We start from the raw sequence: 144,179 nt of genomic DNA on the forward strand, positions 1-144,179 counted from the left end.
TAGTGTCATCACTAAATATACATTCACTTCATATCCCAAGGAGTTTAATCTCATTAATCAGAATTAAAATGCACGAAGTACGTTAATAGAGAGATGTCCTCAATTTTCAGCGTCAAACCAAAACCAAATAACCTACAAGAAGGATAATGTATTAGAGCAAAATAAAATGTATAAAGAAATTGACCACGTAAATAATAATGTCAGTACATAACTTAGCCTGCGAACGCAAACGTATTTTCAGCTGTCGAGATTCTCTCCGCCGAAAAATAACGTCTGCGTACCCGAGCGGGCAGTCCACTTGCGAGAAATCATATATATCGTGGTCGGTGTGCAATTTTGTATGCTAGTTCTGTGGCATTTGTTTAGGTTTATCGGCTCGGATTAACTGCAAGATTTTAGGCAGCGTTTAATAAATGTTATCTGTGAAGACATATATAGGACCCGTGATTTCGTTACTCGTGACGGTTCATGCTTGTATCTCCATTGTTTTGTGGCTTAGCGCACATCCGGCGTTAACAAATGTTGACGGGCCGGCCCGGCTCCTGCAGTTCAATTGATAGTAAAGCATTTATAGCTTAGCTCTGCCCGGCTCCACGTATGAATCCTGCATTCGCAAATAAATTGAGAATAAAGTATTCATAGCTTAGCTCTGCCCGGCTCCACGTATGAATCCTGCAGTTCGCAAATAAATTGATAATAAAGCATTCATAGCTTAGCTCTGCTTAAAGATGTTTATCTTGATCAATAAGGGACATACTCAAATAAACCGAATGGAGGTTTTCTTACTGACAATTCTTAGCCTTTGGGATTAGATTTCGAAATGCCATTGAGTATGCTAGCTCTGTGGCATTTGTTCGTCGCGTGGACCACTCGAGTGTCATTCTATCATGTAATCTGATTGGCCAACTAGGAAACAAAAGCTTCTACGTCATGGAAATCGCTTTGCGGCTCGGGTACGCAGGCGTTATTTTTCGGCGGAGAGAATCTCGACAGCCGGAAATACGTCTTCGTTCACAGGCTATACATAACTCGACTAAGAAATAAATATTTTCTAAGCCTTTTCATGAGGAATCACAATTTCATAGTCTGATTACATTATTTACGGTGTCACTCTTAATTATTTGCCATGTCACTCTAACATATTTACCTTGTCACTCTCAATTATTTACCATGTCACTCTTAATTATTTACTGTATCACTCTTAATTATTTACTGTATCACTCTTAATTATTTACTGTTTCACTCTTAATTATTTCCGTGTCACCCTTAATTATTAACCGTGTCACTTAATTATTTATTTACCGTGTCACTTACAATCAACCCAGGTCACGCGTGAACGATATTTTTGAAATTTGAACGGAGTTTTGAAATTTACATTTCAGTTTTCAAAATCGCCAACGAGATTTCAGAGTTCCCGTATAAATTTCCCTAGCTTTAATTGACAGTATAAAGCTATGAATTTTTCTTTACATTGCAAAATTGAATATTTCAAGAATAACAATTGTTTCCCAAGTATTTTGAATCTTTTTTTCAGTTAATGCGTCTTTTTCGGAACGATTTCCAGAGAGATGTCCAACATTTCATTCACACGTCGGACATTACAAAGAGAAATTCGAGTGTTCATTTCATTCTTGGAATTACTGTTCACGCGTGACCTGGATTGACTGTAATTGTTTACTGTCACTCTTGTTGTTTGGAGGCAAAATCCTTTTCAATCAAATCTCGTAGATCTTTGAATTTCTTCTCGAGATCTCGTCTCAATTCCTTGAGTTCGTTGGTCTGTTTTTTGCTGTCTTCTTTCACATCCTCTAATTTGTTGAATATTGAATCGAACGTCTCGGTTGTGGTAACTTGGAGCATTTGCATCTTGTCTTTTACCTCACCAATTAAATCGCAATTAGACAACTTCTCTTTTTCACTTCTTTGTTGTTCCGATTCGCGCAGGGCTGCCACGTCTCGTCTTGTCAAACTGTGGCTGCCCATTTGTAAGAAACTTGGAGGAGGTGGTCGTTTTAGTAAAACTAAGTTTGTTAGCATATTAAATTGCGTTGATATCTTAGATTTTAAGAGAAACGATTCACGACCAGCAAGGTCTAATTCACGGTGAATGCTGACAATCTCTTTGTCAACATTCGAAAACCTCTCTTGAAAATTCTCGGTTATCTCATCCAAGCCTCCAAGAGTCGACATGATCATCTCTCGCTCTTTCTGGCAATTTTCTTCAATTGGCGTGGATGTATTCAAACCATCGACTCTGTCAGTACTGGTCATCTAAAAAGAGAGCGGGAAAGTATTTAGCACGAGAGCAAAAAGAACTACATTTTGCACGTATTGTTCAGCCTAAATGCTTTCTGGCAGTTCATGTAACTGAGTGATTTTAAGTCGGGTCTCGTGTCCAAAAACAAAAAGCCGGCAACATTTTTTGCCCTTTCACCGCTTGTTCGTATTTGTCTTTCAGCACAGGAACGCATTTGGGAATGTTTGAAATAACATGAAACATGGAATAAATGTGATCGAATATTTTAAGCCTATTCCATCCCATTTATTCCATTGCACATTTGCCACACATGACATTCCAATCCTAGCAGTATGCAGGATGTTTGACCTATGAACCTAATTTAACGGCCTTAACTCCCATGAGCCTCCTGTAGCTCAGTGGTAGAGCATCCGAACTAGTAATCGGAAGGTCTTAGGTTCGACTCCTGATATGATCACTCGGATTTTTTTTCCAAGTATGCCTGTGTCACTTACTGAAAATACATCATTGTCAACCTGAAACATATTAGACTGGCAGAGTATAATATTTTTTTTCTCCGTAATGATTAAAATCCTATTTTTCGTAAGCCAGCATTTACAAGGCTATCTACTTCGCTCGATTTCTCCTCTCGTAAGATATTTAGGAAATTACCCAATTCAGTCAGCTGATGTCGGTGGATAATGTCCAAGCTGAAAGATTGTCTGCAATTTTGAGGACAATCTTTCAGCTGAAGCTGATAAGCATCCGGTATACTAGTAAGCCTCAGGGAAATTTCGATTGGGTATACGTATACTTTTCTCTGACCGATCACATCCGCTCGGATAGAAAATTATACGACTAATGGTCTCTTGAGGCAGGATTTCAAAGCTGAACTCGCCAAAACCTTTCTATTTTGGCATTCTTTGTTCTTATCATAACTTGTTCCCCTCACACCTTGGGCAAATTATATTCCGTTCTTTTTATATTATTTACCTTTACATTCTCTTTTTATATTCAGTAACCCGGGTTTCAGAAATGAATAATTACACCATCAATGGCTCATTGATGCAGTTTTGGACAAACACATGCGCGTCACGTGATACATTCCGACGAAGGTTGTCTGACGATAAGGAGTCCTCTGATTTGATATCCGTCGACCGATATTTTTTCGCCAAGGGGACAAAAAATAACAAAGCATAAAAGTTGTAGTTGCGGACTTTATGGTTTTAATCTAACTACCGTATAAACATCCATGAAAAACAAATAAAATGGACAGGTTGTATTTATTTACCAGTAATCATGCTGTGACCGTCAATGGCCGTTTATCATTTACACAACTGATTAAGAGCGTGCCTTTTCAGAAACTAATCAAGGGTGTCGTAAAAAAAATGAACAAAGTAATCTGTCTGACCAATCACAACAGACGTAAACAGCACATTGAACCAATCAGAACTCGAAGCAAATACATGACACCGGCGTAAAGCGCGGGAAAATGCGTGCGAGTGGGTTATGATTGGATGATATTAGTTTTGTTTCTTTTTGTTTCTTTCCTGGAGTTTTGCTAACGTATCCCAGAGCGTAGAAAAGCAGAACCAAACCATTCACGAATTACTTCTCACACTCAAAATAAATAAACTTTTCTTTTCCAACACCAAGGAGACAACCGTCAAAGCTTGGGAGCCAAAAGAAGGGAAACTGAGGGTGGGATTATGGATTTACATGTTCCTTATAATTATGTTTTCAGGATCAAATGTCGGTTGAAAGTCCAGTTAACCAATTTTTATGAGGTAACGCTGTATCACAGTTGAGTGATAACGGTGACAAACAACAACAAAAACAACACACTACCTCAAAAGAACTAAAAATAATAATAATAATAATAATAATAATAATAATAATAATAATAATAATTTTTTTAAAAAATTATTAAAATAATAAATAATAATTCTTTATTAAAATATTCCACACAAATCGCTATTTACAAGTTAAAAGTATATAAAAAAGAGCTATTAATAGCCTATTTACAATTCATTTCGATTAAAAAAAGATAATATTTTCAAGCAAAATTTCAGTAATAATTTTTTTTAAATATTCGATTTGCGAAAAAAAAACTGACACTACTCTCAAGCATAATGTTTTTGTAAAGGAAAAGAAAAAAAAATAATAATAGAAACAAGAAACATACGCACCTTAGCTAGCACGCTTATTCCTTTGTGTGACATACCAATGTAAGGATATAAGGGCTTCTGGTCTGGGTTGTCTATGAATATCTCTTCTTGAGTGATTTGTTTCCCATTCAAAGTAAACACCACCGAAACTTTGTCAGGAATGTCAAAGTTTACGGTCCAGCCAATTAAATCACCTCTGTACGCCATGGCATCTAACACATAACACAAGAGGGGCCGAGTATCAGATATCAGGCATAGTGTCTAAAGTTTCCAATTCATGAATTTTTCAGAAGCGATGTTTTATGAAAATTATTTGACATCGGATTTCTATACAAACACTCTAATTTCAAGACGAGTTTGCGTACTCGTCAAAATGGCGTCGAAAACTGTGATAAGGCCTATTTTACAAGCCTACTTTTCTAAACTCAAAGAACTAGTTATGCTTAAAGTATCCATGCATCCCCCCCCTCCAAATTAGAATTTTAATTAATAGTATGCGTCTCTATGACAAGAAAAAGGTTCGCTACCAAAAGTATTTAACCCTATTTTATAGATCTGGGGAGGAGGAGGCGGATTCTGCCAGCGGCAACTTCGAACCTGAATGACATTTTAAATATTTGAGCAAACAGCCTGAAACTTCAGGACCTTCTGGGAAATTTATCTAGGAAGAATTTGATGTTGCCATGTTAATCAATATTTGACAGGCCATTTTTTTCATAAAATGTAAAATACATTTTTAAACTGATTAAGAAAATTACTTTTCGTTATGAAACTGTTTGGTTTTTATCTCATATTAGTGTTCCTTTGTTCTGGTTACTTTTTATTCGACTTTGGCGCTCTCCTGAAATTTTGGGGAAATCCAGAGATGGCCGTCATTTGACAACCCTGATGTCATAACAACGTCATCTGACGTCTTCGCTTCCTGTTTCGGGCGTCAAAGGAAACATCTTTGTACGTTCCGTACGTACGTTTTGTATCTCTCCTCCAAGTCTCATTGTCATAGCTTTCATACTTGCGAAGTTATGGAGAAAGGCAGAATCCCTACCCTAACCCTCCCCTCCTCGGCCCCAGAAGACAAAAAAAAACAAAACAAAAAAAAAAAAAAACAACAACAAAAAACAAAAAAAACAAAAAACAAAACAAAACAAGAAAACCGGTCTAGATAGGTTTAAGCCCTCTTTTTAGCCCTCAAGGTCTCGAAGGTTGGCTTTTGTTCAGATTTCTAGATTATGCATTAGTGTAATTGCGTGACATTTTACGTTGTAAATGGTTAATATAAGTTGGGCGATCCTTTGAAAACTACAAATCAATAGAAAGACCCATTGCTATAGTATTAAAACAAGGACTGGATACTTTTAGGTGATCTTTCAATGAACGATGTATCTTTTTGTTAAATACCTTCAAGTTGTCTCCCCTCTGGATATTTGGCGTCAAAAAGTTTTCCATCATCAACATGATAACCCACCGTACCGTCCAGCCATCCTGGCATAAAATGGTAACCGTAATCTTCCCACACAACACCAACTCCGAGCAGCCTTCTTTCCCCACTTTCTTGTAATAACACCTGTAGGGCGTTTGAGTAAAATTTCTTTGATTAATAATATTATCAATAGTTATCTACAACTAGAACGAAAGTTAAACCGAATAAGTGCATTTTGACTAATATTTAGGCAATAAATGCAAGGAAACGGTGGTTTGTTTCAGTTATATTATTTAAGGTGGGCCGGTCTCATTGGAGAAAATGTCCGGCCCACCTTCTACGACCAACAAAGAATTTTTCACCGAAACCGTGCGTAGCAACACAAAGATAATTGACAGTGACGACAATTGGAACCTCCTTCTATACAAAGAAGCCCATCACATAAAACGTTCATCGCCATCCTTGAACAATGGCTTGAAGGCTCTGCTTATTCTCATGACAGTTTTTTCTCTTTTTGTTTTGTACTTACTTTATTCTCACGTGCCTATTGATGCTAATTTACCACCCTTTTAGTATTTAAACTTTAGCTACCGCATTGTCACCTAGTCTGACGATGATATAGAATTATATCGAAATATAACTGAAACAAACCACCGTTTCCTTGCATTTATTGCCTAAATATTAGTCAAAATGCACTTATTCGGTTTAACTTTCGTTCTATTTCTCCTGAAATTATCAGCCGGTAATGCTTATCTACAACTAGATGAACGACCTTTTCGCGATACACCATACAGAATAAAAAGCCAGTCCCCAAATTGATCGTTGCGTTATTTTGTTTGTGGGTAACGCAAATTTATTTCCTTTTTCCCACGTTATATGACCTAGGCTCTGCGATCACACTTTTTGGACACTTAATATTCTTTCTACTTACCCAAGTAAAATTTGAAATTTAGGCATTGTCTCCATCAATTTAATGTCAATTTGTTGTGTTAATGTTACAAAACAACACCAGCACTCTTAAGAAGAGTGTAGTCGAACAATCTTTTGCTTACCATAAACTGGTTCGAGGGAGCAATGAACCGCTCCATCAGCAGTTTGGTAGCAGCCAGACGATTTTACAGTTGCGGGCTGCAACATGTCCATAGATGCAACAGGTCCCCGCTACTAAAGGTAGCTTGTTCCTATAAACTGTTCCACTAGGACTATTCAGTTCTGATGTTGTCGACTTGTGTCAGGATGTAGTTTTCAACGAATTCGGATCCAAACGATGTCCTCAATTTTGCAACAACATGCATAAAGGCGCTAAACTATCAAAGACGGCCATTTAGAAGTCGAGACCATTATTTAGAATTTCTTCTACAAATTATGTGAAATGAATTACCTCGAAATGAGGATGCTGTTTAGAGAACTGGATGAGATATCTAGCGCCATGATGCTGACGTGGGTTATCCTTACATACTACACAAGCGTCTGCTCCCTCACACGTCAGAAGACACCCTTCAACTCTTATTCCCATACATTTCCAGGCCTCGAGAGAAAAAAAAAGGATAAAGAAAATATATTTAAAAAACCCAGGAACATCAAAATGGTTGTTATTACAGTTATCAGCAGTTTGACATACAAACGAGGCAGCTGGTTGGTGTTTTCGCCTTGTTTGCATGCATATCTAAACATAACAATATGTGACTGCAGGTTGATTAATAGCTATTATTCAATACAAGGCTTATTACCTAGGAATAGGGTGCAGGGAAATCAAGACGGGAATCGAACCATAATATCTCCGGCTGCTTCTTCTTCTATCCTATTCTCTATTAAAATCCAGTTGGCGTTCATTTTTTCACTGACTCTAGAAACTATAGCCGGGGTCACTGCCTTAAGTGAGGGGTTCCGAGATTGTTTAGGTAGACACAAAACTGTTTATAAATGGCAATGGTTGATTTTTACAGACAAAAAGATATTTAAATGAAGCAGACTTAACAAGATAGCTACACTTAAAGCCATGAAAACACAGAAAATGCAATGTCCGTCATTATGATGGTCTTCCGTCTACCCAAACGTCTCACAATTCCACACGTGCCAGTCTTTCCATAGTTCTGGACTTGGGAAGTAAACGTAAGTACGTTTTCTTACTGATAAATCAAGAGAAAATACATGAAATACTTCTAGAACAAGAGGAAAGATATAAAGAGATTTATTTAATTAAAAAAATAATAATAATAATGAGTTAGGCAACATTTTCAAGCCACTTTTTAACTTTTATAAAGTTGAAACAATCTCCATCCTCGAAATCCAGAAAACTAGTGAAGAAATTGTAAACCAAACTAAAGCCACGTTTAAGGGTTTCCTTTGATTTTTTTTTCGTTCCTTTTTAGTATATTTAAGTAATTCATAAAATAGGTGATATCGCCCCTTTCAAGTTTGAATTTTACCTTTTTCCCCGTACGAAGAGCTCCTTGTTGACATTCATGCCCTGAGAACGTCCTTCGAGCAATCTGATTAGTCATTTGGCGATTTTTGTGTGTTTCGTAGAGCACTTCATCCACTTTTCTTTCATCTGTTCAAAAACATGTTTTCAGGTAAGAACCTTATAAATAACACAACTTATGATAGACAAGCTAAGACTAGCGCCAAGCACATAGGACCTGTACTACGGTCAAAATGCTCAGTGCGATCATTATTATTAGAGATTCCATTTCAAACATTGAATTGAATGTATCATGGAAGGTTTTAATCATCGTCAGGTTTGATCTGATAGCTACACTACTGGTGGTTGTTAGTGATTAGTGCATTTCGATCCTCGGTTTGGTTGGCGTTGATTGAAGGATTTCTATCCACTTTCGATTCACTTCCTCAGAGCAGAGGTATCTTAGACGTAGGAGGTGCAGTGTTGAGGGTGTGATGACTGGTGATGCATGATGAGGATAACTGTAAGTGTCATGATCAGTGACCTTGCAGTGTGTAAAGGTGCATATGCGACTGCCGGAAAGGCGTAAGCTGATACCTAGAAGGTGTGGACACTGTATAAATATTAGCGAATGCCTCTTTTACCTCGCTCTGTTATTTTTCCTCAGTTTTTGCAGTTGTTTTGCTTCAAGCCTGTCCCTCATTCATGTGACAGATGATATGATATTTTTTATTTAAATTTTATTTTAAAGATTTGAAGATGTAGCTGTTGTTTCAAAGGATATTACTTCGTGCTTCTCCACATACCTGTCAAAGGGAATTCATATCCATATGTGGCAAAGTACTCCGTCTGAAGCTTTTCAACAACTTTAGCAAGGGTCTCAACCTAAAACACACCACCGATAAGTCAGTGAACGATCCCTAAGATATAGAATTTCCTGTGGACACCCGGTTATTTATTCTGTAAACAGGCTTCCAAGTGGGGTATAGGGCGAAAAGAAAAATCGGCGAGCTCGGCAGTGGAGCGTGGAGAAAGGGAGGGAACCTGTGGACATCCTTTGAATGCCGCCGTTCTAGTTTGTGATACCAGATTCTGGTATCATGTTCTGATTGATTAGATAGATGACTGTTGACAACTTTGCAAAGGATATTAAATATTGACACACTGAATCTCGCTGACATTTGAATAAATTGTGAAGCTTCTTCGTCGGCTTGCGGTTTGGAGAGGCGGAAATCGAACGAATTTTTTTCTTCACATCACTGGGCTTATAAAAGGGCTGAACACTTTCCTACAATTTGTAGCTAAAAAGCAAGATGTTTTTGGAATATTTACAGACTGATTTCGAAAAGATTTTGATCTTCCAGTCGCTTCCTTGGGTGTCAAAAATAAATATGGATGTTTGAATGCTGCAAGGTTGTAATTGTTACACTGTTGGTGTTAATAATTAAGGACAAGGTCGAGGAGCTATCTAACTATGGCCTCAAAGTGTTTGCAATCGACACTGCCGAAGAGACGAAGAAGTCCTCGCTGAAGGTACCGCATCAGTCGGCGAATCTTATGGAGTTTGTTGGCCAGGAATAAGCAATTTCTTGTTCTTAAAGAAAAGGAAAGTACCGGCACTCTTTTGCGTTAAGGCAAATATTATTGAATTACTGGCATAAAATTACCTCGTTGACATACTACTCACAGGTTAATTACAAAGAGGTGGAAAGACGACATCAAAAGAATCTCCATTTGCTACCTCCTTTTCTTTCACGCCCCCTTCCATGAGCTCGATTTTATTCTTCGCCCTATAACCCACATGGGAGCCTGTTCACAGGTTACCTATTAATCGACGCTCAAATCTAAAGCAATAAGCCATGAAGAAGGAAGTATTCCTATTTAGCCTCGCTTTTTTAGTTCCTGAAAACGGTAGGTATGTGGATTAGAGTGCAGAGTCTCAAGAGTATTATGGCAACAACAGTGGAACTTGGAGTGTACATCGTAAGCAGAAGTTGTTTCTTGGAGAACCGCTAAATGGAAAATGACGTCATACGACGTGAAATTATGTCGTTTATCTCTGCACAGCCACCATATTTAGAACCGCGATCTTGAATTTCAATACCTCCCAAAAAATAATTAAAATGCAAACACTCAACATTTTTTTTTTTGTTATTATTTGGAATTTAAAGGGGAAGTCTCATGGGGTTTTTGACCTGTTTGGTTAAAAATGGTGAACTAAGACCTTCACATAGCTACAAAACAATTTAAGAATAACGAGAGGAAAGAGATCAACTCAATTCTTGAAAGGAACAACTCGTGATCTGTTCTAGCGCATTTTGGAAACAAAAATGCTAGAACTTGAAAAACATTAGCCTAACATTTTTCAAGTTTCAATCCTTACCGGCCTACTCTGTCTCTGGTTAGAGGCTTTAATCGACAGTTTTAATGCATTGGGGTGATAATTTATAACGAACTTGACAATTATTTCGTTGTTTCAGCTGACAGACAAACATTTTTGGGTTTTGAAATGATAGCGAATTTGCGTGATACTTCCCCTTTAAGAGAGCATCGCTGTCAAATTCTTTGTGCCGTAGAAACAGTAACTCCTGTGAACAATGGAATGCTATATCAAATTTTGGTCAAACATTTAAGGATGTCACATAGTTTGGTATTGCTTGCTTAACGCAAGTAGTTTTGCTCGCGACAACTTTAATTTGAATCTAATATATATATATATATATTTTTTTATTCAAGCATGAGCCGAGAAAATTCGAACCTCTTTTAAAAATTTATTGGAGTGATAGGTTAGTTTTCATTGACTCTGATGTTACCATGGAAACCAAGTTTTGACAAAAAACAAAAGATCCCTTTTCAAGATGCTATGCTATTGCTACCATACCTATAATGTTTTTAGCTAATATGAATGTTCCTTTATTGGTTTGCATAACTTTTAATTCAAGATGGCGGATCTAAGATGGCCGCCATTAAGCAATCGTGACGTAATTACCACGTAATATGACGTCATGACCTCTGTTTTGAAACCTCAAAGGAAACATCTTTTGCCGTACTATCTTTCTTGCAAGTCTTATTTTCATAGCTTTTATACTTGTGGAGAACACTGACAAACACACCTGCAGACCCCACCGTAACCTGTGTAATGAAGTGACTCAATTGTGGCAAAGAAAAAGGGCGCTGCATTATCTATATTACGAAGAAATCGTTCAATCGTTCATTTTTACCAGTTTTATTTCATACGAGGCTTAAAGTGAATTGTAAAAGATATATGCATTCATTATTTTTCTCACTTCTAGTGACCAGTCTAAGTGCTTCAAAAGAAAACAAAAGAAAATAAAAGAAAACAAAAAGAGAAAAGATAAGAAAACCGAACAAAGCAAAGTAAAACAAAACAAACAAAACCAAGGCAAATTCCAGTTGTTGGGAGCCGCTGCTGATGTTGTGAGACACGTGAGTCGGGAATTAGCTTATCATGTTGCTGGGGCATTTAACGGATCCGTATTTTGACCACAAATTCTTAAGGTGGCTGGTACCAGTTTCCTCGCGCGGGGAGCAGGTCTGACTATCGTGCGTCACGCGCGAAAGACACGCGATAAAGAGAGACAAATAATCAAAACAAATATGGCGGCGAGCGCCTTTTTTCGTGCTAGGTTACTTTTGTCCTGTTTTAAACGAAATTCGCCTATATCCGAGACTGTATCTACTAGTACGACCTTAGTTAATTCCTTATGTTCAAGACAAATTGTTTCTGATATTCAATGTTAAGTTTGAACGGCAAAACTGCGATCGATCGTGACGGAGCTTCAAGGACTCGCAAAATGTTTATAAATTGGGGGAACCGAAATACTACCACAAATTATCTCGCTTGGCCACATTCTATAGTTTGTATTTTTTGCCCTCAACAGCCACTCTTACGACGACCTTCACAAACTTTACTTAACATTTACAACTGACTGACACTGCTCGCCATCCGGCCCTGCCTAATTATAATCCACCGACAACTTCATCAGCGAGGACGGCGCGAGTCACACGGACGAAGAAAATGTTGGCCGCCATCGTTGTACACTTCGACGAAAACAACCGCCAAGAATAAGGACAAATGCCCGAGAAAATGTCAAATAAAGAAGCCCAGCATTGTACAATTTAGAAGTCTCGCAATCTCAACATTCTGAAACACCGACTGAGACGTGTTCTGCAAGCAGTTTGGTCCATTTCAAACTTTCGCTTGATGCTATTTGGCAAAAACATGGCTAAGCTAGCCAGAAGTTGTGAGAAACTCCTTCAAGGTGAGTCCAGGAGGCTGCAACGGAAAACAGCAGATCAACTGACTCCAAAACTCTCCAAAGAGTTTTATTGTTTCAATATGATATTATTATTAAGAGTAAACATCAGAAAAAAAAATTCTACGGAAGGAAATTTTCACTACGTAAAAATTGTCTTTTTTCCCAATTTACAAAAAATCCGTTCTTAATTTTTGGTCAACTATAGATTATATAATTCAACCCTACGAAAGTATTACATTGGCCTTGGTTTATCTTTTTGTCCTATTCTTTCAAAGTCATAAACTGTCAAAAAGCTGAAAACTGGTACCAGTCACCTTAAATCCCATTAAAATTCTTAAATTGAGAATCCAGTAAATGACATACATTTGGGCTAGATAGATGAATGAAACACCCTATCAAGATCTTAAGGGCTTTGATTTAACATCAAAGCTTTTTGACCCGAGATAGAGCAGTAACAGGACCGATTCCATAACAGTACAGTCAGATAATTTATTTTAATTTAACAATGACGTTCAACGCTGTACATATCTGCGTTATTCTCACTACCGGCATCTTACTAGCATCAGTGAAAGTTTTTTACAGGAATGCTCATTGTTGTTTTCTGAAAAGTAAAAGACTGGTAAACACTTTCAGACTCTCGTTTTATTGCTGTTACCGCAAACATACTGTCCGGAACTACATGTATTTAACGAACTTGAACTATGCTTTAAAATTTAAGACGTCGCGTTTACTACGTCAATGGCACTTTTGCCGGCGTATCCCTTATCAGTTTCCCATCGGTCACTCAAACATTTGTGGCCTCTATTCGTAAACAACTCCGAGGAGGTTATAAAGAGTTAGCGCATCAATGGAAAGATTGGCTCTGGAAATATCGTGAATCAGTAAAAATTAAACATAAGCTTCACGTCACAGATTGCCTCACACAGAATCGCTAATTCCCGGTATTCTTCCGTTGCGTACTATTCTGTTCCTCCCCTCCTCTCCCGGGATTGCAGTGGCCAGTTCTCTTCCAAAAAACAAAAAGAATGCCTCGAGGGTTGCTCGTTGATGAGACTGGACACCAACTGGTTGAATTGACTTATATCGCAATGGCAAAAGCTATTTGGGCGAGGGTATGTTCTGTGTTCTGTAAGGGCTCTTTTGTATTTTACTCCATAAGAAACTAACAATAAAAAAATTCCTGACGGGCAAAATGAAACCTCACCCATAACGTAAAGCTGACATAAAACAGCACGTTTAAGTGTATGTTACTTACCCGCCTATTATTAGTTGTATTACTTGATCCTTTTTGTGGTGCAGTATATTTCTCTTTGCACTTCCTGAAGATATAGGCCATTAACAGAACGAAACTAGAAACGAGGTTAAAAGGAACTGGTATTGGATCATAAGTTCCGTAGGACTGGATGGTAATTGCTTTCTTGTACGACCATTCCATTAAAGAGTTTTTCTGAAACAAAATAAGGAAATTGCACATAATTACGAAGAGTAGATCTACCTCGTAATGAAGAAAATGTAGTTAAATCGGTAGATTTAAGTAAATTAAAGATTAAAGCAGTTATTTAAGCAACTTGAGCATTTTCGAAAAGAAAGCTTAGTAAAAGATCAGCTTTAAAAGAGATACGAACCTAAACGAACTAGCTACTAACTGGCTCGGTAGCTCAGTTCACAGATCACTGCAGAGTTATCAAGGAGGACAAGGACTGGAAACCTCTTTCTTTTCACAACTACTAAATCAGCGCACATAACTACGTAGGCTTTCAATGCATTTAACACCCCTACGTACCAAATCTTTTGAGGATTGAATTTAAGCCAGAAATTTGCCAAAAACTCAACCAAGGCAGACAAAAATCCACCAGATCGTTTCAATTTTTCTATCAGGAAGGGTGTAATGTAAAGTTGTATAACTATCATTGTCCTCTTAATTATAAAGTAGTATACCACATGAACACAGATCTTGACTAGAGACGTGTGATCATTAACTTTGATATGTTCAAAATCACCCTTAAAAACCACTTTTTCTGATTGAAATTACACGATGCTCACGCGATTTTCGAGCTCATCTTCTAGGGGAGCTCAAACTGATAAATATTTTTTAAATTATCAGCTCAGAAATGTCAAGATCTGTGTTTTTCAGGAGAGAAAGTTTTCATAAAATTTATGTTGATCTGGAGATCAGATGCTCAACGAAGTAAGTCTTTCCCACAGCTTTTGCACAAATTCAAATGTCGATTTCACTTTATCTGACAATTGTAAATGGGATGGAAAGGAGACAGCTTTTAATACGGAAGTTTATGGGCTCGAATATTTTTTCCCGGCTAACCAACCACACCAGGGAAAATAAAATCTACACGGTGGAGGAATAAAGCTGATCAGGGAACTTTTTATAATTTACATGTACCAGGGACCAGGGAGAACAAAATAACCCACGAGGTAGGAATGTTATTTAAATCTTTCCTCAAATATGGGGTATATCACATATTTCCTATTATATTGGTAAATTAATAACCAGTCAATCAGATCTTACCGCAACGTTTTGATACGTCTCTGACAGAAGAGCAATCAACATGTTTACAAGGAGAATAACTGACATAATTAAAAAGGCGCCATACAGGAAGTAAGCTATAAGTATGGATGGGCTGTCAACCGAATCGAGAGGATCCAAATCTGAAATTCCCAGCAAGGACCAAACAAAATGTTTCAACATTGACCACCAACTAAAAGTAAAACAGAAAAAAAAGTATCACTAAAGAGCTTTTGCATCGACATAGAATCTACAACTCTATCGAGGGATCACCTTCAGAAATGAAAAAAAAAAAAAATAGGGATTTTACAACATGGTTGTAAAAGACCGTGAAAATTGGTAATAAAAAAGAAAATTTATAAATTAGAATAAGAAGAAAGATTTTGTATGAAATAAGATGTAAATTTGGGAATTAACATCATGTCTGAATATATAATGTAACGTAAATAGTTTAGCTAAACGTTTCGGGGTCGTCATGACGCCATTATCAAGTTCGAAGTGATAGAAATAAATGAACTATTTCTATTATAGCACCACTCTTACCGATGGAAAGTGGAAAAAGCGTAAGTTCAATTAATCTAAATTAAGCTATAATGCACAAAATTTTCAGTGAAATGTTTTTTACTGTTGTCATATTTATTGTTAAGCTTCATTTGCTTGTACTTCTAAGTATTGTAAATAACGTTTTTGCAATAAAGTTAGTAGACAATTATAAGTAACCCGTATTGTAAGGAATCGAAGTAATTGTATGTATAAAGTGGTGTATATTGAATGGTAAGAAGAGTATTGTATTGTTAGTTGTACCGCAAGTAAAATATTCTATTGTTAATAGTGCAAGTAGCCCGTATTGTAAGAACTGTAAGTAATGTGTTTTGCAAATAAAAATAACACAAAAGATAGACATGGACTTCATTTAAACGTGGTAAAATTAAGTCAACAAATATTCCAAATCTGAAAAATATGTTTGTTGACACCAGCGTGAAATAATTTCTGTTAAGCACAAATTGTACAACGTTTGAAATTTTTCGAATACAAAATCGTGCAGTCCTTCACGGAAAGAGTTGATTTTGTACGTCGAGGAGCGAATTTGGTGGTTTTGGGGAAAGGCGACGGGGGAGGGATGAGGGTGGGGGGCTCACAAGGATTTAAGGTGTCCACATCTGGGGTGGGAGGTGCATGAAAACAGGACGTGATCAGACATTTTAGCTGGTTTCATAACAGAGAGCTCAGAATCCCTCCATGCGATAAATGATAACTGGTCATTCATATTAGTTATTACTCATCACACTCTGATTTAAAATTTGTCGTCTGAATCTTACCAGGATATCCCAGTTGTGCTGCATACGCTGAAATGACGATTAAAAAAAAAAACTTGTCAATGGTCACTAAAATACCGTAAAAGTATTTGTCATTTTTGTACCTGAAACTGACAGATTACCGTATTAATCAACAGAAAAAAGAGATCAGTACTCTACTTCTATTGTTATAATGTATACCCAACGAATCATGCATTTAATTCAACCCTGAGAAGAAGGCAAATGAAGCGCTTGTAATGAAAGTTCACTGTAAATATTCAAGAAATGTCTTCGCAATGTCCATCGACGTGAATGTGAGTGTGAGCTTAATTTCAATGCCTTTCAACCCCACCCCGTGAATTTTTGTACACTTGCCATGTCTAAGGTCGGGTGTGTTTCGCCTGCATTGGACTCAGAAACATTGGACTCAGAAACGTTTGCACGATAACTTTAGGGGCGTCTTCGTCGCTCAGCGACAGATACCAACGACTGAACAACACGGCAATAATTTCAATTTCAATTCTCAGAACCTCATTCAACACTCTTATTTTGTAATTTACGGATTATTCTCTGATGGCATGCTGGAACTTCATGACCATGGACGCTGTTATTTTCTTAGGATTAAAATAAAAATACTAGTGGTACTGAGGGTTGGTATAAGGCTATAAATCTGGATACTTCTCCATGAAATTTATATTTCGATTATACTATCCTACGAGTTACTTTTCAAGGACTCTTTCGTACTCTGTAATTTTTCCTTGATACCATACCGTTTTATTATTTTACTTTTCTATTTTATTTTTTTTATTTTTGCTGGAATAACCCCGTCGGCGTAAAAGAGGAGGGGAGGACCTACTAATCCTTTCTAGACCAGAAGAAGGGGGGGGGGGGGGGGGGGACGGATTCTGCTTGCGCCAACTTTTAAACTGGATAACTTTTTAACTACTTCAGCAAACGGATGAAACTTCAGAAGGTTTTTAGAAATTTATCTGGGAAAATTTAATGTTGTCGATTACTGTTCATTGACTTTGATGTTTGATAGGTCTTTTTTTAGAGAATGGCAAACCCCTTTTTAAAATGGAGAAAAATTACTTTTCTTTCCGTAGCGTTTATCCCATGTTAATGTTCCTTTATTGGTTTTGGTTACAATTTCGGGGCTTTATTGAAGTTTTACTGAAAATCAAGAAATCCAACATGATGGATCCAAGATGGCCGCCATTTGGCAATCATGCTGTCATCTCAAAGTCATATGACGTCACCACTTCCCTCTGTGGACCCCAAAGAAAACAACTTTGGACGTACTATCTCTCCTTCAAGTATCATTGTCATAGATTGTATAGGTGCAAAGTTATGAAGGGAGTGGGGCGGATTCCGGCCCCAGAAGACAAAAAACTACGACTAAGAAAACAAAAAAGTATACAAAGACCAAAACTGTTAAAAGATAGACAGCCACGTAAAAGCTTCAAAACCTTGAAAAATAAACTAATAGAAAGTATACAAATTTTCGTCAAAATTCAAGACAAGTAATGTTATTTTCAACTTACAGATCATTCTCAGTGGTGTGGCTCGTAACATAGGATTTTTCGGCCATAAAAACTTTGGTAACAGCCATACTAAAGGCCAAAGTGACTGCTGTAAACTGCCAAAAGATCGTGATCACGTCTCCCATTATCTGAAACAGGGCAATCTGAATGGTACCAATTTTTTTGGTTGTCTCCATCAAGTGACCAAAAGCCCTGAGAGTTAGAAACATGGTATTAAGTCCATAGAAGTAACCAGCGATTACCAAAGCTCGGTTGTTGGTAACGGATTCGGATAAGGCCCAAGTAGCCATTCTCAGTAGAAATGTGACGAGGTAGATGCAGATAGTGATTGTGTCCAAAATGTTCCAGCGATCACTAAAAAGAATATCGACACAGCTTTGTTAGAGTCTGTTCGCTTATGTAAGCAACCAAAAAGAGCGTTTTCAATAGGGTGTCGTAAAATCGAAATAAAAGTAATTATTCTAGGCGATCACAAATGACGTATTATTAACTGAATGAACCAATCAGAACACAAACCAAGTACAAGTAAATCATAGCGTCAAACACGGGAAATTCACGATTAGTTTTGGCTTGACATTCTAACTTTTTGCTCTTTGCAAATTTATTTATACACCATTGGATTTAATGCTGGAAGCATGTGAGGCCGTGTAATCAATCCAAAAATTTTAAACAAACAGAACAGAAACTCCTTTGAAATCCCAACTGGTTGACAAAGCGCAATGAAAGCAAGGTTAAGTAAATTTTTACAATAACTGTCAAAATTCCTGTGCACCGATTGGCTCGTAGCTATTGCCTATAAGAGTACAGACAATAAAAATGATGTCAGATGCAATGTGCGCGCGTTCTCAATGGAAAATAAAGCCAATTGTACCAGAACTTTTTCCAAGTTATTGTAAAAAAATCGACAACAGTTTTCTCTGGTCTATAATCATAGTCCTAGCCTGGTTGTTCAAAAAGCGTATAAATTTATCCGCTGCATAGGTCGCTACGAGGCAAATAAAATTGGGCATAATTTGTTGAAAGAGTAGAAGCGTATGTCTAATTTAAGTATTGGATTGTGGGGAAAACTTGCCAGAAACGTTGTTTAGTATACATTCCACTGGACAAAGTTCTGAACAACTGGGGCCAGAAAATGACGCCATGAAATGATCAACATTTGGTAGTAAAACCACTTGCTTACGGCTCGTTGTTCTACTTAATTTTTTTAACTCTTTATAACAGTGTATAAGAATATAGGTATATAAGTATAAGCGTATAGACCATAGAAAAGAAAGAAAACTTCCGTCGATTTGTGAAATGTATACTCTTTTGAAAACCACTCTATTATAGAAATTAAAATTTCCACGGAAAATAATTTTCTTTCAAACAAGTTAAATTGCTAAAGGGTTGGTTAAGAAGTTGGAGCACAAGGATACAAATAAGTTACGGAAAACTCATTTCCTCGCTTAGGTAAAAAATGTATACTAAAAGGGCCTTTTCTTGTTAATTCCAAATTACCCTTGTGGACTGAATCACAAAAGACAAAACGACAATTTAATTGAAGCAAAATTGCAAGCTGGTGAAAACACGTTGGTCAAGGAACTGAATTGTTTGCAGCTAATGCTTCCTTAAATACCAAGATAAAAAAAATGTGACGTTCTGATTGGTTTTCAGGGAGATGTGCAGTCTGTACTCTGGACCAAGTAGAGATTACCACCTTACGGATTGTCCTCCACTGATTAACTTACAGTTCAGAAGATTCATAAAACTGACTGACGATTAGTAAGGGCTCAAGAGCTCAATGTGAAAGGTGCATTATAATAAGAACGTACATTTATTGCGAATGATAATCACATACTGTTTCTTATCATAAGCAACGTCGCCTACACAATCATTCATCGAGAATGTTCATACTAATTTCCAGAAAATTATTGACTGTCAAATCTCACCCTAAAATCATATAGGCAGTCAGCTACCACTATACAGTTTAAAGAGTATTTTATATATTTGAAAAGTTTGCAACACCATACCTGATATAATTATTCAGTGTCTTAACGATAGCGCCATCTTTTTGTATTGTTTTGATCCCTGTATCATCGTTCTCTTCTGTGTCTTTGCAACTCGTGTACTCGGATCCCCGTGCGCACAGCTTCCTGGTTTGAACTTCGGTACAACGCCGTTTAGCGCGTAATAGCTGTTTAGTTTCCATCACTATTCGCCCCAAGAAGAAAATAAAAATGCCCCATTCTGCTCCGCTAAAGCGAATTCTCGATGGAGAGAGGCAGATGAAGAAGTGAAGACCAAGTAGGGCCAGATAACTCAGCGAGTCACGAACGAAGATGAAATATGGAGCCATAAAGTACTCCAGGTAGCCATCTATATGAATTAACGTGAGTGTAAGAGAACATGTACATAAGCTGAAGTTAAAAATAGAAATAAGCCCACCGAGACGTAACTCACAGCCTTTAAATCACACTTCAAATAGAGTTCATAACTTAGAGTCCAAAAGGCTAATTTGCACTGGGAGCCTTAGCAGTTTTTGGTTTGCACTCACCGTAAAGACTTTTCCCGGTGATTGCTGTAAAGATAAAAGAAAAGAAAATTCAAGTCACCAGGACGTGAGTTAATGTCACACATTCGTTATGGCGGCGATGAGAGGGTAGAATATTGTGCAAACTAATAATACCTCAAATGAAGTCACGTTGAAGGTGGCAGAACAGCGAGAGTCTAGCTTACACTCGTTTATTTCGAAGCCCTGCTTGGTGCTGATAATTATTTTTATTTTGAAAAAAAAAAACAACAAGAAGAAGAAGAAGAAGAAGAAGAAGAAGAACAACAACAACAACAACAACAACAAAACAGTTGTTTCACTAACATGACAGTGCCTAGAAACTTATAAAACTTAGTTCTTATGAGGTTTCTGCAATCGTCCCACTCACCATGTATGATGTTCATTCCAACTTTCTTATGATCTTCATATTCGCCAAACATTGGAACCTCTTTTCCATTGTTGATTTTTTGCAGCTCCCTGATATTAACATATCTTCCAATTGCTATAAGAGACATTCCAATGCGTTGCTCCTTTATGTTTTCAACTTCCTTTTTAGCAGCTTTCTTCTCGTTTGCATCCGACATCAGTCGATCCGTTAGCACAAAAATAGCCTGTTTTTGTGTAAATCAGTAAATTATTCAATAAACTCATTTCAATGGGCTTATGAATTAAATTCATAAAAATAATTCATAAGCCCATTGACTTATCAAATAGTCGAAAATACATCACGTGCAGTGACCTTATATCGAAAAACCTCCTTCTTATTAGCATGCGGAGTTTTAGCAGCTGATAAAACACTCCTCGTTAGTATGGGGTGTTTTTCTCGTATGCTAATTTCCAACGTTCACAAAAGCATTATTGTTATGAACTCTATTGACACACGCTTTTCCAAGAATGTTTTTGAAGCCGTTAAAAGAACTCGCAGCAGGCGTTTTATCAGATCTAAAACCACTCGGCTGCGCCTCGTGGTTTTAAACTCGATAAAACACTCCTGCTCTTTTTTTAAAGATTACCTAATGTGGTTACTGTGTGATTACTATTGCTATTCTCTTCATTATTATCATATAGGTCTATAATTTGCTATGTTTCCACTTGCGGCTTATTGGTAATCAAACAAGGAATCAATTTGCCTTCATGGACTTTGGATGGTTATAACTTTTTCAAATATGTAAACGAAGGCAACTAAATTTTTTGTAATTTCCTGAAATTGAACTTGATGTTACGCGAGAACCATATTTAAAGGGCACCTTATCCAACATGTCAAAACCTTCTCGAAACAATTGGTGCAGTTTTATATATTGGTTGGATTACTTTTGAGTCTTTGTTGTTGTTTTGTTGTTGTTGAAGGTTATTGTTTGAATAGATTTAACTAAATTTTGTGAAGTTCAGGGTGTTTAAAAATGCTGAAAAGACATCAGACTACTACTTGCTAACCTTTTTCGTTTCGGGAGGCAGATGACGAAGGCAATTGGTTTCAAATGCTGAAACAGCTTTCTGTAAATCTTTGTGAAGTGCAGGGCCGCCTTTTGCTTCTCTGCTGAGCTCTTTGACGTTTTTCATCAATGCCTCCAAATCTGAGGAATTACTGTTAAAACGAACTTTCCCTGATGAAGAGGTGCCCTCTCCACTGACAATGACATGGTACTTGACATGTTTGCTGCCGTATCTTTCCATAACAAACCGAATGGTGTCTTTCATCAGACTAAAAGCGGGCTCAGCAGCTTTTGAAGTCGCACTTATCACAAACACAATTCCACGTTCTAGAACAAGTTAAAAGAAAATCACACAATTATGACATTTTCTCTGGGCCAGTGTAAAATCCCAATTTGTTGTTATGAACTTATTTTATTGTGACATATTTGACGAGGAAAAATACGAGCAATGAGCAAAATGTCCGCGCGTATTGTATTTAAGACCATAAAAGAAGAGATTTATTATTCCACTACAAAAAGATTATGTTATTTTGGCTCCTCTGTTTTGGTAACAGTTTTGAAATACACCCGGCATTATCTGCCCATCGGTATATAGCGCGTACGAATGACGTAAACAACACAAAAAGCCAGTTCAATGTCTTTAATTTGATTGGATAAAATGAAAAGATAAATGATAAGTGATTGGCATTCTAAAAACTTGTTTTCGAGCTTGCATCGTTTCAAAAACTATTCTTCCATTGAAAGTCACATTTTACAATTGTAATTCCAAAATATTCAAGAAAGTCTCGAAATCAGAGAAATGTCGTCAACTTATAGTGACAAATCCAGTTCCAATAAATCAGAATAACAAAAGTTCTTTATAGTTCATCATCACTATTTGCAAAGGGCAAGATTCTCTTGAATTTCTTCTGTGGAACTGTGGCATGGACGGCAGCGGAGACAGCATCGGCAGTGGTAAAGGTAAACTGGCAGTCATTAATTAAAGACAGCTCCAGTGAACAAATGTTTGCTTTCATTTTCATCTCGCTGTGGATCAGCTGTTGGCGTCAGTATTTGGCTTTCAGCGTAAGATTTATTACGTGCATCACATACTTCGATGAAGCTGCTGAGTTTCAAGGACACGTCGTCTCCTTCTGCTGCTCTGTGGACGTACTGGAATAGCTGTCTAAAGACTTAAGGTTTCTTTGTCCAGTAAGTGCGATGATGTTTAAAGTCTCCACATTTTCCTTTCTGAGCGTTGATATCATCGTCCTACGGACCGAATGGTTGGTGTGCCTGCCTGTCAACCCGGCGGCCTTCATAAATGAACCGAGCGAATTTTTTTCCTAGAGGCTGTTTCTTGAACCAGATATTGCATGATGGCTTAACAATGGACGCCAAATAAAATGGGGAATCTGCAGCAGCCATTTCAGGCGGTCGTCTTGCCAGATATTCTTTAAAGATGCTCACAGGACGACGTGATCCGCCAGTAGCGTACATTTTGGGGTTGAACGTGTGGTCAGGGACAAATTCGCCGGTACGGCGAAGCTGTTTTCGCTTTGAAGATAGAGCTTCTCTGACCTTCGTAAACCGTCTGTCTGTGAGTATATTATAATGGTTTTCTTTTTCCCTTAAGAAGCAATCGAAACTTCGTAACATAGGCGTCAACGCATCAGGTTCATATTTGTCCCCGTTCGCCATACGTACGTTTAAAAAAATGTGAGCCAAAACTTTGTCCAGTTTTTGTTCTGGTATGTTTTCAGTAGTTCTTGTTTCGTTGACAATTTTTGCCCATCTGTAAAAAACATTAAGGTCACTTTGCGTCTTTTTAGTTGTGTTTTTGTTTCTGTTCTCAGCAATAAAATTGTCAATGTCTTCGTCATCCAGTTGTCCGCTTTCTGTTTGTTCTGTTTGCTCAGTAATTGTAGCATCACCACCTGTTTCAGTAGTTTCTGTTTGTTCAGTTAAATAGTCTGTGTCTGTTAAGAGTTTGTCTTCTAAAAATTCAAGTCCAAAGGACCCAAACATGTCAAAGTTGGGTTCGTCCAGTCCGGCTATTGTTGCTCCTTTTCCTGCCTTTTCTGTCCGTATTCGCTCTGTTGTAAACCGGTCAAACCGGGACACTACAGTGTATTACGGTCTCATATTTTGCGCGTTCTCTTGACCTTATTGGGTGAAATGACATAATAGTGGAATAATAAGATGAAGTACTACTTCTTAATTGAGCAGTGCTATTAATCCAGTAACAATTCATTGAGCCAATTCATTTGATAGGCTCAATGGGTTCGGTTTAAATAATCAAAAATTGGTACCATAATGAGCATTTTAAATATATTTTAGCGAAACTTGATATCATGGGCCGCTGGGAAAAGGTTATTATGAAGAAAAAAGCATGTACAAGTAAATGGCACCAAGTAGGGTGGCACTCAACCCCAACCCTATCTAAAGCGGCTTCTATATAGGCTTCCTAGCCTTTAACGCATTTCATTTTGTAAATAGTTCAGTGGGAGTATTGTAATAGTAAGAATATTGTGTATCATCTTTAATGTATTTATGTTGTATTTTTTGGTTAATGGCAAAATAAATGAATTGAAATTGAAATTCTTGTGCAAGATTCATGTAATAGATCATTTTGGTGTTCTTCTATTGGTATGCATTACTTTTCTGTCCATGTTGCTGGTTTTTCTGACGTTTCTGAAATCCAGGAATCCTAGATGGCCGCCATGTAGAAATCATGACAAATTCCTTCATTACCTCCCATTTCTGAACTCAAATCCATCGTCTTTATTTGTCATAAATTTAATTTAGTACCCTCGGAGTCGTCGAGCGAGGGGGAGGGGGTGGATGGGGAGTCAGCACCCTTAGGCGGAGAAGACGAAAAAAAAAAAAAAAAAAAAAAAAAACTCGGTATAGACAGGGTTAATGAGAAACCAAACGAAGGAGGATTATTACGAAGTGCACATCATGACTGAACCTTAACTTTAAAATTTACGAAAAAAACAAAGACACTAAAGGAGAACACAATTAGTGCGATTTCTACAAATGCAACACTCTGGTAATTCCTAGAGTGGACATCGTCGATATATAACACTTAGGCCTGGGGCAAACGTCAAATCTTAGTCGAACTTAATTCGTCGAACCTATTAATTTTGAAATAGGCGCAAGAATGGTGCGACGTTTGCCACAATTAAGTTTGACTCAAATTAATTGCTTCGACTCCAGCATAAGTTCGACTTGCCAAGTCGGATAATGCGACAGTGGTTCGGCGTTATAGCAAACGCCGTTCTAAACACGCGCTGAACTCAATTCTTAAATCATGCAAATTACAAAATAATTGATTCAAATGTGATGGAATGCGCAAACGTCACAAAAATACCAACTCCCTCATCTGCCAAACGCTATTCCCCCCTGACGAGCATGCGCTGTACAAAGACAATTTCGCGACCAGAAATGGCGAGCTATCGAAAGTCATTGCTGACATCGCACAGCGTGATGGAAATGTGTTTTTCGTGTTTCATGAACACTTAATTAGAATTAGACCTTTTGTCCCTCCACCTACCCTTCATTATATATACAACGCACTAATTCAATCTCATTTCGATTATTGCAATCTTGTCTGGAGTAATTGTGGTTAAACATTATTTGACAGGCTACAGAAGCTTCAGAAACGTGCCGCTCGCGTTTTAACCTTCTCTAGCTATGATGCTGATGCTAACCGTTTAATTAGACAACTCGATTGGAAAGACTTGAGCACTCAATTTCAAATACAGAAATCCATAATGGTATACAAGTCTTTAAATGGTCTTGTTCCTGAATATTTATCATCTAAATTTGTTAAACGAAATGAAACGCGTTACTCCCTGAGGGACTCTGTTAACAAACTATTTGTCCCGTTTCCGCGAACTAATTTCATGAAAAGCAGCTTTTCTTATAGCGGAGCAGTTCTCTGGAACAGCCTACCCTGTCATGTGAGAAAAGCTGAATCTCTTAGTCAATTTAAAAGATTAGTTACTGTTCATTTTTAATGTTACACACGGCATTCATGAAAAACAGGTTTTAGTTAGATTAGTTGTAGTCAGGTTTTGAATTTTGTTTAGGATAGTTAGGTTATTTCTAATTTTTATACTCCTGATGGATTTTACCGTGTTTAAATAAAGATTTATTGATCATTGATTGATTGACATGCGAATTACCTATTGGCAATAAATGCTCAGTGTTTGAGTCTTCTCTTTCTATTTTTCGCAATTAATTGCCAAAGAAAAGCCCGACGAGCACTGTATTTCGGCATTTCGCTAGCAAGTCCTAGCAATAACTAGCCGCGCATCTAGTGAATAGGGACCTTACAAATGCAAGACGGTGACGCAAACGAAAACGTCATTTGACAGTTTAACTTTATTTCATTTGTGCTACTTTGCGATTATTGTAACTCATTTAACTTGTACACAAACGACAAACTACCCAGGAACCAAATTGGTAGGAGTACCGTTCAAGTTAAGGAAGAGAATGAAAAATTCACTCCCGTGGGTTCACGTTCTCCACAAAACCTTGAATTTGGTCATTTCACATTGTTGTTTTGCAGAGGACGGCAAAGAAATGTACCAAAATGTAAACCGCACGTGCAGAGCGATTGTTTTTGCTCATTAAGCCTTTCGTGTTGTGGCGTTGTCGTCGCCGTCGCCTTGGTGTTTTCGTAAGGTCCCTAATAGCACGGGGGCACGTGCTTATTCCCGTGTTTCACGAAGTGCAACTTGTGAATTAAGGCTGGTTTCCATATGATCGCGGATCGCAGATCGCAGATCGCAATAAGGTCTGCGATCGTCTGCGATCCTGCGATCGTGATCGCAGACGATCGCAGAAGATAGAACCATGTTCTATCTGAAGGCTGGTTTCCATATGATCGCGGATCGCAGATCGCAATAAGGTCTGCGATCGTCCGCAATCCTGCATTCGTGATCGCAGACGATCGCAGAAGATAGAACCATGTTCTATCTAAAGGCTGGTTTCCATATGATCGCGGATTGCAGATCGCAGACCTTATTGCGATCTGCGATCTGCGATCATATGGAAACCAGCCTTTAGGGTCTACGCAAGTTCGACGTTTGCTACCACGCTGGAATTAAGTCGACTCTTTGTCGAACCTATTTTTAATTAATTCGACGCGACTTAGATTCGACGTTTGCCCTAGGCCTTAGTTTAACTCAAAGCAGGCCCGAATTTCGGCGAAGTGGGAGCTTAATTTCTAGAAAATACTGAAAAGTGAAAGATTGACTGCAAAGCCTAGTAGACTAACAAAGTAATTCGCAGCCTTGAAACGAAGTACAAAGTAGTTTTAATTCTCCCCTCTCTGAACGGTAATGAGGATAAAAATGTCTTTTGTACTTTACCGAAAATAGATCAGTTTTGAATCCGTTGGAAATATATGCGATGTAAAAGAGGTTATTTCGATACAATACCAGGCTTGCTTCAAAATCAGCCTATTACATCAACACCATTAAAACAAACGATGGTAAATTCAACATTCGTTTTGCAGCTGTAAAAGTTTGGAATCATCTTGACGAAAGCATAAAACACCTCGCCCTTAAGAGCGCCTGTCCGTAAAAATCAAACATATCGCGGCAAGGGTAGAAAATTCGATTTCTTTCAAATCTTAATGTTAGATAGGCTAGGATATAACTAAAATCACTGTGTAGTTTTTCGGTGAAATATCCGTTTATTTCAAAGAAAGATGCAAAAACGAAAATCCGTTAAAATCGTCATTTGAGGCGCTAAATAGGCCTACTCTGGGACCTTAAGTCACCTTAAGTCGCTTAAAGTCGCCTTAAGTTGCCTTAAATACCTCCGGCAGGGGAAGGGGGAATCTCATATTAAATTGACGGGGGTGATTGCCATACCTTTTAGGGGTTAATATCGCCTGGTTGCTAAGTATATTCCAAGATGGCGGCGACCGTGCACAATTTTTGGGTTACTTTGATCAAGGATTTCATAAGGATAGAAAGCTCTTTGGAAGCTGAAACTTCGGTGAGTACCTAATGTTTACATTACATTTCTCTTGACGAAAGGAGAAAAAGTGCCATTTTGGAATGACCTTCTCCTTTAAAGCCCCATTTACACGGCAGAAAATTTTTGGCACGGCTCGGATGAAAAAAGTACGCGTACCAAAGAAATTGGTTCGGCACGGATAGATTTAGTCGTGTAAACGACTTTGCCCTATCCGTACGGGAAAAAAATTTCACCCGTGCTCGGACCATGTCGAGAGGTAGTCCGAGCACGGATAAAATTGGTACGCGATCCTGAAAATCTAGCCCAGCTCGGATAAAGTGTGCGGTGTAAACGATTAGCATGCCGTGCAGAACTAACTTTTCTCTGATGAGCCTTCGTGCCTTTGGTCAACATCAATTTGGGAGAGCATGTGCAAATCGGCGCGCGATTCACTCAGCATAGCGCATAGCGGGAAGATGCTGCAAAAGTCGCCAAGGAAATCTCGCCGGATAGCATGGAAGGACCAAGATGTTAAGGAATTTGTCATACCACTCTTTTTCTGTGAACGCTGTCTCCACTATCTCAAACCACTGACCACTTCGTATCAGTGTCCAACACCGTCGCTCAACAGAAGTACAAGAGAGAACTGATGCAATAAATAACAACCCGTACCCCCGCCTTTTTCTATTCTTCTGTAAAGCGGACGAGAGAAAGGTCGATTTCCGAATTTCCTGCTAGAACACACGCGGTCTTCTTTAGAGAAGAAATTCTAAGAACTTTTCGTCCGCCATGTTTCTACAGAGGAAGCAGCATGTGCACTAGGCAAGAATCGAGTACGCTGGCCGAGATGTTGAGCCTTTTACACGTACCAAATCATAGTTTCACATCATTTGGCACGGTAGAAAAAAAGGTTGTGTAAATGAGTAATCAGTGCTATTTTTTTGGTATGCGCACCACTTTTTTTTTTTGGTATGCGCACCCACTTTTTTCATCCGAGCCGTGCCTAAAACTAGTTTTCTGCCGGGTAAATGGGGCTTCATTTTCCCCATGAATTTTTTTACGGATTTTGTAAAGCTCCCGTGTCGCTCTTAATGATTTGCCCAAAGAAATTTTTACGGGAATCTATAGGCCATCCTTCTAATATTTAACCACCAGAAGCTTAATCGATTTGAAGGTTTCGCACATGGGAAAAATTAGTGTTATTACTACAGTGAGTTGTATGTCTTCGAAATTAAATTATTTCGTAAACACAGAACAAGGCAATATTTCTCAAAATCATTCCAACAGATATTTAGAGATAGCAAAAAACGATTTGAGTGTTTTAAAGTCGGTAGAATGATTTGTTGTTGCACACGGGGCTCTCAAACCCCTATAATAATTTTGCGCCTCAAATGACGATTTTAACGGATTTCCTTATTTGCATTTTTCTTTGAAATAAAAGGATGTTTCAGTTAAAAAACTACACAGTGATTTCAGTTATATCCTAGCCTATCTAACATTAAAATATGAAAGAAATCGAATTTTTCACCCTTGCCGCGAAATTTAAAATTTGTTTGATTTTTACAGACAGGCGCTCTTTTAACGTTTAAAAACAAAGTCAAGTTAAAGATCTTACAGTCTTAAGGCTGGTTTCCATAGGATCGCGGATCGCGGATCGCAGATCGCAGATCGCAATAAGGTCTGCGATCATATGGAAACCAGCCTTTAGATAGAACATGGTTCTATCTTCTGCGATCGTCTGCGATCGTGATTGCAGGATCGCAGAGGATCGCAGAAGTAGTTTCCATATGATCGCAGACGATCGCAGACCTTATTGCGATCTGCGATCTACGATCCGCGATCATATGGAAACCAGCCTTTACTTTGAGTTTTCAACCGGTATTTATTTATTTATTTATTTATTTATTTATTTATTCTTTACCTCTTCTTTTTAATGATTAATCAATTGCTTTGCTCAAGCTTTAGTGCCAACCTACCTTTTATATTGAAACATTATTTAGTTTTACTCAGTTCGATTAGCTTTTCAGTTATTCTGAGTAAATGTTACCTCTTGTATTAATATATTATGTTGTTAACTTTTTAATTTGGTAATAAAGCTTGTTGTTGTTGTTATTTTGTTATTTTAAGCAGCGCTGCGGGAGTTTATTCTATAACTTTTGCTGCGCTTGGTCAGAGATGGGAGGTTCCTAATTCTTTTTCCAAAACAAATAAAATTGCAGGTTTGGAATAATATAGCACCGGCTTTTGGCGGACTAAAAAAACAGATCTTGTAGATCTTGTAGGAGATATCGTCGGCTAAAGATAGCTAGGGAAACCTTTAAAGAATTTCGTAACACAGGATACGAAGGAAATGATCGCTATTAACGTGTTTTGTGGGGTGAGAAGATTGGATACGAGGATGGATTGAGGCGCGCGGGGTGTCATGGGAAGAGGCCAAGGAAAAATAGCGACTGGCAGATTTCGATCCAATATATGGATACGAGGACGGATTGAGGCGCAGGGGGTGTCATGGGAAGAGGCGAAGGAAAAATAGCGACTGCCAGATGTGCAATCGTTCGTGGAACCGTGCAGTGCTCTTTTTCAAGAAAACGGAGTAATTTTAGAGCTTTTTTGCAGTCAAAATTCACTGCGGGTTCTAGTTTAATATTTAACGAGCCAAAACGTTCGTCCGAAGAGTGCTTTCTTTTTTGTTAGCTTGTAATGTCGTGCTGCCGTAATGGCTTCTTCGTGGGAATATTCGTGGAAAGACAAAATATGACTGTGATACTGACCTGTCATCCACAATTCACTGAAAGAAATGTCCAAATCACCCACATCGCCTTTCCGTGAATGTTCCTGCGAAGAAGCCATTACGGCAGCACGACATTACAAGCAAACAAAAAAGAAATCACTCATCGGACGAACGTTTTGGCTCGTTAAATATTAAACTAGAACCCGCAGTGAATTTTGACTGCAAAAAAGCTCTAAAATTACTCCGTTTTCTTGAAAAAGAGCACTGCACGGTTCCACGAACGATTGCACATCTGGCAGTCGCTATTTTTCCTTCGCCTCTTCCCATGACACCCCCTGCGCCTCAATCCGTCCTCGTATCCAATCTTCTCACCCCACAAAACACGTAAATAGCGACTGGGTACGAGTCTGACGCTTTTCCAGGAATGGCTTTGAAGCCGTTCAAAAAATTCGCAGCACGTGTTTTATCGGGTCTAAAACCACTTGGCTACGCCTCGTGGTTTTAAATCCCGATAAAACACTGCTGCTCGTGTTTTAAACATTACATAATGTTAAAGGTAACAATTTTAATGAGTATTTAAATGTGATTAAACCATGATATTATCATCGAGTCATTTAAACAGGGACCCTACCACTTTTTTCCTTGGGTTGAACTTTTAGGGCTCCAGGGGTGAGTTGCATAAAATTTAATGTCGGGCGTGACTTCTAACGCCAGACGTTAAAATACTGAATCTGACTGGGCTGAAGGTCTGGCATTAGCAGTTACGCCCGACGTTTAATTTTATGCAACTTACCCCAGATGATATGGCCGTGAATGTATGATAAATGGCGTAACAGTGCCCCCTAATGCCTGTTCATCTTGGCCAGATGTTTTTAGCCCTTACACTTTAAAATAGTCTCCGCTGTCCCTGCTAAGATAGCTTCACCCACCTTGATTTGCAAGTATTTTTTCTCCAACGCAATGGATGACGTAGAGCACTGGGAAAAGAATTGGGAACAGCACTATATCAAAGAGACACCAGATGTTTAGGAACAACCATTTCCAACGTTCAATACTGCGCCATGAAGCTTTCCTTGATACCCTTAAGTCATGACTACCAAACCACTTGTCGTCCATTAAGCTATAGAGAACTGGATGGGCTAGAATCTAAGGAAGATAAAATTTATCCAGTATTAGAAGTATTTTTAATGAGGGCAGGGGGGGGGGGAGGGGGGGAGGGGGTTGAAAAAAGAGTACAATCGAAGCTATCCATGCGACCACTCTCGTAAGCGACAAGCTCTATAGCTAGTCACGACCACTTTTTCCAATTCCCGAAGTTGTCGCTTACGAGAGCTTCGACTGCATGTTGTAATTCATTTCAGAGTAATTCTGGCAAATGGCTACCACCTGTCCTGGGAGGATCAAAGTAGAAGTGTTTCTATGGTGGATTGTTTCATTTCCAAAGCGTTCTAACCAGAGATTCTGTACCTTCTTTTGCTCTAAGTCAATGGCGATATCCATTACGTCATCCAACGAATCTGCAAATGCGAGCCGGTCTTCTGTTCCAGATTTCAGAGGGTTAAGAAGTGAAGAGGTAAACGCGTCAAATGAATTCGCTAACTTATTGAATTCCTCTTCATCCGGTTCCTTCCTGTCTGCTCTTTGTCGAAGTTCAAAGTTCATCTGTTAATTAAACAAGGGGGTTAAAAAAAACTCTTTGTTTTTTTTCAAGTATATACTGATCTAATATTTATAATTACTTGATGACTGCTACGCTGAAAGAATTACGTCAAAGTTAATATATAAAAAGGCAGAACGGGTTACTTCAAGTACGACTTGAAATCAACTAAGGAAGTACTGCTTGGACTCAGGTGTCAGGACAATCCTTGAGACAGTTCTTCTATATGAGCAGCTCCTCTGAAAAGCATGTGTGTTTGTCCTGGGGACCAAGATTTTGATTGGAAGTTGCTAACTTTTACCGGTATGCAGTATTAGTCATGGTATTCTTTCGGGCCTTAAACATGAGACAGTTCAACTGATGTTGTGACATTTTAGATAGCCTTTTCTCTCACTTTTAAACAAGAAAATATACGGTGGCATCGATAACTACGATAACTACGAAGACAGTATCGTCCATACTCCTGTGTAGTGTGGGCTAATTCTTCTTTTGTTGAACCAAGGACGGCGCACCCCGAACTACATAACAATTTAATGTGACTTTGAAGATATCAGTACAGCAGCTATGACACGGATTGAAGTTGTGCCCAGTAATTAAGCCTAAGTTAATTAAGACGAATAAATCTCTCATGATCGATACTGGAACCGGTCGCGATTTCAATATATATTTTTTTCTCCACAAATGGTGTGTTTACAATTTCGCCGTTCGTGTACCGCCGCATTGATACTATGAAATATGGTAATGCATGCGTTCGATAAAATGTTTTGCACAATATGTCATTTTGAATGCTTTAAAGCAATATATTTTTTTAGTTCAAGTCAAACCAAAATCACAACAGAAACTGCGTCAAAAGCAAGAGGCAGTTAACTCCAAAAAGCTCAGCGAACCTAAAATAATGGAAACTACATTTACACCGAAAGCTTGCTTTTATTAAGTTAGACTGACATACAATGTGATTTTAAGTACAAAGATTCCAGTGAATATACACGATAATTTCAAAGCTCAGCACCTTGACTTCGATCGAAGTTCAGGTTGACGAAACTTGCGAAAACACGAAACTCGATCGATCACTCGGCTGTTCTGTGGCTTAAGATTAGAAAATTTTGAGAAGGAAATTTATTTTCACAAGAAGCAAAAAGCGCATCAAAATTTTAAAAAGCGAAATCAAAGTGCACAATTCAATAAATCCGTAAATCATCCAGGAAAAAAAAAAAAAGAAGTACTTAACGTTTTCGTCGGTCTCTTTATTTTTTCTATGAAATTCTGTTTACAACATCTGCGCGCGTGCACTTACTACGTAAATCCACTGACACAACCTCGATCAATTGTTTTGCAAGTTGTCAGAGCACTCCTTCGATTGGATTTAAGGGAATGTGTGGTTAACGTAGTTACCGTAATTCAGGCTGGCAGCAATGAAAAACGCAAATCGTTAGCTGGGAAAGCCTCGAGTTTGCTTGTCTCTTCGAGACTCAGTAAAATATATTTTACTTGATTCCGACAATTTGTTTGATAAATCCGGCTTGCGTTTGAAAATTCTTGTGCACGCACGGTTTAAACAAGGAGGAAGGAAAAGCATAACAAACGACAAAATCTAAAGAGAAAGAGAAAGAAATCGTCAACGCAAAACTAATTTGCCTATAATGGATCGAACGGTACTCAAGAGTAATAACTTACCTTCATCGCCATAAACAAAGCGTTGGTCTCACATTCTGTGAGATCCTTTGGCGTTATTTCACTTATCTCATCAACATCACCGCGCCTAATCTTCTCTATTAATTCATCCTCTTTATTCTGGAAAACTGGAAAAGGGTTCAAATGAAATCACATTTTACTAACCACTCAAAATATGCAAAATACAAATATGGAAACGGTTACATAAACAAACAAAAAAATTAAAGTGGCGAGAAAACATTAAAAATGAATGGAATGCGTTACCAACTCGGTGAGGGTATAAGGGGGAAGTGGCATGTGGCATGGCGTGCGGAATGGCATAATTATGCGAAATACGAGATATGCGGAATGACTTAAAGAAATAAATTAAGTGAAGAGCGCGTCCTGTTTTCGCGCCAATTTTATAAGAGCAGCAGTTTTCTCGATGTTGCGGACTATTAAACAACCAAACAACAGATCGAGGATTAGAAAATAAAGGCATGGGATAGAACATGTCTGATCGCTGGTTACATTGAAGTGAGAGTGAAGAAATCGATGAAGTTTCACATTCTAGGAGCTAAGGATAAATCAAATTTCTAGTTGACAAAAAGAACGTGGCAGCGAGTAGCCTGGACGAAAAGCAACAGCAGACTGGAGAAATAACATCAGTCCAAGGCCAAAACTATTCTGGAGAAATTTTAAATTTTATAATCCCGGTCATTTTATCAGACTCTTTGACGGTTACATAAGGTAACGAATAAACAATTTGTACATTTCATGGGAAAAATACTATTTTACTTTTTCTCACCTTGCATTTTCGTCGAGCTACGAGTACGCAAGGCACTGTTGAGCTGCTGAGCCAGCTAGCTAGCTACTCAACACGGCGATTCATGTAGTTCAGTTACACGTTATCGAACTAACCATATGCGTCTTTAATTAAGGTCTATTAGTGCCAGACGTCCCAACCTAACTTCAGATTTAAAAGGGAAAAAGCCCTAGAGCAAAAAAGCAGATGACAAGTATGGTGTGAAACTATTCTTATCACAAATGCAGTTGGTCAAATTGTTCTTCAAACCCTTCCGATCTCAATATTAATCAGCACCAATTTTCCCGCTCATGATAAATGAATCATCGAGCATACAGGGTATGAGAATTGATCTTTTACCGAGGGTTTAAAAAAAGAACAATGTTTATTATTTGCCCCCGGTAAAGGATCAATCTTTGTTCTGATAAGACTTCACGCTGCCACGTTATTTTTGTCAACCGAAGTCGCATGGAGAAAAATGAACATGAAATTTAATTTACTACGGATTTACTCATAGTTCCTTGAATGCTAAAAATATAAACAGTTTTCATTGCTTTCTTTACCCTCACTTCTTCCAAATCAACGATCAGACGATCTAATCCTCGAATTGCTGTATATGTTCAGCAAGGGTCCGCAGCATCAAAAAGCTGCTGCTCTTATAAAATTGGCACGAAAACATGACGCGCTCTTCAATTCATTTATTTCCCGCGTAAATCGTATTTCGCATAATTATGCCATTCCGCACGCCATGCCACATGCCCATTCCGCAAACTCATTCCGTCTTTTACCCTCACCGTTACCAACTGACGTCATCAAGTCTGGCTCTTTGGCCCGGTTCAGACGCTGAACTTTTTATGAGTCGAATCAGTTGAGAACGGCTCAGCCGTTCTTCTCGCCTGGCTAAGCCGGGAATTTCGGCTTTGGAACGGCTTTGATTCAGACGTCGAACTTTTCATGAGCCGAACCTAATGCATAAATTATTATAAGGTATTTCAAATAGAAAAAATGAAAAAATAAAAAAAAAACGCTAACCTTTTTGATTGGTTTTGCTTCAAGTAAATTAAGTTCGGCGTCTTAATCAAAAGGCGGGATTTTCGTGATTTGGGCCGACCTTAATTTGAATTAAGTTCGGCTCATGAAAAATTTGGCGTCTGAACTGAGCCTTACTCGGAATTTATTAGTGGAGTATCCAACACACTTCCAAGCTTTTGAATTACTTTATGAATCAATAATGTAATCTAGTTCTTTATATGTACTGCGTGTATTAATCTATTGTGCGTCCGCTGGCCGCTCCATTGGCGGATTAGCTTTGCTGATGGAAATTATGCTAATTAAAGATTAAAGATTAAAGACGAATCGTAACACGTTATCCTCGTCATCGTATTTATAAATTATTTAATTATATGTAGAAATCAAGGAGGGTACATAAGAGCTTTAAACTAATTATTTATTATTTATTTTATTTACTCATTTATCTATTTTTTTTTTTATAAATTTCGGCCCAGAAAAACCAAACATGATGTTGCATTTTAAGGGTCATTTTCTAACTAGGAGAAACGCAATCGAATTCATTGTCTGAAGCCTGCAAGGCTTCAGAATCCAGAGCTATCTTCAAAAGATGCTGTCTTCAGGCAGACGAACTCTTGATTACTCTTAAGGATAGAATTAGTTTTTACTCTAGTAAGATAACTTGTGGTGCAATGTCTGTAGATATTCACAAATTGTATACAATTTAACATACTTAGGAATATTAATCCTCATTTCAATACGGCTTTCTTGTAAGAGAGTTTGATACTTAACTAATGAAATTACCGTATTAAGTAAAAGTGCATCAATAGGCTTTTTGCAACAGTTGGTCACGTGACTACTTTTTCGTTAACATTCAAGCAATCGATTTTGGAGAAATGATTTTTTCAGGAATGGAAAAGTCATATAGGATTTAGCTAGCATGCAAATTTTCAGTCATATCTGAAAATGGGGAATTCTATTTGCTGTTTGAATTTACTGCTTTTCCTTACCAATCCTTGTAAATTTTCGAATGCTCAGACTGCCATAAAATCTCTCCATTGTCATATTACGGCTTGAAATTTGTTTATATGGTTCATTTTTTCACACTTTTTATTTCATACAGTAATATTGCACCCACTTTATGAAACGAATATATATAGAAATTTTATTTGAATGGCAAGGCCTTTCCACCCCCATATAAAATATTCTAATTTCGCAAGTATTCAAACTGTTACAAAATCTCGCCTTTGTACAACACTGGACACTCGCGAGATGCAATGTTCCGGAGACTTATAACCCCAAGGCTGTGACCGGCTCACCACATGAGTCACCCATAGCGCAGTGGTTAGAGCATCCAGACTAGTAACTGGAAGGTCGTGGGTTCGATTTCTGCTGGGGGCTCGGAAATTTTTACCGAGAAATTTCAAAGTCAGTTATATTAAAGTAAACTGCGGGAAATTGATACTAGATGTGCATCATAATAAGATGTGTGTAATCAATGAGTAATCGATGGGTAATCAATAGGTAATCGATGAGCAATCAATAGGCCACAAAATTGCTTTTCATCGATTAGTCATCGATTGCAATGACGGATTGATCATCGCCAATAATCAATCACCAATCAGTTGATTACTCATTGATAACCCACCGATTACTCATTGATGTTACTGATCATCGATTAGTTACCACTTGGGTAAATCCAGTCCTCACCAGGTCTGTAACAGTGGGATATTTTTTCTCGCAAAGACACTAACATTTGCAACGACCTCCCAGATGCACCGTAAAACAGGCATTAAGAGTGTCTTCTTTCGAATAAACAATAAACCAGTTTTCTATAAAAGGTACTTCAATAATGGGATTCGAACTGTGGGCGACTTACGCTTTGATCTTAATAATATCGACTCTTATGAATTACAGGCAAAATACATAGAGAAGACGAATTTTCTGGAATAGACTGGTCTACGCCACTCCATACCGCTCAATTTAAGAAATGCTAATTATAAACCGGATCCCATAGTCCTAAATCCATCCTTCAAAACTGACAGTGGTCTTTTCGAACTAAAAAGAAATCTAAAGATTACTATTCCCTTTTTGTCTTTTTTGCTTCCCTAGTCATGCGCAAAAACTAAAGTGTGAATTTAGTTTATCTGATGAGGCGTTGAAAAAGCTTTCTGTCTTCCCCATTCAGTTGCTTTTGAGCCATACGTTCAGGCCTTTTAGTTTAAGGTATTAAACTATATACTTTACACTAATTCAAAATTACATAAAATCGGCTATATTTCAGACAATCTGTGCTCTTTTTGCAAACGGGAATCAGAAACTATACAGCATCTCTTTTATAATTGTTCTTACTCAATTACTTTTTGGAAAGACTTTGAATTATATTACTTATCCCTGACAAAACAACAAATACATCTTGAGTTGAGAGATATTTTAATCGGTGTTCTAACACCAGAATGCCCCTTACTAAATTACCTGTTACTTATAGGAAAAATTTATTTATGGGGGTGTAGAAGAAATAACGAACTTCCGAATATAGGTGGTTACAAATTTAAAGTATCGTTAAAGTATGACACAGAGAAATTTATTTGTACGAAAAATAATACATTAGACATATTTAAAAAGAAATGGACAATACTTAGACCTATTTAATATATATATGACTTGTACGGGTGTGACTTTGAATTTTTTGTGAGTGAGTGCATGAGAGCATGACATGAGTTAGTGAGTGTTGTGAATGGTGTGTTAGCGGGCCAGCGAGTGAGTAAGCTAATTGTAATATTGTACAAAGTGTAAGTGCGTAAGTACTGTCTAGTTTATTATTGTATGTAACTGTGTGTTTTCTTGCAAATAAAAAAAAAAAATAAATAAAAAAAAAAAGAGTGTCTTCTTTCAAACTAGCGCTATCATACGTTAAGCCCTAACCGGTATCCGTAGTTGAATGTTTAATATGCTTCATAGAATTTAAAAGAAAATTGTCTTCTCTCACAAGTAAATAATTACCTGTTTCGTCCTTATCGTTTAAGTCTGCCATGTCGTCACAGCACAATCTATAAAAAGACAAGTCATCTAAAATTCACAGGAGTCTTAGCGATTATTATCTTTTGATCATATGTCCATCTAATTTAACAATACTATACAGACCTTCTGCTAAGCAGAAGTGCTGAAGACCTTTCCATCTCAGTTGAGGTGCATGCTTTTGCAAGATTTTGCGGGCTTTGACTAGGCACTGAAACAAATTGATGATCAATTCTTCAAAAGAGACACTACTTTCAAACATTCAGCTGAATGGTTGCAGTAACAAGAACCAACCAAGCATATATTGAATAAATCTGCATGGATTAGTTTCAATCCTCCTCACAGTTCTTGGAACACTTTTCGTTGTACTCGTTCCCCTTCCCCACCCATCCCCCCTCCCCACTCCCCAATATGGATAACAAATAAATACCAACAGAGTGAGAGGCGCCGCAGATTGAAACCTGTGGTCAAAGTGATTCAACTTCCTTCCTTACTAATTATACGTTATTTTCATTCGAGAATGACAGATCTTTTGACCAAACGAATCATTTTCCCTTTTATTAATCTATGCTATTTCTTATATTTCGTTTTGGTGAGCACTTAAATACGTGCTTTTGAAACTTAACATAAGGCAATAGGAAATAAAAATTACCTCGTACCTCGCTCGTTCCGCAAGAAGTCTGTATTAATTAGGAGACACTACTTATCAGGAAGACCTATCTCTATATTCTAATGCTTTTGGCTGCATTTAAAGAGCCAACTCCGCTTTTCAGCTGGTTTGTTACTGTTGTCAAATGCCTCAAATGGCAAGCTTAGGCTACCTCTGAAAAAACCTGCGCGCAGATGGAAACGACAAAGATGTAGACTATTGGGTAGACAAGATGCACTGACAACCAATACGCTGAGTTCGAAATATTTCACTTATGTGATTGTGCAATCAAAATGCCGGATAATTATAAGGCCCTGTTTAAAAGAAGTTCCTATGCAAATACATTACAATGTGCTCCTTCGCATATCGCAGAACTAAATTAAAAAGAGTTACCTCTATTTGGAGTCAAGATGATCTCAGCTCCTCCGTCTTGCTTCCGTTGTTAATGGATTGTGAAAAGTTATATTCTCACAGCAGTTTTTTCGTTTAACCATTTTGTGACCCTGTTCCAATATTGAAACAAAAGGCAGGAAATAGTTATTGATAACTTTAACTTTTTATGACGTTACATCATTTGAAAATTAACAGGGTGTAAACATAACGGAGCTAGACAAGTCAAAACAGGAAATCAACCGAGTATTTTAAATAAAACTCTGACCCAAAACAAAACAAGATCGATTTACAGATGATGAGAATTATGTAATAGCTAGCATAATCTAGTCATAGTCTTATACAGGTCGGAGCGTATCGGATACTTTATCCAAATATACGTAAATAAAATTGTATAGAGAGTATGTGGAACATCACGCAACTCTTTCAGGTGGATTTCCACTATGGTCACCATTTGTTCGGATCAAACAAACACCATTTGTTCGGATCTGCAAACATAAAACCTCAGAAAGCTTATGGGAACGAAATCATATTTGCCGAATTTATGAGCTGCTGTTGGCATCAAGAAAATTAAAGCGGACCTAATTTGATACCTCAACGTGCTTGTTCCCTTATAGACAAAAATAATTTTTCATTATTGTAGCGAAACTGTGACTATAAATTTAACAAAACCGAAGAAGTTTTATTTGCTCTCTGAAGCTAATGACAATTTTGCAAATAGTACTGTTTAAATAAAAGAAATAAATTTAAATTTTAATTGCAATAATGTATTATTAGAGCTTGAAATCCGAATTTCCAAGGCGATCAAAATTTCCGAGCAGATATAAAACCGAAATGATCGATTGAGTACCTTCATGAATTCCACGTCAGCAGAACGAGATCAGATGACGGATGAGTTAAACACAGGAAGCTATGAGGTCTGCATGATTGCCTCTCATAGTCTTCCTTTTTTCGTGCGCATTAGCTAATGCTGCGTTCAATCAACGAAACTATGATGATCTTGGCTGTTTCACTTAGTGTTCGGAATGCTTTAAAACGCTGATCGCCCGACCGAGCATCGCTTTGCTTTGAGAGGATGCGTTCTGTGATGCGTTTTGTTCAATTTAGGGTTTGACACTAAGTAACACGGGAAGCTGTAAGGTTTCTGCTCTAGCGCCTTGTATGGCCTTCCTGTTCTTAGTGAATTTAGGAAACAGTAAGGGATACAGCTGAATGCCTCATATAGTCTTCCTGTTTTGATCAGTTTACACTGAGTAACTAGTAGCACTAAATTGTTAATTGCTGGGTATGGCAATATATGCGGAGTGTTTTACGCATTAGCTGCAAGACAATTAACTTGACCGTCGCTTATAGTCTGTAGTGTAGAAGACGTAATAGGATGTCCCTGGCTTCCAAATCATTATAGCTACATTGTAACAATTCTATAAATGGAACAAATATGATGGAACATTTTAAACCACAGCTGAATAAATAAGAATGATGTATTATTCAGTGAGTGATACACGAGCCACTTACTGAATAATACATCATTCCCAATTCTATAAATGTCCCTCAAAAGCTTGAATTTGATCGATCTTTTAACTTTAACTTGAGATTTGTTTTGCATTTGATCTCATCGCATATGTACCACATTTTGATATCGCAGCTCAGCAGACAGGACCACAACATGCTTGATGACATGGGTAGTTATAAAGTATATTATTTTGTAAACCTAGCGGAGCGAATCAAAACAGGAAATCAACGGAGTGTTATTGTTTAACTCTAACATAAAAGAAACATATTTACAAATGACGAGAATTGTGTAATAGCTTAATTAAAATTGATGTGGATTCAATGAATTTAACAATAGAAATACGCGTTAGTCAGGCAAAGCGTAACCGATATTTGGTTATATAAGTGAATACTCACTAACTGTCGGCCAGTTTTGCAACAGATTTTCCCGGGTTCAGTTGAGATTTTAAGGCAAGTAATGGAATTTTTTTTTATATATTACCTGGTTGAACAGCTCCCTTCCGTTCTTGCGTATAAGTATTTGCTCATTCATTCCTTTGGCTACTTCAACTTTTATCATTCGGCATTTTTTTGATCGCCTCAATCGCTCTTTTTCGTTTACTCAGGCTGAAGTTAAATTTTAACTTTCTTACAAATAAGCTACTGTTTTGTATGGTGATTAACAGGAATTGAAGTTAAATTAACAAACAACTGCCCAGGACAAATAACGTACGTATGAAATAAAACTAGAAACAATGTCGAACATCACGCTTTGATTTGTTCGGATGCTTACGATGAGAATTTTAACATCTCAGATAGTTTAATGAAACGAAATCATATATTTACCGAATTTACGAACTGCTGTTGGCCTCAAGAAAATTAAAGCAGGCCTAATTTGACACCTCGGCGCGTTTGTTCTTATGTACAAAAATAATTTTTCACTGTAACGAAATTTTGAACTGATTTTTTTGGCAAATAAAGCCGAAATCCGATCAGTTTCTGAGGCGATTCAATTTCCCGACAAGATATAAGTAAACCGAAATGATGGATGGGGTGCCCTTCATTGAACTCTTTGTCAGGGGAACGTGATCAGTTGACGGATGAGTTAAAACACTGGGAACTATGAGGTCGATCTGCATGATTGCCTAGTATAGTCTTCCTGTTTTCGTACACACGGTAACCGTGATGGCCAGCACGCAATTGCTTTGGCCGAGTTTTCAAAAGTCGCTGTAGAATCAAAACCGTAGCCCTCGGAACGAAGGCTTCGGAAATTTGGAGAGGCTTTTAGAGGTTGACTATTTTAAGGTATCAAAATTGATATGTTTACTCCTTCCATTTATAAACAAAATGTACTCTTTGCACCACAGTTTGGTGGAAACCTGTTGCTCAAACCAAAATTGACTTACTAGGGATCTCTTTGTGCCAAGATGATTTTGGAAAGTTTTATGCAGCGCGTCAAAACGCAAATCGACCTTCCCGATGCTAATATCGCTCCCCAGTATGGTCTCTTAGTCGGGGTCGAGGTCAATCCGCAAGAAAACGAAACACATTTCGAAATTCGAGTTTATTACAGTGGAGTTTATTACTAAGTAATTGAACGATTTAAGATGGTAATATTTTGAATTGTCCCGCAAATTGTGTACCAAGGCGGCCGTGATACGATAGGAGTTGTTTACATAACATAACTACATGTGTAACTAAAACATATACTGTTAAGCCCTCCCCTTTACATTTTAGAATACTGAACGGACACAATAAGGGAAGTGACACCTTGCTAGCTGTAAATATTTATGCTTATGTTGAATTCCATCAACGTACACATTATTATGATTTTGACTGTTTCGTAATAGCGTTCCAGATACTTTTACATATGTTGCCCCACCAAGCATCCCGTTAAATTGAGAGAGTGTGTTCTGCGTATGCGTTTTGGTCAATCCCCTTATGGTTTGATATAATCAATACGGGAAACTGTAAGGCTCCTGCATGAATGCCTTGTATGGTCTTCCCACTCTTGATGAATTCAGAATATTTGGAATCTTTGACACAACGTAAACTGTAAGGGGTTTATTGGAGTGGAACAAAGACAGCAGGGAAGATTTGTACCAATTGAATCAGCATATTTTCACATACTAGGATCACTCATAAGCAAGTAAGTTATGGTATAAAAGCAAGGTACAACGTACTATGGGAAAATATGGTTTATCGGCGAGCCGATTCGAACCCCGGTCTCCTGTGTTCAAGGCAGACGTGATAACCACTACTCAGTATCTCAACTGAGTATCTTTTGGTATCAAATTGTTATTTGTTGGGCATGACAATATATTTCCACCTCGATGTGGAAATGTTTCATACATTAATTGTAAGGTAACTATCTCGGCCGTAATTTATACCCCTTTTTTATGCAGAACAATGGGCGCTATTCTATCTCGTGACACCGACGAAGAAGCAACAGGTACTGAAAGCAGGACAATCCAAAGGTACTTAACATTATCTTGACAATATTTTCAGTTGTTTTAAAAATTCACAATTTGCACACACCTTAACATCACTCGGTACCCAATAACCGCATCTAGACAGGGGAGAGGGGGAATTCTGCCTGAGGCGACTTTGAACCTGAATAAGTAATTATAAATGTTGAAGCAAACGACATGAATTTCAGGAATTTTCCAGAAATTTATCTAGGAAAAATTTGGTGTAGTTCGTTAACTTTTATTGACTTTGATGTTACCATGGCAACCAAGTTTCAACGGGTAGTATTTTTTTAGAAAATGGAAAAAGCTTTCTTGGTTGGAAAATAAAAGATAGTTTCCTACGGTAATTTTTATGTCTATCGCTCACTTGGTATCCCTCTATTGGTTTTGATTAGTTTTCGTTCAAATTCGTCTGACGAGAGAATTTATCCTAGTATCTGAAAAGGTCGTATTTGTCGCTTTCCTGTTCTTGTAACAGATATATAACACTTGGATGTTAGAAATTTTGTCTAAATCAAGCAAATGGCCATTCAGCTGACCTACTTACAGAGGTAACAAATAACATAATTTTGTTGAAATTCTCAGAAACACTCGTCAGAAATAAATATAATTTTGAAACAGATTTGACATTGACAGTAATTTATGCACAGCAAAAACAATCTATGAAAATGAGATGTTAATTGTTCTTTGTAAAAATAACTCCTGTTTTTTGGCAAATGCGCTTTCAAACTCGTTCCCAGGGCACTTTCCTTTTACACCCGTGTCTCCAGAAATACAGGGGGAATGCCCTGGGAAAGAGGTTGATACTCTTGCATAAATTGTGTTGTTTTACAAGAACGAGCAGGGTGACCCCTATTTAAATTTTGGAGCACTTGAAGAAATTTGAACAAACTCTTATTGCAGCATTTTATGTTAGATGAACGTCCTTAAGGACGGTGAACTGATAGAAGTATTTTAGCATATTTCAGCAGGCGCTGTTGGAATCGGGAAAAAAATCATTGGTGGTAACCAAACATTTCTCGGAGATAACTGAGCTTTAATTTGGAAAGAACATGCTATATATTTTCCTGTATTTTAAAGCTTTGGATACAACCAATTTTCTTTTACAGTCATTTCAAATATTGTGAAACAGACTTTCTTGACAACCTTAGTTAATTAACTTTGGAAAATTAGGAAAATGAAAACAATTTCCCTGATAAAGACACACTATTATTCAAATGACATTGAGACTGCGCTCTTTTCCTTTGTTGGCTAAAAAGTAGTACCCATTCTGGAGTGGTGGGTAATTAGGATTTTGATTTATCTTATCTAGAATGGATGCTCCAAGCACCTCGACCGACCATGGCAGTGATCAGGGCGTTCCTGAAACGGGCAAAGAGGTGATATTGCATCAGTTACGTTCACGATTCACCTAAAAAGATGCACTCGGAAGTAAAGTATTTTTATTTTCTCAAGAAAAAAAAAGAGGCGATCTTAAAAAAATACGTTTTTTGTTTGTTTGTTTGTTTGTTTTCTTAAATCCCGAGCCATTATCACAATTGAATTATTTTCTATTAAATTTATCAAAAAAAGATATATTTTTGAAGCATTCTTCTGAGAGATTTGAATAGCTCAAGTAGGTTGTTTTGCTCGTCTTCCTTAAATCATTGAATATTTATCCGGCCGAAATATAGGTGACTCACACAATACCATCAAGTTGTGTACCTTCATTTATGTTGATTTATATATTTTTCCTATGAAGAAGTCAATTATCATGAATGCTTGTGAAAATTCGCCCTGATTGGGATTTGAACCCACGTCCCCCCGCATACTAGTCGGGTGTGATAACCACTACACCACCAGGACAACCACGCTGGCAACGCAGTAATCGAAGGTGTGAGTAACGTAGTTTGGGGATGTGGGCCTCCCGGGGAATTTTTCTTTGAAGGTGACAGGGTAGTGGAAGCCTATAACTCCATTGCGACCCATCTAAGGATTAAGTTAATGCAGGAGCTCCTGGTTAATGATGGACGACCAAGAGAGGACCCTTGATCCTCTCTTGTGCACGACAAAAGGCCAACTTAGTAGATTACAAGGGAGGATCCAGAAAGGATACAGGCTATTTTCAATTAATAATAACTGTATATATGAGACCTAACTGTATACATGACACCCCAAATAAACATATTTTTGAATATTTGTTTGAAAGAAAATTCGCCCTGAGTGGGATTTGAACCCACGTCCCCCCGCATGCTAGTCGGGTGTGATAACCACTACACGACCAGGAGCCTTTTAATCCTGGCGCTTCGAATCGTTGTAATCTGTGCTTGTGGGAGAAGTATTTCATTATTTTTAGATTAGACATGTCCTGGTCCTCAACAATCATACATACCCTCCGAGCCAAGTTGTATGGTATGTTATTTTTAGTGTGTCTTGGATGACTGGATGTATATGGGAGGTATTGGAATGAGTACGTCGGTTTATGCATTATTGTTGAGGACCAGGACATAAGGAAACGACGCCTTCACGATCTCAAACAAATCCTGCTGAGAAAACAATATCCAGCTGAGATCATTGATTACGGTGTAAACATCGACAACCCAGAAACGTCAAACGGATGCTAACAAACTCCTATTTCTCCAAGCAAAAGGAAACTGATCCGAAAGTTAAAATGTGTGAAACAAAACGTCGCGGAACATGCCCTTATTTAAAGTAGGGTAAAGAATTCACCTTCTCCGTCAAGAATGAAACATTTCGGATAAAACACTCGATGAACTGCACCTCGACGAATTTGATTTACGTAATAACATGTGCAGGATGTGGACGAAATTATATAGGATAAACAGGTGATGTCCTGAGAAATAGAGTGACAATTCATAAACAACAAATTAGAGACCCACACACACCTATGCTGGGAGTCAGCAAGCATATTGATGAATGTGCTGCAGGATTGACTCCTCAGTTCACTATCTTTCCGTTCTACAAGATTCTCAGCCCCTCCGAGGTCATGAGAAAGAACATGGAGCGATTTTTTATTTCGAAATATAAACCCGTTCTTAATGATTTGAAATTACGCTAATTGCTCGAGCGCGCTTCGAATTACAACAGCCATTATTATTGTAATTACAATTACGTCTGTGAGGTAATAAGTCAATAAACACACTTTGCTATGCCTGAAGAGCCGCAACAGCGGTGAAACGCGTATCGCAAAAGCAACGTAAAATAAGGCTTTCGTTTTTCATTTGTTTTAATATATATCTGAGCTGATTTTCCAGAAGGTGGCTGAGGTTTTCAGCTCAAAGGCAGACGCAGTTTGCCTTTGAGCTGAAAACAGCCAAGAAACTTCGACGCCTTGCACTGGAATAAATTTGAGGGGGAAGGGAAGGAAGGGGGGGCGGGTGGGGGCGTCACTTGTGAACCGATGCCATTAGAGGGGTCAGGAGTGCAAAGCGGGGGGGGGGGGGGGGGCTTGGTATGAATTGGCTGGTTGCCGCGACTGAATTATTTTTTCAGCCATTCTCCAGTCAAGGAGACTTATTTTTGTGGTCTCTAAAGAACATGTCGGTTTCTTTTAGGGTGAAAGATCAATGTCAGGCAGCCTTTCACACATTCCAGTGTATTTTGGGGTAACTAAAGCAGAAGTTCAGCCGGCGGTGGGTGTTAGGGGACGGGTAACTGCTCTATGTGGCCCTTTGAGTTTGTGGCCACGTTTTGGAAAATCAGCTCAGATAGCAAAGGGTAATATTTTTCCAGTGGCTACCCCTTGCTGCAGCTGACTCCTTTTCCTGTACCGTTTAAGAGGGCGTTTCATGTTACCTGAACATTGAGGGCTTAGTATGCTAAAGGGTATAGCGAAATACGAGACCTGGAGGTCACGCACACCACATATGGAACGTGATAATGTCATTATACCGATTGTAATATTGTTAGGACTTGACGAAACTGTAGCATCAACAGTTAATAAATAGAGGTACCTGTCCAGGTTAAGCTTTAGCAACAAAAACGCCCGAAGCGTACCAACTCACGATATTGTTGTTTAGTTTTGGCGGCACTAAAGGCCGGAATCCGGAATCCGAAATCCAGAATCTGGATCCAGAGGAATCCTCAAGATTGAACTATTAGATTGTACAAAGATTGTCTGAAAATAATCTCAAAGCAAATGTTATATTTTTCGATTCGTGACACCAGGGAAAAAATCTAATTAAGTCATTATTTCCAGTAAGTAAAAAAATGATTGTTCCTACGGTTGAAACATGTCAAAATAATCGCGCATGCAGTAAAGGAAAGAAAATTTGATTGTCTATATCTTACTTTTGAAACTATATTAAGATTTCTGGAGACCACAAATATCACCCTACAGTTAAGTTACGCTCAAAATGTTCATTTTGCATGGCCAGCAGATTACCTGTTTTCACTCTGGCAGTTTACTGTTTGTTTGGTTACCCAGCAAAACACCAATGAGGAACATGTCGCGACAACATGACAAACTCGGTAGTTCGACAATTATTCAGTATTTGCAGATAAATCATACAGAATAAATAAATAACGACCCGGAATAAACTAAGTATAGCCACCACAGCGCGCTTGAACATCGTCAGCGCCCTTCGGTTCCGATTTGCTGACTTACCTGGAACCTTCCCTCTCTCTGCCAGTAGCTCCACTTCGCGAGCTGCCGAACCATTTAACAGCCTTTTTCTAAACCAGTTGAAACAAGTTTAAAACAATAGAGGAAGAAAGTGTGTACTCAGGTAACTTACCGCCTCTTAATTGGAGAATCCTCCATCTGTAGTCAAACAAGCTGCAAACTGCCTGAGTGAAAACAGATCATCTGCTGGCTATGCAAAATGAAACCTCGTGAACGTAACTGTAGGTGACATTTGTGGTCTCCAGAAACCTTAGCATAGTTTCAAAAGCAAGATATGGACTATCAAATTTTATTTCCTTTACTACATGCGCGATTATTTTGACATGTTTTAACCGTGAGACCAATCATTTTTCATTTGCGGGAAATTATGACTTAATTAGATTTTTCTCTGGTGTCCCGAATCGAAAAATACATCATTTGCGTTTGACATTATTTTCAGACAATTTTTGTACAATCTAATTGCTGAATCTTGGGGATTCCCCTGGATCCAGATTCCAGTTTTCCGTTCCGGATTCCGGATTCCGGCTTTTAGCGCTGCCCTTAGTTTTCAAAATGGCGTCTGTCGGCAAATTTGTCAAATTAGCAAACTTCAACGACGTCGTATCACACAACTAAACGACATCCCAAAACAATGCCAGCATAACTTTTGCCATTTATCCTTTTTTTGTATCTGTAGTATAGTTTGAGGATTACACGGATAACGACCAAACAAAATCAAACTCGTGATGAAAACGAAAACATGGCGGCTTCCGAGCCAGGGTGAGCGGTCACCAAGCAAATTGGTGACATGCATCCGCTGACCTTACAAAAATATTACTGCAGTACCGCTGTAGTAACAGTAAGATATTTATCATATCTCTGAGGCTAATCCGGCGCGCGGCAAAGAAAACTAGTTGAAGTCAAGCGGAACGGTCAACTGCCACGAATCGTTGGCATGCGTCAAATCCGAAAACACGAATTAATCTTACTGGCTGCTTGCACACGATACAACCGTTGCAAAAATCAAGTTCATAAAAACCAACAGTTTCACAAGTTTAATTCACATGAACAACATGAAGACTTACAAGAAAATGGTGTTCGAAATAGTATTTTGGAAACACTTGAAAAAGGAATCATCCGACGAAAACTGCTGGGAACAGTGAGGAACTTACTGTACTCAAAATATTTGTTCACTTGAAAACTAAAAGGCGGTGTTTTCTACAGTACATGTCAAAATGTGAATGGAATAGTAACAATTGTGAAGGAAATACAACGGAGAAGTTTAGGCTAGCTGCTGCCATCCAGCCTTGGTCGCTTCGCTACGTTTTCTTCAGTGCTGCCGGCTGGATCTCGCGGGTGAACAGTAATAGGCATTTTGAAATTGATCCGATGGTTGACGACGCGAAGAATGAATGGTGCGGCATCGCTTGAACGCTGAAACTGCTCTGGTTGGAAACTAAACACTGCAATAAACTGCTGCTATGGTTGAAAGGTAAAACTGGGTCGTGAACGCTTGAACTTGGAAGAGGAACTTGATGTCGAAGCGTATCCGACATTTGTCGTTGATGAGCGAGGAAGGCCGACTTGTACGAGCTTAAACTTTGTAAATTCTTGTGACCGCTCAACTGTGTGACGAAATTTTCTGAAATAATAGCGTCAAGTAAACGAGAGATGCTTGTTTTTTGTATCGAATGGTTAGAAAGTTTCCTTCCACAGGCTTGCAGGCCAGCTTTTTTGGCTGCTTTCGGCAAGAATTGGCCGATTTTGTTTATGCCGAGAGGCGACACCTTGTACCAGGTGGATTTAGTACGCCAAGCGTTGTGGTTTCTAGCCAGAAAGAATGGGGTAGTTGGGGTTTTCCCTTCTTCAGGACGGTGGCTTTCGAAAATCTTGAAATATCGGACTGGGCACTGCTCTGTTCCCGTGGCAAATATTTTCGGATTAAGATGTCGCTGGTGTGAAGCTTCCAATCCTTGGCGAGTCTTGCTCCTTCTTTCTACCAGCCAAACCAAAGATTTCTCTGCCTGTTTCAGGATCAATGTACAGTTCCAAATCGCCTTAGCAAAGTTTCCGGCTTTCGTCCCGGCTCTGAATCCAAAGTGGAGTGAAAAGAACCACCATAATGTGCGCTCAGCACTTCGGAATATGGCAACCAAAAGCGCCGCTCGCAAACAACTTTTCTTCTTCGTTTGTTAATTCACTATTCCTCGCCCTTGTTTCACAAGAATTTTTCTGTTGGTGGCCAATACTTCTCTGGAAGGAAAAAATTCTTCGTCTTTAAGGATATTGAAAAACGGCTTTAACTCTCAGGCGACGCTGAATGCTTCTTTGAAAACTTGAAAGGGTGTTTGGCTCGTACTCGCCACCATTTTGTTTAAGGACATCTTTAAAAAAATTTCCAAGCACTGAGTTTGTCAAGAGCATCAGCAGGTACGTTTTTGACATGAAAGCTTCCGTTGCTCTACTCCTTATAAAATGTTTCAAATTTTATCCATTTGTAATTTTTCTTCACCGTGTTTTCAGATTATTCAGAGGAAATAAAATCGTCAAATTCTTGACTCGAGCCCGGTTCGTCTTGCTCGGCTTGCTCGCCCTTCGCCATTTGTCGCTGCCCTTCCTCTAAAAGCTGAAGGAAGTCAATTTGAAAGTTTGGCATACTTTCTTCGGGTTTCTGTTGTTTTTCTCTGTTTGTTCGCAACTCTTTCAAGTAAGTACCAAATTGTTCTTCACGAGACGTGTTGGCGACAAAATTTTGCACCAAATTTTCAAATATAGCGGGCCGGACAGCGGGCCGTACTGATGAATATAGGGCCCGCAAAATTGACCAATCATAGCGCGCGTACTAAGTGAGAGATACAATAAAACGCCATTTTGACTTCATTCATCCGTCCACACCACAGGATATGTTCAGTTTTCGAGCCAAATGCCAGATTACCTAAGGCTTTGAGTCAGACTCAACTTATCAAGCAAAAGAATGACGTATACGACACAAATGAACGAGTAACAACAGCTACAATGACTTTTAGGTCGGACAAATTGCACGATGTCACTAGATATGGGGTATAGCTGTAATCTGTAAACAGTTAAAAAAAATAGTTTAGTCATGATCAGTAAACTGTTAAAAAATTCTATTTAGTGAACCCTCAAGGAAGTGATAATTCAGTTAATAAAAGGAAACATTTAATATATCACGTGTCATAATCTAGTCTCTCACTGAGTCAAGTCACATTTGCTGATTGCTATTAATCATCAGATAATGATTTTGAACGGTTTCTAATCCGCGAAATGGTCTGCTACGTGCATCCAAAAAGATGTTTTTGTTTTTATTGTTGATTTTGATAGATAGATTATTGTCGATATTGCTGCTGTCAGAAGCTACTGATAGAAGCAATGATAGAAGCCATGTGGCCCGGCGATTCCCGGAGTTAACGCCATATCTGGCTTGAGTTTGTTGTTGGTTCTTGTCCCTGCTCCGAGGGTTTTTCTCTGGGTACCCCGGTTTTCCTCCCTCCACAAAACCAACATTTTCAAATTCCAATTCGACCTGGAAACAGTGGACGATTAGCCACTCTGTGGGTGTGCCACTGAAATTCCCATTTATTTATTTATTTTTATTTTATTTTGTGGAGGCATGGAACTAAAAATAAAGCAAATAATCTAAAAAAAAGAGCAAGGCTGATTTCACGGTCAGGGAAGTATATTTTCCAATATTTTGCCCATTCATATCAGGTACAGTGTACAAAACATGAACTTCGTTCGCTAGATTGTACAGTTTTTGCTGGCTGTCAAATTTGGGTCAAATTTACCAGAAAAACTAGGACCTGAGGGGGTGATGGAGAGTGGATCTCATATCTCCTATACCAAAACAATTGAAGAGCAAACTTTAGTATATTTATATATAAGTCCACCAAACCTATCTATGATGTTAGTATGGAATGATTTGGCCGACCCCAATCTTTGACCACCTGCCTGGTTTTCTCAGACAATAACTCTTCACTATTATGCAGAGCCAAGGTTGGTCACAAGTCCAAAGTCAGTTTTAATTAAGTTTACTTGAAAGCGAGTAACCTATAAAAATAGAAAAGCCAGTGTTAAAGTAACTCCGAACTTGGTTTTATTCAGATGGAGCGACTGAAGTGGTGAGTGAGTCAGAGAGAATTTGTGTCCGTCGTCATTTTCCATTACTGTTTTATCATTTGTGCCTGAACCATAGGCAGCTCAAGTTCATTATTAGATAACTGAAGTCTATAAATGGACATGACGTTCTTCTTATCAATTAATGACCTTGGGCTTCCTCTGGTGTTACGCGATGTGTATCCCTCCACACCACAGGGTATGTGCCGAATGCCAGATTACCTAAGGGTTTGAGTTAAAGGAAACTTATCAAGTGAAGCAATGACATACATGACACAAACGAGTACTCCATTTTTAATTAATGAACAAGTGCCAATAGCTTTAATGCCTTTTAGCTCGGACAAATTGCACGATATCACTACATAAGGGGTGTCAGTGGGGTATAATTTCTACTGAGTCTTTAAACAGTTTAAAAAATAGTTTAGTCAGTAAAATGGCCAAAAAATTCGATTTAGTCAGTAAACACTTAAGTCAGTTAATAAAAAAGAAAATTTAACATACCACGTGTCATAATCTAGTCACCCACTGAGTCACGTCACCTGAGATGTAGTCACATTTGCTGACTGCTAGGCTTCATCAGAAGATCATTTTTGAACCGTTTTAAATCGCCGTAATGGTCTGCTATGTTCATCCATAAAATATATTTATGTTCATCCATAAAATATATTTTTTTTCGGTAGGTAGATAATTCCCCTTATTGTTGCTGCTTGAAGCTACTGAAGGTACTGTTTATCTTCGAATTACAATCATGAGAAATTACCGGGAGCACAGATAGATCGTTTCCCGTCTATTCGTTTCAACTGTAATCCACCGTCTCACAGTTTTCAAACACTATATGTAACAACTCTGTAATAAGGAAGCCTTATTCTATAAGCCCTATGGTTTTCCTAAGGCTTCCTCACCACTTTCTCTGTAATATTTATTTTTTCTACTCTTATTTTGCTTTTTTGTAACTTGTGTGGTGAAATAAACAAAAAGAAAACAATAGAAGCCATTTTGTGGGGGCCAGAAGCTAACAGAAATTATCTCAGATAGAGCTAGGGTTGGCCACAAGTCCAAAGTCAGTTTTTGTTAAATTTACTTTAAATCGAGTAACCTATGGAAATAGAAAACCCCCCGGAGTAAACAAACCCAGAACTCGTTTTTTTTTTTTTTTCAGATGGAGTCCATACGAAGACGTCCTGAAGCAGTAACGGTGAGTCTTAGAGCATATGTGTCCGTAGTCATTGCCATAACTGTTTTATCTTCTGTGGAACCATAGGCAGCTCAAGTTCATTATTCAATAACAGAAGTCTTCTGTTGTGAAGCTAATGTAAGGGTGTGTTTTCGACTTAAATTTTACAATACAGTTGTTGTTTCCTTTCAATAGTTTTGATGGATATTTTCCACTTATGTCCAGAAATGCAGGCAGTGGCGAATTTGGCAATTTTGACGAAATCTTGCCACAGTCATAACGGTGGCGAATTTGGCAAGATTTCGCCAAATTCCCAAATAAATGCAAATAAGCTAAACACATGGAAGCCTGCCATGTTGGTGGATTTGACGATTTTGCCGAATGTGACAAATTTGGCAAAATTTTGTCAAAGTGCCAAATGCATGCAAATACTCGAGACAAGAGTAGCAACAAAGTGGCGAATTTGACGAATACGGCGAGTTTGGCGAATATGACGATATTTCGCCAAGGACCAAAATTCAAGCGAATGAACTCAAGACAAGGGTACCAACAAAGCCAGCGGCGAATTCGACGAATACGACAAGTAGCTCAAGACAAGGGTACCAACAAAGTGGCGAATTTGGCAAATATGGCGAATTTGACGATATTTCGCCAAAGACCACAATTTAGGTGAATAAGCTCAAGACAACAGGGCCGTAGCCAGAAAAAAATAAGGACTGAGGCAATATCCATGGTTGAATTCCCCGCCTAGCAATTTAGGGTCTTTATGATGATTACGTTTAAACGAATCACTGGGATCAAACGTTATTTGACAAAAATTCCGCTAAGAGCCCTTAAGGCCATCTAGATCTAGAGACCGTGGTGACTTTTCTTTTTTTTTGGGGGGGGGGGGGGGAGGGGGCTATTTAAATGCTACTTTAGGGGCTCTGTGTTCTTGTATGCAGCTGTTTAATGTGTTTGCTGGCGGTTTGTTTCTATAGGAAGGCCTTAGATAACAACGACCTAAACCAGGTTTGCCTGACCAGAGGTTTCGTGAAAAGAAGGATTTACTGGGGGGGGGGGGGGGGGAGAGGGGGTGCTCAGTCTCGCAGGCTCATAAAACCTGGTCTCGGCCGTTCTCATTTGAGGATTTTCGTTTCTAAGTGGTAACGAAGTTAGCTGTTAAATGCCAGCGCGATTCGCCTCTGCCCACTAGCATCCCACCGCTGTAGAGGCTCGAGCGCGTCCACCGGGATTTCGCTTTGGACGTAGGCTAATGCAAGGCCATTCAGCCTGTTAGAGCCCATCGATGAGCGGCACCTGGTCTTCAACCTGTGGAGAGCGCTTAAGCTGGGCTAGCACGAACAGCTTCCTGTACTTAGTGGCGCTGCCGCCTGTCCGGTTTTTGCCTCTCTAACTTCTTTCCGACCATCTCCGGTGGCTTCTTCACTGACACCACCATCTCTACTAGATGGAATGAAAGACAAAGTTGCTTCGCTGAATACTAGTAATGCCAAAACAAGGTTAAATTTTGGTTCGATTATTGAGAAGAACTGAAAGCATGTTATGAGAGCAACTACTTTCTGCTTTCTTTGAAAAAAAGCTGTTTATAGAACGTTGCATTTTGATAGATTTTTCTCACTCAGATCAGAGAAGACAGAAGACTCGAGAAATGGCGGAACAACACATGAAAACAAGGCAGTTTTCTTTGGGAAGCCGCTGCCTGGTTAGCATGAATTTTTGCTTAATTTTTCTCATCTGTAATTCAGGGCACTGCCTGCCTCTCGTTATCATTCAACATGATATCATGTTGCGTTAACATTTTTTTTTACTTATTTAACTGTTTGTGAATTTGTCAACAATGACTGAGGCAATTGCCTCGGTTTGCCTCATACTGGCTACGGCCCTGGACAAGGATACCAAGGGCAAATGGCCAAAGACCCTACATTTCTGGAAATAAGTGGCCTTCAACCCGAGTATTAAGCTTAACACATGGAAGCCTGCCATATTGGCGGATTAGATGATTCTGGAAAATGTGAAAAAAGTTGGCCAAAGTTTGTCAAATTGACAAATGTATGCAAGTTAGCCAAACATATGAAAGCCAATCATGATGATGGAGTAATATTACAGTTGTAGAAAATATGACAAATTCCAGACATTGGAATAAAAATCGTCACCTTCACCAAACAGCGCCAAAAAAATAAGACAAGTATACTTCGTTATTTAAGGTGAGTTCACAAGTAACATTGGGGGACAATAGTTATCTTAACGTGTACCAAACTCAACCCAAGAAAATAATGCATGTATACCTCGTTCTTTAGCATAAACCACAAAGTCAATCTGTTGTATCGGCCCGGGTGAAACATTCCATTGTTTATACAGTACTTTTTGACTCATAAAAACCACGTCTTTTTGAAAAATCTACCAGAAATTTAGAGTTTATTGTAAAAGCCTGAACATCTGCCTGAGATACAAAGAGATATCATACTTGAAGATAATAAAATCAGAAAGATTATATACAGCTTATTCGATTTTCTAGATATCGACAAACTTGCATAATTTTAAGCTATCAAATTAGCATTTTTAGCCTCTCTTGCAAAAATGTCAATTTCTCCCTAACGAAAAAATATTTTTCAAAAAAAACTGCACAGGGATTCTTCTAACATGATTAGGTATCAAACTTGTTTGTTGCATTTGCATTATAATGTAGCGTTTCCATTTAAATGATATGGAAATACTTAGAACTGAAAATTTTATGGACAGCATTGCGTTAGCTGAATAGGTCTATTGAGATACATTTCACATGTTCTAAAAACAAGACCACCGCCATTTTCCCTATTTAAATGAGGTCACTATTTCATTTCAGGGCATTTTCACATAAATTTGTTAAAATAATGCAAACTATAAATGTCACTAATAACTTAATTCTTTTGTATATTGCTGATAAGAGATGTATTATAGAGGGTCTACTTTCCAAAATATAAATACGCTATACGTTTATAATAATTATAAACTTATTTTACTGACGTTTATAATATGCATGCACAATTGAGAATTCACAATTTCTACAAATCATTTGCATTGTAGCTTTAGTAAAAAAAAAATGATTATAAGAGGCTGGCTTTAAATAGCAAGTTGTTACTGTTGTGATTGACATGAGATTATATTTATAAATCTAAGTCAGTCAAACTACACAAGAGACTGGTCTATAAAAAGCATGAGGGAGGGTGGTCAAGAAACATCGAGGCATCAGGTGTAGAGCAAGAATTATAATTTGGTCATAACCAGATGATGAGCTTGAGATTTCTTTCGCATCCGAATCAGCTATTCCACTGAATTTCAACCTTTGGCGAAATATCGTCAAATTTGCCATTTTCGCCAGAATCGTCGAATTCGTCCAATTCACCACTCTGTTGGTACCCTTCTCTTGAGCTCGTTCAACTGAATTTCAACTTTGGCGAAATATCATCACAGTCGCTATTTTCGCCCAATTCGTCGAATCCGCCGCTATGTTGGTACGTCCCTTCTCTTGAGCTCGTTGAAGTGAATTTAAACCTTTGGCGAAATATCGTCAAATTTGCCATTTTCGCCGAATTCGTCGAACTCGCCGCTCTGTTGGTACCATTCTCTTGAGCTCGTACAACTGAATTTAAATCTTTGGCCAAATATCGTCAAATTTGCCATTTTCGCCAAATTCGTCGAATTCGTCCCATTCGCCACTCTGTTGGTGCCCTTCTCTTGAGCTCGTTCAACTGAATTTCAACTTTGGCGAAATATCGTCACAATCGCTATTTTCGCCCAATTCGTCAAATCCGCCGCTATGTTGGTACGTCCCTTCTCTTGAGCTCGTTGAAGTGAATTTAAACCTTTGGCGAAATATCGTCAAATTTGCCATTTTCGCCGAATTCGTCGAATTGGTACCATTCTCTTGAGCTCGTACAACTGAATTTAAATCTTTGGCGAAATATCGTCAAATTTGCCATTTTCGCCAAATTCGTCGAATTCGTCTCATTCGCCACTCTGTTGGTGCCCTTCTCTTGAGCTCGTTCAACTGAATTTGAACCTTTGGCGAATTATCGTCAAATTTACGATTTTCGCTAAAGTCGTCGAATTCGCCGCTCTGTTTGTACCCTTCTCTTGAGCTCGTTCAACTGAATTTCAACTTTGGCGAAATATCGTCACAATCGCCAAATTCGTCGAATTCGTCCCATTCGCCACTCTGTTGGTGCCCTTCTCTTGAGCTCGTTCAACTGAATTTGAACCTTTGGCGAAATATCGTCAAATTTGCGATTTTCGCTAAAGTCGTCGAATTCGCCGCTCTGTCTGTACCCTTCTCTTGAGCTCGATCAACTGAATTTCAACTTTGGCGAAATATCGTCACAATCGCCAAAATCGTCGAAATCGTCCAATTCAACACTCTGTTGGTACCTTCTCTTGAGCTCGTTCAACTGAATTTCAACTTTGGCGAAATATCGTCACAATCGCTGTTTTCGCCCAATTCGTCGAATCCGCCGCTATGTTGGTACGTCCCTTCTCTTGAGCTCGTTGAAGTGAATTTCAACCTTTGGCGAAATATCGTCAAATTTGCCATTTTCGCCGAATTCGTCGAATTCGCCGCTCTGTTGGTACCATTCTCTTGAGCTCGTCAACTGAATTTAAATCTTTGGCGAACTATCGTCAAATTTGCCATTTTCGCCAAATTCGTCGAATTCGTCCCATTCGCCACTCTGTTGGTGCCCTTCTCTTGAGCTCGTTCAACTGAATTTGAACCTTTGGCGAATTATCGTCAAATTTGCGATTTTCGCTAAAGTCGTCGAATTCGCCGCTCTGTTTGTACCCTTCTCTTGAGCTCGTTCAACTGAATTTCAACTTTGGCGAAATATCGTCACAATTGCCATATTCGCCAAATTCGTCGAGTCGGGACCCTTCTCTTGAGCTCGTTCAACTGAATTTCAACCTTTGGCGAAATATCGTCAAATTTGCCATTTTCGCCGAATTCGTCGAATTCGCCGCTCTGTTGGTACCATTCTCTTGAGCTCGTCAACTGAATTTAAATCTTTGGCGAACTATCGTCAAATTTGCCATTTTCGCCAAATTCGTCGAATTCGTCCCATTCGCCACTCTGTTGGTGCCCTTCTCTTGAGCTCGTTCAACTGAATTTGAACCTTTGGCGAATTATCGTCAAATTTACGATTTTCGCTAAAGTCGTCGAATTCGCCGCTCTGTTTGTACCCTTCTCTTGAGCTCGTTCAACTGAATTTCAACTTTGGCGAAATATCGTCACAATCGCCAAATTCGTCGAATTCGTCCCATTCGCCACTCTGTTGGTGCCCTTCTCTTGAGCTCGTTCAACTGAATTTGAACCTTTGGCGAAATATCGTCAAATTTGCGATTTTCGCTAAGGTCGTCGAATTCGCCGCTCTGTCTGTACCCTTCTCTTGAGCTCGATCAACTGAATTTCAACTTTGGCGAAATATCGTCACAATCGCCAAAATCGTCGAAATCGTCCAATTCAACACTCTGTTGGTACCTTCTCTTGAGCTCGTTCAACTGAATTTCAACTTTGGCGAAATATCGTCACAATCGCTGTTTTCGCCCAATTCGTCGAATCCGCCGCTATGTTGGTACGTCCCTTCTCTTGAGCTCGTTGAAGTGAATTTCAACCTTTGGCGAAATATCGTCAAATTTGCCATTTTCGCCGAATTCGTCGAATTCGCCGCTCTGTTGGTACCATTCTCTTGAGCTCGTCAACTGAATTTAAATCTTTGGCGAACTATCGTCAAATTTGCCATTTTCGCCAAATTCGTCGAATTCGTCCCATTCGCCACTCTGTTGGTGCCCTTCTCTTGAGCTCGTTCAACTGAATTTGAACCTTTGGCGAATTATCGTCAAATTTGCGATTTTCGCTAAAGTCGTCGAATTCGCCGCTCTGTTTGTACCCTTCTCTTGAGCTCGTTCAACTGAATTTCAACTTTGGCGAAATATCGTCACAATTGCCATATTCGCCAAATTCGTCGAGTCGGGACCCTTCTCTTGAGCTCGTTCAACTGAATTTCAACCTTTGGCGAAATATCGTCAAATTTGCCATTTTCGCCAAATTCATCGAATTCGTCGAATTCGCCGCTCTGTTGGTGCCCTTCTCTTGAGCTTGTTCAACTGAATTTCAACTTTGGCGAAATATCGTCACAATCGCCATATTCGCCAAATTCATCGAATCCGTCGAATTCGCCGCTCTGTTGGTACCCTTCTCTTGAGCTCGTTCAACTGGATTTCAACCTTTGGCGACATATCGTCAAAATTGCCATTTTCGCCATTGCCTGCATTTCTGGACATATCTCATATTTTCACATTTTCCTGTTGTTCAAAGATTAGAGTTAATTGCTGTGCTGGGCCTTTAACCTTGGCTTGGGCCTCCTCGAAGGTTGAAATCAAGGCAAAACACTTTAGGATTTTATCAGGCTGATTGGTTTCCCTTTCTATCTATTTTCTTAGAACAGTTATGTTGTTCTTTCCTGTTAGTGTATTTTGGCAAAACCAATTTTCATCTCTGGTTGGGACCATCTGGCGTTGGTTGAATTACAGTCGTAAACATGTTTACAGCGCACTATATAGTAAGGCGTGATACTTGTAGAGTAGATGTAGTAGAGATGTAACAAAGATGTAGAATTAAGTAGAATAGTCTTAGATAACTTGTAGAGTAGACGTAGAATGGAACTGAATAGTTGTAGAATTGTCGTCGAGTCGTTCTAGTTAAGAACCAGTTCCTTTAAGAATAAAGAAGAGCTACCCCAAAGATTCCTGGTGCCGGTCTCTCTGATGAGTCAAGCGAGTGTCTTACACTATGACTAGACAGGACGTTCATGTTATGAAATATTGACCTAGACCCCAAGTGACCCGCGCCAGGCGGGTCTGGCCCGCATTTGAACGTTTAAACCCACTGACCCGCCGCGACTGAGTAAAAACCCGCATTTGTGCTCAAGCTCTGAATCTTTGATAAAATCAGCCAATTTCTAAACGAATCTTAATTTTCATGCCGTGATTCCTACAAATAACAAATAAATGGCTCGTAAAACATGTTGAAAAACTACACGAATTGCACGAAATGGCTATTTTAGAGACCCTAATTTTCAAAAATTTCTGGGGGGGGGGGGGAGGGGGACATGCCCCCAGACCCCCCTAGAAGCTTGCGTCTTCGGCGCTTGCTGCTTGCGCCTGCGGCGCTCTTAACAACACATATGACCAGCATTTCGGGTTCTCAAACTTGGGGTCTATGATAATGACCTTGGGCTTCCTCTGGTGTAACGCGATCTTGACTTCATTAATCCCTCCACACCACAGAGCATGTCCAGTTTTCAAGCCGAATGCCAGATTACCGAAGGGTTTGAGTCAAATCCTCCTTATCAAGTAAAACAATGACATACATGACCAGGAGCCCATTACCCGGAGCGTACACCTTTCATACCGAGTCTGTGAAACGGCGTTTTCACAAGTAGAGTTATTCTTAAACTAGCTTTTCACGCGAATTAGTTTTGGGTAACCAATCACATGCGTAAGAGACTGTTAATACGTAACTAGAATGACTTGTCCACATGTTGACGGGCCAACGCGACTCCTGCAGTTCGCAAATAGATTTGTAATAGAGCCTTCAACGGTACCTTAGCTCGGCTTAATGATGTTTTTCTTGATCATAAATGGAAAAACTGAAATATACTGAATGGAGGTTTATTTCATATATACTGAGATTTTCGCATCAAATTTTGCTGTGTGATAAAGCGTTTCGGATTTTACTTCGACCAATCAGAGAGGCGAAACAAGTTTCTCACACGTGAAAAAATCGTTTCGTCCAATCACAAACCACGGTTTAAGCGAATTGTGTTTTCGCGGGCTTTTTCGCGGTCATCGCGGGTGTGCTTTGTCGGGCAAGTTTGACAAGATAATATTTTCGGTGTACTCGAGTTGTTCGTAATTCAAACTTATCAAGAGCTAGGAGGTATTTTTGAGGATGGCTGAACAATCAAGAAGATTTGTGTCTCTAGGCAAACCTATAGACAAGTTTATCGAAGACCAAAAAAAACAAGAACACTCTTTCAAAGACACGAAGAGATGTAAGTTTGCTGACTGAGTTTCTCAACTCCAAAAATGGAAGCAGAAGAATCGAGGAAATCCCGCCAAAAGAGCTTAATGAACAGGTTTGGTAAACATGTACACATGGCTCTCAAGTGTTTTATTGTTATAATGAAAGTACACAAACGCATCCGCGCTGAACAGGTTTGGTAAACATGTACACATAGCTGTCAAGTGTTTTATTGTTATAATGAAAGTACACAAACGCATCAAGCGCGTGTTTGAATCGTCAGACGAAGACAGCCCTACGCAGTGACAAACTGAACTTTATTGGCTTTACCAATTTTGGATTTGTTTCTTTTGCTATTTCCTTATTTAATTAAGAATTGAAATGTTTGCTATCCTTTACACCAGTCATGATTTTTGATTGGTGATATTTTTACATGTCGATTTTAGTAAAAACGAAGAGAAGTTAATACAGGAGTTTTGTAATTATTTTAGAGAACCAATTAAAGCTGGTTAAATAAGAAAAATCTCAGTATGTATAAAATAAACAAATTACATCATGGAAAGCGCTTTGTACGGGATTTTCACACTCGTTGGTTTTGTATCAGAAATCTCACTCGTTCGCTGCGCTCACTCGTTCGATTTCAGATACTTCACCAACTCGTGTGAAAATCCCGTACGCACACGCTTTCCATGAAGTAATCTCTATTTTCTGAGCCATTAGGAGAAGTTTTTCATATGCCATTGGGCATGGTATCTCTGTGGCATTTGTTTAGGCTTACCGGCTCAGACTAACTGCAAGATATCAGACAGCTATGAAGACATGCTATGAAGACATGGGATATGTGGATTTCGTAACTCGTGATTTCATGCTTATCTGCAATGAGATTGCAGGATGTTCGTTTATCACATATATAAGAGTCCAATAAATCCGCGTCTTTAGGAGAAAGCGCTAAATATATGTCATCTATGAAGACATAGGATCCGTCGAATTCGTTACTCGTGATTTCATGCACGTGCTATTTATCTACGTTGAGATTGCAGGGTGTTCGTTTATCACGTATACAAAAGTCTAATAGCTCCACGTCTTTACAAAGTTGATCATTGTTGTCTCTCGCTTTCGAGAGGTTTGGCCTCTTACAGTTTTTCTTTTCAGCTCCGTTGCATCCTGACTGAAAGACAAGTATTATGTTCTATCTCCATTGTTTTGTGAGTAAGCTCGCATTCGGTAGATATTAAAAGCTAAGACAGTCGGTAACTGTCATGCGAGTCTCTAAGATGCTTCAGCGATTTCTTCTAACAAGTGTTTAGTGTTTGTTTTTGCAAAACAATGCAAAACATTCTGGTAATCTGAATGTTCCGCTCGTGATTTCACCGGCGGTGTTCGTAAATCGGACTTATTATAAATTACAATTTGACTCCATTCCCGCAGACATTCATCTCCTTCCATAATTTTCTTCAGTGAAGATTCCTTCGATGCCGCCTGCAGAAATTTTAGTTCTTTGCTGAGCTCTAGGCTTCGTCCTAAGGCTTTCTTTACCGAAGCGCTCTTGTAGACTAAAGAATTGTTGTGACCCTCCGGACCTTCCTCGGCCGCCGGAGACGAACTAACTGACTCTTCAACTTCTAAACGGGGTTCATTTGTTTTAAAAGGATTTTCTACATCCTGATCATGGGCAATAGGAAACATGGGTTTCGATCGGACCTCTTCATTGTTTTGCAATACTATTTAAGGCCTATTTGACCATTGTGAAAACTGTCAGAGCAATATATCGAAGGGAGACTCGCGTATATTCGCACTCAGAGATAAGCTTATGCAAAGGTGGGCAGCAACTTCACATGTTGAAAATGAAAATAAAACGCATGGTACTGTGGGAAGGCCATCTGATGGAAGGGTAAATTGGCATGATGGAAAACGACAAGTGGAGAACGGAATAAAGTACAAAAAAAAATCGTAGCTTCGCCGCCATTTTTTAAAATCAGATGTTTCAATGCGGACGTCACCGGAAACAGTAATTATCGCGGGAAAGGCGTATCTAAAAATAAAACTACTTGAGCAAACGCCGTTTCACAAATATAGGGAAGTTGTACGCTCCGGGTAATGGGCTCCTGACATGACACAAACGAGTACGTCATTAATAATTAATGAACGAGTGACAGTAGCTATAATGACTTTTAGCTCAGACAAATTGCATGATGTAGCTAGATAAGGGATGTCAGTGGGGTATAGTTTTAAACTGCAAACAGTAAAAAAAACAAAAAAACAATTTTGTCAGTATACACTTAAGCAAGTGATAAGTCAGTAAATAAACGGGAAAATTTAATATACCACGTGTCATAATCTAGTCATCCACTAAGTCACGTCACCTGAGATGCAGTCACATTATTTTGCTGACTGCTATTCTTCAACAGACGAACCTTTTTGAATAGTTTTTAATCGCTGCAATGGTCTGCTACGTCCATCGAAAAAAATAACTTTCTTGGTAGGTAGATAATTATCCTTATTGATGCTGCCAGAAGCTACTGTGTATCATCGAAGTACAATGGGAATTGTAAACACCACTGACATCAAAGTTATTTCCATTTGCTCATGCATGTTCACCAAAATGATTTTAAAATCATACTTATAACAACTGTTTAAAACAAACAACAGTCATTCGGATGAAAATATGACTGAGCATCAAGCCTACATAGAGAGTGATTTGAAGGTATTGGAACAGAGAGTTTCGCAAACCGAAGGCGAAAGGTTACGCGATACCATAGGACATGAAGTAACATTTTCAGAAAATTGTTTGCGAAGTAATTTTTGTATTTGAGGGCTTTCTAGTTGAATTTCTTAGTTCATTTACTTTGCTTACTTTTATACGTATTATTTAGATGGAGCACAAATATATGAGAAATGAAGGTTCTTCTAGTCCAATGGTAAGTGAGTAGGAAGGCATTTGCGTACCTCGTTATTTGCAATTACTGTTTTATGTTCGGTGCACCCATAAGCAGCTCCATCTCATTATTCGATAACAGAAGTCTATAAGTCGACGTGACATTAATGTTATCAAATAATGACCTTGGGTTTCCTGTGGTGTAAGGCGATGTAGACCTCATTCATTCCTCCACACCACAAGGTATCTCCAGTTTTCAAGCCGAATGCCATATTACCCCGTCTAAACGATCGTTCATTTCTGTGCGTCGTTGTCGTTCACCAAAATGATTTTAAAATTATACTTATAACAACAGCTTAAAACAAACAACAGTCATTCGGATGAAAATATGACTGAGCATCAAGCCTAAATAGAGAGTGATTTGAAGGTATTGGAACAGAGAGTTTCGCAAACCGAAGGCGAAAGGTTACGCGATACCATAGGACATGAAGTAACATTTTCAGAAAATTGTTTGCGAAGTAATTTTTGTATTTGAGGGCTTTCTAGTTGAATTTCTTAGTTCATTTACTTTGCTTACTTTTATACGTATTATTTAGATGGAGCGCAATTATATGGGAAATGAAGGTTCTTCTAGTCCAATGGTAAGTGAGTAGGAAGGCATTTGCGTACCTCGTTATTTGCAATTACTGTTTTATGTTCGGTGCACCCATAAGCAGCTCCATCTCATTATTCGATAACAGAAGTCTATAAGTCGACGTGACATTAATGTTATCAAATAATGACCTTGGGTTTCCTGTGGTGTAAGGCGATGTAGACCTCATTCATTCCTCCACACCACAAGGTATCTCCAGTTATCAAGCCGAATGCCATATTACCCCGTCTAAACGATCGTTCATTTCTGTGCGTCGTTGTCGTTCACCAAAATGATTTTAAAATCATACTTATAACAACAGCTTAAAACAAACAACAGTCATTCGGATGAAAATATGACTGAGCATCAAGCCTAAATAGAGAGTGATTTGAAGGTATTGGAACAGAGAGTTTCGCAAACCGAAGGCGAAAGGTTACGCGATACCATAGGACATGAAGTAACATTTTCAGAAAATTGTTTGCGAAGTAATTTTTGCCTTTGAGGGCTTTCTAGTTGAATTTCTTAGTTCATTTACTTTGCTTACTTTTATACGTATTATTTAGATGGAGCGCAATTATATGGGAAATGAAGGTTCTTCTAGTTTAATGGTAAGTGAGTAGGAAGGCATTTGCGTACCTCGTTATTTGCAATTACTGTTTTATGTTCGGTGCACCCATAAGCAGCTCCATCTCATTATTTGATAACAGAAGTCTATAAGTCGACGTGACATTAATGTTATCAAATAATGACCTTGGGTTTCCTGTGGTGTAAGGCGATGTAGACCTCATTCATTCCTCCACACCACAAGGTATCTCCAGTTATCAAGCCGAATGCCATATTACCCCGTCTAAACGATCGAACATTTCTGTGCGTCGTTATTTGCAATTACTGTTTTATGTTCTGTGCAACCATTGGCTGCTACATCTCATTTTTCGATAACAGAAGGCTATAAGTCGACGTGACGTTAATGTTATCAAATAATGACCTTGGTCTTCCTTTGGTGAAAGGCGATGTAGACTTCATTTATTCCTCCACACCACAAGGTATCTCCAATTTTCAAGCCATATTACCCCGTCTAAACAATCAAATTTTCGTCCATCATCGTGTTGGAAGAGCATGTTTAACCGTTTGATTTAGCCGCCTCTCTCAACATTGCATTTAAATGCTTTCCACGCTTGGTCTAGATCAAACATTTTCCTTCCACGTTTTTTCTTCACGAGGAAATGTTTGATCGTTTAGCCACTTCTGCCCGACAAAGCTTGCGGGAGCTCGAAATAGCAACCAATCAGAAGCTAACTAACAAACTAACCAACTAACTAACTAACTAACTAACTAACTAACTAACTAACTAACTAACTAACTAACTAACTAACTAACTAACTAACTAACTAACTCGGTTTTATTCCGTAGGATACAACAGGTAGTTCGTACCCATATGAGGTCGTAATGTACCGAAGCTCATGTAGTGCCGGAGAAATAATAATTCCACAGGTTAGTCTGAATGCATTGTTCATGCGTCTATATTTGCCATAACTGTTTTATGTTCTGTTGAACCATAGGCAGCTCAAGTTCGTTCAACCTGGCAGACTGTAAATGAACTTACTTCACGAAAATCTGGAAAACATTCAGTAACATCTCTGAAAGTGAATGTAGTATCAATAACTAATCCAACTACGCTGTCGAACAAGTGTATTTAACTCAGTGTTCAATTCCTTATTGAACAACATCTCATAAATTATGCAATCAAACTTTGATCTGCTTTTTTTTTTAGAACAGAGAATTGTTTATCATCCAAATCAGTCAGAGTTAAATCAGAGTTAAATACTCAGAAAGACTCTATTAGCGCCTAAATCTTTTCGTGACTCTGCGTGTGAATACCTTATTACGTTATCATCACATATTTTTGCTTTTTGTCTCTTACCAATTCTTTTTACATTTATAGTCGTCTTATTTCAATCATTCTTGACTTGATAATGACGTTAAACAAACGTCAAAACGTCGTCGCATTTGAAACTTTTAACTTTTCAATTTTATCGCAGTGTTTTATACTTAAATTATTACTATTATTATTAATATTCTTCTTCTTATTATTATTATTATTATTATTATTATTATTATTATTATTATTATTGTTATTGTTGTTGTTATTATTATTATTATTATTATTGTTATTTCAACAAGAAAATTAACGATAATAAAATAACATGACGTTTCGACGACTTCATATCGTCATTGTCAAATGAGTAAAAATGGAAATAACGGAAACGCATATTTATAGGTATTGAAAGTGAGAAAATAAATTAGCATGAAAGCATTTATTTTCTCACTTTCAATACCTATAAATATGCGTTTCCGTTATTTCCATTTTTACTCATTTGACAATGACGATATGAAGTCGTCGAAACGTCATGTTATTTTATTATCGTTAATTTTCTTGTTGAAATGTTTCTCAAAATCGTTTCTCATCAGAAATTATTGTTATTGTTGTTGTTATTATTATTATTATTATTATTATTATTATTATTATTATTATTATTATTATTATTATTATTATGGCACATCACAACTCTATCGCCAGTTGAGGTAATTGGCTTGGACCGGAAACCGCCGATCGGAGTCTAGTTCACCAACTGCCACAAGACCGTCACAACAAGGCCATTCACTCCTTGTTTGTTGCCTTTCCCTTGTACAACAGAACCCGTTCCTGAGAATGTGTGTTGTTGCAAGCAAACTGGCTTTCTGGATTGTTTCAAATGATACATGAATCCCCAGGTCTGGTAGGAAATCCTTATGTCTCGTGGTAATGGTTCCCAAAGCTCCAATCACAACTGATACCACCCTTGCCTGTACTTTCCATATCCTCTTGAGTTCTCATGCGAATTCTGTGTACTTGTCTATTTTCTCCTCTTCCTTGCTCCAAGTCCAAGAATCTGCACGGACTGTAACATCTATGATCATGCACTCTTTATGTTTCTTCCTCACGAGGACTTCTGGCATGAATCACTTCATCCGTTTGAATAAGTCCCAATGCAGTTTTACATCCTCGTTCTCGCTCACTGCTTCTGCCTTATGATCATTCCATTTCTCTGCGTGTGGTAATCCATACTTCTTGGCCAGGCCCCAATGAACTCCTGTGGCTATTCTGCCATGTCTTCTCTTGTATTCTGCCTGTGCCATCTTGCAAAACTCACTCATCAAATGTGTTAAGTTATTGTCTCATAATTGTTCTGGCACACCCTGGATAGGGGTGATGCTGGCTGTTTCTCAAGCTTCGCTTACCTGTAATTGGTGCGAATTGCTTGATCCTGGGCAGCCGCTAACAAACTTTCCGTCTCTATCTTCAGACTCCCAGCTTCTGCCACCGCCAACTCTCCGGACTTACAAACTCTTCTGTATATCTTACATGTTGTCTATGTATGACCTTCCCTCTCCATCCATCCAACTTGTTGGTTTCCTGTTCAACCTTCAGCTCCTTTGCTGACACATCCCTCCCCTCTTTCATGCATGGTTTTACTGTGCAATAACTGAGAATTAATCTCATGGACATTGAGGCAGAAAAATATCTAGTGTCTAATAGTGAGACCAAGAACGCGTAAAAGTCGTGAATACCTAGAATTAGCAAGGACGTTTTTAAGTTTTCTCTTTTTCCTAGATCCATATGCGAATGAAATTCTTTGTCCTCAGGGATTGAAAATTCTGTGTCGTTGCAAAGTTCTAAAACTATGCTAACAAATTATTTGAAATAAGTTATGTAAAGCTAGTAAGTAGGATTTAATGTTATTTTTCTCATATTTATATACATTTTTATTTTAATTTTTTTCCTTTATCGAGATACGTATTATGTAAATCTACTTTTAACAAAAGTTGGTGTGATGTCTCACGACTTTACCGACTTAATTAAGCGTAGATGTAGATGCAGATGATGACATCCTCCTTTCCCTCTACATACTTTTAAAGGCTCTCTTCCTCTCACCTTACAGTCTCCACTGCCATCAGACCTCGACCGCCTTTGTCTCTAGGAATATAGAGTCTATCTACATCAGATCTGGGATGAGCTGGGATGATGATGGCGATGATGATGATGATGATCATTATTATTATGATTATGATTATGATTATGATTATGATTATGATTATGATTATGATTATGATTATGATTATGATTATTATTATTATTATTATTATTATTATTATTATTATTATTATTTCTTTTATTTAATTTTAGTTTATTTCTGTTTCTTTTGTAGGAGATGAACGCACTCTCCTGCGAATTAAGCCAAGAAGAGGTACTAGATATCCGCGCAAAGGAAAAAGGGCTTCTTTAAAATCCCCTTAAGAAATGATGTTACCAAAATGCTGGAGAATACTATCATTTCAAAAATTAAAGTGTGCGCGTTTCTATTTCTAAGGGTTTTGTGTTGACATATTGTGCATATCGACCGATACCATAGCACGCCATTACTTACTGAGATTGCGCAATGGCCGTGGGCGAGCTTCTTATCAGCCATACGGAGATCTCGAGCGTAGTGGCGTGCAGAGTATCAGAGCATTAGGAGAATTTTGCGTTGAAATGTTCTGGCCGTTTTGACCTGAAAAATATATTTTGCCCATTTCTTGTGTGTTGAAAAACTCTCATCTACTTTCCTCAAAATTGCAATCAGTTTGATCGGATCCTACAAGTATTGCGAGTTCCAAGGGATTCGTCCTTCACCGCTGAGAATCAGCGTGAGGGCTTACGTCGATTTAGCACATCTTTAAAGATAATTTAACAAGAACTAAGAAACTAAATAACAAACAAAGACCACAGTCAGTTTTGTTACATTGAGCTTGAACCGAATCATCAAACGATTGTTAAACGGTTAAAATTCGCTCATTTCGAAGTAAAGGTTTAAAAACTGTTTTGTTTTGTTTTGTTTTTTTTTGTTGAAGTTGCACTTTATTCAGGTTACATTGCTGGTAATTACTCCAGATATTGCGGCTGAAATAATGAGTTCAGTGCATTGGTTTGTTCATTATACTTTGCATTTTAGTAAACGAGTTAACACTTTGCCTTCTTAGTTTGACTTCCGGTCCTGGAACAGGCTAGATTATTAAATATAACTATGCTTTATAAGTGGTACAGTCGGACCCGCGTGAATTGATGACTCTCCACTTAATAGTTTTTTGTAGACTGAATTTTAATTATGCTGATCAAAAGTTGTTTTCGTCTGGTACCAATTCGATGTGAAGCAAAAGTTCTGTTTTGAACTGTTTCCTAGTAAGCATACAACAGATTAAATACGGCCAAATTAGTTTTTAAGAAATAACAACGGATTGTTTACTTTACGTCAATACGTATTGAAGTTTTGACTTTCATTGGAAAGAGTGTTTTGACTTTCCAGAACTTGACTGGAAAAAACTCTTGTATCCGTTTTTATTATATTTTTTTTGCGTAATTCCGCCGTGTTTCAAGCTGAATTTGTACCAGTTGCTCTCTATCATTTAGTAAACTAATTAGTGCTAAGACTTTTAAGGCTGGTTTCCATATGATCGCGGATCGCAGATCGCAATAAGGTCTGCGATCGTCTGCGATCATATGGAAACTACTTCTGCGACCGTCTGCGATCATCGCAGACGATCGCAGAAGATAGAACCATGTTCTATCTAAAGGCTGGTTTCCATATTATCGCAGACGATCGCAGACCTTATTGCGATCTGCGATCCGCGATCATATGGAAACCAGCCCTTAGATAAAACATGGTTCTATCTTCTGCGATCGTCTGCGATCGCGATCGCAAGGTCGCAGACGATCGCAGAAGTAGTTTCCATATGATCGCAGACGATCGCAGACCTTATTACGATCTGCGATCCGCGATCATATGGAAGCCAGCCTTTAATCTCGAAGTGATTATTGAACGGAGATACCTATTGTACCAGACCTGCTGTACCAACAGGTACAGTACTATTAATTAACTTTCGATCTTGTAGACCGTAGCAATTAAGATAGTTTATGAAAAAAGGAGCAACCTAGATTTGGAGAAGGTTGTGTTCTTTATTTAGCTTTCGTTGTAGTATGCAGTTATGTAATTATTTAACGTATGGTTTCTCTTGTATTTAGTACTATTGCGTAATGCTGATTGCGTTAGCCTAAATTTACGGCAGGCGTGATTTTGACAGTTGATTGACAGTTCCCGCCTGTACGTTATAAAAGTAATGAGACCAAATCCTTCGTCGCCGTCTTAACTTTCAAAGAGTGATGCTGTAAGTCTTATAGTGTGAACAAATAAAAAAAGTTCAAAAAGAAGCATAAGACTACACGTTCCTTCCTTGCTCTGTTATCATGACCCTAACAAAAGAGCTTAAAACAATCGAAATTAGATCAAATTAGTTCAACTTTAAATTAAATTTTGAAAACAAAATTGAGGTGGTGATTTTCAACCAAACCAAGGCAGTTGTAACATAGGAACCACAGGAGCTGTCACCAAGAAAGAAAACTTGCAGCTCGTGCGTCCTTCATGGAATTTCCATAGTAACGTTGACTTGACTATAATTTCGACGACTTCAAGTTTTGCTTCCTTTTTGAGAGATTCGTCAACATGAAGCGTTGCAGCAACTAAACTCGCAGAGAGATCTACAACCATCAGAAATAAAGTCAAAAAAGCAAGGTAAATCCATCGCGGCGAATAAATGAATCAATTTCTACCGGATCCATGCCTATCTGGTATTTGAATTTGGATCGATGATTGCTCAAGAACTGAAACAGTCTCTGTCGCCAAAGTTTTTGCTCGAGGAAGCGTACTAATCAGGCTAACATATTTCTGGATTTTTTTCCCTTTCCAAATAAGTTCGGAGTGGATGCATGACCGTAAAACGCAAAACTCACCCGGAACCTGCTGAAACCCCGTGGAAACACTAAAAAATATTAACGTGTAAAAAGAAAACAGTATCAGTGAAATAAAAAAAAACAATTGGAGAAAGATACCGCAATATAGGTTGTTTCACCTAAAAAGGATAAGAATTGGTGTATGAAACTAAAACAAGAAGGGAAAATTGGCACGTATCAATTTGCGTCACAAATTGACGCAAAAATAAGTAAGAAAAGTACGCAAGAAAAGTTTGTAAGTAGTTTATACCAACGATACAGTGTTGCAAGAAGTTTGTTCGACTATTTTAGCTAAGAATTAAATTTTCTGAAATGAAGCAAAACGAGACGAGACTAAGAAATAAAACTTCTAAAGAAATAAAGAGAATGGACTGAAAAACTGAGCTCAAAAGACTGCTTTGCGGTTAGCAGTATTACGTTTAACGGCGTGTCAACACTTCAAGAAAGACAATATCTCGTAAAACAGCAAACCCGCTCACAAAAAAAATTAATAAATATTGAACTTAACTTTTTTTTCTGTTCATGAATAGGCGGTATCCTGAACATACCACATTCTGATTGGCTCCGGGAGCGGGCCGCGGTCACGTTAACCGCGGAATAATTAATTAGATATATATCACGGGATGAAATGATTATAGATTCAATAAAGTACACTTAAAGAACACTTCCCATAAACATGTCTTTACTTGGCCTTTAAGAAATCACTTGAAGGACGGGTAATGAACAACTTAAGCGATCTTTAAGTTGCCCTCAAAAGATTTGGAAAGAATGCTTTAAGTCTTTAAGTTGTAATTAAGTAATGAAATTTAAAGATTTGAAAAGGGTACTGAGGCAACTTTTCCTTTTCGACTTATAGTGATTTGTAGGAAAGGAAACACAGTCACTCATAATAGCGCTAGCATTAAGCAAAATTGCTAGCATGTATTATAAGTGATCGTGTTTTCTTTCCTATCGTTGAACTTCTGTCGCCATCGGTACATCTGTTAATGTCCCATAAGAAACTCAAAACCACTTTTATTCGTCATCTTTAATTTCCCTTTTTCTCATCCCTAAAGTTCCATAATAGTCTCAAGCCTTCGAATTCTTATATTTGCCTTTTAGTTCATTTCTGCCTCAGAAAATGGTAATTTAAATAATCAAGGGATAAAGACATTTTCTCCACTATAATCTTTGAAAGCAATAACAATATTGAAGTATGAGAAAAAGGGATTGAAAATGAGGTATCTCAGCTTGCATTTAATTTAATGAAAGCTGATCACTGGAATCGATGACTGCCTGGATCTCGGGAAGGGAAAAATACATACAGTGAAACAGACTAATCTATTTCAAAATCCGTTTATTGTTTCTTGGTCTCCTTGCCAGTCATGTCCAATACCCGTGTTATAAAATTATTTGCTGCCTCATTTTGTCAACATTATTGAATTAATAGGCAAACAGTTTGTTGTGGAATAGACCAACGAAAAGAAATTAGAGAGAAAAAAACACTCTGAGATAAATCTTTTTTTAAATAAGTATACAGTCGAACCTCCCGTAATGTACATATGGTAATTCCGGAGACCTAACCCTTTTGCCAGTGCTTATCGAAACCCATAGTTATAACTTTTCTTTGCTACAAGTATATTAAGACTGGTCCAGAGTTCTTTTAGGCTAAAATTCTGAGGGTCTATGGCGATTATTGTTTGTATTTCACAAATTACTTAATACAGCGACTGAGACAATTATTGCGAAAAAAACTTGACTCTTTTATTACTCCAGGCGGCGCTGTCTAAATTTTCAGGGGATGGAAAATACACAAAAGGATAAGAAAGATAAAAGATTAGAGAGTGTTTTTCCTACAAGGGATTCAATATGTTTAAAGTTTATTTCAGTGTGAAGTATGGTGCATTTGTGTTTTATCAATTGTTTCAATGCCAAGCTATACCGGGAAACACTTCCGGTGGTTTTCACTAGACACATGGTCACGCAAGTAAAAAAATGAAATCCTCAACCATTCAATAGATTGTTAAAAGTCAAGAAATTGATATGTTGTAGAAGAGTGATACATAAACAACGTGTGAAAGCTACGGGGCTGTGCGATATCTCATAATCGAGTTATTCGAAAAAATGTACCACGTAAAATTACAGAGTTTAGTATGGGACGCCATGCGTGTGATAATTAATAACTAGTGAGACGATGACCTCTGAGTGCAAGCGGTATTGGGTTGCGGGCAGCCGTTGAGAATTTGAAAGCATAATAAGACTTTGTATGGGAAATAAAATACCGACGATTTTTACGCTTAACAAAACGCTAAATTTAACTTTCATTCAATAAAATGAATAAAACTGACTCACTCTGGTGTATCCTTGTGAATTTTGTAGCCTATTTCACCGTTTCGAGCGTTATCTTGGGTTAGTTATTACACGGGCCGTAAGGCGGACCGAGTTAAGGTTTCGGTAGCATTATCAAATTCTCTTTTCTTTTTGGGGTCGCGTTGGGCCGAGAGATAAGACTTCGGGCCACGAGTTATTGTTCTCGGTCTCGTTTTTTTGTACTCGGCGGGTACGAGTTACGTTTTCAGTCGTGTTATCAAATTCTTTAAATTCTCGGTCGCGTTCTTTGTTTTCGGGCCGTGAGGAGTGTTTACAATATGCGAGCCAGACGTGCGAGGCATGAACAAAACATGCGAGGCATGCAAGGCATGAACAACCCCAACATAAACTGCTAACCGTTAAGCTAACCGGGGAGCTATTTAATCTAACCTAAGTGCTAGGAGTGCTCTTTAAGCTAACCAGAGTGTTTTTTAGGCTAACCTTAGTGCCTCAGGGTTAGCTTTGTTTAACCGAAAATTTGGCAACTAAATCAGCCTATGACCTCGCGGGCCAAGATAGATAAAGATGTCTCACGTTAAATAGAAAAACAATCAATGTAGGAACGGTTTCTGTCTTCAAATGAAAGGTGAATAACAAATGCCTCCCCTGAATTTCATTTAAAAATATAAACAGCGAAACATTGAAAAACGTACAAGGATATAAACGTACGCGTGACGCGTAACGTTACTCTAGATCCGGAGGGGGGGGGGGGGGGGACTCAACAGATGCTTGGGTAGGGAGGTGCGGCCCGGACGTTCAAACCCTGACCCTGTTTAAGACACAATTCTCCTATCCCGTTTAAGGTGGAATGGTACCCTCAAATATAAAAAAATTGGTATTGAGTTTAAACAAATAGTCTTCCATGTCATGTAATTATACTGACTGAGAGAAATTGTTTGACAGAATTCAAATTTTTCAGGCCCTTTCTAAGACATTTAACCCTAAATCACACCCTGTTTGCACTGGCAATCACAATCTGTTTAAGCAATTAGGTCTAGGGATACCCTGTTTAGGACAGAAAGTGATGAAATAGATACCCTGTTCAAGACAAAACACCCTGAAAACCATTCCCTATCGGGCCGCACGTCCCCGTTAATATCGCATAAGAGAGTACCCCCCTCCCCCCCCCCCCCCCCCTGGTCTAGATTCTAGATCATACCGAAAATTACGATCCGTCATTGACCCGGCGTCACATACATATTAGGGGCGTACAAATGGTTTCTGTCTCTAAACGAAAGGTGAAAACGTAACGATTAAAGCCCGGGGATTATAAAAAGCATTGGTATGACAAATGTCCCCTGTATTTCATTCTGACTGCACGAAATGCAATTCTATCTGGTGGTTACTTATTGCCTCACTATATCTCTCTATCTATCTATTTGGTAGCCTGCGAGCAAGCTCTCTTGGGGGTGGGGGGTGGGAGGGGGAAAGAGGATCCACCCCCAAGAGAGCTTGCTCGCAGGCTATCTATTTGGGGGAATTGGCGATGCAGGAGGTTATCAGTGTTTGTTGTAGGCTTCACGCACCACACAGTCAAATATGGCCCGAGTATGAGCTGGAAACAGCTTCTTGTTGTCATTGGAATCAAGGTGAACCGAATAACTATGGAGGAAATGAGGACTGTGGGTACATGTTTCCTCCTTCAGGAAAGTGGAATGATGCACCATGCCACAGTTCTCTTCATTACTTCTGTGAAACCAACGGTGAGGAAACATTAGAAATTGCTACAAAAAGAAAAAAAAATCACCTGCGATGACTAACATGACCTGCGTATTTTCAACAAAAGACAGGCATATACATACTTTCCTTCAAACTGACCAACAGACAGTTTTTATTCATAATCATAGCTAGGCGTACAGCTTTTTTTATCACTTAATGAAAATCAAGATGATTAGTTTTTTTTACCACTAGGAGGTGACTAGAAATTAGATTACTAGAAATCATTCTCCTCTCGATAACTTTCCAAATAACTACTTGCTATTACATACTCCTTTACTTTGAATTTAAAATATTCTATTAGCCTGCCAAGCATAAGAGATACGAATCAGCACAAAAGAAAACATATATTAATGTATTTTCAGGCAACATGACACTTAGAAATAAATCGTAAACTGAGATGCTAAAATGTCAAAAAGAGCGCGTTGAATTTTTTTTTTTTTTTTTTTTTTTTTTTTTTTTTGCCGCTCTCCAGTCACAACTTTTTTTTTTTTTCGTTTCCAGTCAAGTGCCACTAGCTTCATTCCCTGGGCAGTGGTGTGCGTGTGTCTCCTTCCCATTGCCTCTCGTCCAATCAAGGCTATGGATCAACTCGTTTGTTTTCTTTTGCCCGTGGATACCGACTCAGCGGTCCATCATCTACTAAGTGCGGGAAAAGAGGAGTCTGGAGCCGACAAGTTAACACAATCCGCTGTAATGGTCAGTAACAATGCTGGTCTGTTGCCATTGTGAGGAAGATACTTAAAAAAGGAGACAAAAAATCAAAAACAAAAAACAAAGGATTCCAATCAATCAGTCTACTGAAACAAACATAAGTGAAATAATATATAATAACAAAAAAAAAAAATAAAGGTTTACATGGAGACCCAATGGAGAGCAACATTTTGATATTATGTTTGAAGTAAAAGCTGCCATTTGCTTTCTTTCTTGAAAGCAACCCTCATTTTTTCATATTGTTTTTCGTTTATAATTATGCTCTTACTGTTATCTCCAGGTATAGAGTGTCAAGCTCTTATCATCAGCCGCCTAGTAATGATTAATTTACGAATGTTTGAATGTGAAAGCTTTCTAGCCAAAGATTCAGTCCCGATGAACTAAAACGTACCCCGTCTGTATTTGGAGGGGTAAAAATGGTGCACAGGGGTCAAGTGTGGGAAATAGTTTCAAGACATCACATCCAAATTTAAAATCAATCGCATTTTACTGGCAACTGAACTACTAATTAAGGGTAGCCATTGTAACTATGGATGATTCGCATGAGTGGATTTCAGATGAAAGATCTTTGCGTTTGTCTGCAAAAATGTGGTCGTTTGCATGGGAGAAAGTTGGGAATTATTTGAATGCCCTGTTCCATTATTACCAAGTACATGTCGACCAAGCATTTTAAACTTCCTTCCAAGAAGTTTGAAGCTTTTTGTATTTGTGGCAAACTGTTCAGAGAGTGTAATTTGAATTGACTGAGGCCAGACCGATTTTTCTTTAAGCGAAACAAGTCTTGTATGAGAGATAGAAACCTCAATGATATGTTAAAAAAACAATGAATTGAAAAATTAATGATCAGACTGGATGCTGGCTATTAATTTTTGGGAAGTTAAAGTGTTAGTGAGATGAACTAACCAATATTTGCTCATCCGTGTCAAATACGACAACGGTCATGTGTGTTGATTAATAGGCTTAAATAGACGTAGTCTTTTTGATGGGATATCCACTCATCAATAATTAAATTTTATTCACATAACTGAAAAAAAGGAGGGTTTCCTTGTTCACCAACTCAACTTCTATCTCTAATGGAACAAATAGGAACCTTCAGATTAGAGTACGAGTACAACTTTCAACTTTCAAATCAATCACATCCCCAGAACTCTCCGGCTCCTTCCCGTTGTTTACCAGCAGATAAGGAGACCCTAGAAACAAGACACAAGATTAATGTGACAAGCAGTCGTTTAAACCACGTGAACCAGAATTGAAAAGACTGTTATAACTGAGTATTACCAGTTATATCATGATTATCAAGAGTTAAACAAACACACTGATAATGGGAAAAAGTGGTAGTATTTCAATTTTCTTGAAATGAGCAAGGCACTGTGGATACCGATTCTAGACACCCAGTCAGACTCCATTCGCACGAAACTATATTTGTCTTACCCAGTGAACGGACATAACTCTCACTTTATAACACCTCACTGAATGAACACCGAACAGTAACGTTAATTCCTAAGTTAATTAATTCTATTTCACACCTTTACTTTCTGTATAAATTATCTTTTCTGTTACATTCTTTACCTTATATATGCCAAGATTACACCGAAACGTCGTTCCGTTTTTTCGCTTATTTTTATAGTCAACTGTATTTCTAAATTTAATCTTATTTTTGATTATTGATTTTCATTGAATACTTAAATCTTAGCTTAATTACATCAAGTTTATTTATTCAGATATATAAATTATTATGACTTAATGATTTATTTTAATCTTAGCATTATGAGATCGCTTTCCACTTAGACTACTAATATCTTGTTTAGACAGTCAATGTAAGAAGTGAAGTCGACCGGATACAAATATGTTGAACGAACTTCGATTTTCTCTTTTTCCAGACTTTCAAAACTAAGGGCGCGTTTTTTTTATCCACAATTCTGGAATAAGAATGGTTGGTACGGAATGCTAGGAATAACTCGGATTGTCTGCCCGGAACGAAGATGTAAGGCATTTCCACCTGTTCTCGCAGTTTACTGTCGACGGAGAGTTGCCATTTTTCTTCATGTCGTCGACTATCATTTGCCAAATTGCCCTTTTCTTGTACGAAACATCACTGAAAAAAAAACCTCGTAATTTTTGTACAATGAAATTAGAAGCAATGTTTTATTGTGTCCAAAAGTGTAACCTGATTTTTTCTCCGGTAGAGACGTATTTGAATCCGCAGCGCTCATCTCGCCGTCCGCCATCTTGGATTTTCATTCGCAACATTCTGTTCATTCTGCCCCTTGGAGCAGAATGGATGGAATGGCATTCTGTCCATTCCGGAATAGGAATGCAGAATAGAAAAACGCGCGCATTTTACATTCTGGTCATTCTCATTCCAGAATTGTGAATAAAAAAACGCGCCCTAACATGGTAACCCTTGTGTGGATAGTTCAACATTTGCTTCAAAATAATCAATGTTACATTACAAGTATTCAAAAGTGACGTCCGAGTACAATCGGATTACCACAGGGTAAAAATATCTGTGATACATGGCGCGTATCCACGTTACCAAATGCAGTAAAGCCTCGGTCAGTTACTGTAACGTAATCAGTTATTGATTATCTAAAACAATCAATAACAATCAATACTAACTGAGACCTTTCAATGAGGAGTGAGTATCACTGAGGATGATTTGCTCAGGAGCCGGACCGACATTATTTTCTGTTGCCGCTTGTGACCTCGTTAACACCGCAACTGGTATTTCGTTTGATGCTGCAGGAATGTCCAGGATTACCTGGCCAGATTCACAGCAAAGTATTTTTCGGAATTCTTTTCTGAACAGAGGGTTCATTCCCGCATAGATGAATGGATTGATGGTGTTAGACAAACTCAAGCAAAAAGCGCAAAGCAATTCAATATTTCGTGGTATGTTCGCTGCAATACGAAAGCGAGTCAATATTGTGATGACCCAGGCTGGCACCCAACACACCATAAACGCAAACACGATAACAAACAATGATCTGCAAATTCGAATTTCATGTGAGCTGATGCTTGCATTCCGGCCTGCTTGTGCGTGAAGAGCTTGTGCCGTCCCTACGTTGTGTTCGCGAATCGTTTTCAAAACTTTGTTATAGCTAAATATAGTAACAGCCAGTGGAATTACCAAAAACAGGCCAACGACGACGAAGTAATGGATGATCCTACTCACTTTGTTTAGATGTTCATTTAAACAAGCTGCATAGCCGGGCATGAAGTGAAACCTCTGAATATCAGCGAGACGAGGAATCAAGATGTAGGATGCTACAATCATCCACGTAGACGCCAGCAAAATGAGAGACTTCTTTTGCGAAAATAGCAGTTTATATTGGTGGTCAGACTTGCATATCCTCACGTATCTGTTAAAAGCTGTCAGACCCATGGTTACAGGTGAAATGTACACAACAAAAAGACTGAAAAACGCGTGCATTTCACAGAGAGTTTCTCCAAAAGGCCATCTTCCCGAAATCAGCACCCCTGACGCAAAAGGCATGACGAAAATGGCCGACGATAAATCGCTCAAAGCCAGTGCGATGATGTAAAGGTTTGTAGTTGTACGGAGTCTGGTATTCCTGTATACCGAGATACAAACTAGAATGTTGCCTAGTAGAGAAACGACATTAAAAACAATCATTGAGCCAGCTTCTAAAACTGTCAAGAAGAAACTTCGCGAGCTAAGATCATCAGCCATTTTCTCTACCACAAAGTTGGTACTATAAAGCTCAGAGGTCGCAAGGTTCGAATGGCAAAAGCGAAAAGTCGCCTGGACTACTGAATAACGTCGACCCTCAATGTATTACTGAATAACATTTTTGTGTAAGCAGCTGTTTATATCACTTACATCAGTTTAATATGAAGCGTCAGTAACAAAAGCTATTTATGACTATGATTAACACAAAAAACCCAAACAACCGAGGTCATATCAAACCGATGAGACACAGTGTTTCATCGCATATTAAACACCGAGAAGAGAGTTGAACCGCAAAGCGGAGTATTTTTGACGAACTTCGAGGTTTTTGATGTTGTGATGAAACAGTGTGACGAGTGTTTGATATAGCTTCTCAAACAAACTGATTTTGTAGGGGAAATTAAGGGTGCAAAAACGAGGAGTTTTTCATCAATATCCAAACACGCCACGGTGCATGATTTCCTTTGTCTTTGGCTTTTGAATTATTAATGAGTTTAAGAATCAATGATGAAGATTTTATTTTAAAATTAGTAATCATACGAAAAAATAATCCTTCATTTATCAAAAACTTGTTTTATTATTATTATTTTTTGACATCCAGTAATATTTAATTTCTCCAATATTGACCTTTGCATGTATTTCAAAAATCGCCTTGGCAAAATTCACACGATGAAATGTTGCCAGTTTAACGCAGGTGGGTTTATTTGGGTAGGTAATGGGTTTTTATTTTCAGTTGACGACAAAGATGTGGTCAAACTTACGACTGTTCATTATTAAAGGTTTTAATCACCCGGAAAGAATGATGACAGCTTCCTTAATTATCGATGTTATCGACCATAGCAAAAGCTGTTCAAAAATGAACAACCAATCTCCGCTTGACCTGAGCGTTTCCAATTACTTTGAAATAGTAATTATATTAAAGTGTGTGCTTTCGTATTCACTGCTATCAGAGACCTCTGCTAGCAGGGAATTTCTCATTGTGCTTAGTGCTAAATGAGGCTTCGAGCTGATATTTAATGGAATATTAATCTCTCTGATTAGGAAATTTTAATTTATTCAAATGTAAAGAAACAGCGGCGGGGAACGTTTCAGCTGAGTTTGAAATAAAGAAAATTTGGCCCCTTCCTCCTGCAGGGCCTTATTTTAATTATTTTAGAATGAAGTGGGCGTCTTGAAAGCCCCAATAACTTACCGCACCCAATAGTTAATTTTGTTATATCCGCTTTTCAACAGCTAAGATAAAATTTAGCGTTATTTAATATTTGAATCGACAATTCGAAAACGTGTTTAAATTCTCAACGGCTGCCTGTAACCCAATACCGCTTGCACTCAAACGCCATCGTCTCACTAGTAATAAATTATTACACGCTCTTACGCCGCAAAATGTAATTTAATGATTTAATAATTTAACAAATTTAATAACCCTGCAATCCCATAGGTGGTTTGCATTGCCGCCATGTTAGCGTACAAAACAAAATAATATTCGTTGACGTAGTTTGCATAAAAATGGAAGTTAACTCACAGAGGAGAAAAATCTCTTTGTTCCTGTATACCAACATGGCCGCCGTGACGTCACATGGAAACCATAATCCTCTGATTTAGTACTTTGACTTCTGGTATAGGCTCGATTTCCACCATCTCCCGGGTCCGGTCTGTAAGGCTCCCCGAAGAGAGAGCTCCTTCGGGGGGATGAGTGCGGGCTCATTTCCCCGAACAGCGGCTGGTAATCGAGCCTACTTCTGGTACCGACCTGTGCTACATTTTGACTTATTTTCATTATGCGTCATTTTGCGTTGGTTACTTTACATTTTCCATTAGTATTACAGTGACAGATATACATTGAAAATACGTTTCCCTCCTCATTACACCCTAAAAGAAGACCTTCATTGTATTTATGTCGCATTCCAAGTGAATATGATTCTTTTTGGGCTTAATTATGAAGAATTTGGAGGGGAAGGGTGGGGGGAGAGTGAGACAAGCATCACTGGCAGCCATATTTGAGGAAAAACAATGGTGACAAAAAGATGTGTGTTCGCGGGAACACATATCACGGGGAAACAAAAATCACTGTGATACCGGGTATCTGCGCAACCAACTCCTATTAAAATCGAAGTTCTCTTACCTTGGCAGTGGCACAACAGCGGCCAAAAACAGTCAATAAATTGCGATGCAAAAGACTGTCAAAGGGCCACTAGAGCCCAGTTTGTTGCGTGACAAGTTATGACTGCAAGAAAACTGGACACTAGTTTGATCGAGTCCAATATCGACTTGTTCATGTCTTCGTGTTTTGAAGCTATTGTAGCTCACTGTATTCACTGTTTTCCCTCGTTAAAGGTAAGAATTTGTTTGAACGACATATGGAAAGGTACAACGGGTGATTTGGAGGTCATTTTGTTTCCGAACCTTTATTGTTTATGTGCAGAAAGCGGTAACAAAAAGGTAAGATTCATTCTCGCGTGACGCTGTACTGATTTCGAATTAATGAGTTAAATATAAGCTTACTACAATAGACCATTTTACAGTTGTTGCTGTGTTACCTGGCTTATGGCTGGAAGCGAGGCTGCCGGTGACCTTGTTTTGATACAAATCTCTTTACTTTTCTTATGCAAATGCAGGCTAGTTTGCATCACAACAACACAATTTACATGATAAAAGCAGTGAGGTCTGTATCAATACAAGGTCACCGGCAGCCTCGCCACCATTAATAGGCCCGGTCACTGAGTAAGCAACGGTAAAATGGCCTATTTGTCGTGAGGAGATTGCAGTAAACTTGCAACTGACGCTCAATTACTTTGTACACCGCCATACCACGGGTAAGACTGTATTTTGGAAAATCGTTGAAAACTGATTATAGCTTGTTCTTCCTCGGAGAAATCAATTCATATTTTCCTCCCAGTGGCTTATTAGGGCGATTTCACGTTTGAGAAGGGATTCTTTGTTAATTATATGATTGTGCAGTTTTGGCCAACATACACCAAAATCTCTATGACAATGCTCCTTTAAGTTAACAAATTTTGTTGGGTCTGGAGGTCAGGTATTTTTGGATTTGTTTTACGTGAGATCCCTCTCTTATCAGGAACGCTGATATTGATATTGATAATTAATTTTGATATTGAAAGCTTTTTAGACAAGATTTCATTACAGCCTTTTGCCTTTGTGTCCTCTCATGAAGTAATATGATACTATACGATCACAAACATGTAGTATCACAGGCAGCCCAAGATCGTGTCACTAGTCAGATTGTGTAATAGCTAATTGCTGGCAAGTCATTGCCTTTGAGGGGTATTGAATGGTCTTTGCGAGCATTTACAAGCATGCAAGCATTGTGGACACAGTGGCAAAATGAGTGCACGTGCTTGTCATGCGTGAGCAATCTTACTCGGCAAAATGGTGGTATTTTTAAAATTCCCATTGCTTGTTCTCATTTCGCGTGGATAAGCCCAAATCAAAATAGATAAGGTTGTCACTTTCAGGAAACGTTCCTTTGAACTTCCTCCATCACATACCTTATTCAACAAAAAAAATATTGTGGTAACAGGTGTGAATTTGGCGATTGGAGTGGATCATTCATAAGCGATCCACGCTTGAATCACAAATCTCCAGAACATGCGCACTCATTTTGCCGCTGTGTCAGCAGTGTGTTTATTTTTGCGAGCACGAGCAGTTGTCAAATTTTTCTTGCGAGCAGTTAGCACTTTAGAAAATACAGCTGACGAGTGGCAAGCACTTTAGTAAACTACAGATGGCGAGCAGCGAGCTCTTCGAGAACTTCGTAAATTTTCCGCCAGCTGGAATCTCTCTTTTATTAATAGGATACGTTTTTTTCGTGTCAAGTTATAGCTAATAATCTGGCTGACACCTCCAAAGCAGAACAATAGGTGCAAAGCTAGGGCGGTTCAACCAGTCCCTGCATCTTACAGCCAATTGTGCCCTGCTTGATGCCAAATTACGTCATGAAGCTATACCTGAGTCAATCAGGGTTGGCGCTCAAGAACTTCAAGAGCTCTCAAAGAGACCTACTAGATCCAAAGTCTGTGATCTAAAGTTTTCCATCTCCTTCTAACCCAACGCTAAAATGGAAGGGTTTTTTTTTTTGGTTATATAGTTCTTATGAAATGTAAATAACGTGACATTCGGTCTAACAAGCATTTCGGGCTTCGGTTTCGATGTTCGCCAAACTGGTCTCCTGCTGATTGACTGAAAGAGATTCAACGCAATGAAGCTTTATTTATTTGGTGGCTTCTAGAATCTAACCTATTACGGCCATACAGATCTGACAAGCTCTAGTAGTAACTCTGAAGGTCTGGGTGCCTTTCAAGAAGAATTCTTACATTTCGAGTTTCTGCGCGACATGGAGACATGTCTCCTCTTTTGGCTAGGCCTTAAGTTTTTTAATCAAAATAATTAAAGCAACATTTCATGGGTTTTCCGTTGACTTATCGCTCAAATTAATTATTCCTTAAAAAATAACTACAAAGCAGGATTAATGAAATTTCGAGCAATCGAGCACATGTTAACGAGAATGGGAGCCTGCAAGCAGTTGAAAAAATTTTGCAAGCACGAGCAAGCGAGTACCCGTGTATTTTTTTGCAAGCAATTCGAACAAAGGCCAAATTTTGCATGCACTTTTAAATTGAATGGGACCATTCGATACCCCTCCTTTGGGTGCCAGCAGTACTGGGTTACAGGCGACTGTTGGAAATTTAAATGAATTATACGACTTTTTATGGGGAATAAGACATTGTTGATTTTGAACTTTAAATAGTGCTAAATTTTAACTTTTATTCAATAACATGAATCATAAAGCTTTCACCGAGGTTTGCAAATCATGGGGCTTTACTGTGCGTGAAAAAGTCACCCCTCGGATGGATTTTTGAGGCACAAACCACCTCTAAGCAGATGATGGTCAAAATCCAAGTGTATAGCCTTGACTCCGTCTTACAATACAATACTAACGATACATTATTGACACTCCCCATAGGGGTTTTTCAGTGACAATTTGCAATCATAATCAAGAAATAAAAGTTAAAAAAATGGTACATAATTAAAATAATATTAAAAATGATAATTAATGTAAAAAACCAGGAAAAATTTATTGCTTGACGTTTCAGGGTCATCGTGACTCCATTATCAAGTGACTAGTTAAATAGCATGCCTTTGCTTCAGCAAATCCCTCCTGATCAGATAATTGATTTAAGTAATTAAAAACTAGCTAAAAACTGGTGACAGGATAGCTCATCGTAAAAAGTCTTTTAGAAGATACTTTCTTAAATTCTGCTCAAAACTATTCAAGCACTTGCTAAGTTTAATTTCAGGTGGTAAATTATTCCATTTATTAATAATTCTATAAGAAAAGGATCTCTGCCCTGTTTTAGTTTTTTAGTAACTAAAACTTTCTCACGAATAAAACAATAAAGTAACCCCCAAACGCATAAGAATACACCAGAGGTAGTCAGGTTTATTCATTTTATCTAACGAAAGTTTAAACATCATCAACCCACCAGTAATTAATTATTACACGCTCTCTAGCACTTGACGCAAGCTTGGGATGCCTGTGATGGTATCGGCAACCCTGATTAAAGAAAATACCAGTTGAGCAACAGGAAATGGACAGTAACGTTACATTATGTATGGTAACTTAAAGGGGGTCTTTCAACTGCCACACGAACATGACTCACAAAATGATGTAAATTATATGAAATGATTCATATATGAACTGCGGATGTAGATGAAAGTGAGAAGTGATCATCGCAGTGAATTTTCCAATTTATGCAATTGGAAATTAGAAGCCTGAAAAAAAAAATTCAGGCTTCAACGTTGAAGCCTGAATTTTTTTCAGGCTTCTAATTTCCAATTGCATAAATTGGAAAATTCACTGCGATGATCACTTCTCACTTTTGTGTGTGTACTGTTATGTTTTAGGATCTTTCTTGAAAGCTTCCATCAGAAAGTCCAATCCACTATCGCCTGGTGCTTGTCCCCAGTTGGTGGGGAAAGACTAGTTTCTACCGCCAAGACTGCGCCATTTGCCTGAATTTTGATTTGAATGCTTCAAGTCTTTACAGCTCACTTTATCGCCTGTTTTGCATTGCTAAAGGTAAGTAAAACTACGTACTGACATGTCAGGCTTTTCTTTTCGTACATGAATTTACAACTGTAGGCCAACTGGGCCAATAAGTCGAGATGTTTTGTTTCCTACCTGTATTGCTCTCTCGTGATAGTGGGGCCAGTCAGTCAGTTGAATAAAGAAAACAAATGCACTGTATTGACATATACAATTCCAAGTGAGCCTTGATCATATTTTCTCTCACCGAGACCTTCATTTTACGGTGTGCGACAAATGCAGACTGCAGACTTGCAGACTTGCAGACTTGCAGACCTGCAGACCTGCAGACCTGCAGACTTGCAGACTTGCAGACTTGCAGACCTGCAGACTTGCAGACTCAACATACTGGCCTTTCCCAATTCATTTTAAAAATAATATTATGTAACCTCCGCCATTCCATATCATGCGCTGTCCACTTGGTACGCTTTGATACTTGGCTACTTTCACGATTGTCCTTCAGGAATAAAATTCTTACGTGCGCTAGTTTTGAGAAAATTTTGTCAAACTATATAGCAAACAGCATAACAAAGGCTAAGTTCTGACAAAAATACAATTTTAGTGATTTTTTTATTTTCTAAAATATCAGGATCGGGTAAACTCTCCGACGAACGAGGCCTGTTGCATTGAATTTATCGGGTATCGAACGCCTGGCAAGGACGAATTAGCTGCACAGCGTTATTCAAAAGACATTAATAATTGGTTATCGAGATATCCGAGTTCAAAGTTAAAATAGCAAACAAATTATGTAGACGTGTTGCTCAAGTGGTCGCCATGCCAAAGTTAGTTTGAATTTAAAAATTCCTGCGCGAGATTTGAGCTCTTTAAAAATTTCATAAAGGACAACCGTGGAAGTAGCCAAGTAGCCTTAAAGCGTACTTAGCGGACAGCGCATGATGTAGAATGGCGGAGGTTACACAATATTATTTTTAAAATGAATTGGGAAAGGCCAGTATGTTGAGTCCAAGAAGACTGCAAGTCTGCAAGTCTGCAAGTCTGCAGGTCTGCAAGTCTGCAAGTCTGCAAGTCTGCAGGTCTGCAAATCTGCAGTCTGCATTTGTCGCACACCGTTCATTTTACAATGGATTGTTATCTACAGCATAACTGCAGTAGTTAAATGAAAAATATTAATGTTGTTATGAAAGTAATTTTCAATGTGCTGTACATGTGAGAGTCACAAATAAGATGTACAGGTATATGCTTTCGAATTAAAACTTGGAAATACCTAAGAAAGAGAATACGGCAATTACATGCATGCAACAAAATTTATTTTAAACCTTTTTGCTCGTTGCTCATTTGAAAGGGAAATGTTCAACATTGTTCCGGTTTGAACTGCAGCAGCACAAGGCTGCTTTTTATTTATTTACTTCAGTTGTAACACTTTTATTTGCAATAGTCATACACTGATGAGCTAGACAGCCTCCGTTAAGGCTCTCAAAAGTGCTCTTGATGTATGGTTTTCTGTTGTCCACTTTACAGCTTGTGTTTATAAGGCAATAATAGACAATATTATAAGACAACAAATTATAACGACTTTTCATGGGGGCAGTAGGGATGGAGCAGTGGTGACAACACTCACCTTCCACCAATTTGGCTTGAGTTCAATTCCCAGACTTGGTGTCATGTGGGTTGAGTTTGTTGTTCGTTCTCGTCCTTGCTCTGAGAGATTTTTCTCTGGGTAATCCGGTTTTTCCCTGTCCTGAAAAACCAACATTTCAAAATTCTAATTTGATCTGGAGAGTATCCCTAATGAGTGCTCAGCGCTAAATACATTGATACTTAAATAAAGTGATTTTTTAAATCCATTATCAGAAGTCTTACATTGTACACTGTATCTTTTGGTGATCCAACTCAATTGCAATGAATCAGGAATAATTATGCTATTACAGAAAACTTGCACGACCAATTAAGCTTCATGGTTTCCTTTTTGAGACCCCCTTCCCCTTGAAATTCCCAATATTATAACCTTTCATGTTAAGAAATCACGATTCCAAACAAGTCATTTTTTGAAATTAATCTTTAGTTAGTTTATCCCAGTTTCTTACAACCTCCCCCCCCCCCCCAACATGTTAATGTTTCTACTGCCAGACCAACTCTTTTTTTTTTTTTTTTTTTTGGAAAGGTAGGAAAAAAGTTTCAGATATCATTAGCTGCTTTCTTTCCAAGATTTAAGTTTTACAGTAGTCACTTTTAACACATGACCCTCCGCGTTCAATGACAAACAAGGTGGATAAAGTTGAGTTTTGGTGTTCATCAATCATTGAAAAGCCATTGAAATTTTTCTGAATTCTGACAGGATTTCAAGGAAACAGAACCAAAAAAAAATGACATGTTTTGCTGACAGATGGTGAAACGTTATAAAAGTTGATTTCCAATCCAGTAAAACTTATAATCATTTTATAGAAAGGGTAACTTTTACAGTATCTATTGCAAAACATATTTGAAAACTCCCTGTTTCTCGATGCTCGATCCTCGATTCTCCTGTCTCAAAACTCAAACGTCTCAACGTCCTCAAGTTTTGAGGATCGAGTCAAGAGTGTCAACTTACTTTGTGCGGTACTGTAAATTTCACTGTATGTGATAGTAAAATTTTTTAAAATCAGTAAGGCAAGCGAGTTCGCAAATTATCATGATTGTGCAGTGAAATTTTAAAAGTTTCAATTAAAAATTTTATATGGTATCCTCTGTTTGAACTCTTTTTAATTACCTTCTCTTAGCTTTTAAGTGTTAATTTCTAGGCTCAGTTGCCTTGAAGCATTCTCAGAGTTCAAATAACTTTAATGGGTTTACTTTGATTGATATCCATCAAAATGCAACTTTATCTGACTCTTTTGAAGGAGCTGTATCATGTAGGTTATGTGTTATTTCTAACTAATATAAGGCCCAATATTGACATGTACATTCTCCCCATTGCTCTCAATGTTTCTTGTGATAGTAGTTGGGAGAATCTGTTTTAATATCAAGACATTTTTTGTCTTTGGTGATCAGTGCCTTTATTCTCCCGACCTATGTTCTTGATCAAGTAGGGTATTGTAAGGAGAAATAGAGAATAATACATGGGCGTGCGGAGATATGGAATTTATCTTCGACGAATGTTTACATCGATATCGAACGAGTGAGCGCAACGAACGAGTGAGATATCGAATGTGAACACGAGAAGATAAATTCCATATCTCCACGCACCCATGTATTATTCTGTTTATTATATGAACAAGAATCAGCCATTCCATAAACCAAAAGCATGCCTTATAGTTGAGAGCCCGATAAATGTATTTCATTGTTTAAAATACCCCAGTGAAAACTCGGAGCTCTACAAAGTACAGTAAAAATAAACGAAAACAAAAACGTAAACGAAAGTGCAAGTTGCTATGGCAACAAAAGAAGATTTCCTGATTTCTGATTGGCTGATATTTTTACATGTAAAAATATCGTATTATTACAAGTGAAAATGTATGGATTTTCTCAGGGGCAGAAATCCTAATAAAACACTGGTGTTTATATAATAAATTAAATTTTGGTCGCTTGGGGCTAAGGAGATCAGAATCAGCCTTCATACAGATGAATATTGCTGAAAAATTGCAGTCACACAGAAAAAAAAAAAAAAAAAGAAAAGAAAAATTGTATTTTTTTGTGGAAATGCACTTTGCTACCCAAAGCTACTTTACAGGCATTCCACTGAGAAATAATGGAAACAAAAAATCAAATTTAACACAACAGGTTAAAAATCCCAACTGGCAGGAGGCAAACCAGCTAGCTATATACAAGCGCGGCCAAGGACGGGGCTTGTACCCGGGACCTCCGGATTTCAAGTCCAGCGCCCTAAACTGCTGGACCATGCGTGTCCATAAAACTAGATACAATCAAGGCTTATTTGGAAATATTTATTAACGAATTTGTCAATATTATTTAAAATATTGTCTTTCTAGTCTTTTGTTTGTTTGTGTTTTTGACTGACCAAACGACCCACCTTCATAAGAGAGTGAGGATGGGAAATAATTTATTATAATTTTATGTTACGAAATAGTCTGAGCCATACATGTGTGTGTATTGGATTGGTTTACACTTCAAAAGGTCATGCCCATTTTCTTGCTGTTAGACTGCAAAACAGTCATTTTTTTTCTTACAAAGGCGCGAAGCGCCGTAAGCGTGGATTCGCGCGAGCGCGAGCCTCACACGCCCGGCGCAGGGCGTCCCCAGTCCCACTCTCCGTTTTCACACTCGGTCCAGACCTTTCGATCGAAGACCGCGCGTACTCCTACGACAAACCGGCGCAAAAAATACGACTGTTTTGCAGTCTATCTTGCTGTGGTATTCTATCCTTTGTGTCCAACAGACTCAATCCATTCAGTTAAAGTTGAGTTTTGGTGATCATGGCGTTACAATAAAATTAATTTTTGTATGAATCAGTGGGCCTACAGCTGTAGTCTCAAGTGTGAATCAAAGCTGTTACATACTGCATGGTGCAATTCACTTTTTTGCTTATTCTGGATGGTATATATCCTCTTTTTAAATTGAAGGGGTGCGTGGAAAAAAGCCTTAAGTGACATCTGATTGAGTGCTTAATTCTCCTAGCAAATTGCCTTGTTCTTCCTTGTATGAACAAAGGAGAATTTTGCATAAGATCAGATGTCACTTAGGGCTTTTTACCACTCACCCCTTCAATTTCTTATTGCTTTGACTAGTCAACTCTTTAACAGGTACATGTATCTTAGATCTTCTGGCCTTCAGTCCTGTCAGAATTAAAAATAAGTAGCACCGTGGTTGATGGTGATTGCTGCATTTCGATCCTCACGCTTAAAGCTGTATGTGACACAATGATAATCAAACGATTAACTTTTGAGCTATTGGGTCAGTTTGTTCACGCGTTGGTACAACCAACCGGCGAATCCAGTGTTGGATTTCTACGAAGCTACTGCTTGCTTTGTATACACATGTACAAATTTAAGGCAGTGGAGCCCGCTGCTCGCTAACGGTACCGATTAAAAGTGAGCTGGCGATCTCTTTCAAGTCTTGCTTTTTTGACTCGATTCTCTTGATCAGTGTTCCAGGTAACTTTCAAAGTCGGGGAGTCAATGAAGAATTTTGAGGAGGTCAATAGGCGTGGTTCTCACCAAATCTCCTTAAATTGCCTTTTTACGGTGTCGGGTCTGGAAGCCAGCTTTCTTGTGTTTTCACCTGAAACACCAGTGCGTGATAATCGAGAACCGAGAATTGATCGTCGAGAATCAGTCGAATTACGCGAAATCGACAAAATATTGAGCTCGTTGCTTGAATGGTTCCTCGATATGCTTACCAAGCGAAACGACAACTTGACGCGATTGAACTATTTCTTCCGCTACGTGAATTACTGCAAAGATACAAGTGTACACTCTTTACTTCATTTTCTCTTGGTGGACGGTTAAATTCGAACGTCCTGTGTAGTCGTAATAGACGAAATACATGTACAGTGTATATATACACATACATGTAAGATGAGCGTGTACCGGTATAATTCTTCTGTAAGATGTCCAGTTAATCAGTTTGTATTATTTCTTTTTCTCTTTAGGCTAACGAAGGCCGAAGGGATTTCTCTCAGTCTTAAGCGTTACGCGATGGCTGCAAGTCACACTGAAACCGGTACTCTAACACTTCAGGTAGCGAAGCCCGGAAGTCAGGAACGAGATATAATGACACACGGAGAGAAACCGTTTAAATGCAATCAATGTAGCAAAAAGTTTAGTAAAACAGACTATTTAGAAAGACATAATGAGACACACAGGCGAGAGGAACGTTTCGAATGCAACCATTGTGGCAGGAGGTTTGGTCATAAAGGGCATCTTATACAGCATGAGAGGATACATAGTGGAGAGAAGCCTTTTGAATGCGATCAGTGCGGTAGGTGTTTTAATCAAAGAAGTATACTGAAACAGCATAGGTTAACGCATAGTGGAGAGAGGCCTTTTGAATGTCAACAGTGTGGCAAATGTTTTAACCGAAAAGCCGTCCTAACGAAACATGAAGAAACTCACAGTCGCAGCGGAATTAAACCGTTTGAATGCGAGCTGTGTGGCAAATTTTACGCTTCAGCCGAGTATCTCCAGAAGCACAAACTGGCACATGGCGGTGACCTGCCTTTTAAATGTGATAAGTGTGGCAGATGTTTCAACCAAAAGAGTACCCTTAAAAAACACGAGGAAACACACATTAAGGATAGAATGAAGCCGTTTGAGTGTGATTATTGCGGCAAACGCTTCGCTGAATCTGGAAATCGAAATAAACATCAACAGAGACACAGCGGAGAGAGACCGTTTCAATGTGGCCAGTGTGGGAAGTGTTTTGGTCAAAAAGGGCATCTAAAGCAACATGAAAAGACGCATAGTGGAGAGAAGCCTTTTCAGTGTGACCTTTGTGGCAAGTGTTTTGGCAAGTCAGGAAATCTTAAGAGACACATTGGAAATCACAACGGAGTTAAACCTTTTGAATGTGAGTATTGCGGCAAATGTTTCAATCAAGCTATTACTCTGACGAGGCACAAAAGAACACACACCGGAGAAAAACCTTTTGAATGCGATCAATGCGGAAAGCGTTTTACCCAAGCAGACAGTCGTAATAAACATAGGCAAGCACATTTCGAAAAGAGATCGTTTCCGTGCGACCAATGTGACCGATGTTTTAGTTGTGAGGGATATCTTAGGTTACATAAACGATCACACAAAGGAGGGAAATCTGTTGATCCACCTCAAAGTGACACGTCTGAACGAGATGTAGAGCACCAGAAAAGAACGTACAGCTCGGAGCAGGTTATCAAACAAGAGGCCCCCGATAATTCGTACTCTATCTATGAACTTCTTGTTGGCGTTATAAACAGCAAACAGGAAGGTCTATAGAGACACTAGTTTGGCAGTTGTCTTGGAAGGACACAGCTCTGTGAAATGACTTCGGAGGAAAATGCTCTTTCTGGAAACTTGAACAATGCTTTGACCAAAACATAGGTCTGCTTATACTACAGACCACGCAACGAAAAAAAAAAAAAAACAGCTACAAGTGGTGGTTGCTCATTGTAGCAAAGAGAAAAATAGGAGCTTCAACGCCTTTTCTACAATTCCGTTTTTTCTTAGCACCCTATAACTTGTACAGTATTGCTTTTGTTCCAAGAAATCACACAACTTGTTTTGCTTTGTCACTCTGTTTATAGAAACAGTCAAACGTGAAAAGTAACGAAGTCCGTTAAAGGTGACGTTTTTACTTCGTGAGTTCAAATCCGAAAAGTTTTTTTGTGAGTTTGTGAGTTTACTCTATTTGATCAGTTGTTGCTATGCCAGGTGGGAACAGGAATTACATAGATAAACCGAGCTTAAGAAAAACAAACAAACAAACAAACGAACAAACAAAAAAGCAAAACAAAGCAACAACAACAACAACAACAACAACAACAACAACAAAAAACGCTTTACATAGGATGTATGAAGGATGGCGGGGAAGCACAATAAGAAGCAGTATTGACCCAAAACGTTTCTTGCCTGCATGTTCTTATTGTGTTAAAAATCCCTCATAAGCTCGTGTTTCTTTCGATAAACTTGGACTGATTTGCCGATGTTTCTAGACGAAGCTGGATATATATTTTTTTATCAAAGGATGTTTTCTCATTGATTGCCAGTCTGAAAACAAAGACAAGTTCACAAAAATTAAAATACCTCACCTCCCACCACCCCTCATTTCAATTACAAAAGCTGAAGTTTAGTGAGGTTACAGGACAGTCTGATCAAGACTGCAGGTGTCACTAAATACCAAATCACCTGGAGGTGGGCACACATTAGGGTCCTTGTTTTCTTTACTATGTCCCAGTAAAATCACCCAAGTTCGTTAAAATGTACTCGTGGCCTCGTGGTTACAAAATTTGTCCCCGCGAAGGACCTTGGCTCTTCAAATCGCGCCGCAATTCGTGGTTAGAGTGACGTTTTTTCAACAGCTAAAAACCGAGTTCAGAAATAATATTAATTCCTCAGTTATTCTGAATTTAGCAACCAGGTCTCATTTAAATTAAGTGATCGCGATTTTCACAAAGAAATGTATGCTGTGTGGGCAGTGATATATTCACACAGTTCTCTGTAAAAATCGTCAAAGTCAAGCTTCTTTCTACGAAACCTAACATTTTTGCTAACTTCGTCATGGCGAATCTATTCATGAACTCCGCTTGTCATTTCATCGGATATTTAGTTTTATCAACTTAAAGAGTTTCGGAAGCTGACAGTTTGAGGCGCTAGCCCTTCGTCATGAAAATGTTCAAATCACTAAGTTTTACGATGAAACCAAACATTCGTGTTCACCATCCCGCAGACGCAGCACCACAGTTTCGTTAGAAACTAAACTCCATACCTGTTTTTCATTTAAGGTTACCGTATACCTTCAGAGGTGTCTCGCGTCCTAGCGATGTAGCGCGTCCAGTTTAAACTTTAGATACCTAAACCCCTATATCAAATTAAAGCTTATAGAGCTGGCTATCAAACTATACCAAGAATTTTGAAGTAAAGTGAATTGTCGAATTTTCCACGACCTCTAAATGCGAGGGTCCGAATCACCTTTTGAAAGCTACAAGTCAACGCGAATTTTGTTTTTCGCTAATTTAATTTGCTCCTCAGTTTCCGGACTCAAAGCGCTAAAAAAACGTGTCTGCGTTTTCACATATTCAATCCAGTGAAAAGTTACAGAACATTTTCGAAATTGGATTTAAAAAATGTGGATTGATCGTACAAGAATCGCTCTCGGAGAAAAAATATTTCGAAAGAAAAATAATTCGCAGACACGTTTTTGTTGTTATATGTTAAACTAGCTACTGTACAAATTTGGAGGCAAAAGAACAAATTCCCTTTGTGTTTTAGCTCTTTAAAGTGTCTCCTCCAAGTGAAAAGATTGATTTGAGAAAACAGTGCTAATAATTCGGCAATTCATTTTATTTCAAAAATCTTGGTAAAGTTTGATAGTCAGCTCTATAGGCTTTAATTTGATATAGGAGTTTATGTATCTACAGTTTAAACCGGACGCGCTACGTCGCTTGGACGCGAGACACCTCTAAAGGTATACGGTAACCTTAATTCCAGCCGCTGTTTAAAAATTGTGCCAGCTGTTGTGCCCTTCTCTTCGTGTGTGCCGTGTGGGACAAGTCCCTGAGACTGACAAAAAAAGAGTCAACCAATCGAAAACCTGATCGGATTTTTCTCCGCAACAAATCTCTCGTGTGAACATTACATGGGACTACCTGCGACTAGTCCCACGATTACAGGGTAACTAATCCCTTTGTGCATGCCCTCCCAACGGCTTATCTGATGTAGCAATGCATGAAGGACATCCCGGCCGGTACCCGTATTCCCGGGAGGGGGGAAGGGGCTACTGTCTATAATGATTCATACATGGAGGCTCCGCCCTAAAGAAGAACCTTTTTCAGACTAGGGGTATATAAAAGAGAGGGAATTTTACCAGCTGAGGTATAGGAAAGGGTAGAGAACCTGTCATTTTGGTATGTTTTTTTTTTTTAAAAAGGCCCTTTGAAAATATATCTCAAACAGACTCACCAAAAAAGAGTTGCAATTTTTCTGACTGCATATAAGAGGGTTTCGACCTCTGGGCGGACTCTCCCCTCCCTCTGCAGTGTATCACGGTTAAAGTGCTAAGTAACCCCATGAATTTCCTAAGCGTTTGCCCTAGTAACGGAAAATGGGAGACCGGATGGGGAAGAGCAACATTTGATCAAATCCGGAGGTTTGGGGCTCGATTTCTACCGACCTGAGGTCGAAGATTTGTTTCTTTGCCTCGTGTGGTCCTCATTTCCTTACTTGGGCAAACGCTCAGAAAGACATTCACTGGACATTCATGGATTCACTCACACTTAAGCGCTTTAACGTACACTACAGAGTCAATTCTCTGATGCATCTGTGTGACTAGATGTGCTCTTTCTCTTGAGTTTCCCGTTTCTTTCTTAATGGTAAAACTTTTCACCCTTTTTAAATTTGTTCTGAGATAACTCAAAATCAAGGTCTAAAAAAGTTCTAAATTATACCCTTTTTTAAAATATTTCACTGTCAAATACCCTTTACTTTGAATGGCCACCCGCAAAGAACTTATCCATACAAAAAGCGAAATCTAATTATAAAACGGTATTTGAACAGGGACTAGAGATTTGTTTCATGGAGAGTAAGGTGTTCCATGACAGACGATGTCTCCTGCTCCAGTAAAAGAGGAAGGAGTAGTTCCCTTTTGAGGGACTAATTTTGAGCAAAATTGAACAAAGTTTGAAAAAAGTTAGGTAACTGAAACAACAAGCACAAGTTTTGAACATTCAAATATTTTTAGGAACAGCCAAATGTTATTTTTCCTCTATTCTCCTTGTATAAATGCATATTAAGAGGCTAGAATTATTTCTGTAGCAGCATTATTCACAGAGTTAGAATTTTTTCTGTCAAATTACAGGTGCTAGGCAGATAATCCCATTGAACTGACCTCCGAGATCTGATCTTGAATTATGCTCGTAAGCGGTGTAATTACAAGAATTCCGGCAAAACCTTCACCTCCTTGTCTGCGGCTTATCACCCGTGCCAGGAACACTGGTCAATAACTGAAAAATCAAGCCTTTTTTTCCTAATTCCTGTCAGCAAATTCCCACAACATTTTTTGCCGTTTACAAGTTTACAAACGATCTCGCATTTTTTATCTGACTGACAGCTTTCTCGCCTAATCAACGCGACCACTTATCCCTCGGGAGCCTCTCCACCAATGGGAATTTTCAGTTCTCTAAACGATTTTGGTTGGCTTCACGGGCAGGCGCTCCCTTCGCCCTCGCGTGTCTCCCTCCCTCGCGCTCCACGCTCTTTTTTGCGCCCAAAATATTTTTCATGCCCCTGCGACGCAGGCTATGCGTTAGATACCAAGACAGACAAACGCATATCTTTGGTAACTGAATTAAAATTTTCGTATTTTGTATCCAGATAAAGCTCGTTGTTCACTTAACAGCCCCAACCCGACCTTGGAAAAGGCCTTCTTCGGATCGTTCGCAGAATAGGGGTAGAATACAATAGAAAACTTTATTTAGAGAAGGTTAAAATATCAATAAATGGTAAATAGGGATTTTACATCCCTACCGTACATATTTGCCGTGTGGGAGTCTGATGTGAAAAACCATTTAATTATAGTTATGAAGCTCCTTCAGACAACGGCTGCGGTCACATCTACGACGTAACGTGACGTCATACCTAGTTCTATACCTAACTGTAGTTAGTGCTTTCGGTCAACATTGCGGTCACACCACGCAGTTAACTACAGTTAGTTCTAATTAGCCTTGTATGGCGTACTTCCTTGCTGGCTAAAACGATGGATAATTTTCAAAGTAAAAAAGTATTATTAAAAGATAAATCATTAGATAGAACATCAAGAAAAGCTAGGACTCAACTTACCTCGTAGTTTAAGGAAAATCGAGAAGAATCCTGCGAGGTAGGTCTGGAATTTATCGCAGCAAATTCAAGGACGGCTGCACAAAAGCTTAAAGCTTACAGGTGTCGGTTCCTTGTTGCATATAAACTTTTTGTTTGTTGTTTATGGTTTTCCCCTCGCTTCACGCTTGGTTTTTGTTTTGCATATTTATATATGCTCATCTCGCACTTGCAAAAAGAATTGTCACATTCTGATTGGTTGTTTGTTTGTAAACTTAAGACTAACCCATGAGCCCTGCTTGGGTATAACTATAGTTAGTCTGTATTGTTTTGGATCATTGAGGCGTAAATTTTCTAACTATAGTTAGAGCGAACAGAGAAGTGGTCATTACCGAAATAGCTAACTGTAGTTATCCCCGTCTTAACTATGGTTAGTAGCCCAGATGTGACCGCAGCCAGTGTCTTACAAAAATACGTTCTAAGCCATTTTATTTTTCCAACAATCATATCTAAACAATGTCTACTGCCGACGGTAACAAGAAGACTTGTATCCCAGAGTAGAAACTATCAATCTTCTTAAAATAGAGCACTTATAAACAGATTTGGAGGCCCCATGATTGTCTAAGTTAGACTCTGTTTAAATAACTGACCCTATGGGTTTATACATGAATATTTTATCTATCGTAAAATTATGAATATACGATTATAGGGTAAAATTATTAGCTAATAGATAATTAAAATGTCTTTTCCTGAAGATACCTAGATATTGATCTTTTCACGAGCACGTGATGAAAATAAGGTTTCACGCAAAAACTTACAGTTGCTTTATTAAAGTTACTGAAAGAATTAATGTATTCTGAAAAGAAATGAGGAAACAAGAGGCTGAAGGAGCAGCTGATTAATGAAATGACTAACGCTATAATCTTATGTTATATATTAAATCCATTTAACTAAAATTTCAATAACTCAAAATAAAAGCACTGAATTTCCGTTTATTAAAAAGTACAACAAACATCGCTTTGAAAATTAAGAAGAACTCAGAATTATAAAATAGCGGTGAAGAAGCAGAGGACTATATCAGCATTGAGTGAGGCGGCAGCGTTAGTTAAGATTTTCTTAGTTTTGTAGAAATTTGTTGAAATTTCAATAACTCATGAAATAAAAGCACAGAATTGCCGTTTATTCCAAAGTATAACAAAAATCGAATTGGAAATTAAGAAGAACTCAGAATTATGAAATAGCGGTACAGAAGCAGAGGACTACATCAGCATTGAGTGAGGTGGCGGCGTTAGTTAAGATTTTCTTAGTTTTGTAGAAATTCATTGACATAAAATTATTAAGTTGACTGAGAACCTCTGATTTGTCACCTTTGTCTCAATATTAATTAAAAGGTGAATCTATTAAAGAGAGAACCTCAACCCACCAGATTGAAAGAAATATTGGATTTATTTAACTTAAGATTTTAGCATCGGTCATGACAGTTGCTTTGGCCCAATCAGGTGCTCGGTCGGCTTGTTGTCTCCTTATTTCTTTTCAGATTACATTCACTGTTTCAGGCTGAGAAAAAAAGGGTAACAAAGCATCAGTGCTTTTTGCGTTAAACCTTATCTTCAGCCCGTACGCGTGAAAACTGAAGATCGAACAAGCATGAATCCGTTTACTCCGTCTGGCTTGTCTGAAAATTTATGCCCAGGCTTTTTTTTCGCCGATGCCACACTGCAACGTATTCCTGACAATCTTTTTGGTTTGCTTATCACAGCTGCAATCATCAATTCAATCGCTTGGCCTTTTACAGTTTTCTTGAACGTGTTGGTAGTGTTGACCGTGAAAACTAAACGAAGACTACAAACGCCCTCTAATGTCCTCTTGGCTTGCTTAGCAGTTACAGATTTAATGGTTGGGCTTGTTGTACAGCCCCTTTACTTGACCATAACAGTTTTGCTTCCCCAGGGTAAAGGTTTTGACGAATTTTGTACCATAAGCGACGCATTTACCGTCTGTCTTATGACTTCAGCTTCCACCTCTCTTTATCATCTGGCTTTAATCGGCGGGGAGCGATATTTTACCATTAAATACTGCTTTGCTAATGAATCGTTGATAACGAAAACTCGCCTTATGATTGGATCTGCTCTGGTGTGGATAGTCAATGTCTTGTCGATCGCGTCACCTCAGGGAAGGGTCATTATACTTTATTCTGCCCCAATAGTTGTTTTGTTAGTCATCGTGTTTCAAGTTCTTGTATACAGAGAAGCTCGGCGACAAGAACAGCATATCCTTGCCCACCAAGTATCCTTTGAAGCCAGAACCAAATTTACAAAGGAGAAGAAATCACTTAAATTAACCGCAACAATTCTAGCGGCTGTTGTCGTATGTTTTGGTGCGCCATTGCTTGTTATGATTTTTCTCCGAAATATTTACGGTGAAGAAATCTCAAGTGTTGTTAAAGCAGCAGTTCGCCATACTGGAATGCTACCGACGATTTTGAACTCTGTCATCAATCCAATCATTTACACGGTGAAAAACAAACAGTTCCGAATTGCCCTTATTGAAATGCTACTTCGAAGAAACTACCACGAAGCTACAGCTTATGAGAGACGTCTATTTGGGCCACGGAACAATGCTGTGCAACCACAAACGAGACACCGGCAGGCTGAAATCACAAGCCATGAGCAGAATGGCCAGGGAAGAAATCAAGGATTAAGAGAAGAAGATCCAGGACGGGACCCTGAAGTCATCGTTCATGGCGCTTCGTTTGCTGATAGAAACACACCCGGCGAGAAAAACGTGATTCGAAATGAGCTTAACGGCGCAGACGAACCACGACAAGAAGACGAAATGCAGGAACTGAATACGGGGGAATGATCTACGTATCAAACTCATGCAACTAGACAGCCAATATCCTGAAGTAATCAGGCCCTCCCAACGAGAACATTATAGCAAAATAGTTAAAATGTTTTAAAGGCAAATTTGTCAAGCTAATACAACTTGATCTGCTCGGATGCTTAACCTGATAATTGAGAAGGGAATCTTTTTTCCCTAATTTACTAGCGTTGCTGGCTTTAAGTAAACGCTAACTGGCTTTATCTCACACTCTTAACCAGATATTTGCGACCAGAAACGAAAGGAGTTAGCTTTTAAGTGTTACAAAATTTCGAGGTGACGTTTCGGCCGAAGAAGACTTAGTACTAGATTTTCGTTAAAACTAATCCGAATTTCTGAGGCTTTTCGAACTGATATCTAAGGCAATGAGCTGTGAGGTGTCCCTGAGAAATCTCTAAGAGCATTGATGTGACATAGAATGCCAACTCAAATGCACTACTCAAGGCAATTTTAAAATTAAAAGGACGAAAATATGCTAACGAATTCGAAGCAATCATGGACGAGAGTAAACTCAAGACAATCCAAAGGAAGGTCCTCGCCGGATTTCCCAGCTTGTGTCAAAAATTTCGATGAGAACAATAATTTTAATCCAGAAGAGTAACTATTTATGGGTGGCAGTCTATCGGGCAAACGTTACTGTTCCATAAGACAGCCGTCCTCTATCAACATATAGAAATAAAAAAAAAAGAACTATGACTTTTAACTCCAAAATGAAGAAATATTCAACTAAGTTTCATTGATTTTTGAAGGGAACGTGTTTTATTTTATTTGTTTATTTATTTAGTCGTGTGTTACTTTTTTTTTCTATTTAAAAATCTATTTATTTATTTATCAAAGTATTTGATCAGTAAGATGACTGTAGAGGAAACCTTTGTTACATTCGACGCAGTTAAGAGAAGGCCATAAAAAATTCATTCAATTTTACTTTTATCGACGCTTATCTACTGCTTTCTGCTTTGCTTTCCAAGATTTATCGAAATAATTTCGCTCTTTCCTTTTAAGTAAAAAAAAAAAAAGCTAATGCCTCTAACTTTAATCTAATATATTAAAACTTTTCATTAGATTTCCATTCAATTTGCCGATCCAATCCGCGGTACCTTTAATTAATTCTTGATTTACGCATTTTTGTTCTCCGGATACATTCATTGTGTTACTCAGATTAAAAAGCAGCTCACCGCTTCCTCAAGTTATTTGAGGAGGCTCGATCGCAGCAGTTTTTTTTAGGGTGGGAGTTTTGAAATTACAATCTCGCATAGAAGATAAACTTCGATCTCCTACATACTAGATCATCATTTCAACATATGATCAAAGTTAATTTTTTCATCAGTTTCCTAGCAACAACTATTACCATAGCAACGGTAGTGCATAGCCTCTCATTTTAAACATTGTCGATTATCTAGAAATCTAGTCAGATGCTACTCAATCTAGACAACTTGCAGGCGAAATTAGAAAAAAAAAATCTATTAGAGCGTTTTCAAGTAAATAAATAATGAATGGTTGTAATTTCATGAGAAACTTTTCTAGGAAGCACCAAAAGAGAGTTTTAGTCAATTGCCTTTCATTTTCATGGTCACACTTAAGGATCTCGTCAACTTCGACAATTAAAAACCACGGGATAGCCGAGCAGTATCACGGAAAATACTGCTCAGTGCCTTTCATTTGAATAATCACACTTTAGGATTTCATCTGCTCACTCAACAGTTAGAACCACCACGTACAGCATAATAAACAGCACCACAGAAAAATACTGCTTAGTAACTTTCATTTGAATAGTCACACTTTAGGATTTCACCCACAGACTCAAAAGTTAGAGCCGCCTTGCACAGAATAATAAACGGCACCACAGGAAAGTACTGCTTAGTAGCTTTCCTTTTGAATGGTCACACTTAAGGATTTCATCCACGGACTCAAAAGTTAGAACCACCTTGTATAGCACAATAAACAGCACCAAATTAAAGGAAAGCACTGTTCCGTAGCTTTCATTTGGTCACACCCTTATTAGTTTTATCCACAGACTCAAAAGACAGAACTAGCCTGTCGAGCATAAAAAAAGCAATTAGTACCACAGAAACGTGCTTGTCTGTAGCTATAAGTAGAATGGTTACAAATCAAACACACTGTGGAAAAGAATCCATAAACTCAATTATAGTTGGAAAGAAATTATACGGAAACCGAGAAACTGTACCAAACTGCTTTCAATGGCTGCACATGAATTGCTACATTTTAGGAGCTCATCAAAATACTATTAAACTTTAAAGTGCCCATAACTTTATTCTTTTTATTTTCTTATCTAAATCTAAACATCACCCGAAGAACTTCAGCGAAAAAATATTTTTTGAATTTGCATAAATTTTTTATGAATTTTACAAACCTTTGAAATCCTATTTTATTGCGGTCAATCCGCCCCGCTGATAAGAATGCCGACTGGCTCACAATAGGGCCCCATGACATAGTCTGTGACGTAGATTCAAGAACTCTCGTGTCTATGCACTCACTTGACCTTCAGTGAAGTCCGTTCGCGGCAGAAAGAAAATCGTCAGATTCACCGGTAGGAAGGAAAAAATTAGCTCCAAATAAGTATATTCCATGGCAGAAAACTTATCTGACACGGAAAGTGAGCAAACCGCTGAAGAAAGCAGCTAGGACGAATTTGAAAGCGTCGAAGTCGAGATGAGGCGATAGATGGGTCTAGATGGCGTCCACGAAACAAGTAATACGAGTGACGATGATACACTCGAACCGTACGCGGACGAGCCGGTAGCAGACGAAGAATGGCTAAAATGATATTGCAAGGAACAAGAGGAGAAGCGACGACTCGAGGATAGGTTTATTTATTTATAAGTAAATAATATATATCTTACATGTTTTGCACGATGTCAACACGTGATTGTAGGGAACATTCAATTTAAATCCTGTTCGAAGTTAAAAACTCATATCCAACAAAGCAAGCGTTAATCTATTTATCTGTTGAATAAATATATAATTTAGGAGCTAACACTGTTGAAGGTTTTGCTTTTCCTTCGAATTCCCTCATTTTTCAAAAAATTCTTCATTCTCCCGGTGATTTGTGATTTTCGTTCACCAAAGTAAATATATTGGCTCCATGAAATTAGCTCGCTGAGTTGGTAGAGCAATGCACTAGTTTCGCAGAGGTCATAGATTTCATAATCTCGTTCAATATTGAATTTTTCTTCCAGGCTTTCTGTAGCCGCAAAAATACCGGCGAACGCTACGTCAAAATTTTATTCAAACACCGAAGACACTCATTAAACTGGTTCTAGAACAGTAAGTTAAAAAATAAGCATTGGCGTAAATTACAAGTGAAACGAAAATAAGAACATACAAGACGCATAAAAACGACGATACGAACTTTATCGGTGATATCTCCAAATAAAGATAAACTAAACGGCCGTGACTTGACAGAATGTTTGTAACTAAACAGTAGATATGCGCTACCCCAAAACACGCAACCGAAAGCAGAGATAAAATAAAATGAAATAACATGTGCTTTGTACTCCGAGTAAGCATAATTAGGTGCCACAAATGTTAAGTGGCCCTTATGAGACTAACGGGAAAAATATAAAACAAAAACGGCAAAATTAACTAGAACAAAAGTGACAAAAAACTTGGCCGCTAATTAGAACCTGGAACATTCCGTAACATTTTCTGTTCGCAGCTGCTTATCCAAAGCTGCACAATTAACAACAATGGTCTCTCACTTATTAATTCTTTCATCCGCTGTTCTAACTACGATTTTTGTATACATATATGCAATTGGAACCAACAACCATTTACAGTTTATGTACAAAGGAAACGTCATAATCCTTCAAATCTCTCACCGAGGATTATTTTTATAAGTCAATCGAACAGAGTATTCCGCTTGGCTCACTTACCTTGGGTATCAAAATATCAAAGCTGCCATGGCGGGTGGGGTAGGGTATTAATCCCGACGATATCAATCAATGAAAATCATTCATTGATTGCAATCAATATAATCAATAATAATCAATAATAATTAATTGATTGATATTGATTGGTTCAATCAATCAATAGAAATCGAAACTCACTCACCGACGCGTCTTAATTTTATTGATTTTTATTGATTTTTATAGATAATCAATAATCGGGTTATGCAACGGTATCTGAGTAAAACCTGACCTTTGATTGATCTAACAACGCATGCACGTCACGCGTCATATATACATATACGACGGAATTTTGCACCCTGTGGTAATCCGATTGCACTACACTTGAGTTGGAGGAAGAAAATATAGGAAAAAGGAATAAAAATGTTGTTGTTTTGAGACCATCACTCGTTTTAAATAACTAATAAATAATAATATGATGCTAAAATTAAAGGATACGTTTAGTTATGATATATATTTGAACAAATAAACTTATTTAAATCATTTGTCAATTCATGTGATGCGTTTTATTGAAAAGGAAACCGAAATTTGAATAATCAATGATACTCAATACTAATCAATGAAAATCGATCATAATCAATGAAAATCGAAACTCACTCGACTTTTGGGCTTCGATTTCTTTTGATTACCAATACCAATCAATTGATTATTATTGATTATTATTGATTATATTGATTTTCATCGATTATTGATTTTCATTGATTGATATCGTCGGGATTAATTGACCAGTGCTCATTTATGCCGGTTAAAATAACTTTTAAAATTGGCAGCGTTCCATTCCATCCGGATGGTTAGTGTAAATGGTCAAACTCTCCACCCTCGTGATATTGTACATGTGACCATGAACTAGTTGATACGCGCGCTGTGTAGGGAAAAAAACCTTCAGTTACGTAACAATCGGAATTGGCGTACCAGTCTCATGGGGAAAGCCCGTATTGGCAATGCTCCCGGATATTCCGTGTAAATGGTTAAACTCTTCACCATCGTTTTTGCTGTACTTATATTATAGAACAAATTCTCCTATAGTGTCCCCATACTTAGGAAATTACTAGGGAACATATAAATAACATTTAAATATCAAGAAAATCTCCTTGGGTGATCATATCCTTAATTCTTATGATGGGGGGTTGAAAAAACCATTGATATTACAAGGAGAAATTTGATGCTGATAACTGTTACGGCTTAGAGGGTTACTTACTGTTTGGGTCGATCTAAAAGAAACTATGATCATATTCTGGACATGTGAAATAGACGTACTGATCACAACATCACAAGCAAAATAATTGTGACAGTGTGTCTCATGACATGACAAATAACACGAAATTTGATCTCACCACTGTACACATACTTCTAAATAAATTTTCTTGCTTCGTTTAATATTCAAGCAGTTGTGTTCAGCGTGAAACAGTCAACCAACACTGACGATTTCTGCAGAGTCGTGCGTTTTGCTACAATGTCTATGACAGGCGAGGTACATAATGTTTGTTAATGTAAATACATTCAACTGTTCAGAAAGTCTCCTCTGTTTATCTTCTTTTCTCGTTACAAGCATCAGTACCGCTCTCATAACATTTTCACTATTTCTTTTGCGCAGGACAAGGCCCCACTCCAAGTGATGGAGGATCATTCCGAATCAACTGATGACAAAGGTAAACGAAATATTACAGTTTCTTATTGGTAACGAATCGCTTTGAGAATATTGATTGTACAGGGAAGAAAAACTTGACTTCATGGCCTCGGCGTTTTTGTACCTAAAAGGAAAGTAGCAAGGGAAAAGTAGTTCTTTTTCGTCAAGGAACGAGAAACGTGTTTTAGAAAACAATTTTAAACTCTACGATGCTCAGCAAACCGGCAACTTCATTAGTTCAGGAAGAACGATCACTTTTTCTTAAAAATTTCTACGACCTGAAATGTCAAATAATGAATCTAAACAGATTAACGTATGGTCCGAATATTAACTTGAGCAAACATTTATTCCCAGCCTTGAAAATTCCTGACTGGTGCTCTTGCCTGATTACATAAATGGGAATAAAGAGAAAAAATAGGAATAGAAGTGTTCGCCAGCAATGCCAGGGCAATAGCTAAGTTGTATCCAGAAATTAAACGGACCAAAAACACCGTTAGTTGAAAGCCAATAATTCTCAAATCTTTCATCGATATTTAGCATCCTGAAAGGTGGATACACTGAATGGAGCCTTGTCCCAAACATTGGCTTTTTTCAAATTATGATTTCATATTCAAGACTGTCAATTTTTTTTGCATGTGGCTTTCTGACGCTTTTTTTTTCAGTATGCATTTGACCTTTTGTTTTTTAAAGAGCAACTTACAAATTAAAGCCATTTTCGGTAACTAAACGGGCCTTAATAGGGCACTATTCCGTAGATTTTGCTGTATCTAGTTTGCCGAAACTAAAACAGGAAATTGCACTTTGGAGAAGCGAGGGCTGAAAAAATGTAATAAATTCTCTTCTCAAGAATAAACTTTAAAAAGGTTTAAGCTACTTTTCCAAGATACATAAGAACGACTTGAGAGCACTGTTTGATTTTTAGCAAGTTGCAATCCATTTCCATCCTAACTATCAGCAGCCAAGAATGAATGATACTAGTTTCTGTGCACTAATGGGTTATTGTTAACAAAACTGAAAAATTAATTTTGACGTTTACGTCTGTACAAACATGTTTTTTGGCTGTTCAAAGTGACACTGAAAATAGGTGACACCCTTTAAGAAGCATTTATGAAGTCAGCATAGCCGCAAAACAGAACTCAAGCAATACAGGCATCTTTTCAGTCACCATCTATTCTCGTGTTGGGATGTTTGTCTTGAGAGAAAACCTCTGGAACATTGGATCTCACATCTGATTGGTCAATGATAAAACGTCCGATGAAAGTCGCTTCCACCTTTTTCAGCTTTGCTTTCCACGCACGCTTGTGACCGTCATGTTGATCTTGTGATCCACACATGCAGTGGAACCGAACCAGAACTTACATTAGTTTATTCATGAAGTCATCAAAGCCGCAAAACAGAACTTAAGCGACACAGGCATCTTTTCAGTCACTATCTATTCTCGTGTCCGGATGTTTGTCTTCGGAGGAAACCTTTGGAACATTGGATCTCACATCTGATTGGTCAATGATAAAACGTCCGATGTAACCATGAATGAACCTCTAGGTCTCGCCTGGCTAAGTCGCTTCCACCCTTTTCACCTTTGCTTTCCACGCGCACTTGTGACCGTCATGTTAATCTTGTGATCCAAACATGCAGTGGAACCGAACGAGAACTTACATTAATTCAAGCAAAACAGGTCAAATTTTGCCTGTTTTCCGAGGTCCCTTTCTGTTGGTCTTTTAAGGACATATTTGTGTGTAATTGTAATAGAGATTTCTTTGTCCGATGCTAAAAATTTAAGGTTACCATGTACCTTCAGGGGTAGCTTTAGTTAAACGGATAGGCTGGTGCTCATCAGAATCTTTAAGTGAAAACATGTTACTCCCATCCGGCGCGACGAAATGTTGGAGTTTTTCTCTTGAAGTGAAACGTTTCGCTCACTTAACGTTGTAAGGCGAACGAAAATATCAGTAATGGAATAAAAGGACTGGTTGTTCTCAGAAGAGGCGAGTATATTCATGTTGATACTGTTGACAAACTTCGCTGGTTTGCTGTTTTGCAAGATATTAATTTCTTGCAGTGTTGACACGCAGATTAACTAAGCTTAAGCTTAATACTGCTTACTTCTGAGCAGTCTTTTGAACTCATTTTTTCGGTCAATGTTTATTATTTTCCTTGGAGTTTTATTTTCTAATCTCGTCCAATTTTGCCTTCCAGCAGCGAGAAAAAGAGCAAAACGACTCGAGGCGTGAGAATTAAACAAATGGACTCTTTTTGAGGCTGCACATTATAAACAGCGACCGAATCTTGAAGAGAAATCATCATACTCTAATTCGACGCGACGAAATCAGATGAAACTTTTCGCTCACTTAACGTTTTTAAACAAACGAAAAATTCAGCAATCGAATAAAAGGACTGGTTATTCTCCAAAGAGGCGAGTAAGCTTACATTCATGTGATTTTTTTTTACTAAACTTTGCTGTTTTGCATAAGATTGTTTTTCTTGCCGTGTTGACACTGTAACTCAGTGTCGAACTTAAGGTACTTACTGTTAACTTCAAAGCAGTCTTTTCAGCTCATTTTTCGGTCCAAATTAGTTATTTCCCTTGGAGTTTTATTTTATAATCTCACCCTATTTTAATTCATTTAAGATAAGAAAATTTGTCAGTCAAACAAACGTCTCGCAACACCGTATCTTTGGCATAAACTATTGACAAGATTTTTTCGTATATATTTCTAATTTTAGCTCCCATTTGTGACAATCTTGACAGAGGACAAACACAAATACTTAAAACAATAGGATATAATCGGCCAAATCATTGTTGAGTTGTTACTCTTGAAAGTGTCTCCTCCAGTTGAAAATTTTCACTTGGCAATATAGCGCGCATACTTTGGCCACCATTGTCAACAACACTGAAGCGGTACCTTTCTTCTTTTCCAGAAACTTACAATCGTTGATCTTTTTTTCATACGGTTGGTGTAATTTTACCGAAATTTATAGCAATAAATTGATCTTGAAAATAAATCTTAGGTAATTCTTGGTCAAAGTGCTATTGCTAAGCATATGCAGCTGTGCTGTGTGTCACATTCCTGACACTTGAAAAATGCCTATTGTCTCTGTAGTTACAAAATAGAATTACCTTATTTGTTTGAGTTGTTAGTGGTGTGACGTAAGAGCTTGTGACCGTCATGTTGATCCTGTGATCCAAACATGTAAGGGAACCGAACGAGAACTAACATTAATTACAGCGAAATACGTCGATTTTTTCCTGTGTTCCCAGGTCGCTTTCTGGACTTTTAAAGACATTTTTGTGTAGTTGGAATAGAGATTGATTTGTTGCGATGCTGAAAATTAAAGTTCAGGAACTTTTGAGAGACTCAAATTTTATTTCTCGAATTTATTAGCTGTTGTTGTTGTTGTCTTTCTCTTTTTTTTACGAAAAGTCCAGGCTAACCCTTTTTCGCGTTTTTAAGACACGTTTGCCCCTTTGAAAACGAAAAGAATTAGTTTTCCGTCGATACGAAATTTCAAGCAAACATTACGACTACATCCCAATTTCTGAGACGATTAAGGCCGCTTCCGAACAGATATCCACCAAAATAAACCATTAGGTGTACTTAATTCAAAGTCTTGGTTATCCTACATAAACGTTTTCTAGGTTGTCGTCTGGTTGGTTCATTATTTAGGTATTTCAATTAGCGTTAGTCCTCGAAATAGACGTGCTTAGGAGTTCTTGTCAACCATTAGCTTGCATCATTGTATTTGAACATTCCGATTTTTTTAAAACTGTTGTTCTATTCGAATTTTCGTTGGATACCTGTTATTAAATTGTATTGCTGTGTAATCTTATTTAGTTTTACTTCGATCGTTTAATCCAAAGATTTCTAAATCATTGTTAACATTTAAGATGCTAGCTAGTTGAGAATAATCGGAGTTAGTTGAGAGTTTGTTGAGATGCAGTTGTGAGATGGCATGTGTAGTTTTGACCGCTAGAAGAGGAGCAATTTAATATTGAATTCGACTGCAGAAAACAAAAAATATGTCAGCCAGAGTTTTAACAGCTTTGTACCTCAAAACAAACGCGAGTTCGCTTAACTGTGAATTCATTCAGAGTGGATGCATCTCTGCCAGACGAGTTTATTTTTAAACCATATTGCCCATGCAGATTTTGCGCGGTGCAGTTTGTCGTTTTGGTTGCATGCTATCCAAAAATGGGGAAGAGGGGGCTTGAGCCGGAAGTTAAAAGCAAATGTTCCAAAAAAATATATAATTAAAACAAATTGATGTTGAATTCTGACACTGCAAGTGCCTTTTCACAACCTTTAATAGTCTGTTTACTACCTGTCAGTTTCCTTCGCTAACAGGCACTCCTATCTCTGAATCGGAAATAATAATTAAAATGGATTTAAATCAACCAATCTGAAGCCGTGAAAGCTGTCGAAATAAACTACTTGTTTTCTAAGACATCCGCTCATTTTAAGCAATACAAATGTCCTCAGTTTATAACAATTTAGTGTTCCCGCGTTTCACACAAAAAAGCCACACAAATATGTCCTCAGGACCAGAGAAAAAAATTCTCCTGCAGTCGGATTCTTACTGCCTGTTTCTAAATATAAAAAGAGGAAGAAAAATTTGTCGTCGTTTGTCTACGTCCTCCTTCAAGTGTGAAATTAGGAGACTTCACGTAGTAGTCCACGTTAAAGAAAAGGCAAAAACATGTACCTAATATAAGAGTGTGATCCAGGTGCAAAGTTATATTTTTACTTACTAAATCTACCGGGTTTTTTTGATGTTGTCGTTGCATCTTAAACTCCCAAATCAGTCTGTTTGTGAGTGACGGGGGGAAGGGGGGGGGGGGGGGGGAGTTTTCTGTTTCACCATTTTGCTAAGCCCCCTCAGTTGTTTTAGCCTTGCTACGGGCCTGGAATCCTGTCTAAAAGTTTAACTATAAGTAACAAACCAAACGTTTATTTGGTTATCTGTTGATTAAATAAATAGTTTAGGAACAAAAATTCTGGTAAGTTTTGTTTTTCCATCGAATTCCCTCATTTTTTCAGAAAAAAAAATCATTGTGATTTTTAATTTTAATGGCTCCATGCAATTAGCTCAGTTGGTAGAGCAATGCACCATAGATCATAGATTAGAATCCCGTTCAAGCTTGAATTTTTTTTTCAGGCGTTCTGTTCGGCAGCTGCTTATCCAAAGTTGCGCTCATAATTGCAATGGTGTCCCACTTATTATCTTGAAGTATTAAACACCCAATTAATTTACAAAGGAAGCGTATAACTGAATGCTTCAAATCTTTCTCCGAGGTTTGTTTATTTTCTTTTATTTTATTTTTCATTCTTCAGTGGAACAGAGCATTTCGATTGGCTCACCTACCTTGGGTGTCAAAACACTAAAATTCAAACGAAACAAGTTACTCATTAGCCAAGCCAATTAATTACAACAGACCTAAACAGCGCTACAAACCGATAAATATTCTAAGCAAATACAAGTAGCCGGCGGTAAGCGCGAGAAGGCGCGTGCGAGCAAGGCACGATTTGGTTTTGGTCGTCATTGGTGGAGAAACTGCCGCGAATGGGTTTAGTAACCAGTCATAGAGCGTATAGTAAAGAAACACCAAACAAAACACGAAATTACTTTCGACGCTCAACTAAAGATCTGAAAAGCTCTCCATATTAATGTTGATCTTTTTAATAACCAAAACTACCCGCGGCACATTTTTACCCTCACTTATGCCACTCAACATCTCAAGAGATCGAGTAGAGCTTGCTGTTGTTGAGGAGACCGTCTGTCGCCTGGTAGCTAGGAAAAGTTGCCCGATAAGTGGAAGCCGGGAGTCTTCACGAAATACGCCTCGGAAGCAAACTTGGAATCGGAATATATAATTTTATAACATAAAATTGTATTGCCCTATCAGGGTTTAAATTCCGCTGAATCTTCCAGTAAAATAAGTCAGTAAATCTCATCGATATTACTTTTGTTTAAATCACAGTGTAATCTCGTACCCCGATCTCAGTCGTCGGTTCGGGAATGTCGCCTGACCGTGGGAGATCTGGGTACGAGATTAATCACAGTGATGTTATGTAAACAAGCGTAGCTATGAAACAAGCTGATCGGATAACCGTCAGGGACGGATCTAGCATTTTTTGAAAGCGAGGGCCAAACAAGAATACTAATCAGCGCGCGTTAGCGCGCCTCAGTAGCGCCTTAGGCGCTACTTTCTAGGGGGTCTGGGGGCATCCCCCCCCCCCCCCAGAAAATTTTGAAAAAATTTGACTAAAATATGAGGATTCCAAATTGAATAAAATTATAAGTTGTACCTATAATGATGCATGGTTTGTGACTCTTCGCTCCAAAGTCACAACAGCCTTGGAAGAAACGAATGAAGAAACGCCGATATCTAACCATAATATAGTAGCTAATCAAACGTGATGGACTGAACGCAATTTCACTACAATTGAAGGCTATGGCATTACTTTCCAAGGTTAGGGTTAGGGTTAGCCTAATCCTAACCCTAACCTGATACCCTTAAAAACTATAACCACAAGATGAGGCGACAGAGTTGCAAAGCTTTACGTATTCCCGTTATTACGGAAATACATTTTACACATAAGGACGTACGTGTCACAATGTTATTCTGATTGTACCTAGCCAATATATATATATATATAATTATATATGGAGACATTTTACGTTGTCGCAGTCTCTGTAAAATAGATTGACTGTAGACAAATAAGTCGCATCCAGTCTTCTTCATCATTTCAAAAGGATACGTAATATTAACGCCTGTAACATTAAAAGCTTTTTCGCACAAATCATGCTTTAGCTGTTAGCTTCTGATGTTGAGGAAACATTTTGGAAAACGCCATACAACTTTATTCAAAATTCACAATTCAATATGCCGGACCTTCCCTATTACCTCGCCACTCCTAACAATTTTAATATATTTTTTTCAAAAACGGCCGTGGTCACGCAAGTACAAGTTAACGAGTTTAAAATAAATTTCAATATTGTTCATGTTTCAGTTCTGGTGGAATAAAACTAAGTTGTTATTCGGAAACAAAATCTCATGTGTTGATGGATTTATCCCTATAAAAATTAATTTGATTCCAAGTAGGTGATCACCGATCGCAAACGAAAAAATGAAAACGGTTCAGGTGTTGTGTCACGCTTTCCTCACATGAGGAGCCGCGTAGAGGTGTTAAAACTAATTAGGTTGAGTGACGGTTGCTATGTTCGAAAGCAGCAATCTATCAACAGTATAGTAAAGAATCTTTTTCAGTCGCGTGTAATGTCTGGATCGAGCTTGCTGCAAAGCAATGAAGTTTTTGTGACCACAAAGCTTGGCTTCTGTGGAAACGCACAGTTAACTGGAAACGAAAACTCCTGTGATCTGTCCAGAAGCCTGACTACACATCGACTGTCGGAAACGGAAAAATGACAATTTTTGCTAAAGGTTTTTGTTTTCCCGCCAATCTAATTGGCGCGCTAAATGGTCCTAAATCGACGAACCATAACATGAATGATTTGTTCGCCCATGGTCTCTACGATGCAAATTTAGAGTTTACTTTTCGGCAAGCTAATTTTCTACATCATTTTCCAATAATTGAATGAAAAATAAAGTCAATCGTCATCCTAGGCCTCCAGTGGTCGCAAAGGTAAGTGCGATTTTTATGTTTACGTTATATATTTGATCAGCAATCGCGAATTCGTGATTTGGGAAAAAGTGTAACGGCGTCGATCACCAGCTTCCATTTCCCACGTGTGTAGGAACTCTTACAATCAGAGTCAATACAAAATATATTTTTAAAATGCCTTTTATGATGATATTGTTGCGGTACCGTGTTACTGTACATGTTAGTATTTCAGACGGTAAGACCAAAACCTGGGGGGGGGGGGGGGGTACTCCCTTATATGGGCTATATAGGTATGTGCGGCGCCAAAGGGTATGGTTTTTCGGCTGTTTTGGTCATAAATAGGGTATCACTTTTAGCCATTTTGGGTTAGGGGGAGGAGACGGCTGACATTTCAGACTATGCTCTTAGATAAAACAATAGTTCCCCGCTTCCCCTTCTCCCCGTATTAACTACATTCATTGTCCTCTTTTTTAAATGTCACATTCACTCAAGATTGTTTGAGGGCCGGTTGGAAAAAGCAATACAAAAGAGTTTGATTTCAAAGTATTTGGAATCTCAAATAAAGCAATTGGTCTTTGAACTGAGTTGGTGTCCGTTACCAAGCGCCTGGGATCTAGAGATTATTTTCAGCAAACTTATGTATCTATTAACAAGTTGAATGCGTTGAAACCACTTTTGAAGAAAATACTCCACAAAAAGACTTGGCAAATGCTGTTTAATTAGCTACGATAAAGGTCATTTATTAACCGGCTGACAGACAGACAGACAGACAGACAGCCAGACTACACGGGTTAGTTGAACTCCTGTGAAAAAGATGAAATTTCCGTAACGTTTGTTTGATGGAATTTTCGTCCTCAGTGAGCAAAACCACGTGTAGATGAAACCGTCTACTCGAAAATATGCCAAAGCGCCAAAGAAAATGGAATTTTATCTCATATCAGCGGTATCGAAGCGGCAGGTAAACACAACTCGGATACTACACTGTAGTTATAAAAAACGTGAACAAGTCATTAACCCTAGTTATCGACTGTGAGATAGAAAATGTCGTTGTTTCGTACAGTTTCATTTAAGAAATGAGCAAATTGTTACTCTTCTGTTTATTAAAAAAAAAAACGTACTAGTTGCGTGAAGTACAATATTAAAATATGTCGATCATATTGACGTTGTGTTAGCGGAAAACATGCCACGGCAAATTGGCCTTTACGAATTTTGATGTGGCATTAAAAAGTTATCAGTCACTCTAGCTGTGAATATTTTTTTTGTACAGGAATACAGAGCAATTAAAAACTGTTTAGAGTATTACATTTTGTATTCTAGCCATAACTTTGTCATTCTCTCGGAAAAATATATTATACAAATTAAGTAAATGTATTTCAAATGTGTTAAACACGAAGCCGGATATTTATACTTGAAAACAGTTAAAATAAAGCGCAGATCAGTGAAAAAGTTCCTACTTTACATAAATCAAGATATCTTAAAAATGCCCTTACAGATTTTTCTGTTACAGTGCGGTTGGTTAACTGGTAAAAAAAAGTTTGTTGGGTGGCCACGGTAATGCGCGTCGCACAGTTAGAGTAAGAATTCTTTTCGATATTTGCGCAAGTTTTAGGCTCAAGAACCGAAACCGGTGTTAGATAAGAAGGATGAATCGTGGTCCGATTCTATTTCACTGCTATTCACGTGCCTGGCCAACGCGCCCATATATCATCACTTTTTGTGCCGGGGTTGAGCAGCGGAGGTAAAATTTAGACGCTATGCGCTACCGTTGCTATGGCAATAGTTGTTGCTTGCAAACCGATGAAAAATTAACTTTGGTCATATGTTGAAATGATGACGTAGTATGAAGGAGATCCTAGTTTATCTGCTATGCGAGATTGAAATTTCAAAACTCCCACCCTTAGTCCAGAAAAACTACTCCGAGCCTCCTTAAATTACAATAATTGTGTTCAATGAATTGATAAATATAAGAGCAGTGTCACTCAACTTTGCTTTTGACCTTCGGCTTCTTGTTCCTCATCAGTTTAAGTGAAATACGAGTGCACCGAACGTACGGCATACTCCCTCCCTTCCTTCCTTTCTTCACTGAATCCAGTCTTACGACTTTAAATCAGAGTCATTTAACTATACTTTGATCCAAATACCTTATTATAGTAAATTAACGCTTCATGAAATAAACGCGCGTTAATTTTTGTTAACGCTAATTTCCGGGTCATTAATTAAGTGGCGCGTTTGTCGCCCCAAATTCTCGATACACTACCGAAAGGAAAAAGCATCGTTGTTTTATCAGGGTGGAGATCCACCGGTATCATGGACACTGTGAAGAACGCTCGAGGTGCACAGATTCCATCGCTTAACCCCTACGTTTAGGAACAATTCCATGAACATTATTTGCATTTCGTATCTTAACACTTAGCGGTAAAATACAGTTGTTCCTGTTGTCTCAATAATTATGTTTCTTTGAGTAAGTCGCGTTAATTTCCCTTATTTTGAAATTCTAGTACCTCTATCGCGTTAATTTCCTTTATTGGGAACTAATTTTCCCTTCAATTCACGTTAATTTAAGTCGCGGTAATTTCCAATACCTTAATTAAGACGAGCGTTAATTTTCTATAACGTAAACATCTTTCAAAAGTATTAGTTCCTTGGTAGCTTTTTTTTTTTAGCAGCGTATCAATAAGGGCAGTTCGGAATTGTTTGTTTTTCACCGTGCAAATGATTGGATTAATGACAGGGTTCAAAATTATCTGAAGCAGCCCAATTTGCGACCTGCCATATTGTAACGAGCATTGAGAGCAAAACTTTCGACAACAGCAACTAAGACTGTTGCGGTTAATTTGAGGCCACGCGTATGATTGAGGATTGCTGCTTTGACAAGCAAAGCAAAAGAGTTGGCCGGAATACGTTGGAGTGACATATCGAAGAAAAGAAAGGTTTTGAAGCCATTTTCAGGCAAGCTACAATCCGGGTCAAAATTATTTGAAATACCCCACTCCCCCGCTCAATGTACACAAACCGTTATTTCTTTTGTGGAGGAAAAAACATTGAAAAGGGGAAGGGGGAGATCTGTTCAATCTGTTTCAAGGTTTATGACCGGGATTGTAGCTGCTCTAGCTTCCTCGGGGAGACTGTTCCAGAGAAAAACTCCACTGTGGCAAAGCTGCCTTTAAGGTAGTCAGTTCTCGGCTTTGCTAAGACCAATTTTATGATCAGCGTCGCGGAAATCATAGAACGCAAATGTCCTCGAACATGTCAGAAAGATAACCGGGGGCAAGCTTGCTAATACCTTTTGCTTCGCCCTTCTGGCAGAAGGGGTCCCAAGCAAGGGAGTTGAGAAGAGGCCTGCGGTTCGTATCACACCTAGATTTTGTTATGACTCTAGTAGTGTGATTCTGCGGCATATCCTTCACGGTAAGGTAAGGGTGACTATATGGAGGGTAAGGGTTATGTGGGTGACTATATGGTACCTTACCATGAATTACTTGCATTTCTGCAGTTTTTGATAAAGAAAGGGGAAGCCAACAGAAATGAACCATCGAACTGTCACAGATTACCGAAAGCAGTCCCTCCCCTTCAAATGTGAACTGTGTCAAAACCATGGATTCAAAACTCGAAAAAAAAAACTTCTTTTATCCTTATATCATCGAACTGCGTAACATAAAATAACAAAACAAAACATTAAAGACATTAAGCTACCAACACCAATTTTATTTTCAACTGACTCGGCATTTACCTCAACTAATACATTGTGTATTCTGTTCTCAGAGTGATTTGTAAGTGCTTCTCATCAACGCGCGCATGCGCATAGGGTGACAGTCCCTTTACTTAACCTTTTTACGACCTTACAGGTAAGAACAGTTACATACGGAGCAGTGATAACTCAATAAACACATTAAGAAATAGTTACATATTCACGGTACTAACAACTTACTACAAGGGAAACGTCAACTTCAATTTGTCATTACATTCAATTTCCGTCGCTGCATAGCCAACGAGGAGCTAACCACGCGAGCAAGCGCGCGAAAAAATTGCCTCACGCGAAGAGACGCGACGCACGGAGGGAAGCATGTCGCGTCTTCTCGCGAGAGCCAATTTCCGCGCGATTTACACGGTACGACTTTGTCGCATGCGACAAGCTTACGACAGGCCTACGACACGAATTGTTTCGTGTAAATCAAACCTACAACTCGCTTACAACTGTCATGTACGTTACAAAAAATGTCGTAGGATTTTAAAACATGTTTTAAAATCCTACGACAATCGTAGGTATAGGCAATGTTGAATGACGAGAGTTGTGCGATTTTTCGCAAGACGAGAGCAGCGCACGCTCTAGAAATCGCATGCGACAGTCGTAACAAAACGTTGTACCGTCTAATGCGGGCTTAAGAAAAATAAGAAAGTGCTCGTAACCATAACTGTTTGAGGTAAAACGTACGCAACACCATATTTTTTTTGCTACATGTGCAGTGAGTCACACTTTGGTGCAAGTTCTGTGTGCTAAAACTTAAACTGAACTGCAGCCGGGTTTATTCTGCAAGTTGGCTAATGAGGGCCCAGTGGGCCTCCTTCTGTAATTATTGGGGGGGGGGGGGGGGGTAAATTTGAACCTCTTTGTACAGTCTATTCAGCCAAATTCAAAACAACTGGCTGCCTTTTGACCTGCGCCGGACGCTTTGTGACTGAGAAGGCAAGGACGCGAGTAACTGCAGAACTTGTGTCGCAAAAAATGCCTATTGTCGCTTGTACACGGTGACTTTCCCTATTTATTTATTTATTTATTTACGTTATTATCGCCATAAATGATATGCACGGAGAAAAACAGAATAACTCAGAAGTAACTCCAGAGAGTGCAGAATACAAACACAGCGAAGGAAATTGAGAAAGTTAGATGCTATCAATTTCGAAGTATAGAGCGGCGGTCATATCAATCTTATCGTCAGTGCTGCTTTCGAATACTATATTTCCGAAAATAAGTACTTATCCTTGGGAGCAATTTTGTGCGCCCTCATTTGACCCGCCAACGTAAATTTTATGCAGCATTTTTTTCGAATGGCGGAAATCCCACAAAGCCGCTCTCTATAATAAACCCTGGAACTGAAAAAGTGTAATACCTGCCAATAGCTTGTTTACCCCTGACAGCGTATGTAAGTGAAAACAACAATGTTTCAACTTATTTGGTTTTTTCTGTGAGACCTTTGGTGAACCTTCACATGTATCTTCTGATTGAAACGCTTGCCACACTCTTGACAGCTAAAGGGTTTCTCACCGGTATGTATTCTGTCATGTCTTCGAAGGCTTCCTGACCTAGAAAAACTCTTTCCACACTGGTTACACGTATAAGGTTTCTCCCCCGTATGCGATCTCTTGTGAATCTGGAGACGTGATGAAGCCACAAAACTTTTCCCACACTGATTGCACGCAAACGGTTTGTCCCCTGTGTGTGCTCTTTTGTGTCTCAGAAGAGCAACTGACCAAGCGAACAGCTGTCCACACAGGTTGCATTTAAAAGGTTTCGACCCCGTATGTTTCCTTTCATGTTGGCGCAGTTCCGATGACGAATAAAAGGCCTTATCGCATTGGTTACAAACGAAAGGCTTTTCACCAGTATGCTTCCGTATATGTAACCGGAGACTGCCTGCCTGCGTATATGACTTGCCACAGTCCTTGCATGTGAAAGGTTTCTCCCCCGAATGGGAGATTTTGTGTACTTTGAGAGTTGAAGCTGAGGCAAATCTTTTTCCACAATGATCGCACGCAAAGAGATTCTCACCGGTATGTCTTTTTATATGCAGCTGCAGGGTTCTTGCCAGAGTAAACGTCTTCAGACAGAGGTTACACTCAAAAGGCTTTTCCCCTGTGTGTTTTCGTTTATGTTCCACGAGCCTCCCTATCCGAGTAAAACACATGTCACATTTATCACACGAGAACTTCATCTTTCCTCCCGGAGTCCTGCGTTCCTCCACAACTAAATCCTCACAATCGTTGGCTTCTGATGCCATGGTAGATGTCAAAGCGCAGAGTAATGGCCTTATTCCTAAATAAAAAGAGCAGACAACTTACTACATGTGCATGTACATATAGTGGTATGTCATTAAACAGTTGCTATCCGGGACTGACTGCACACCAAGAGAGGATGAACTGGCTCGTCTTCTCTTGCTGCACACTCCGTAAATTTTTGAGGATTGGATGTAATATTTGGAGGGTGTAGCAGTAAAATAAGGTCTTTTTTTGGGTATACTGGCTTATCTGCAATAATCCGTCAAGATCTTGAACTAGACAGCTACGTTACAAAGAGAACAGTCCATACATCTCAAAGATGTTTATTGCATGAATCCATCTTGACGCCTTCTTGCGCAGGATCATTTTAAGAAAACATTAGAAGTTTGGATTTTCTGTTAGACGTTTTCAAAGCATTTTAGTCCAAAAGTAATTTTAGGGTTTTATAATTTGATTCATTTGTATGTTATTTAGGGCTTTGATTAGAAGTTAGTGATTAGTTGTTACGGTTTAGTCTTCGCGAGGTTGGCTATGGTTTGCCGCCCAACCATCGTTTGCTTAGGTTCTGGGCATCCAGAAGTTTACACTGCCTTGAATAATAATAATAATAATAATAATAATAATAATAATAATAATAATAATAATAATAATAATAATAATAATAATAATAATAATAATAATAATAATAATAATAATAATAATGACTTTGGTCGTTAATTTGATTGGCTACGGCTGGCTGCCCAATCATTGTTTAGGTAATCTGGGCATCCAGAAGTTTTTCCTGCCATTTTATAATAATAATAAACACAGCACAAAATTTAGGATGAAAAGGAGAAACTACCATTCTGAATACGACAAGAGAACAAGGAAAAAGTAAATGTCAGATATACCTTAAAATTTCTATTAAGCCCTTTCCCCTCTCTATCATCTATCAGTTGAATCACTCTCTGTAATAAGCCTTCTCATGTTTAAGGCCAGATTTTTTAATAAGCCCCGTCTCTATTTAGCGAGGCTCCTTCCATGTGAGAATACACAAAAGGAATACTTCAAAAGTCAGGAAAACTAAGTCCTAGTAATTATGTTGAAGTACTATTGTGCGAAAGTACATGTGATATGCACCCACCACTACTACATTTCAGTCAGTTTGAGGAAACATTTTTGAAAGCTAATCAGTTCATCTTTTGCTTAAATCTTGCTCTCAGAACAGCCTATAAGATGGGTGAAAATCCAAGAAAATAAAGAAATATTAGCAACACACTCAAACTTGCACCACTGTATAACAAAGTAGATGTAAATGCAGTCATTATTTGAACAGAAGTCACACGCTTGAGTTCTAAAGGAGCATTTCTTCGAAGTGTCAACAAAAACTCTTAAAAGATGAGAATATTACAGTACATTGTAAGTGGTAATTGGGACCAAATTCACAAAAGGCCATCATTAGACCGACAAAAGCCTATTGTTATGAAACAATACTTACCTTAATACTGGTTAAACTTAGAAGGGCTTTATGAATTTGGACCCAGAGCGGCTGTCATCTTTTATTCATTTTTTTTTTTAAACCAGTTTTCAGTAAGCACTTATCCCAGAAAAAACCCCACCCTCAAATGACGCAAGGTCATAAATGAACCACAGCTAGCCAACATGGCTAGAGCTTAACCTGGTCAGCTCTGTGGCATGGAGCATTGCTACTCCCTCTGGACGGGATACTAGCTAGCCCAACACAGGGTTACACACAGCATTTTGAAGCTGCTGCCAGTTGAGGAGCTGGGAGCATGGAAGGCCTGTTTTGCGTTTTAGATTGAGTTTTGGTTTTTAACAAAAATATGACCAAATTCTGGGAGGTTGAAAATGGAGTTTTTCAAATGAACTGCTGTATGGCACTTGCAAAAAATAAGGATAAACTGAAGACAAACACATGTAATTATAAGTGTGCAAAAAAAGAAGTATTTCCGGCTGTCGCTTCTCTCCACCGAAGAAAAGCAACAGCTGGAAATATGTCTGCATTCGCACACTAAATAATTATAGGAAAAAATCTAAAAGTTAAAAAAATGGTTTCTTTGTATGTGTGTGTTCTTTGGATTGCACTGATTTCTTGCAAGTGGCCTTAGACAGTCAATTCAAGAAACTCGGGCCATTATTTTTCTGAAAGACAGTGATGGAAAAATCAAAAATTAACATAAAAGTTGGCACACAGGTGTAGGCCTTTATGTCCCCAAGGGGAGAGATGTAGGAGGACCATAGCCCTCCAAACTTTGACAAAAAATGTTCTGAGAATGATGTACAGTATTAATCAGTATTAATCTGTATTAATTAGTAAATAACACAGGCATACTCAGAAAAAAATCTGAGTGCTCCTATCAGGAATCAAACCTTAGACTTTTCCGATTACTAGTTTGGATTCTCTACCACTGAGCTACAGGAGACTCATGGGAACTAAGGCCATTAAACTAGGTTCATGGGACAAAAATCCTGCATACTGCTAGGATTGGAATGTCAATGTGTGGCAAACTGTTGTCAGGGTAATTTTTCTCCATTTATATTTGGACTTGGCTTGGGATTACTAAATAAATGAAATGTTGATGTAGAGCTTCAGACAACCATGAACTGTAACATTAATTTTGTTAAATTTTAAGGCCATTTTTCAGCCATTTCAGTACCATCAGTAAATTAATTCTGCTTTACTGGTAATGCCTTTTCAAAAACACATTCTTAAGTTCTTATGGCAACAAGCCACATCACAAATTAAAATGAGTTCCACAGAAACACTTATGCTGACTGTAAATTATTATATTCCAAACATTTCTGCTCCACTATATATTGTGATTAAAAATGTTGGGTGTGTAGCCAGGCATGTTAAAAAGAATTAAAAAGTTGTTGACACTGGCTAAAAAATATATATATATTGGACGTTTCGGCCACTACTGTTGCCTTCTTCAGCAAAGGTAAAAAATGCAAATATAACGGCGTCCTGCTAGAAATATATACAACGATGTGTGATAAATAAATAAATCACACCTCGACGGAATTTAAAAGTGTAACATTGGTGTAAGGGTCTGATGTCTGGTATCACTATTTCATGAGCCTTTATGCATAAAAATGGCTACTCAAAGTTAAGTGAAAAGAACTCATGAACTATAACTGTCAGCTTTCTCTGGCTTGCCTTGTGACCACAGAGATGAACATTTCCTTGCTATTATTTTCGTTTCCGTCCACTAGAATAGGTAGCCTAAAGCTCAGATTACCAGCAGAAAGTGAGCAATAATTAGTCAATCGTCATTATGTGGGATGGTGACCAATGAGTACCAGCAGTACTGGGTTGAGAATTTGAATGCTTTACAAGACTGCATTTGTCAATACTTAATTATTATGATGTGATTTTATTTATACAAGGGGTCTCGTTATTGGAACATATCGTTCTGTGAGTTCTCTCCTGTCAGAGGTCTTTCATTTTGTTTTTTTTCTCCTCTGGCGAAGTTTATAAATAAAATAAAAATAAAATAGAGTAGATTCCAAACATTAAACAATGCTAAATTTTAACTGCCAATCAATAAAATTAACTCACTTCAGGTGTATGTTTGTGGTTTGGGGTTATTCCACAGGTCTGGACTTTCTTTGAGACCACTGTTATTCCCTTCTATCAAGCAGGGATTATAATAGTCGTGGTTTAAGGTCACCATACAATCTACCTGTTGTTGTCGAATGAAACTAATAAAAAAAGCTTCCTTATCAATTTTTCTTCCCCGCATTTGAGCCCTATAAAAATGTGAAATTTCACTTCCTGTGGGATGCAATACTGAGCAAGATAGGAGACTGGGGAATAGTATAGCTGTGATGTCAAAACAGGATTGCTCCTTTTGTGGTTTCTCTATTCCTCGGTTGCTGAAAATTGGAAACCCCCCCCCCCCCTCCCCACCCCAAATTCCTGCCCCGCAGTCAGAAAAAGTCTTACAAATACCCCTGTCCAAAAACAAAATAAAGTTCTAATTGTTGGTATACACTATTCGGAAACTGGTCCATTCACGTTCAATCAAATTTTCTATATATACCTTTGAAAACATTGCAAAATTTGTAGAGACACTTTTTAGTGGGCCAATCACTCACAAAAGCAATATTTTACCTTTCAACTTGACCATGGATCAATAAGGAACCACGTGCATTTCACCGGACAAGAAGAAAGGTGTAAACTTCACACTTCAGGTTCAAATTTCCCACCCCACCCAAGTAAAGTTCAAATCCCCCACCCTCTGGAAGGACCTTCATGTCAACTGCCTTACCCCCTGGGTACGGAACATGGTCAAATACCAGGGGTATGAGGGGAGGGGGGAGGGAAGGGATGTTGACAGTTCAAAATGAAAGGTATATTAAAAATGCATGATTGCATGAACCCACTTCAGTTATTGTTTGCCATGATTTACCTCAGTCTTTGGCAATATTATTTGTTTACATATTCTCTTGAAGTAATTTGTATTTGTGGAGCAACTACAGAATACATAGTCACATTTCCAGTGGTATAACTGAGGTACCTCAACGGCTTGCCAATCACGGTCAGAGTTTAAAGAATGAGTAAGGTTTATAATGAAGTGGCTCGATGGCTCACCAGTCGTGGCCAGAATTTTAAGAATGAGTATGTGCTCAACAGTTCGGCTCCTCCCTAGTTGCAGTCAATGGGTACTTAAGGTTTACAATTAAGTGGCTTGACGGCTTGGTGGCTGGCCAGGCATGGTCAGAATTTAAAGAACAATAAGGTTTATAAGTAATTTAGTGGTTTATAAGTAATTTAGTGGCTCGAAGGCCCACCAGTCAAATACATGTAGAACAAGTACTTTATTATTCAAGCCGTTTGGTGGCTCGCTACCATCCCTGGTGAAAAACCTCACAGGATCTTCAAGGATCTTTGAAGATCTTCAAAGACCTACCAAAGATCCTTAAAGATAAAGATCCTAATAGGATCGCTATAGGATCTTTGAAGATCTCCAAAGATCTTCAAACATTTTACTGAGAAACTAAAAACCGCGAGCGGCAAAAAGGTAAACAATTTGGTCACGTGGTTATTTCTGCTGTTTGGCGTAAACGCACCTCTCCAGTTGTGGAAGATACCTTGTTAGTTGTATAAAAACGGTTTAGCCCTGTTTGCGCCTATCGTGTAATCGATAGATGGATCGTCCGAAACCCAATTGGGAGCCTGTTTACAGTATTAATAAATAGAGTATCTCGCACGCCTCGATGGCAAGCAGTTTGTGGATTACATGTTTTTCATTCCCGTGATACCACCATTAGCTATTAAGCCATTCTTGTATCTTTGAACATTAGTTGAAAGCTATTTCTTACCTTAAACGAGCCAAAACCTTTAAACAATCAATAAACTGGCTGCTCTGCACTGCAAAGTTACGCCAAACGGCCAAACATGTAGACTGTGTAGACTGATATACTTACACTAGCTCCCAGTCTGTTGCAGACATTCTGGGACGACTTTGAATACAACCGAGTGGAATGGACTCCTGGATCTAAGGAGAAAACCCTTAGACCTCATCGTTTATTGGGCATAAATTATAACTAACAAGAAGCTGTTTCCAGCTTATACTCGGGCCATATTTGACTGAGTGGTGCGTAAAGCCTACAATCTTTTAACAGTGATAACCTCCAGCATCGCCAATTCCTCCCGAATAGATAGCCTGCGAGCAAGCTCTCTTGGGGGTGGATCCCCTTTCCCCCTCCCGCCCCCCACCCCCAAGAGAGCTTGCTTGCAGGCTACCAAATAGATAGATACAGAGATATAGTGAGGCAATAAGTAACCACCAGACAGAATTGCATTTCTTGCAGTCAGAATGAAGTACTGGGGAAAACGACATTTGTCATACGAATGCTTTTTATAATCCCCGGGCTTTAATCCTTACGTTTTCACCTTTCGTTTATAGAACAGAAACCATTTGTACGGTCCTAAATGTATGTGACGCCGGGTCAATGACGGATCGTAATTTTCGGTATGATCTAGACCCGGAGGGGTACTCCCTTATGTGACCTTAACGGGGACGTGCCGCCCGATAGGGCATGGTTTTCAGGGTGTTTTGTCTTGAACGAGGTATCTATTTCATCGCTTTCTGTCTTAAACAGGGTATCCCTATATGTGCGAATGGCTTAAACAGATTGTGATTGCCAATGCATTGAAATACAGTAAGAAACTAGCGTATTCTTATTTCATTCTAGTCTTAAACAGGGTGTGATTTTGGGTTAAATAATAATGTTTATTTCTTTCTTTTTTTTTTTTTTTTTTTTTTTGCAGTTTAACATATTTTAATTACTCTTAAATCACACAATACAAGGTTTACAATTCTGGGCACTACTTACACTTTAAACACTACTTACAATAATTAACATACTTCAGAACCAGCAATGCTTACTCAACTTACAATGTTTAAAGTACAGCCAGTACTTACAATACCTTTTTTTTTGTAACACTGCTTGCACTTACAATAAATACTAACAATACTTTGGTTTACATTGTTTACAAAACTTACTCTATTAAATAATCTACTTACATTGCTACTACTGCTACAACTACCGTCTCAAAAACATTTTTTATTTATTAAAAAAAAGACAAAAATTAGTAAAAGATATGCAGGCATGACAGACATTTGACAAAAAATAAATAAATAAAATAAATAAATAAATAAATAAATAAAAAGAACAGGGTCCTTGCCTCCGACCTCCTGCAAATTCAGTACATATTGAGATCACTTTTTAAAATAGGCCAAGAAGCGCGTGAAATAATCTATTGAGGGATACGTCTTCCGTACTTTACAGTGCCATATATTGCGCAGTCTAACATGCAATAAAGATATGATCGAATGCGCATTACAAATCTTAAAGTAATGAATGGCTAATCTAAAAAATAACAACGATAATAATTTACAACCTCCGGAAAAAAAATAAAATTAAAATGTCTTGGAAAGGGCCTGAAAATTTTGAATTCTGTCTTAAACGGGATAGGGAAATGGGAGAATTGTGTCTTAAACAGGGTCAGGGTTTGAACGCCCGGGCCGCACCTCCCTACCCAAGCATCCGTTGAGTACCTTCCCCCCCCCCCCCCCTCCCCGGATCTAGAGTAATGTTACGCATCACGCGTACGTTTATATCCTTGTACGTTTTTCAATGTTTCGCTGTTTATATTTTTAAATGAAATTCAGGGAAAGCATTTGTTATTCACCTTTCATTTGAAGACAGAAACCGTTTCTACATTGATTGTTTTTCTATAGTAAACGTGAGACATCTTTATCTATCTTGATCCGCGAGGACATAGACTGATTTAGTTGCCAAATTTTCGGTTAAACAAAACCCGGGAACAAAACTAACCTTTGAGGCACTCAGGTTAGCCTATATAATAAAACACTCCGGTTAGCATAAAGAGCACTCCAGTTAGCCTAAATAGCACTTAGGTTAGCTTAAAATATAAGCTCCCCGGCTAGCTTAACGGTTAGCAGTTTATGTTGGGGTTGTTCATGCCTCGCATGTTTTGTTCATGCTTTGCACGTCTGGCTCGCATATTGTAAACACTCCTCACGGCCCGAAAACAAAGAACGCGACCGAGAATTTAAAGAATTTGATAACACGACAGAAAACGTAACTCGTACCAGCCGAGTACAAAAAACGAGACCGAGAACAATAACTCGTGGCCCGAAGTCTTATCTCTCGGCCCATCGCGTCCCCAAAAAGAAAAAAGAATGTGATAATGCTACCGAAACCTTAACTCGGTCCGCCTTACGGCCCGAGTAATGAGGCGCAAAATGATTTGTTAAGTGAAAAATCAACGTCCTTACGACTGATTTCAAACATTCTGCAGGACTTGGTGATTCATAAGACAAACACGGCAACTAAATAAAAAATGAAAGGCTCAATTACATGTCTTTTTTTTTTTTTTTGCAAGATTTTGCATTCTATGGGGCATTTTCATGCTACTCTTTCTTCTCTTACGATTTTCACTCAAATGCAGAAAATATTCTTCTTTTTAAAATCCCATTTTTGTTTGTGTTCCTTGACAATGTTTATTTGCTTAAAACCCGTATAAACCGAGTTCCGTGAAGTCCATAGAACCCTGCCGTGTGTTGTGTCAGATTTGACCTTACTTCTGATTCAGCTTTTCTATTGAAGTTTGACTGACTCACTTTTTGGTTCGATGGCTCACGCTTTATTGTTTTTTTGCGTGTGCTGTGAAACAAAAGATCCAGTAATGAGATAAGTTTTCGAGCATTGTTGGGGTTGGCCGGCACTACTGAGGTTTGTGTAGTTTTGTGTGATTCCATACTCAGTTTGAATTGCGGTCGTTTCGCCTACGAAATGTTTCGCTAACGGACAATTCGCCAATGCCGTAAGTCAGTTTGCTAATGAGTTATGTGATTAGCCAGTCGCAATGTTAGTTTAAAGAACGAGAAAGGTTTTTGTTTTAGTAATTCGGCGGCTCACTAGTCATGGTCAGTGTTTAAAGAAAGAGAAAATTATAGCTTATTGACCTAAGACATTAGCGAACTGGCTGTTGGCGAAACAACTCGTAGGCGAAACGTCCGGTTACCTACCCACTGTTTTAGTCTAACTGGTTTACGCTACTGTGTTGTTTGCTGTGTAGTGGAGACAAAATACTAGTTTTCCAAGAGTCTACGTACGAATATACCCCTCTGCCACTGAGTGTAGTTGTTGTAATTAAGCTGTAGTTCGTCACGAGATGGGTCATTTGATCTACCAAATTCTTTCTTAAACCCATTCTCCGAGTAGTAGTGTAGTGTAGTATCTGTATCATTCTCCGTGTAGTAGTAGTAGTGTAGTATCTGTTTAGCCACTGTGATTTTTTATGCCAATCTGACGGGCGTGCATTGTGGCCAAATTTGGAGTGAGCCCAATTTTTTTGTGTGATAACTTTTACAACATCCCCCGTCAGTGAGGTCTTTGTAAAAATAACACGTTATCGTTTTCATTAAATAAATTACAATTAACTCGACTACAATTCATACTGGAAAGGAGAGGGACACCTTTAGTAAATCTTATACTGGTCACTGATCTCAATAGCATTAAGTGATCTCTCTGATTCAAGAAATGGAAACACCAAAATACACTACAACTTTAAGTCATTTTACTCTATTTCATCAAAATCTTTGGGTTCCATACACTGTATGACTTGAATATTTTACTTTTTTGTTTTGAGACGACATTGCCCTTAATAACATTTCAAGCCCCTGCCTCCCCCCCGCAAGTTTTCGGTCGGGCATCCTTTTTTTTTCGTCATAGTCACAAAAGCGTATATTTTAATTATTAATTTGCATTGTGCTCTCTCCTAGAAGGGATCTATTGTTCTAATTGTCTTCAGGGTCATTATGGACGTATATATTACGAGGGAGGGGTCCGACTCAACCCTACTTGTGTGACGTAACATACAGTGTAGCCTAGAAAGAAAAGTCTTTCTATCAAAATGGCGGCCACATACATGAATTTAAGACTCTAATATGTCATTTTCAGAAAGAAAACAAACCTGTTTGAAGTCGTAAATCGAAAGAGGGGAGGCAGGGTGGTCGAGTGGTTAGGGCGCCAGACTTGAAATCCGGAGGTCCCGGGTTCAAGTCCCGCTCTGACCGCTAGCTGGAGTTGTTTCTCGGTAGCCCCAAGTTCAACTCCTCGGCGGCGCTTGTAAATAGTCATCTGGTCTGCCTCCTGCCAGTTGGGATTTTTAACCATGTTATTTTCAATTTGTATTATTTCTTTATGATGTTTAATGCTCGGCCCCACTAGCACTTGTGCTATAAACATTGCCGAGGGTAAATAGAAGTTATAAATAAAAATAAATAAAGAATAACTTCTAAGTAGTACTCGGCAGTTTAAATGGTGGAAATTGGAGAGTTCACGAAGAAGAAATGACATATTGAATGATTTACTGCAAAGAGGAAGCTACAGTAGATCATCACTGGTGCGTGACGCTGCTGATCCTAAGCGCTACTGATAATCGAACTAACAAATTAAAAACGTTAAAGGTTTGATTATCAATTTGTAGTAAAAGTTTTCATTCAGGAAAGCTTTGTGTCTGTTCGTCTTTCTGTTTTCTTGATGACAGTAGGTAACCAGAATATAATAGGCCTTATCATGGTTTTCGACGCCATTTTGACGAGTAAGCAAACACGTCTTGAAATAACTGTGTTTGTATGGAAATCCGAGGTCAAATAATTTTCATAAAACATCGCTTCTGAAAAATTCATAGTCTCTTGTTAACAGCTAATAAAATTGATTGATAACTAACTACTAAAAGGTCATTCAACCTCGTTCCCTGGGTCTCTCCTCTTCACGTCCCTGGGACATGAAGAGGAGAGACCCTGGGAACGAGGTTAAAAGTCATTATTTTATGCAATTAAACGATCTCCAACTCCAACCGGTAATAAGCCATTCAATTCAAAGTTAATGCTTACATAGACCCAAGCATCCCGTGTAAACGCTCTAAAAAGCGTCTTGTTAGGTTGGTTTTCCTCCAAGGCTCTTCGTTGCTTATAGTTTGGCCGCCAGAGGGAGGCCCCAAGGTTGTGTTATAATTGGAACAACCATTTGAACCCTAACGTACCGGTTTTGAAGATTTGCTTGAAGCTCTGAACTCTTTCCTAACCTTCTTGTTTAAACTCGGTTGGCCCCGTTAGGACCAGTGGACAATCGTTCCCGGGCCTTTCCCTTATAAATTGTTTTATGAGCCCCAGGAACGGAACGAGGTTGCGGATAGTCATTACCAGTCTCTGTACTCGCGTTCAGGAGGAAGAGCAATAGAGAGTAAGAAAGAACAATCGTTTAACGGGATTTCACATTAAAAAGTCAAGTACCTGAATTACATGCACGAATATTTTATTAAAAAAATAGATATAGAAAGTATAAAACTAAAACTAGCCTATTACTAGCTCGATTTGACAAGCCCTGCCAGAGACCTTCACATTTCTACAAACTACTCCGTATAGGCCCCTTTACAAACGTTGGACAAAATTGGATCAGAGGGCTTCTTAAACGATATTGTAATAATCTAAATACCATGCATGTATTACGGTACTCTTTTCTATGACAAACCCTTTTCAGTGTGATAGACTCATTCCCACGTGGACTCTCGATCTGTTAGCATCTCATTTTACTTTCGTTCCTGCATGCCAACTGTAAATGGCAGCTATACTGACGAAACTACTAGTATATTTCTACACGCATCCACGATTACTTATTTACGGAGAAGTGCCTTCATTTGCAGCCTTCCGTGATTAGCTGGAATTCTCACTTAATTAACCGATTCCTTCCGCCACAAGTTTCATATCAAGCTCAAAGACAAGCACATTGATTGGGAAACACGCAGTTATACATGCAAACCCGTCTCTTTCTGTTTGATTCTTTCAGCTGTTCTTTCTGTTTTGGTTGTTTCTATCACAATTTTGCTATTTTTGTTGACCCATTGTATTATTTGAATGTTCCCATTTGCGTTACTTAATTTTTATTTATTGTCAAAGGAGCGTTTATGTCATAACAGTATTTCGTTTTGCAAAGGGGACTAAGGAACCCCTTTAATTTCTTAGTAAGACCTTGGTTAAAAGAATAAAGAAATGAAAGGCGTTCTTTAGTTCCTTCGTCAAAAACGAAATACTGCTATGATATGAACGCTCATTCTTAACCCACTGAGAAGGAAAAAAAAAACAACAACAAGAAAACACCAGTCTTAGTTCTCGCATAAACGAAAGCTACAGCTGTAAGACCCTGATCAAAAATGATGAAATAAGGGGGTCTTGGATACCGGTCTTCAGTCTTAGTTTTCGGGGTCTTAGGTTTCGCAACAACCGTTCTCTTGGTGCATTTTACATCCAAATAATAACGATTAGTTTGTAAATGGCGACGACAAAAAAATGTCGACACAAATCTTATCGTATTAAAACAGCGGACCCGGTTCCCTTAAAATATCTTCAGCTATTGTCACATGGGCTAAAAAGCAAATGACACAAACTTCAAAGGTTTCACTCCGAAATTTCGACATCGATTTGACCCAAAAGTTCAGAGATACTAAAACAATTATCATGCTGCTCTAAATTTGACGACTCCTTTGCGTAGTATAGACATTTATGCCTTTTAAAATTTCCTGCTAGACGAAAGCTCTTGTCACACTGTTTGCAGGTAAACGGTTTCTCTCCCGTGTGTGTTCTTTTATGTCCATAGAGAACCTCCAGGCGGCCAAAACACTTTCCACACAGGTTGCACGAATAAGGCTTTTCCCCAGTATGTATTCTAATATGTCTGTATAGAGACTCTGATCGACTAAAACGTTTATCACATTGTTTGCATTTATAGCGCTTTTCCCCAGAGTGTGTTTGGATATGTTTCTTGAGATCATTAGATTGGCTAAAACCCTTGTCACACTGGTTGCACATAAAAGGCTTCTCTTTTGTATGTGTTCTTTCATGTCTCTGCACATGTCCTGCCTGACTAAAACCCTTGCCACAATGCTTACACATAAAAGGCTTCTCATTTGTATGTGTTCTTTCATGTCTCTGTACGTGTCCTGCCTGACTAAAACCCTTGCCGCAATGCTTGCACGTAAAAGGCTTTTCCTTTGTATGTGTTCGTTCATGTCTCTGCACGTGTCCTGCCTGACTAAAACCCTTGCCACAATGCTTGTACATAAAAGGCTTCTCTTTTGTATGTGTTCTTTCATGTCTTTGCACGTGTCCTGCGTGACTAAACCCCTTGCCACAATGCTTGCATGTGAAAGGTTTTTCTTCCGTGTGAGTTCTAACATGTGTGGTGAGAGTCTTTGAGGGAGCAAAGCTTTTGTCGCAGTGGTTGCAAGTAAACTGTTTGTCTCCTGTATGCGTTCTTTCGGGCCTTCGGAGGTGCGCTGCTTGGTTAAAACTTTCATCACACTGGCTGCACGTAAAAGGCTTCCCCTCCACTACATGCATGTGTTTGAAACTGTTTCTGCTTTTAGACATTTTGGTTTCCTACGACCTGCAAAAACAACGAAAAGAGGTCCCTCTGATAGCATAGATTTTGGAAACGTAGATAAGGCATGTAGGATGAACCCAAGTTGAGGATCCAGTCGATAAGCTTATGCGCTGTTCAATTCGTCGAAACTTCAACCCCCGCCCCATCCGAAACTATTAAAGGTGTTGTTGAAATTCCTGCCCGCAGGACCAAACACCGGCTCAAATGTCCTACCCTAACGTCGAATTTGACAATGAAATGTCCCTCTTCAACAAGAACTTTTGGTATAAACTATTTGGAAACTGGTTATTCACATCCAATCAGATTTTGTATAAATACCTTCAAAAACAATGCAAATTCTGTGGAGACTCTTTTTGGTGAGCCGATCGCTCACAAAAGTTACATTTTTCCCTTGAACTCGACCATGGATCAGGAACGATGTGTATTCTGCCAGACAAGAATTTACACTCTGTACTTCAGGTTCATATTCCCCACCCAGCCTAGGTAAAGTTCAAACCCCCTACCCTTTGGGAGGCCTTTTGCATCAAATGCCCCACTCCCCATGCCGGGAGGGCGGGAGGGCGAAGGGAAGGGGGGGGGGTGGGGTGGGGGGAGAGGGGGAATTTAGGGTTCCAGAAGCACAACGAGCAATGCAAGAAATTCTTTAAAAGTAATGTTTGACTCTTGGTCTTAATCCAGTAGTTTACATAACAAAATGCGGGGGAAGGGGAGCGGGAAAGAAGTACTATTTCCGGCTATTTATTAAGTCATCTTGGGCCAAGGTGCAACTTTAACTTTTTTTGAGGGGCATCAAAAGGGTTTTATATGTAGCTGCTTGGCAGTTATGTCCATTTTGCAGTAACATCAAAAAATTCATGGGAAATAATAATAATAATAATAATAATAATAATAATAATAACAATAATAATAATAATAATAATAATAACAATAATAATAATAATGATGATGATGATGATGATGATGATAATGATAACAATAACAATAATAACATCCGAGGCCAATTTGAGCAAAACATTTGTAGAAACTTGATTAATTTGTTTAGTTGATCCGCAACAGTTTGGAAAAAGACAGAGTTAACCCTGATAACAATCTTGCCGCCACTACACCATCAAGGCAACCATGCTGGCAATGTGGCCACTTTTCAAAGTGAGTAGTAATATCATCTGCAGGCCATAATTTCCACAAGACGTTTTCTTTTGGAGGTGTGTTTCATGGCTTCTAAATCCCGAAACGTGATTAGCACAACATCAGTAACAGAAGTATTTCATAGCCATGAAACACACGTATACCTCGAAAAGAAAACGTCCTGTGGAATGGCCCATGGATGATACTACTACTCACTTTGAAAAGTTGCCACGTTAACAACGTGGTAGCCTTGATGGTGTAACAGTTATCACTCCCGACTAGAATCTGGGGAGATGTGGGTTCAATTCCTGCTCGGGACAACGTTTTTTTTTATGTGAGGTGTGTGTCAAAAGTCATGTTACAGAGTGCTAGACTGTAAAATATTCATTTATTCATTTGTACTAAGGCATTCCTGGCTTCCAAATAGTTCAGTTACTGATGTTGTATTGTAATGAACCGAATGAATCAGTATTTGCAACCCCACCACCCACACCCAGAAAATTTCTAAGCAAGCATTCATGTGAATTCTCGGAAGGGGTGTGTCGCTTGGTTCTCCAAATCCCAACCCTGTTTCAGACCAAAACATGCTATTATCCGTACCCATTTTCAGACCTGGCTTGTAATGTAATTAAGCTTCGCATCTGAAGGGCCAAATTCAAGAATTGGTAAAATTCACCTGAAAATTCTGATTGAATATATTTTGGATACTTCTCTTTCTCTAAATTACATTCATTTGGAGTTGAAAAGACAAATACGTTTATAGGCTCTCATGGTTCCGTTGAAAACCATACCCAATTTAAGACCATAAGGTCAAAATCTACACCAGTTTTCAGACCAAAACAGCTCAAAAACTATACCCTTTGGGGCGGTACATACCTATATACATGTACTTTATATAGGGGAGTACCCCCCTCCTCCGGGGGGCAATCCTCCTAATAATAATTGCATCCACAACTTGATGGTTCCAAAGCTTTGTACAGTTCCCTTCCGTAGTTTTTTGAACTGACATATATTTGAACAGCACATGGATGACTCTCTAACGCTGATTTGGAAAATATCACAGACAAAGAAGGAACAGCCTAATTAATTGTCTGCTCACTGTCTTGGCTGCAAAGCCAGATTAACAGAATCTTTTTGGCATATAGCTAGCTAGACAGTGTTCTTTTCTGCCCAGAAAAAGAGGTTGCACTTTGACCGGATGCACAGAAACTGAAGTCAAAACAAACCTAGCTACATGTAAATTGCCTCAAAGGGCATATAACAACCACAGTTGCAAAACAGAGAAAACAACAGGTAAATTAAAAATTAAGGAGAAAACCACAGAGCGCATAATGAAGAAATAATTTGTGAGATCAAAATATGACTGCAAAAAAAAAAAAATGTGACAATTAAACACATGGCCGAAATCCACCAAATCATCATGTTCACCTGTGCACTACAAATACTAAGGCCCTGATTACTTCAGGTCGGCATGAATGTTTACATGAAAAATGCATGAAGTTTCTATTTTTCTTCAGTGGTCTGTTTCATTGTGCCTTTTTAATGTTTAATGTAGCACTGCAAATAAGAAAGAATACAGCTGAAAGCGTGAAAAAAAGAAAAAGGGAAATATAATAATGTATTTCTCTGACATTGTCTTACGCAATTCTGAAGACAATTTGACAAGACCTCCTTCAAAGTCAAAGCCTCTACCTTTGATGCTTCCATATTCTACCCTTGATGTTTCCAGTGTTTCAATCAAATCCTCAACCATCGCATAGTTTAAAACCCAAAGAATTTGTTTTCTTTGGAATTTTTCCAGTTATCCGCCATCTTAGAATGGTCCAACAACACTCTTGCACATGCTCAAGACAATGATCTCAGACCGGTCTCAAATCAGTTCGTGTTTACATGGTTCCGTGGCCCGACTTCAGACTGGTCCGAATCATTCGTGTCGGTTCAGCAACCAGAATAAGTGAAACCGGCATGAGATGCTTTTTCAGACCAGCTTCATGTAAACAGAAACAAACATCTATATAGAGACCAATCTGAAGTCGTACCGGTCTGAGTTCATACCAGTCTCATGTAATCAGGGTCTATTAGTATTACTTTAGCCATCTTAAATTGCTAGTGGTTCTTTCAGTGGTCGTTCATTGTACAGTTCCTCCCTACATTTGTAAGATACAATGAAATGTGCATTTCCAGAAATAATCCCTTAACCCACCCCATAGAAGGTCATTGGAAATTCTTAGGGGGAGGGGGGTCTTAAAAGTCAAAATTTTAGAAGCAAATTGTCATATGAAGCTAAACTGGATTTTCCTGGGGGATCGGGGTGCAAAACAAAAACCCTTCCATGGGGGGAGTATGGATATTTTCTGGAACTGCACAGTCAAGACAACTCCATGTAAATATTGTACTTACATGTGCCAAACTGTCTTTTAAACTGATGACAATTACAGTATATGCGAAAAGCTAATTTTCTTTGATAAATTCAAAGAGATTAGCCTTTCACCAGGGAGATTCTTCAACAGATTACAATACACTGTGCTTTACAGCAATGTTTTGGCAGGTTAATAATTAGCTTGAATAATTCAAGTGTGGTTTCTTTCAGCTTTCATTAATAAACCACACTTCAACAGTAACGTTATTTTTAAAATATTTCAAACAAAATTATTTGCCATTTTCCGTCAGTCTGGTTTCAAAATTTAGGGTCTGTCAGTTGAACATTTTTGTCACATGATCACATGTAAGTTGAAAAAATATCATGTGACAAAATGTCCCGGTAGATCGCTGGGAGCTCATATCCAACATCACGATTCAATGTACACTAGAGCATTCATTTGATGACTTCAGTGGGTGAAATTATTTGTTTCTTGATCCTGTCATATTATATCAACAAAACAGGTTTTGTTTTCAGGATAAAAAATTTAAGTTCAAGCACAAGCTTTTGATTCCCTCACGGAATCTTTGTCAAGTGAAGTTGGACGTTTTTGTCATATGATTAAGTTGATAAAAATTAATATCATGTGACAAAATGTCCAGGTAGAATTTGCCAGGAGCTCATACAGCATCCAATGTCGCAATTCATTGTCAGAGCCTGGCAATGAATTTGATCAATTCATTCAATTCTTCTACTGAAGGTGTTGTCTTCCCTTGTTGTCTTCCCTTACAACAAATGAAGAGGAAGAAAGATCGAGGGAGTGCCTCATGTTCCTCAGGTGGTCACCCACTGCAGTCATCGATGCTCTGTACATTGACGTTGGATATGAGCTCCCAGCGATCTACCTGGACATTTTGTCACGTGATATTTTATCAACTTTCATGTGATCATGTGACAAAAATGTCCAACTGACAGACCCTAAATTTTGAAACCAGATTGACGGAAAATGGCAAAATAGGGAATGGCTTTAAATTCAAGGAAACTCAAATGACATGATTGATTGATTTTCAATGATTTCCAATATCAATCAATTATAATAAGCTACTATCAATAATTAGTATAAATCTAGAGTGTTCTATCACGAATGCCGTTCTCTGATTGGCTAGAATGCTACTCGCTATCTATTCTGTGATAGATAGTGAGTAGCGATTTTCAACAAAATGGCGGCCGCCTCGTCGCGTTTTCGAAGTGTCTGAGATGAGGAAATAGATACAATAATACTTGTTTAGTTTTGACAGACTAGAAGATTTATACTAAAACAATTAGATTATTCGCTCTCGATTTGTAATGTGGCTAAATGTAATTTAGGCAAAGTTAAAATCGAGGCAAGTGCTGGTCAGCGTCGCCCGCATGGCTGGGACATGCGGGGCGGCCACCCTACTTTGCAGGGGCCCCTGGGTTCTTACAGCTCACATGTTTGTGCCAATTCATTTCGCATCTGTTCACTTGCCGGAGCTTGTGCTGTCTAAGGTTGTTGCTCCCAGTCCCTCCCACCCTTTGGTAAGTATGGTTTGTGGTGGGTGACTGGTAAGTATTTTTATTTGTATACTTTCTGTTTTATCTCCACTGATCTTTCAGTGTGACGGTGCCGGGTGGTTGCCGCTCACAGGGTTGCCATGGTTTCGCACCTCGCTTAACTCACTTCACCTGTGGCACCACCGGTCTTTCAGGCACCAACCCCCAAGCTCATCCACTAACGATGAGTTTAATGGGTGAAATTAGCTGATTCGGGCTGCCCCCTGACATCAGCTATCACGCGATAGAAATCTCGAGCTCAATTAATCTAATTGTTAATAATTATTACTAGATTGCTTACTTATTTTTCATTGACCAATAGATAAGTCCAGTTTTGAATTTACCAAGACTGCTGGATAAAAAGACAAAAGAGCATTTTTACAGCATTAGCCTCAATCTGAAGTAAAATATTCACAAAATAATACCAGTGAGAAAATGAACTTTTCACAATTCTGTGTATTTTTTTATTTTAGGTTCCAGACTTTCCTGCTAACTTTTGTGAATATTTTGCTTCAGGTTGATGCTAATCCTGTATTGAAAACCACCTTGTGTGAAAAATTATAGGCCATCTGTATATGGAATTTAACTATCTTATCGTGTAGTTCCAGAAAATATCCATACTCCCCCCATGGAAGGCTTTTTGTTTTGCAGCCCCCATCCTACTTTGCTTCTAAAATTGTGAGCGTTAAAGACCCCCTCCCCCTAGGAATTTCCGATGACCTTCGGTGGGGTGGGTATGGATTTTTTTCTGGAACTGCACAAATTTATACATGTACCTCCAAGAAGATTACATGTAAGTAATACCAAAGCTAAATACAGCTGTACACCGTATTTATGCTTATAGACTGATCAAGTGCAAAATCCACAGCATTTTACATGTAGCTGTCTACAGGAAATGAGTAGTCATGTTTTCAATTTTCCACCGATCTTTTGTAAAATAATTTGCACTGCAGCACTTTCACAGATCAATATAAACTGACAACAACCAAAACCGGAGAAAAGAAGGCTGAATTTTGGTCAAGTTTCACATTCTCCAAGCAGGAGTTTTATTTTGTTTGTCTGGGAATAACATAACATCTGTTTGATGTTATTAGTATATTTTAGCTGTAGCTCCTGCTCAATGCTGTCACTACAGTGATGAATGAAATATTGTAATGGTTGTTGATTTTGGGCAAATAAAAATAAATAAATAAAAACTGAAACAGTACACTTAAGTTAAACTTTATACGTTTACAGTGCAACTATTGTTACCGGGGTCACTTTTACAAAACTGACCAATCAGATTGCAAGACAAGAACAATGAATTTCAAGCTGATTGAACCAATCACGAGTAGATGGAAAACAACAGTTTAAACCCAAAATTTTTGAATAATATTATTCACTGTTCATTTCATACTGTGATCTCTGATTGGCCAGATTTTAGTGACCCCGGTAATAGTAGCTGCACAGTAAGGAGGCTTGCACAGGTTTTCTGGACTTAGGGTGGAAGTTTTGAAATTGAAATCTGGCATAGAAGATACACTTCAGTCTCTTTCATACTACATCATCATTCAACATACATGTATGGTCGTTTAATTTTTTTCATCGGTTTCCTATTCAGGTAATCATAAATATTCAAAGCATGTGAATAGCAGTGAAATAGACCCGGACAAACAAAATAAAACTCCTGCTTGGAGAATGTGAATAAAAACCACTGAAACTTGACCAAGATTCAGCCTTCTTATCTCTGGTTTTGGTTCTTGAGCCTTAAAGACATGGGCGAATATTGAAAACGATTCTTAATTTAACCACTTGTACTTTAACACAAAAAGCTGTGGGGGCATTTTTGAGATGTCTTCCGCTTTATTTAATCACTGTTTTCAAACATAAATATCTTAAAATAAGAGACACCCATGAAGCTCAAATTGAGCGTCATGGGTGTCTTTGTTTATACATTTAGAATGTTTTACTACGAGGAAAGAGCTTTTAACAGAAAAGTGAAAGTGTCAAGTTTTATTTTGCCAGAGATACAGTGTATTGGTGAAAAATGTGGGAATAAACAAAATCAACCCTAAATAATTGATTCATTTTTTACTTGAAAATGCTCTTACAGTTGTTTTTCTAAGTACAGCTGAAAGTTGTCTTGATTGAATAGTTTAAATCCCTAAAGTTTTGTCATAAAGTGTCTGACTAGATTTCGAGATAATCGATCAAAAATGAGAGGCCATGCACTACCGTTGCTATAGTAATAGTTGCTTGTAAACCAATGGAAAACTTAACTTTGATCATATGTTGAAATGATGATGTAGTATGTAGAAGAAGATCGAAGTTTATCTTCTGTGCGAGATTGCAATGTCAAAACTTCCACCCTAAGTGCAGAAAAACTACTGCGAGCCTCCTTAAGGAAGGCCAAAAGTGCAAAGTGACTGATGATATCAAGTCAGTACCCCGCCACAATATTCCATGAATGTGGAAAACATTAGTAATTTACAGACAACATTTACTCGCAATAATTGAAACACGGCGTCTTCTTACCTTTGATGAACCGAAACAACCAGTCAATTGCAAAAAAACTGGGCTCCAGCAAATTCAAACCAGAAACTTATCGCAGTTATCGAAGAATGCACGCTGTGAATCAATGCGGGGACGTACATGCGTTGCGTGACAGTAATTCTGCGACCACCAAACCCAGAGTCCTCAGGCTTTTTGGCCAGCGGGTGAGCGCCAGGAGAGACTGGGGACTTCGAAAAAATTCATTTTTTTTTTTATTGGCTGTTCCGTAACGGTTTCCATTGTTTTACCACAGAGATCCTGCGGTAATAAAATTCGATGTCCCCAGAGTCTCTCCTTACGACTAGCCACTGGCCAAAGATTGCCAAATAGTGCGTACGTGTTTTGCGTATGTCGGCTTGTATACATTTTCAGACAGATAAATCAGGCTAAAACTCTACAACTGCTGTGCAGAAATCTTTCCTATATATGCGAGCTGCTGGTAAGTACAGTAACAGTATAATCGATATTCAGGGGCGAAGCGTGCGATTTTGAAGATGTACGCACGAGAAGACAAATTTTAGCCCCGAAGGCGCTTATTTCTAGAGGGGGATGGGGGGGAGGGGGATCTCCCCAAGAAATTTTTTTTAAACAATTTAGGGTCTCAGAAGTGCCCTTTCCTGCTTTTCCGCGGCCGGACATTTTCAATGAGGGTAATCTTAAATGAGAATGTGAACATCACAAGAGTGGTTTTCAGAAGGGTCCTCTAGAAAATAACCAAGAACAAAGAAAAACAGAAACAAGAAAGCAAGAAAAACAGAAGCAAGAAATGAAAAAATATATATACAAAAGTTAAAAGTAGCACTAAAAGGATCATAAATGGCTTTTGACAGTCCACGTTTAAAACAGTCAGTGACTCTGCTTCCCTTATCGAGGGACCTAATCTGTTCCAGATTTCTGAACTAAAATTAATTGACAACCAGTGGCCCCACCGTTTTCTATTGGCAGTGGATTTGCAGATATTATTTCTAGATCTGGTATATAATAACCTTGAAAATCGCCATTAAATAAGATTGGAATCGTGTGACAAAAATGGTAATTTAAAAATAATTAAAATACGAAGTAAAATGCAGTACTAGGTTGCTTCTTTAGTTTACGTATCTATCGCCAACTCAGTTTTTCGGTAAGCTACCGGTGTTAGGAAAAAAAAAAAGCAAACAGTAACGCCATCAAACGTTTTAGAAGCAAAGGGCGAGACGTCTGCCCTTCAGACGAGCAAACTCTGTCATCACACTGGCGTCAGTATCACCGTCCTTGTATTGATGTATGTGTAGAATTGCAAGCGAGCTCAATCATGATACTTCGAAGGGGAGTTTTCAGTCGCTTCATACTACTAAAGCTACGTTCAGGAGTGCGTTTTAACACAGGATAAGTTAACAATTTTATAACAGCAACAATAATTCAAGCCATTCTCCGGGATAAAATTGGGGGTTTGTGTGGTCAAGAGTCCCAACCAAGGTCTGTGGTTTCACATTCTGATCCATTCCACTCGATTTGTGGGGAGCAGGGATGGGAGCAGGGATGGCGCAGTGGTGAGAGCACTCGCCTCCCACCAATGTGGCCCGGGTTCGATTCCCGGTCTCGGCGTCATATGTGGGTTGAGTTTGTTGTTGGTTCTCGTCCCTACTCCGAGGGTTTTTCTCCGGGTACTCCGGTTTTCCTCCCTCCACAAAAACCAACATTTCCAAATTCCAAGTCGACCTGGAAACAGTGGAGAGAAGAGCCACTACGTCGGATTCCTATTTATTTTTATTTATTTTTATTTATTTGTGACCTCCATCTTTTGACCTCAGTTTTGAACTGGTCTCCAGATATCTCCATGTCACTACCGTAGTAGCTGTAGATTTGTAGCTGTAGACGTTTGCAGTTCTCAATGTGTTTGTCTTATCCTGTAAGTTGGGTGAAAATGTCGCGGCTTCAAACGATAGGCAGGGACGCAGATCAAAACAAAAATAAGTTACGTTTCGTGTGCAGTACGAATAGACCGCCGAGTGGGAAAGGTCTATTTAACGAGTGCGTAAATAAGGATTACCGGCAGCCATCGACTTCGGAAACAATCCAAGGCCGATTCACTGAACGTTTTCAACGTATTTCCTATACTGGAAATTTTCTTTGGAGGACTTTTAACTGGAATCATAACTGCAATATTTGTTGCTTTGATCTAAGACCTGTTCTAAACGTCGCGCTGCTGCCGTGCCGGACTAAATTCAAAAATTAATTCGACTTAAAAATAGCGGTAGCACGACATCTGAAACCATTTAGTTAGGCAGGCTGAATTAAGTTTGGCTCGACTATTTAGCACATCGGTAGCACGCAGGCTCTGTCCGGTGCCGAACGGCAGTAGCGCGAGTTGGTGTCAAACGGTGTGCTATTGCCGGGCAGTAGCACGACGTTTGGAACAGGCCTAACTGTGTTTATAATGAATGAAAATCGAAAACTAAGCCGTGTAAAAGTCCATTGATCCAAATAAGAGATGTTCACCCACTCTTTGCTTACTTCGTAAATAAGGAAAAGGATCAAAGGCGCCAATTCTATTTTACAGGCGTTTTAATTAATCACATATGAAAATAATTAAACCTTAGTTTTACTTCGGCTTTACTGTACATGACTAGGATACTTGTCGTAAAAGCCGGCACTTTACTCTAATTTACACACAACATTATGCATTCGCGTAACGTTGCTTAAACATCCGTTTATAGCTTTGCGCAACTTTACAGCGTGTTTTAAAGTGAAGCAAATCTCCTATTTCGTGCTATGGCACATGTCCGCATTCCTTCTTCCAAGCGACACAGACGTCCGAAAGGTATGATTTATTTACAGAACTTAATTAAAATTTTGTGGTCTGTTCACAAATTTAAATCTCCTGACCGTTTACATTTTCATGTGCGTTATTGACTAAAATTGTATACTGTAGTAACTGATGAAACGTGCTTGGTTAAAGTACATTCTTTGGAATATAACATTATGCTAAGGATATTGAGCCAGTAATTTTCACTGAAGAAAATTCATCCTAAGAAACAATTAAGGTGACTTCATAGTTTCCAGTCGTTTTCCGCTTGCCAACTGAAGCGACCAACTTGTATCCAGAATAAGAATTAGAATGAAAATAATTAAACCTTAGATTTACTTCGACTTTTACTGTACATGACTAGGATGCTTGTCGTAAAGGGCGGCACTTTACTCTAATTTACACACAACATTACGCATTCGCGTAACGTTGCTTAAACATCCATTAATAGCTTTGCGCAACTTTACAGCGTGTTTTAAACTTTAGCAACTCTCCTATTTTGTGCCGTGGCACGTGTCCGCGTTCTTTTTTCCAAGCGACACAAGCGTCCGAAAGGTATGATTTATTTACAGAACTTAATTAACTAAAAATTTGTGGTCTGCTTACAAATATAAATCTTCCGACCGTTTACATTTTCATGTGCGTAATTGACTAAAATTGTATATTAATTATATAAATGTAGCGTACTTGGTTAAAGTGCATGCATTCTTTGGAATATAACATTATGTTGAGGACATTGAGCCAGCCGGTAATTTTCACTGAGAAAATTCATCCTGAAAAACAATTAAGGTTGACTTCACCGTATGC

General features: G+C 38.5%; 6 protein-coding genes and 1 long non-coding RNA gene across 10 annotated transcripts; 3 read left to right on the top strand and 4 right to left on the bottom strand.

The window, feature by feature from the left end:
• Positions 1 to 1,666: 1,666 nt before the first annotated feature.
• LOC146473969 (uncharacterized) lies at positions 1,667 to 39,789 on the bottom strand. The gene is made up of 19 exons (XM_085118006.1): positions 39,701 to 39,789; positions 38,644 to 38,690; positions 33,852 to 33,976; positions 31,988 to 32,182; positions 31,450 to 31,666; positions 21,833 to 22,158; positions 20,787 to 21,009; positions 20,402 to 20,425; positions 19,878 to 20,223; positions 17,869 to 18,222; positions 16,349 to 16,375; positions 15,033 to 15,222; positions 13,764 to 13,955; positions 9,035 to 9,113; positions 8,254 to 8,378; positions 7,206 to 7,352; positions 5,803 to 5,968; positions 4,426 to 4,616; positions 1,667 to 2,271 (listed from the first exon to the last, which is right to left on the bottom strand). The coding sequence occupies exons 2-19, from the start codon at positions 38,672 to 38,674 to the stop codon at positions 1,681 to 1,683; spliced, it is 3,549 nt and encodes a 1,182-aa protein (XP_084974132.1). The 5' UTR covers positions 38,675 to 38,690; positions 39,701 to 39,789; the 3' UTR covers positions 1,667 to 1,680.
• A 2,433-nt stretch (positions 39,790 to 42,222) lies between these two features.
• On the top strand, positions 42,223 to 71,665 carry LOC146473970 (uncharacterized). 4 transcript variants are annotated; one of them, XM_085117628.1, is made up of 10 exons: positions 42,223 to 42,493; positions 43,594 to 43,665; positions 44,972 to 45,038; positions 53,077 to 53,118; positions 53,556 to 53,591; positions 64,497 to 64,541; positions 65,095 to 65,139; positions 65,693 to 65,737; positions 66,540 to 66,620; positions 69,377 to 71,665. In XM_085117628.1, exons 2-10 carry the CDS (start codon positions 43,598 to 43,600, stop codon positions 69,452 to 69,454), a joined length of 507 nt encoding a protein of 168 aa, XP_084973754.1. In that variant the 5' UTR covers positions 42,223 to 42,493; positions 43,594 to 43,597; the 3' UTR covers positions 69,455 to 71,665. The 4 variants fall into 4 exon arrangements, with proteins under 4 accessions (XP_084973754.1, XP_084973758.1, XP_084973757.1 ...); XM_085117630.1 differs by lacking the exon at positions 42,223 to 42,493 and adding an exon at positions 43,404 to 43,475; XM_085117632.1 differs by lacking the exon at positions 65,095 to 65,139 and having other exon boundaries at positions 69,377 to 71,662.
• A 4,279-nt stretch (positions 71,666 to 75,944) lies between these two features.
• Positions 75,945 to 77,956, top strand: LOC146473971 (uncharacterized). The gene is made up of 2 exons (XM_085117663.1): positions 75,945 to 76,043; positions 76,561 to 77,956. The coding sequence occupies exons 1-2, from the start codon at positions 75,945 to 75,947 to the stop codon at positions 76,786 to 76,788; spliced, it is 327 nt and encodes a 108-aa protein (XP_084973789.1). The 3' UTR covers positions 76,789 to 77,956.
• A 71-nt stretch (positions 77,957 to 78,027) lies between these two features.
• Positions 78,028 to 80,800, bottom strand: LOC146473972 (melatonin-related receptor-like). Its single transcript, XM_085117633.1, has one exon. The coding sequence runs from the start codon at positions 80,462 to 80,464 to the stop codon at positions 79,385 to 79,387; it is 1,080 nt and encodes a 359-aa protein (XP_084973759.1). The 5' UTR covers positions 80,465 to 80,800; the 3' UTR covers positions 78,028 to 79,384.
• A 1,926-nt stretch (positions 80,801 to 82,726) lies between these two features.
• LOC146473973 (uncharacterized) lies at positions 82,727 to 94,068 on the top strand. The gene is made up of 3 exons (XM_085117634.1): positions 82,727 to 82,900; positions 86,384 to 86,558; positions 92,110 to 94,068. Exon 3 carries the CDS (start codon positions 92,156 to 92,158, stop codon positions 93,428 to 93,430), a length of 1,275 nt encoding a protein of 424 aa, XP_084973760.1. The 5' UTR covers positions 82,727 to 82,900; positions 86,384 to 86,558; positions 92,110 to 92,155; the 3' UTR covers positions 93,431 to 94,068.
• A 23,640-nt stretch (positions 94,069 to 117,708) lies between these two features.
• LOC146473974 (uncharacterized) lies at positions 117,709 to 125,438 on the bottom strand. Its single transcript, XR_014866267.1, has 2 exons — positions 125,341 to 125,438; positions 117,709 to 120,049 (listed from the first exon to the last, which is right to left on the bottom strand). It is a non-coding gene; the product is annotated as an uncharacterized LOC146473974 (long non-coding RNA).
• A 5,413-nt stretch (positions 125,439 to 130,851) lies between these two features.
• LOC146473975 (uncharacterized) lies at positions 130,852 to 140,689 on the bottom strand. The gene is made up of 2 exons (XM_085117635.1): positions 140,570 to 140,689; positions 130,852 to 132,999 (listed from the first exon to the last, which is right to left on the bottom strand). Exon 2 carries the CDS (start codon positions 132,981 to 132,983, stop codon positions 132,012 to 132,014), a length of 972 nt encoding a protein of 323 aa, XP_084973761.1. The 5' UTR covers positions 132,984 to 132,999; positions 140,570 to 140,689; the 3' UTR covers positions 130,852 to 132,011.
• Positions 140,690 to 144,179: the final 3,490 nt, after the last annotated feature.

The sequence above is a fragment of the Pavona decussata genome, unplaced genomic scaffold, assembly GCF_977016875.1.
Source record: "Pavona decussata unplaced genomic scaffold, jaPavDecu1.1 SCAFFOLD_92, whole genome shotgun sequence".
Classification (NCBI taxonomy): domain Eukaryota; kingdom Metazoa; phylum Cnidaria; class Anthozoa; order Scleractinia; family Agariciidae; genus Pavona; species Pavona decussata.

What these genes read in the sequence shown, in the direction of transcription:
- LOC146473971 (XM_085117663.1), top strand. Translation starts at nt 75,945, where the DNA reads ATGGAGGAAATGAGGACTGTGGGTACATGTTTCCTCCTTCAGGAAAGT. An exon ending in TTACTTCTGTGAAACCAACG is followed by an intron (nt 76,044 to 76,560) that starts GTGAGGAAACAT and finishes TTTCGTTTCCAG; the next exon opens with TCAAGTGCCACTAGCTTCAT.
- LOC146473970 (XM_085117628.1), top strand. Translation starts at nt 43,598, where the DNA reads ATGGGCGCTATTCTATCTCGTGACACCGACGAAGAAGCAACAGGTACT. An exon ending in GACGTCCTGAAGCAGTAACG is followed by an intron (nt 53,592 to 64,496) that starts GTGAGTCTTAGA and finishes CGTATTATTTAG; the next exon opens with ATGGAGCACAAATATATGAG. An exon ending in AAGGTTCTTCTAGTCCAATG is followed by an intron (nt 65,140 to 65,692) that starts GTAAGTGAGTAG and finishes CGTATTATTTAG; the next exon opens with ATGGAGCGCAATTATATGGG.
- LOC146473972 (XM_085117633.1), bottom strand. Translation starts at nt 80,464, where the DNA reads ATGGCTGATGATCTTAGCTCGCGAAGTTTCTTCTTGACAGTTTTAGAA.
- LOC146473975 (XM_085117635.1), bottom strand. Translation starts at nt 132,983, where the DNA reads ATGTCTAAAAGCAGAAACAGTTTCAAACACATGCATGTAGTGGAGGGG.
- LOC146473969 (XM_085118006.1), bottom strand. Translation starts at nt 38,674, where the DNA reads ATGGCAGACTTAAACGATAAGGACGAAACAG. An exon ending in AGCACAACTGGGATATCCTG is followed by an intron (nt 15,223 to 16,348) that starts GTAAGATTCAGA and finishes TTTTACTTTTAG; the next exon opens with TTGGTGGTCAATGTTGAAAC. An exon ending in ATATGAATTCCCTTTGACAG is followed by an intron (nt 8,379 to 9,034) that starts GTATGTGGAGAA and finishes GTTTTTGAACAG; the next exon opens with ATGAAAGAAAAGTGGATGAA.
- LOC146473973 (XM_085117634.1), top strand. Translation starts at nt 92,156, where the DNA reads ATGGCTGCAAGTCACACTGAAACCGGTACTCTAACACTTCAGGTAGCG.